Source organism: Galleria mellonella, unplaced genomic scaffold (assembly GCF_026898425.1).
Source record: "Galleria mellonella isolate WM207_F2 unplaced genomic scaffold, CSIRO_AGI_GalMel_v1 utg537, whole genome shotgun sequence".
Lineage (NCBI taxonomy): Eukaryota > Metazoa > Arthropoda > Insecta > Lepidoptera > Pyralidae > Galleria > Galleria mellonella.
The window spans coordinates 865041-1009219 of record NW_026442112.1 but is presented as its reverse complement, the minus strand read 5'-3'; the positions used below and the strand labels follow the sequence as shown (position 1 = coordinate 1009219).

At 31.2% G+C, this 144179-nt stretch overlaps 1 protein-coding gene across 3 annotated transcripts; it reads right to left on the bottom strand.

Annotated features, from left to right (window-relative positions):
• Window positions 1–33318: 33318 nt before the first annotated feature.
• Window positions 33319–131609, bottom strand: LOC113512496 (uncharacterized). Of its 3 annotated transcripts, none has more exons than XM_052898689.1 (8): window positions 131485–131609; window positions 101678–101834; window positions 68372–68484; window positions 62761–62856; window positions 51171–51306; window positions 50286–50419; window positions 40090–40306; window positions 33319–37017 (listed from the first exon to the last, which is right to left on the bottom strand). In XM_052898689.1, exons 2-8 carry the CDS (start codon window positions 101739–101741, stop codon window positions 36878–36880), a joined length of 900 nt encoding a protein of 299 aa, XP_052754649.1. In that variant the 5' UTR covers window positions 101742–101834; window positions 131485–131609; the 3' UTR covers window positions 33319–36877. The 3 variants fall into 3 exon arrangements, with proteins under 3 accessions (XP_052754649.1, XP_052754648.1, XP_052754650.1); XM_052898688.1 differs by having other exon boundaries at window positions 131459–131593; XM_052898690.1 differs by lacking the exon at window positions 131485–131609 and adding an exon at window positions 102180–102252.
• Between the last annotated feature and the right edge of the window lie 12570 nt (window positions 131610–144179).

Here is a 144179-nt window from a genome sequence, read left to right as displayed (position 1 = left end):
AAACCGATTTTTTTTTTCATACCACTTAGAACAGCAAATAAATAGTCCACCTGATGGAAAGTGGTTAACTTTCTATAAGATCATTGTTCATGTCTATAGATTTTATAGACATGAACAGTACCATGGGCATAACAGAGAATACTGTGTTGTCCATGATACCCTTCATGTGTTGCCGTTCCTTAGGACTAAGGTGTTATGCCTCTGTACGCTGTTATTTTATTGCCATAGGGAACTCTTCCACTCAAAACATATCTATTAATAAACAATTACAACTGCTTCACGGTGGAAACAATAATGAGGCAGAGGTACCCAACCAGACGATTTTAATACAATATCTTCTGGTTTTATTTAATACAATTTTAAAAGGTAAGCACGCTGACGATTTTATGTACCTCTATTTTGATGATTATATTTTGATTACTATGTCGAGTATCGACAGCTGTATAACTCATGGTTAGCCATTAGTACGCTGAACAACTGTGGCTTCACGCCATGATAATGGCTCCTTAATGGGTATTTCGTGCCTCTTAGAAATATATAAATTAGGTGCGTTGATAAAACAAACTGTTGGCGATAACGGTTAAGAGATAATATCGTTCCGATACCTCTATATGTCTACTGATTTTACTTGTGTTTGAATGGAACTTGATTATCCCTAATAATAAGGTCACGCGTGTCATGTTAAGTACATAATATATTCGACTTTATTAACCCTTAAATACCTAAAGTTTTAAATTTGATACCGGGGTTATAAATCGCATTGGACGCCTACAATCGATTTTATTTTAATATTTGGCTGTTTACATGTTACCAAATATTTTTTCAAAATAAATATATAAAAATATCGTTTTTATTTTTTTACTATTTTTCTTCATTAGTAAATACAGTAAAGGGTATACTTATATATTTTTTTATTTGATTTAAAAAATCAGGCTTTTAAGGGTTAATACAGAACAAAGTAGGATATATAATCCTTGCTAACATTATAAACTGCCGTGTAGTCTCGGCATAGAATGGGCTACCCCTTTCTTTTCCTTGGGTGTCGTAAGGGGCGACTAAGGAAATTTAATGGTCGAAAGATGAACAGCAGCGTTCCTCTTAAAACATTATCATAAGCCAACTGTGGTTGCCAGTCCGCCTGCTAAGCGTCATTAAGCACTGGCAAAATTCCCCAATAGTAAATTGCCATAAAAAATGGTCCCGTTCCTTATAGTTGTCTATGGAGAAGACCTATGTTTAGTAGAGGACAGATAAGAGCTAATATCATGGTGGAAAAAAACCTTCTGGACCGAATCAACGCCTGCGATATGCTGCTGAAACGGGACGAACTCGATCCATTTTTGAAGCGGATGGTGACTGGCGACGAAAAATGGATGACGTACGACAATATCAAGCGAAAATGGTCATGGTCGAAGGCCGGTGAATCGTCCCAAACAGTGGCCAAGCCGGGATTGACGGCCAGGAAGGTTTTGCTGTGTGCTTGGTGGGATTGGAAGGGAATCATCTACTATGAGCTGCTCCCATATGGCCAGTCGCTTAATTTTACCATCTACTACGAACAACTGGACCGTTTGAAGCAGGCGATTCACCAGAAGCGCCCAGAATTAGCCAACAGGAAGAGTGTAGTGTTCCACCACTCGGTTGACTCGATTACCACCTGTTCCTATCCATGGCGAACGCCCTTGGTGGTGTAAAGTTGAACTCAAAAGAGGCTTGTAAAAAGTGGCTGCCCGAGTTCTTCGCAAATAAGGAGGGGTATTATGAAGTTGCCGTCTAGATGGAAACAGATTACACACAGCACGTTTTTGATGATGAGTACATACAAAATTCGAGTTTTTAATTTAGCTACGGATTCCTAAAAATTTTTAATAATATATCCAACAAACAAATTATTTTCTGTTATTCAATCTGTACATATTCCCTCGTCATATTGTAAAAGGCAGCAAGTTGCTTTCGATTTAAAAGCTTCATTAAAAGGCTCATAATATTCAAGACATGTCCGGGGGCTAAGATATAATTCGTAGATACTTACGTAATTCGTGATATTCGAATTCGGATCACGGAATTCAGTTGCCGGGAGGTAAATCTTGAAGAATTCATTTCAGTTAATCAAGCCAAATCATAAGTTGAGAGAAACTGTCTTATTTCTACAGTAAATAGTTATTATTTTTGTCCACAGAAATAAAAGTTGTAGTTTGCTCGTTTTGGTGATAAAGAACTTAGTTTTATGGATGGATAGATAGCAATATCTATGTATATATTGGTCCAATAGTGAATATCCATATAATACATAAATTATTATTGAATAGCCCATGTATTATATGTATATTCTCTATATTCTTAATATTAGAATGAAGCACCCAATAAAATGAATATAGATATCCGACTAGTGTGAGCGATATCAAACTGGGTGATGACATATCAATACAATATCCAGAGAAACATAATATATAGGTATCGATGTGGTACCGATGTTATCCATGCCTATTTGTTTTAATAACATTGCTAGCTATAATATGAGGGTGTAGACATTGCTAGTGATGTAGATTAGTAGCCTTAATATGAAGTAGTAATGTAATCTGTTTGATTCACCTTCTTGCGTAACTCTTTGAAAAACACTGTGGTTAAAATTTGGTGAATTCAGCATGATTCAAGGACAACTGACTTCATCCTTATTTATTACCACTCATTGGTACTCCTTCAGTGCACAATGGCGCAGGCAGGGTTACCATCCCATTTTCAAATCTGATTCAGCTTTAATGTTAAATGTTCATATATACAGAAAAATAACTAGATGAAAATTATTTTCTTACAAATGCTTCCATAAAAATAACTAAACTTTTTATATAATTTATTATATTAATTTGGTAAAATTCATTTATTTATATTTCCATTTCCAATATTATAAAATTTCAATTTATCGTACATCCTGACAGGAGATTGAACATTTAAATACACATGAAAAAATATGCGTCAGTAGGTCTACTATTATTTAGGATGTTATTTAATACTCGATGCTACATCTAAATGAGTCCATAGCTTGATTTTAAATAAGAATAAAAGTATCCACTGCGATAATCTAGAATAAGTAGTTTAATTTACTTTCCACCAGACATTCAAATCCGTCCAGCCGTTTAAGCCTGGTTAACATATATTTAAAGCGATTTAAAGACACAAATATATTTACAAATTATAATTTGATATCGGTATGAAATGCTAAATGCGGTTATTGATCTTTCATATTATTCATTTTATCATAATCATGATCATTCTCCCCTATAAGGAGGGTTTTGCTTAGCAGGCAGTCGGGTTGGCCAACGCAGTTAGGCTTTGATGATGTTTTAAGAAAGATGTTGCTGCCCATCCTTCGACCATTATGTTCCCTTTGTCGCTTGTTACGACACTAACGGGAAACAAAGGGGTGGCTTATTCTATGCCGGGACCACATGGTGAGTGTCGAGCTTTATTTGATTATATTGGATAAGTATCTATTGGAGTTTTATTGGTTTAAATTATTTGTCTTTATTTTTTTTTTATTTAATTAATCTTAATAATCACCAACATTAACGCTGTATACTTGTTTATTTAATACAGTGATATATAAATTTGAATGCCTACAATGTTAAAGCAATTAAATAGATGCCAAAAGTTCAGTCGCGTGGCCTTTATCATGTTAAATGTCTGTTTAAAGCAAATAAATATTTCATTTCATAAATTATAAAGTTATATTCAAATTAGTATTCATCATCTTCATCATCATATTAGCCGTTGACTGTCCCCTTCTAAACATAGGCCTCCCCATAGAGGGATTTTGGTTGTAGACGCCATACTTGGCAGGTGGGTTGACAACCGTAATTAGGCTTTGGTGATGTTTTAAGTGGGACGCTGTTGCCCATCCCGCGATCATTAAGTTTCCTTAGTCACCTCTTATGACACCCACGGGAAAGGAAGGGATGGCACATTCTATGATAGGATAACACAGCAGATTAGTATTATATCTACTACTTTTTTTATTTTATGTATATAATGATTCATCCGAGGATTTTATACATTAGCTTTATCTTAGAGTTTAAGATACTTTTTAGTCTTTTGACTTCGAACAAACTATCCACAGGAGACTCATAGATACATTATACATATTTAATATATACTTTGTAAGCTATTTCGTGTAGTTTTGCTCATGGGATCTTATATGTATTTACATGTGTATTACCAAAAACCTTTCTTAAATAATTTTAGGGTCGTGATTTCTGCTGTGCATCGATCTGTAAGTTTTTCATTTTATATCGACACTAATGTATATAAAGAGGTAAAATTGTAAGTTTGGATGTTCGGGGTAACCTTCGGTATTACTGATCCGATTTTGATAATTCTTTTACTTTTAGAAAGGTATATTATTCTTGAGTACTTAGTAACTCATAGTTACTTTTTATTTTGGTAAGTATATGTTTTAAATAACTAATGACAATAAACGTAATCAAAGTCAGTAAAAATTCTTTAATATGAATGGTTTGAAATAAAGGTAAAAAAAAATTAAATAAAAAAATGTAAAGTATTAATTACTTTTAACTTTACAAAAAAGTTCGCGACACTATATAGTGACTATATATAGATATATATCTCTGTTTGTTATCCCAGTAAAAAAAAGTGGGTTTTTGTTAAAAGTAAAATACATTTTACAAGTTTAATTTTAGATCCAGGTTTAACGTATACTTTATTCTTATAAATACAAATAGCCAAATCATAATAGAAATTTCATGGAGATAAAGTTTACAGCATGTTATGTTATAAATAGCATAAAACTTTTGTAAATTGATGCAGCAAAATTATTGTATCGTCACTAGCGTTAGCCAAGCGAGTACAGAAAGCGGGATACGGAGGTGAGGAGTGCAGGATGAACTAGTTACACGCGCGCAAATCAAATTGCTAAAAAACTTACTTTAAAATCTTAGAAAATATTAGTACAATACCTTCACACACGCCAAAATACTAGCCTTCCTAAAATATGTTAAACAGTTTAAAAGTTATACAAATAAATATTGCACCCGTGCGAAGCCGGAGCGGGTCGCTAGTAGGTATATATAATATATTTTACTCGGTAAACGTTGTTTTGTCCCCTATCGTTACTCAGTGGGATTGCACGCTCAGTGCACACTTCTATTTTTCTATTTGAAAAATTTCACTTAAATTGATTGAGCGATTTCGGAGATTAACGTGATAGAATAGCGCAAACCGCGATTTTTATATAATAAAAAATATATAAGACTACCTTTTAATCTCAAATATGTCTACGTAACCACTACACTACTAGCACTAAAGTAAGTCCTTCTTCATCTCATATAGAACGTGTATACTAAATACCATAAAGATTGGTTAAGCTATTAAGACGCTAAGCAGTAACAAATAAACAAACTCACTTTCTCATTTATAATATTAGTAAGGAGATAAAGATTAAGACAGGATAAAAATAAAGTAAAGCTTTTTTATTGTTACAGAATCAGATATTTATAGCTAAAACCTTAGTACTAAGAAAAAAGATTGACAATTATTTTTGGTTAAGAATGTAAGTTATTCAGTTGACGTAAAATAATTTTTAGTTTTACTATAAGACAATTGAACTGGATAATGAATAGTAGCTTTTGTTACATTAATTTATGGCGTTATGGTATTCACATTAAAATCATTACTCGTATATTAATGACAAATAACTAATATTTCGGCAGTTTAAAGTTCCATAAGGTGAGACTAATTTATTTTTAATATATTTTAAATACTGAAATTGAGTTTGTATGTTTGTTATCTTTAGCAATAGTTATGAGATTTAATGTACATGTAAATAATGGTATTTGAGATGGCGAAAGTCTACTTTCTATTCCAGCTATATGTATATATATGTACATAAATACCGATACATAAAAACTTTTCTTTTTTCAACTTTTTAATTATTTCGAATTTGGAATACGTTTATTATTTCAAAAACTTCTTTCGATACTGCGGCATTTCACATATTTTTCGTCTTCATTGTCAAATTACAATATGGAATGGGTATTAAAGAAAAGAGGATTGCAGTGATCACCTTGCACAAAGTGGATATGAAGCCATCGGTCATAATTCAGACACATCAAAAGCTTGGTATCAGCCGTACGTTCGTATATCGTACTATCAACAGATACAACAACACTTCTTCTGTCGAAGACCAGAAAAGGTCGGGGCGGCCGCGTGCTGTTAGAACTACAAAGGCTGTTAATGCTGTTTAAAAGCCAGAATTCGTCGAAACCCCATTAGGAAGCAATAAATCTTATCGGGAGAAATGAAGATTCCAGCTGAAACTCTGTCGCGTATTATAAAGCAAGACCTGAAGCTCGGTGCTTATCGTCGATATACAGGACATGCCCTTAATCAATCTTTACAATTAAAGAGAGTGGATCCATCAAAACGCATTCTGTCGCGATACGCAGGTGAAAGGCACAGAAATATCCTCTTTGCCGATGAAAAAATTGTCATGATTGAAGAACACTACAATAAGCAAAATAATAAAATATACGCTCACAGTTCTAAAGAAGCTGCTCAAGTGGTCGGAAAGGTACCACGTGGTCATCATCCTGCGTTAGTGATGGTTTGGTGTGGCGTGTCTTATCAAGGAGTCACAAAACTACATTTTTGTAAAAAAGGACTGAAAACTTCAGCCCAAGTGTATTAAGATAATCTTGAATCATGTTGTAAAACTTCTTAGCAATACACTTTTTAAAAATATACCGTGAACTTTCTAGCAGGACTCTGTACCTGGACGCAAGGCACAAACTACTCAAGCCTGGTTTGAAACCAACGTTCCGGATTTTATAAGAGCTGAAGACTGGCCTTCATCTAGGCCATACTTTAACCCTTTAGACTTTAGGTTATAGTCAGTTTTAGTGGACATGGCCTACTCTAAACGAAATTTCTCTTGGCAACAGTGCGTAAATCCATAGATTCGTGGCCAGACAGATTAAAGTAAAAAAAAAAAATAAAAGTCAAAAGCAGATTTCGAATAGAATATTTATTTATTTTTTGCTAAGAGTTTTATAAATATGTAGGTATAAATAGTAATATTACATTACTTCATAAAAAATGCATATATATATGTATATATATATATATATATATCTCGCTAGCTATATAATATAAATATAAATATTTATACATTATATATAGCAACACATGGACCGTCTACTCGTTTGTCTCCCAAACAATTTATATACTATATATACCTCGATTATGTTATAGGTAAACACTATTATGATATAAATTTTATACCAACATATAAACCGCATAGTTAGTAAGTTTCAATGACTAGTACTAAAAAGATTGTGCTTTTTAAATTTTCAATTCACTCACAAACGCAGATGACAAAACAAATTAGTCCGACTGACTGCGGTAGATTCACAGCTTTGACACAATGGATTCAAATATGCTAAGCGAAATGTGGAAGTACCGAGTGTAGATTTATCGTAAGGATAACAGTAAACAAATTTCTCTGACCATCATATTAGGAATTATAGTCATAAGCATATTCATATATTTATTTGTATTATTAATTATGTATGCATAACATATTAATAGATATTTCTATTCAAACAGTAGCTTGGAAGAAAAAATCAAAATTTATAAGATCTGACGAATATATATTACCAGACAGGGCAAAATAAATTTGCAACTTACCTGTTGACCGTCGAATCGATTCCCAAACCCATATTGAATGTGTAAACAAGTTCATAAGTTCAGAATAACAAGGTTTACCGTGAGCCGGCTGATAAAAGTTTAATAAAAACAAATGCTGCCTTCAACATGTTCCTTAACAGTATTTTTAATGTGTATATTTGAGAAAAAGCCTGTAAAACAAAAAATGAAGACAAATGCTCATGACTATAATAAAATTCATTCATATTAATTTCTTTGTCATTTATTGTAATGGGTATTCAGAGACATTTGTTGAATATTGCCGTTGTGGTGAACATAACATTCGATATCAGCGGTTTCAGAGAAGCCTCCTCCCGCGAATATTCGGGTTGTGGTATGATCTTCCTATCGAGGCTCTCCCTAGAGATTACAGCATGGGATTCTTCAGAACGGGCGTATTAAGGTTTCTTAAGGGTCAGCAACGCACGCGTAACATCCCTGGTGTTAAAGGCTTGTCCATAAGTTACGGTAACTTCGTTTACCATCAAACGGCCCATTTGCTTATTTGCCATCATGGTAGTATAAAAAATATGTTTATATTTCGCTAAACATATTAGAATAGATTGCGGCAGAGGGCGAGATTACCGCCGTCAGTTGTTCGTAGCAGAAATTGAACTCTAAATGGGCGGTATTATTTTAAAAAAATTGACTACTCACATTCATACTTGAATAAAAAGTATTATTTATCTAGGATTGGTTAAGTGCAGCTATTTATCGACGATTTGAACTACCAGAGAAAAATTGTAAATTTAAATTTACACAAAAATCTTTGACATCAGCTAACTAGAATTTACGACTATTGGAGTTTTAATTTAAATAATAATTTTGACCACAACAGGATATCAGTGTTTTGCTGTTTTGAGGGTAAAGCAATAAACTAAGTTATGGCCATTTTGTTATACTATGGCACATGTACGAAAGGAAAAAACTACTAATAATAAAACTACTAACTACTAATAATAAAACTAATAATAAAACTAATAATTTGTTCCAGAAGCAAACTCCGCGACCGTAGAGCAACCCATCTCAGACGTGCTTGTCATCTCAGAAGCGGATGCGGACGGAACAACTTCCCAGGATATAGAGCATATGAGGAGCATACTAGAGGAGGCGATTCTAGAGATCCGAAGAACTCCCCTCGAAGAGAGACCGAAGCTTCCCCGGATATATCCAAATGTGGCGACGCGGGATGCCATTGAGGCCACAAATGGACTGCTGCCTCAGTACCTTGAGGGCAGCGGTGACCTGGGAGAGACGAGTTCAATCCTGTTTGGCGCTGCGTTGGCAGTATGCCGATATACCGGCGCAAAAATGCCCCGGGCTGGACGTAATATCCAAAGGAATATCCAGCCTGGAAAAGAAGGATTGAACGACGGATCGCCCAGGCCAGAGTCCTCATTGGTAGACTGCTCTGCTTCAAAAAGAGGCCTTTGCTGGGATGTACGTCTGTTCCAGCCGGACTTCGGGCACAAACTTACGGAGCGCATAGATGAACTTGCATGGGGGAAGCGACTCCGACTACTCTGAGAGGGTTGAGAGTATCAACAGAATCGCCTCTTTATGAGTGATCAACGGAAGTTTTATAGGAACTTGGAGCGCCCAAAACTACAGCCCACAGGACAAAGACCCGAAACAGCCAATTTCGTCGCCTTCTGGAGACAGCTGTGGTCTGAACCTGTGGAACATGAGGAGGGCGCATGGATGCACGATGTTGAGGAAGCATGTGCTCGAATAACGCCGATGAACGCCATTGCCATTACGGAGGAAGACGTGGTTGCCGCGATCCGTCGGGCTCCGAACTGGAAAAGTCCGGGGATCGACGGATTGCAGCACTACTGGTTAAAGGCGTTCTCGGTCAGCCATGCGACCTTAGCCGTGCAATTCCAGAGTGCCCTCGAAAACAGGACGCTCCCGAACTTCCTTACAACCGGGATCACTCATTTAGCTCCTAAGACGGACGATACCGCGGATCCATCTAAATATCGCCCCATCACTTGTCTTACGACAATATATAAGACGTTAACATCCGTTCTGAGCGCTAAGATCTCTCGTCATGTGTACGAGAATAAGATCCTATCTAGCGCTCAGAACGGATGCAGGGGCGGTAGCCGCGGATCGAAGGAGCTGCTCCTCATTGATGCTGTCGCTGGCCACGTGGTCAAGCGGAACCGTCGAATTTCTCCGCCGCCTGGATAGATTATAAAAAGGCGTTCGATTCCGTGCCCCATTCATATACTCGAGCTGTACAAGATCGACGGTAGTTCGAGTAATGCATAGGGCAACGACGATCCTGACTATCCAAGCGATTGACGGATACCGCTGACCGGATAGAGATAAAGAGGGGAATATTCCAGGGCGATTGTTTGAGTCCACTTTGGTTTTGCCTGTCCCTGTATCCACTCAGTACTTTACTGGAGAATTCGGGGACTGGATTTCAGTATCGGAGAGGAGGTACACGAGTTCACCTTCTGTACATGGATGACTTGAAACTGCTTCCGAGCGTCGAACGTACGGATGCTAAATATCGTAAACGATTATAGCAGCTCTATTAGGATGGCGCTCGGAATAGACAAGTGCGCGGTCCTCCATGTGCAGAGGGGACGTCACTCAAACTAAGGGATATCCCTCTAATATTAAAACCTCTCCGAGGCTGAAACATACCGGTATCTGGGCATGTCACAAAACATCGTGTGAAGGAGACGGATATGAAACAGTCAGGCCGCGAGGAATTTTTTGCGCGCCTTACAAGAGTACGGAAAAGTTCTTTGTCGGGCGCCAATAAAATCCGAGCTTATAACGGCTGGGTCATACCCGTACTCCTTTACACTTTTGGCGTGCTCAGATGGTCTCAAACCGAACTCGAAGCCCTGGATCGGAAAGTCAAACTATGACCCTCCATAGAATGCATCACTCAGTCATGAGGCTGTATATCCCGCGGAAAGCTGGTGGTCGAGGCTTGTTAAGCGTTAAGACCATGCACAACCGCGAGATTGACAGCCTCAGGACATATTTTCTGGAGAAAAGAGACGAGGGTTTGCATAGAGAGGTCATAGAATGTCACAAAGGATTCACCCTCTTTCTCTGGCTAAAGAGGACTGGCGAAAACCCGAAGTTTTGGGTACCTCTCAGCGGGAGGCCGTATGGAAAGAGAAGGAGTTGCACGGAAGGTTCTTTAAAGCCCTTCACGGGCCGTACGTAAACACGAAGACCTCCGTGCACTGGCTACAGTTCGGTGATCTCTTCGGAGAGACCGAGGGTTTTGCCTGTGCAATACAGGATCAGGTGGTTAAGACGAACAATTACCGAAAGCACATTCTGAAGGATGGCACTGAGGACATCTGTCGAGCATGTCGCCATCCCGGAGAGTCACTCAGACATGTTACAGAGTACTACAGGCACAACCAGGTAAAAATACTATAGCTCTGAAGTACGGCCTCGCGAATGAGAGGTTGCCGTACTATAAGTACGAGCCACAGCCGGTCCTCGAAAGCGACAGCGTCAGGCTCTACTGGGACCGATCCATCATCACGGACAGGACTGTTCTTGCGAACAAACCTGATATCGTGGTGATGGACCGGGCACTTTCGAGGGTGTTTTTGGTGGATGTCACCATACCGCATGACGAGAACCTCGTGAAAGCTGAAACCGAGAAGAAGAGAAAATATCTCGACCTGGCTCACGAGGTGACCGAAATGTGGGGGGTGACATCTACCGAAATCATCCCAATCGTTATGTCGGTGAACGGTCTTATCCCAACTAGTCTGGAACAACATCTTAGACGGTTGGGATTCCGAGGCGGCGCACTCCCGGGAAAGATGCAGAAAGCGGTGCTCTTAGATTCTGCCCGCATTGTACGCCGGTTTCTCTCTCCTAAACAAAACCCCGGTCGACTGTGTTCTGCCGGGGGTTAGTTGCCATCTCCTCTCCTTAAGAGGGAGATGAGAATTTTGGTAAAATTTAAAAACTAATAATAATAATAACTGTTAACTTCTATGTATTTATCTTTTTTATATGTATTCTTTTATCAAATTTTTTGCGTATATCTACGTCTGTTGTTATTTGTGTGCTGTAAGTAATGCAAATAAGTTATCTGTCTATCTAATATACTCTATCAAAACTTTATAGTGACTTATATAGTATAAAATAAAATCCGTGCATAATACATATTGATTATATCCTATATTAGCAAGTGCCTATGCTAATCTTCATTTTAATTCACGTACGGAAAAGATGTAGCTAATACACTTAAAAATATTTAGGTTTTACTTGATATAGTCCTTTATAAATAATATAATTAATGCGCTATTACTCGAATTTTAATGTGTTATAAGAATTTAAATGAAAAGCGACAGTAATTCGTGTATAATAATGACTTCAGTTTTGTGTAAACAAACGTGCACTGTGTTAAGGGATCCATGTGCGTCACATTTACATAATAAGGAAGTACATTAATGCTCTAGACAGGCAAGAAATTTAGTGTATCTACTATATATATAGAGCAATTTAATTTAAGTACAGTTCGTTTAATGAGCGTACACAGTGTTCTCATTGTAGCGTCATTTCGACGCTGTAAATGAAAAATGTAGTAAACGTCATTTTGGCCGATATTAATTTATACATATGTATATCATTGAATTCAGTATTTTTTTGCTTCGTATGTTATCGTACTAAGATTATAATTGTGAAAGGTTGTAAAGATAAGTAGATGTGTGTATGTTTATTGCTCAATCACGTTTAAATGGTTGAACGAATTTGAATAAAATTTGGTATGCGGATAATTTATATCCTAGTTTAACATATAGAATACATACTGTTTCATAAGGGCAAAGCCACGGAAAATAACTAGTATTAAACAAATTAATCAGAACAGTTGGCAGCGATTTATCCAAGTTATGACAACTACACGTTTATCTTTTTATTTGATGAAGATGATGATATCAACCGTTATTCTCCACTGGTGAGTATGGGCCTCCCTTTGGCGGCTTTTACCAGTAGTTGTTACGCTTGACAGGTGAGTTGGCAACTGCAGTTAGTTTTATTTATTTATTTACACTTTAAAGTGTCATTTATCAAAATAATAAATAGGGTAAATTTTAATAAGAAGTAAAACAAACCATACTTTATGAATTGTTTTTCATTTGTTATTGATTGACATATAAAAAAATATGATACTAATTGTTTTGTCGTACATATTAATATAATTATTATACTACTTATTTATTATCGATCATTTTGTCTTTTTATTTCGTTTACTTTGCTCTGCTGTAAAATTCTCTAAATGGCATTTAATACATTTTGCCTTTGCAGCGTCGATTTGTAAATTGTCATTTACAGAGATATGTTAGGTAAATAGTTCTAAATGGGCGATTGTATAATTAACTGTAGCACGCTACGATATCCTACGATTTTACAGTTGCAATAAAATAAGAGAGAAAAATAGATGCAATTTATATGGAGACACATTTAAATTTTGTCAAACATCGTAAACGTGCGCGGCGTGGTAATACAGTGGGAAATAAAGTGAAATTAAAAAAAAAAAATCCTAATAGTGGTAAAACCTCAAATATCATGTGAGTTTAGGATCACGTATAGGGGTAATATGAGGAAAGTAGTGACAAAGAAGATGGCACCGGCCGGAATAGTGTTCAGCAGGGTCGAATTATTTTAAAATTGATGCTACCGAGTTTCACAAAATGTTCTCAGAACGTTTATTTTCTGCACTTTGTTGCACTAATTAATAAGATATTTTCTGTTTTATAGCAAGTTATAAAATCTTTCCATGGATAATGATGTCTACAAAATATACCTAATAATATTAGATATATATTTCTTATCCATATATATAAATATTTATATATCTACGTATTCTAGTACAGATTAATTTACACAATGTTATTAGGATAGAAAAAAGAAACTAAAAATTAATTAAAATGATACTGTGGTGACAGGAATATTGCATAATTGCAATTTTTATAATTGTATTTTAACTACACTGATACCTGAGAATTTTAGCATTAATGTTTTAAATACATCGTCATTGAATCGAAAAGTTTACTTTCATATATTATTTAAATTTGTTATATATTTTGTAATTATTTATGTTGGTTTTACTCACTTTTTAAATACGGTGATACCCGTCTAGTTTCGAACTCAAAAGGAGCCCTTTTTATGAGCGCGGTTCATAAATATGTCGTGAGTAGCACTGCATGTTGCTGCCCATATCTATTGGTCATTAACGTCATATCAGCCTTTAATTGTCCTCAGCTAAACATAAGCCTCCCCCTTGGGGGGTTTTGCCAGTAGTTGTCACGCTTAGAAGGCAACCGTAGTCAGGCTTTAGAGATGTTTTAAGAGTTATACCCATCCGGCAGCAGCGTCTCTCTTGGAATATTTGTAGTATAGGGTGGAGTCAAAATCTTTGGTATATATTTAAAATAGTTATGTTAAAATAGTCGTTATCATCGTCATATATATATCAGTCTTTAATTGTCCTCTGCTGAACATAAGCCTCCCTCTTGGGGGTTTTACCAGTGGTTGTCATGCTTCACAGGTGGATTGGCAACCGCAGCTAAGCTTTGGAGACGTTTTAACAGAGACGCTCCTATCTTTTGCCCTTCCTTAGTCGGTTCTTACAACACCCATGGGATAGGAAGGAGTAGTCTATTCTATGCCGCCATCACACGGCCGTATTATTTACTATTTTGCGTCAGCTTTTTTTTATACAACATAAAATGGCAAACAAGTTGTCAGTCCACCTGATGGGAAGTGGTAACCGTCACCTACAGACATGGATATAACAGAGTATACTGGTTTGCCCATGATACCCCCCATGCGTTGCCATTGTAACAAAAAAAAAATTCTAAAAAAAAAAAAGTTTTATTGATATATAAATGTTTAAAATACGTAAACAATATAGTTGATGACAATATGTTATATAGTTAATATTTTAAAATCTTTTAAATAAAGATTAAAATTAACCCAACAAACAATTTAGGACGCTTTTTCAGTCTAGCAATCTAGCTCGGAAAATGGCGTTCTTATTAAAGGCGAAATTCTCATTTAAAGAGACGAGGTTTACGATTAATTTCTGCTCTTCTAACATAGTCGTAACCATTCCATGTTCATAATAATTATGAACTGCGATGGGCAATTATTACAAAATAATGAAAGTTGCAGCGTGTTAAAGTTTTAAAGCTTTTAGTGTGTGTCCATTTCGGTATTAACAAAAGTATTATAATGATAAAGTGATGAGCTCGCTTATTTTTTAATGTAGTTTATACAGATAGAATATCCGTGTGTCAAAAACATGTCAAAACTTTGTCAGCCATTTTGACGTTTGGCTGATATTTTTTATTATATAACAAAATGCACATTATTTCCAATGTAGCTAGTAAATGAATTGATATGTTTCCAGATCAGACCGATTTTTTAAATTTGAAAAGTAAACTATTTTGTCTATTAAAATATAAATATGAATACGTATTTTATACAAATTAATATTATATATATTATTAATTATATACATATATTAATTAAATGGCGGCCATTTTCAATGATTTAAATTATTTAAAGTAATTATTATTATTTAATTATTACTTTATTTATTTAGATATTCTGTAAATATAAGCATCATTCAGAATTATTATGCATTTCAATTTTGTATGTTATCTTATGGTAATCCTATTCACGTACATATTGATAAAAAACTTGGCCTATTTTTGGCAAAATATTTATAAACATTTTGTCTATATAATCTAAGATTTGAAGCAACTTCCAAAAAAACATTTAAATTTTTTATTTTGTGGTTATGTTACGCGATCATGTGGCCAATTTTGAACGATTTGCACAATTTTTGCATTTGGTAGGGATTGCTCCCTGATCGTCGCACAATAATTTTGTAATAATGAATATGCGGTCAAAAGGCTATTGCATTTTGTGAAACCAGTTACTGCTCGTTGTAAAGGAAAAACTCATTAATCAAAATTTTAAATTAAAAGATTTTATTTATATCCAGCTAACTGTCTGCTCCGAGTTCTATCAAGTCTGTAAATATTTTTGAAAATACCAATCCTTATAAAATATCTTTTGTTTTACTTGGTTTTACTTACTTTTATACTTAGCAAATTTTTAACATATATTTTATACTTTTGTTACGGTTTTTCAAACATATTCATTCATACAAATCTTGTTTAGAAAATTACAAACAACAAAATTATTAACCAAATAGGTGCAATTGTTTTGAAGTGATGCGCGTTTATTGGTTTGTTTTATTAATATTGAAATAAAAATAGTGAGATTACAAAAATATATAAGTCTTATCATGATTGAAGTTGTTATTTTCTTTTGAGAGCAAAATATATTTGTTGAGTGTTCCTACGTTTTAGTTATTATCACTATTTCAAAGTCCTCAAGTCATAGATTTTAGAGCAGCTCTAAAACTTACTGTAATAAATCCTGGTGATCTAAAACAAGACGTTTTAGTGCCTAATTTAGGCGACAGTTTCCGACAACTTATTTCAGTAGCGAAGTGTTGTTCTCAATTATATGAAAATGACGAGAAATAAACAATAATATATGGTTGTTTATTCAAAATATTCATAGTCACATTACTTGCAATTGTCAACTTTTCTTAAAGAATATTGTAACGCTTTTAATTAGTTTTTGTATTGTACATTAATAAAATTTTACTAAAATCAAAATAAAATTATTTTATACTCCATTTGCGCAACATGTTCATTACTTTTGAATGAGGTTAGTAATAATTTTAACTATATATATGGAAATTTTTAAATATAGGAATGCCAAACAAATTCGCAGGTTTAAACAATATTTTTAACAATATTTGATGAGGCTGTTGATACTGGACATTGTTGAAATGTGTTATTATTATTATTGTTGTTCGAGTGTGCAGTAGTACAAGTGAATTAGTACATCTGAATTAGTACAAGTAAAGTAGTACAAGTGTATTCTAAATTATAAAGATGTATGCTTGATAAAATATGTATTATCAATACTTAAAGTTTTAAGGACCTTAGGCAAATCTGGAATACTGAGACTTTCTAGATTTATTGTGATCATCGATCGTCCTGTTTTGAAATTTGCTGCTAATTTCTTGTCAGTGATAGGAATTTTAAAATATTTTTGGCAGCAAATATGCTTCATATTGCTGCCTGACTGAAAAATATTTATCTGATTTAGGATAAAAAATGTATTTACCAAAGAAGATCATATCGACACTGGAGAATCACATATAATATGTAGTAGCGTATCCTCTTTATATCAGTAGAATTTGAAAATTTTAAGAAGTATTAGAGCTAACCTGGTTATGCTTGTTAAGTTTTAAGTATCCAGTTAAGATTATTATCATTACATACATATTGTTTTTATTCGAAAGCATCAATTTCTTTGAGTAATTTTAGAGATAACCTTTTATATTAGGGCTTTTTAGTTTATTTGAAATATCCGAGAGATATTTATATATATCGCAAAAAAGTATGGTTTTTGCTACTATTGTATAAAACTATAAGTACATTCTATTTAAAATATGTTCAAATTGCCAAAGTTTAAAATCCTTTCCAGATATTGAAAGGTCCAGTCAAACCATATATTGTATACCCACCTGTTAATTAACCTTTAAATTCGATAAGTTTGTTGTTGTTAACGTTATCTTCAAACAGTGTATTGTTAAACTTTGTAACTTTGGCATCATAAAGTTAATACCCAACAAAATTTATGGATACTGGACTAAAACGCAAATGTTATTTCACAAAAGCAGTATTTAGTTTCTCAACAGTATAACATTCATAGCAGTCTTCATTATTCGATAACACGAGACCGAAGTCCATGACACGTTTACAGTGAATACAAACAAGTCCATAACATTGGGTATAACAAGATTTTGTCGGCGAGAGCCCGGGATGAAAACAAAAGGCACAATTTGCCCTTTCGAGCGCTCAACTGATCCATATAGTTATCCTATATAGTAAATCCCGTGACAAAATATATCTGTTTATATCACTTCAAATCTGCTGAGACACTGTAAGTCGAGTGTAGCCAACGTAAAGGTTTAGACACATTTCTACCTGTTGGGTTTCACTGAGATTGCTACAGGTACATGAAATATCTCTGTAACTTAATAATGATAGAAGTTCTCCTTTGCAAATTGATTAGTCACCGTTCCATTCGCCGGTTGTAGGTATAGGAATTATAATATATTTAAATAATTGTGTCTTGCTTATACATTTGAATTTTCAAATAGCAAATTTGTATCTCGTAGCCATTATCATTAGATTAAAATCCGTATACAATAAACTACTTATCATCATAATCATATCGGCTAATATTTACTGCTGAATAATTCATTGGTATAGACCACCATAAAGAAAGGTCCTGAGCCACATGCATCTACTGTTTCCTGCAGCATAATTAAGGTCGCCACGCTAGGATTTTTTTCAAGGTTATTGTTTCTACTAGCTATTGGGAAAACCTAAAAACAATTATAGATATATGGGCCATTGCCCCTCAAATAAACATTTGTACACGATAGGGGCTAATTTGATGCCGAAGAGATTACTGCTCATGTAGTCCTGGAATGTGTTCCTGTAAGGTCGCTTCGTGAGATCTGTGAAGATACCAGGAAGCTTCTGTGCTTTTAGGTGGAGCTTAGCTGGCTATACTAGTCACATGTTATAGGCACAACGTCCCAAATGAATGCTTAGTGCGGAAATGAGAGTTTAATTTACATTTACATAGTCGGTCTATTATTGATCGTACAATAACTGCTAATTAAGATCAATCTAATAAGTATAAACTAGGAAAGGACTACGTTATCTGCATTGAAAATTTTGTGTGTTATATATATATATATATATATATATATATATATATATATATATATATATATATATATATATATATATATATATATATATATATATATAATCATACTATATATATAATCTATGAAGAAATACAACCTGGGACTCTTCAAGTCGATGGTAAATATCTTCTGGTAAACGCGTTCTATCCTAGATCTTATCATCACTTACCGTCAGGTACGGTAAGATCAAGCGCAAACCCACCTTGTAATAAAAAAAGAAAAATGCTGCATAGTTTGTTAAGTTTTTTATACTATGTATGTACTAAATATTTAGATAATTGAGAAATATGTGAGGCATCAGTGAACAAATATCTTTATCAGCGAAATGTATGTCAAAAAACGACAAATATTTTTGGGCTTTCTATACTAATTTGACGGCTAGACGCGCTGTGTAAGTACAGAAGGTTCAATATTTTTTTATTTTTTATTTTAAATATCTGTTCTTTAGAAAAAAAAATATTAACCTTTACTATTGAAGTGAAACACATTCTTAAAAGGATGTTATATATATATATATATATATATATATATATAATAAAATATATATATATATATACACTAGTTGTTAAGTTATATCTTTAAGAATATAACTGTGAAAATCGTTTTCAATTTCGCGCAGTAGTTATTGTGTGATGCTGGAACAAACATACAGATATACAGACGGGAGAGATAAATTTTCAAAAATGAATTACTTTGGTTTTTATTTGTAATTTATTATTAAGACCCTCTATGTAATTTTTTCTTAAACATCTCTCATGTATAGACCTTGAATTATATAGATAGAGTGTCTCCATACAAATGCTTCTAAAAAAGCAAGTCAACTTTTTCAATTTTGCGTGATAAATAGTTAATAATAGTGATTCCTTTACAACTTCTATATTTATTTTGTCTTATAATTTTTGCTTCTTTTTAATGCGTAAAAACTAATTTTATTTATTAAATAATTAAATACAGATATGTCAAGATCAGGAGTAAGGCGTATTTGTCATAACAGATATAAATCAAAAGTATTCGAAGATAATAGTTGTTCTTGCAATGCCATCATATCTGTTAAAAAATCTCATTTATAATTCACCATGCTTAACTTATTCAACCACTATCAACAATCAACATTTTCAGTATTCGGTAACAGCTGGTCACTAATGTTGCTTGAAATCACAGAACAGCCAATAAAAAATGTTATTTCATAACAGATATTGCTACCTGTTATTATTGAGTAACAGTAACAGATATTATGTTTGTCCTGTTATAACCCACGTCTAGTCAAGATACTTTGTTTGCGTAAATATATAATATACTGATAAAAAACCAGTCACTCGAGTCAATTTGACAATTAGCTGACAAAAAATTGACCCATTTTTGAGACTCGATGCTCTATCTGTATAATCTAAGGTTATAGATATTGTCTAGTTACAATTTTATTACTTTAGACTTAGTCTGATAAGACCAGTAAAAAGTAAGATTAATAAGAAACAAGATAAAATAAATTTATAAATATTAGTCTATGATCGAAACTAAAAGACCTGCATAAATTGTTTGATCGTACTATATTGTTAAGACACCAAGTACATAAATGGGTTAAGGGATAGAATGATAGTCGTATCTAATTAGAAGTAGCATGGATTGAGAGATGTCGTAACTCGTAGGTAGGTACTAGGCATCGGGTGTGTGTTATCGGAGACAGTAATGTCTTTGTATAGTATGGGTTGATTAAGGGGATACGGGAAATGTCGATTATTTCTGTAGTATTAAAATACATTATTTTATTATCTATATAATGAAAGGTATAATAGCTAAAGTAATAAAATATCAACTGGGTATTTGTAGTATAGGGTGGAGTCAAAATCTTTAGTATATTTTTAAAATAGTTATGTTAAAATAGTCCTTCATCATCATCGTCGTTTCAGCCTTTTACTATCCACTGTTGAACATAAGCCTCCCCCTGGGGGAGTTCCAGTAGTTGCCATGCTTGGCAGGCGGATTGGCAACTGCAGTTAGTCTTTCGAGACGTTTTAAGAGGGACGCTGTTGTCTATCTTTCGCTCTCCCTTGGTCACTTCTTACGACACCTACGGGAAAGAAAGGAGTGGCCAATTATCTGCAGGGACACGGCCATAATAGTCCTTATTGACAAATACACATTTTTTAACCTTTTTTTTTGGGACATATATTCTGTTTCATTAATAGAATACTCTCTCAAAAGTATGCTGATAATGATGATTGTATTTTGTATAATAAATTTTGTTAAATTTAATTTGATGACTATCAAAATAGATTTTAAATGGGCGAAGTTATCACGTACTATATAAAACACATACACAAAATATACCTGTATTATGTGCATGTGTTTTATATTATAAATTTAGAACATTCTTATTTTAAAAGTCGCTTAAGAACTGAAGCAGCATTTTGTTGTTGATACGTCAAGAAATAGAATACAATTTTTATCTATTGAAGAGTTGAGGTATAAAGATATTGTGTAGGGGGAAATGTAACATGTGAAAATGACAGGCGGTGTCTGATAACGCAGCCGATAACTTAAAGCCCGTACACACTGGTGGCGCGTCGCGTGGATTTTAGTTTAAAACCGTGTACACTGTGTGTACTCGATGTGTATTGTATTTGGTGGCAGTGATTGATATCAGATGGAGACCTTTAAGTCTGCATGGATCTGAGTCGATTGTTGTTTGTGTACAATTTGGTAGTGTATTATTTGCAAAAATCGACATTAAAATAGTGCACCGGCCATCTGTCAAACTTCTTTCGTTGGTAAACAACTAATTTTAAAACTATTTTATAACTATTTGTTGGACTTATTCAAAGAATTTCATAATATATACAAGTTTTATAGAAAATATTCACATCAAGTTAAATTGATATTAATAATTGTGAAGTTCAGTTGTTGCGTACGTCGAAGGAAAAAATATACCCACAAAATATATTGTAAGTAATTTTATGTTTTATATTAATGTAATTTGAAGGAAAGGAGCACAATCTAATTCCATTTACTTAATCTTGTAAAATATAGGTCGTATAAATATACCTAACAAAAATTATTCAAAATTTTAACACATAAAATAAGTAAGGTTCAGTTGCTGTTCTCGTTGTGATACTTTTTTTAGAAATAACTCACTTCACTCTCCCTAGTAACTATTCATATATTCAATAATGTCACTATCTACCTGTTCCACAACTGCACGGCAGACAGAGATGAAGCTTAAAGTGGCCCTACAAGAACTTCAGGCATCCAAAGATCTCAGTGACAAGTTGATCAGGGAGAGAGAAGAGAGTGAAGATGAAATTTTAAAAATTATAAATAAAAATACCCAATTAAAATCAGAATTGTCAGAACTTCATAATAGCCATCAGGAAGTTATTGAGCAGCGGGATCAGCTTCAAGAACTAATAAGTAGCTTTCATCAATGTAGTGACAATGAGCAAGCCTTGAGGCGTATCACTGAATTGGAACTTGAGTTAAAGCAGGCATATTCTAAAATCAATGATCTAGACACAAGATTGGAATCTCGACAAAGTAATGAGATTAGTAATTTATATGAGGAACTTATTAGTGTTGACTGTGTGCCTCCTTCTACTACAGTTCCATGCACCCATCCTGTTGTAATTGACCTTACTAGTGATACATCACCTAAATTAGGCAACTATAACAGTAATATTTGTATGTTGAGTAATAATAAATTTAAAAAATATTTAAAACTAAAAAAGTTTATAATTAAGAATCGGAATATATTAAATAAGCGTTGCAAAAAGGGACAATTATTGAAAAAAACCACTTTGAATAATTTAAAATTGCATGATTACATTAATAAGTGTAATAATAAGTTAGTGGAAAGCCAAAAGTTATATGACATTGATACAGACTACCTAACTTCAAAAATCAATAGTTTAGAATCTTCGCTTCATGATTTAAATACAAAGTATATTATCTCTCAGAAACAAATCCAGGAGCATATTTTAGCAATGGATGATCTGATTGATGTCAGTAAATACAATGCTGACCGTTTTGAGTCGTTGACTAAGCATTGTACATGTAATCACACAAATATATCAAATAATAATTCAGTTGTAACTGTGCTGGAAAATGAAGTTCAGGGTGTTTGTGCCAGTGACTGTAACCCTAAGAGTAGCACAATGGTGTTCTCTGACAGAATAGGCTGTAACTTTGGGTCTATATTGAAGTATCATCTTAAGGGTGATTTATTAAACTACTGCATGCCAGAAGCATCATTTACACAAATAATAAATAAAATTAAGTCTACGAAAATGAACAATATGACCACAATTGTGTTATTTTTTGGTAATAGTATTCAATTAAATAGACAGGATGTAATTAAAGGAATTGAATATTTATTACAATTAAATGTGTATAAGATTGTATTGTGCGCTTTTCCTTACACAAATAGACATCTTCATAAAAAAATTAACAGTAAGGTACATTACCTGAATAACTTATTACATACATTGACATGTCGTCATAGTGACATTTTGACATTTTTTGATACTAATAGTTTTATTAGTGATTTTTATTTGACAAAAGATACAATGTATCTTTCTAAATCATCTAAAAATAAAATAGCCACTTTAGTGGCTTATAATATTGACTACATGAACAGTTTACATGGTAAACTTAAACATAAAAATGCTGACATAACAGATAATTCTATTAATATTTGTGACATAAGTACTATGACTGCAGATTTAAACTGCTCACAAAGACAAACGGAAAGCAATCAGAATTAATAATTGTTCATCAGAACATACAAAGTTTTCCCGGCAGCGAGTTAATTATACAATTATTTTTAGAAAAGTATAATATTGATATTGTCTGTTTCACAGAACATTGGCTTAAAGAAAGCAATATGATGTTCAATTTAAATAATTATAACGTTGTCAGCTGCTTCAATAGAAAGTCAGTTAACAGAGGCGGGTCTATGATAATTGCAAGAAATAATATTAAAGTAAAGGAACGTGCTGACATTGTTAGACTTTCTATTGAGTGTTGTATAGAATTATCTTGTATAGAACTAGAAAATTATATCCTTATATGTGTGTACAGGCCTCCTAATAGTGATTACAATGTTTTTGAAGGGGTGATGGAGGATATTTTAAAAAAAGTATTTAATAGTATTAAAAAAATTATTGTATGTGGAGATTTTAACGTTGATATTCTTTGTAACACACCCACATGTACAAAAATTATTAGTTTATTTCAGTCATTTGATTTATGTCATGTCTTTCATGAACCCACTCGTGTAACTGCCACGTCTGCTACTTGTCTTGACAATGTTTTTTGTAACTGCGAGTATACAGAAAAATTCATAATAAATAAACTTCCTTCAGATCACTGTGGTCAAGTTGTTAAGTTTAGCAGTCAAATCAATAAAGTCAACAATAATAAAAAATCAAAAAGACAAATAAACGTTTACAATATTAATAAATACAAAAGCGCGATTAAAAATAAATTGGATTTGCTGTTACAATCTAGTAATAATCCTGATTATCTTTACACCAAGCTAATTAATATTTTATCCGGAGAATATGAACAATTTTTCAAGAAAAAAGAAGTTCATGTTAAATCTAAATTCACGGAATGGGCAACAGTAGGAATACTTAAAAGTAGAAATATTTTGTTTGATTTATACGATCAAAAAAAATATCGATTTGATGACAAATTCACCACTTATGTAAAAAATTATTCAAAAATTTTTAAAAAAGTTTGTATTATGGCTAAGTCTAATTATTTTAATAAACAAATTAAGCAGTCTTCTGACAAAATTAAAACCATCTGGAGCATTATAAATAAAGAAACTGGAAGATCTAAAATAGCCTGTAATCAATTTACATTAAATTATGATAATAAATTAATAACAACAACAAAAGATGTAGTTAATATTTTTGAAGATTTTTTTGCTAATATTCCGATTGATATTACATCTTCTCTGGACTCATCTCAATCTCGAGCAAAAAAATTACTAGAGACTAATATCGGTTGTTGTTCTTTAAGATTTAAATTTTCACATGTTAGCCCCTTTCATATCATAAAAATATTCAAACAGCTAAATTTAAAAAATACGGAAGACCTTTGGGGCATGTCTGTAAAAGTAGTTAGTTCTTTCATAGATATTGTTGCTCCATATCTAGCCACTATTTTTAATAAATGTATTGATAATGGCGTTTTTCCACATTTAATGAAATTTAGCAAATTAATCCCACTATTTAAATCAGGAGATAAATTTGAGCCAGGGAACTATAGACCTATATCTATTTTGCCAGTTCTAAGTAAGGTGTTTGAAAAGATAATGTTAAATCAAATGTTACATCACTTCAGGGTTAACGGACTGCTTCACAGTCAGCAATATGGTTTCACCGCCGGCAAGTCTACCACTGACGCAGGTGTTGCGCTAATGACACATATTTTCGAATCTTGGGAGAGGTCACAGGATGCACTCGGAGTTTTTTGTGACCTATCAAAGGCATTTGATTGTGTGGATCATAAAACGCTTTTGTACAAGCTCGAACATTATGGTATAAGAGATAATGATCTAAAATTAATGAGAACTTATTTAGAGGATAGGGTTCAAACTGTAGATATTGACGGTGTAAAATCTAAGGGAGCTAATATTAAGATGGGCGTTCCACAAGGGTCAATCTTAGGCCCCTTTCTCTTTTTAATCTACATAAATGACCTTCCCTTTATGGTAGAGAAAATTGCAGATATAGTGCTGTTTGCGGATGATACTTCGTTAGTGTTTAAAATTGGACGTCAAAGTAATCAATTAGACGATGTAAATTGTGCTATGTCTGCAATATTAAATTGGTTTACATGTAATAACCTATTATTAAATTCCAGCAAAACAAAGTGTATAAAATTTACACTTCCTAATGTAAGACTAATAAATACACAGTTATTGCTTAATGACGAAATAGTAAATTTTGTTAATGATACAGTTTTTTTAGGTATAACAGTGGACTCGAAATTACAATGGGGGCCCCATATTTCAAAATTGGCCAGTAGACTCAGTTCTGCTGCATATGCAATTAGAAGAATTAGGCAATTAACAGACGTGGCGACGGCTAAACTTGTATATTTTAGTTATTTCCATAGCATAATGTCTTATGGCATACTGCTGTGGGGTAAAGCAGCCGATATAAATACTATATTTGTTTTACAAAAGAGAGCCATACGTTCTATTTATGGTATGGGTTCAAGAGAGTCATTACGTCAGTGCTTTAAAGATTCAAATATCCTCACAGTTACTTCACAATACATTTATGAAAATATTATGTATACACGGAAGAACTTAGCGAGTTTTAAAAAACTCAAAGACTGTACAAGTAGAAACTTACGCAATATAAATAAGCTTATTTTACCTAAATGCCGTCTGCACAAAATCAGTAATTCATTCTATGGTAATTGCATAAGATTTTATAATAAACTGCCGGAATCTGCATTAAATCTGACAGAGAGGCAATTCAAATCTTATATTAAACAATTTTTATGTAAGAAAGCCTATTACAGGATAGACGAATTCATAGATGACAACATATCAAGTAAATAATTAGTTTATTAGCATACAATGTTATAATTTTATTTTCTCATTGCTTTCTTGATTTAATTGATTAATTTTAGAAATATGAAAGCGTAGCGGTTTTTTGTATTAATTGCCGCATGCATTCTTATGTAAAATGTGAATACTATAACTATCAGATGGCAATTGTGAGTAGCTTTGACGTGGTCTAGTGTTTTGAGTAGTCATGCTCACTAAAATGTCCAGACTTGTGGCGGCGTGGTGGGCCGGGTCATTGGGCTCCCTAAAATATGGTCGAGCGCAGTGATGGCTGGCTCATCCGTCATACTCGTGAACGGGTGCTGCTTGTAGGGACTGGTCTGCTCTAATCACTATGACTGATTTCCTCTTATTAATTGTTTAACCAGTTGGTTATGTATTCAATTTTTTTTTCTTTTTGAGTATTTAATTGAATTAGTGCTAATTGGTGGTTTGTATTCACACAATTAAACTTAAAAATGTAAAATAATAATAAAATTATTTAAAAGAGCATCACGCAAGTTTCTTGCTCGTTCTTCTTGTGATGAGACAGCTTTCCGAACGAGCGGTAAATTAAAAAAAATGTAATGACTTTTCAAAAGTGCTTCAATGTAAGTTTATTTGAATAAATGATTTCTATTCTATTCTATTCATTCGTTTTTTGCCGTGAAAGCGTGAGCTTGCGTGGCTATGTATGGTGGGATATAGTAGTAAAATCACAAGATCGTCATCATCATATTATCCGTCAACTATCTAGTGCTGAACATAGACCTCACCTTTAAGAAGGGTTTGTTAGTAATAGCAACGCTTGGCAGGCGGGTTCGCAAACGCAGTTAAGCTTTTGGTGATGTTTTAAGAGAGACGCTGCTGCTCACTGTCGACCAATAAGTTATCTTAGTCGTCTCTTACGACACCCACAGGAAATGAAGAAGAGTATGTGACTATAAATTATAGGATACGGAAGCTTACCATCTTGTTCTCTAGGAATGGTAAAGTATGAAGGTTCAGGTCAAAATTCATTCTGTGGTATCCATGCTATTATAGTATATTCGTGTCTATTGACGACTGTTACAAATTTACCTCAAGTGGGTCCTCAAGCTCTTTTGCTGTTTCAAGTTTGATAAAAATAAAAAGAAAGAATAAATGATTACGGTGAAATAATTCTGAAGGCTGTTTTTATATCCTGGTGTTTTTCCTGAAGTAAGCTCCATAGAATGGTGCGATGGAAGTGCGATGAGATTTTCTTTCTATATTCGCTAAGCCGGCATGACTGTGACCATCGACGCTTACTGTTCGGTATGTATGAGCCTTTAATAGTATAGTGTATCGTTAAAAACAACTTCAACCTAAGCTGGAGGGGGAAAGGGATTGTTAATAAAGGGATCTAATAGCCCCACTGCTAGTATTACTAGCTATATATATTATATATTCTATATATTCTATTAGGACGACTTTCACGCAGGTGCCCCTGAAAACCATAGTAATTAATTAATGTTTAATTTGTGAGAAAGTGTCAACCAACCTGCTTTCATTCTCACTTATCACCGCTCACTGGTGCCCCACCTGCACTATTGCATATACAGTTGAGGCTCCATCCCATCATTACGAGTGCTGTTCACCATCAGACGGGCTGTATGCTTGATTGCCACTTTCGTGGTATAAAAAAAAAGAAATTATATTTTTTTAGCCTATCGTAGTTTTAGACCATAATCCTCAATCTTTTTTTAATGTGACTAGAGTATCACTAGGGTTTTTTTTCTTAATTATAGCTTACGTTATAAATATTTTTTTTATTTAATAGCAACGAACACAAACATTTTTTAGTATTATATATTAAAACCGTTTAGTATAATTATATTTTAGATAAAATATTTATTCAATGGAATAATAACTTTAAAGTTATCGTTTTATGTAATAAGAAGTCATTCGTGGAAGGCGAATTATCCCTCGTTGATGGAACGGCGAAATTATCAATTTGCGTTTACCCTACCGTTCCTTGTTCCTCATAATTAATTGTAATTTATAATGTAATGTAACATTCTATTTGAAGCCCCATTGTTGCGGAAAGCCTCCGTCTTATAAATCAAATTCTCGGTATAATGACAAGTAACTTTGTACAGTCAACAACAAAAGTAAATCCTATCCCGATATCCAAAACCACACTTTCAACTATAAAAGCCGCTGGTAATAAATACCATTATAATTGGATAAATATTATAAAATTATTTATAACTTGTGATATTAGTAGGATTGTAATAATTATTAGTAAATAGATTTGTAAATAAGTTAAGTGTTTGCTTTGCGAAAAATGTGAATTAATGCATTTAAAATGCATTCAGTAATATTTGTTTTAGTGTGGTACTTATTATACATGTATAACATTAGGTTTCAGCTTGATATTAATACAATTTTGAGCTTTTATGATATTCATCCAATTTTGTAAGAGCAAAATCTTGTTGAGCGACTTATAAAGCGGTGTTTGGACTTAATTAATAATTCGAATCTATTATTGTCAATGACTGTACATCTGGAGAATAACTCAAAGTGCTTACCCCCAAACATGCCTAAATTGCCTAATTAACAAAAAATAAACTTGGGAACTTATTTATAATATAACATATCAAACGCTACACCACTAGTTATTAAATTCAAGAATACTCTCAATAAACTCACCATAGAAAGATAATGCCTTAATCAAAGATACTCACCATTCTATAGACAAAAGAAAGAATTTGTATAGCCAATTTGTTAATTTGTTTTGAATTTATCGTGAAGTAAAAGAAAAACAACTTTACATGTGTAAATCGAACGTGTAATACATTTATATTATAAAGAGATAAAATTTCACATTTTGTAAATATTAGACATTTCCATACAAACCAGCATGATAGCTGTGTACACGGTAAACACACAATATAAACATTAATACCATTATTATAAAGTGAATATTTGGAGAAACCCATTGTCTTGATTATGCGAGTGTTTGAAGTAGAAATAAACAACTTTTTATATTAAGTCCGTTCAGTTTTTATAAATACTTAACTTTTTATAATTTAAAAAGTATTTGATTTACTTAAAAAAAAGATCAAATAAATAGGGACCAAAAAGACAAAATCAAGTTTACAATTTGTAAAAATATTGTATGATACATACAGAGAATGTAGTCGGATTTAGAATCTTTCATTTTATTAAAGTTAGTTATAAATAATTACAATCGTCTACAATCTATTTTTGAACGTAGGCACAACTGTACACCATTAAAATATCTATCATATTATATTTTATTATTGATTTTCAAATGTCAATATCGCTCTTATTTATATAAAATAAAATCTTAAAAATAAATTATAAAATAATAAATTTATTTCAACTATTTAAGTATTTTGTCACTGTCTTTCAAATTTAAAATTTAGCGTAAAATAAAAAATCAAGATAATTTAATAACTAAAATAGGTATTTAAATATATAAAGACTTTATAAAATTAGAGATTTGTCGACTTTCTGAACCTACCTTTGCTAAGTCTTTAAAAGATTGACCACGTATCCTCTTGCATGTTTTGATTAAACTGTAGACCAAAGTAGGCGCCAGACTTACCCGAGATATCGATCAGCTAGCCCTATACACTTAAAATAATTATACACACAAGGCCTAGGAAAGGGTATAATGATTTAAAATTCAGCAACATTATCTATTCATTGAATAGGACAATTTTCTTCAAGAAATGTTCGAAATATAAAATCGCTATACGATAATCTTGCGATCGATTTCTATTAGGAATAAAAGAAGTTTTCATTCCCATTAAATCTCTTCTAATCATACATTTTTAGTGACAAAAATTATAATATTTGAGTACAAAAACTATATTGTTTTACTAATTCTTTTAGCTTCTCATATATTACTACCTCATATTAATATCAATGCTATTTACCGAATCCTCATGAATTATCATTATGACCGGATTTCTTACAAATATGCACTTATCTACAGTCAGCTTGCTAAATTCACATATTTAACTGTTGACAAACTTAATATACATAAACTCTATATAGTTATAATTAATTTTTAAAATTAGTTTCAATTGTGATTCAATACTAAATAGAGTTATCGAATGTTTAGGATATAAATAATTTAACTACATTTCCAAAATGTTACTAAACAATTTTCACAGTATGTTAATATAATATAATTTTTATGTAGTTTAAGTTTATAATTTAATATTAAAACAAATATAAACTCAATTAGAAAGGGTATGAAAGGGAAATACAGCCTCGCAGATAACGTGGCCATTTTCGGGAGGCAAATCATAAGTCAATACGAGTATATTTATGTAGGCTTTAATGATATAGAAATTAAAAGGTTTTGACATAAAGATAGAATATAAAAACCATGTTCTACCTACGCACTTTTTCTTTATTCTTTTCTATTACTTATCTCTAGATAATTGCAACGGTTAACACTCAAAGCAGGCTATATTACCCTTCCGCACATTAGAAAATATTATTATTATATATATTATTATTACACGTTATTTTTTTTTCGCAGTTTCTTCATAAGTAGGTATGTTTGCATATTAATTGACAAGAAGTTATAATATCAACAACCAATCTATAAAGCATTTGGACTAAATTACTAATAAAAAAATTTGCCATAAGTCCACAATAATTTTACATTTAACTATTACAATATAAAATCTAACTTACCGTAATACTTAAAGTTTATATAAAGAGTATATAGCAATAAGGAAGACATTGATAGCCTGCATAAATTTCTTTATAAATATAGAATACAGTAGTAAAATTATTTTCGATTTTATGCAGTTTTTCTACAATATAATCGCTTTATATTTTATTATTAATTTATGGTTATATTCATAAACCCTCAGATCAGATAATAAGGAGATTTTAGATCAGAAACTAAGTTAAGCCGCTTTGGTGATTTATTGTAACATGGCATGACACGATTGTACCAATACGGCACAATAGAGGACAAAATTATGTGCAGTTGTCTGGAGACAACTTAAAATTCCCTTCGAATTGCATACCTAAGATATTTTCATGCAGTGTACTACGATATCGTTGCGGAAGATTAAATGCATTTCCATACAACTGCACAGATTTTGCTTTCTTTTTATATCGTAAAAATCGCACGATGTTGTGTACTACAATAAATTGTAAAAGCGTGCATTCAATCGGTTTAAATGGAATATTTAATAAAAAAAAATTGTTTTGTATCAGTCACTATGAAACAAAATTGTTAGGACAATTAATGCAAATTGTACATTTGGCATGGATTTAATGGGACTTAAATTAAATAATATGGCCATCCACCTATAAATAGTGCACAGAAACATTCTATTTTTCTTTCTTTAAATACATATATGCAGTGTTTATTTACATTATATGCAAGTAATCATTCTTCTTTAAAAAACTTAATTTTGACAAATTTTAGATTTTAATGTGCGTTAAACAATCAAACGAAATTAATTTAATGTTTATATTATATCTATTAGAAACTTTAAAGTTTTGTATTCACTTGTAATTCTTATTGTTGTGGGTGTATTACAATTCATCGTTGTAACTATATATGCATCCAATATAGGTTATAATTTTTCAATTATTTTTTTATTTACTCGTCTCTGGTATAGCATTAATAAAATTTTGTTGTACCCGTATAATGGAAAAACGAATTTATGATTTGATTTAATTGTCTGATAAATATATGTATATGTATATCTGTACTATTTTTTTACATTATAATATTATTTATAATGCAAATATTTTAAAGAAGCAAAATAATATATATGGTGTAAAGAAGTAATACAGTTCCAGACCATTAATCGAGTTGTAATGTAACAAGTTTAAAAATAATGGCATACTAAACTCAAACTAAAAGGGACAATCCTCCATTTTGTAGAGGAAGAGAACGCTATTCCGCTATTTGAGGTTTCCATTGCTAAGATAATATGTGACGACATCCATAAAAGCGGAAGAAATCTATCTTCCAGAAAGAAATTTATTTATGTATTTTGAAAATTATTTATAATATTAAGAAAAATGTAATGAAAAAAATATAAAAGTGCATAACATTATAATCTAAGATTTTATAAACGACAAAGATAGATGTAGTGTATAATTAACCTATACTGTCTCAAGTATATATACAAGAGGGTAAATTCATCAGAAATATCAGTAGCGGTCAGTATCGTGAAAGCGATGCGTGAGAACAGATGTACCGCAGTATGCGTGTGTGTGATAATTGAGTCTGTGACAACAAGGTAAAAAAATCCTTCATGTACATTATTAGGGTATACATACATATAAAATAATAGAAGAGAAACAACAATAGAATTAATAGGATTATTAAGTTTAGACTCAGGGAGGAGATATTTTTTTTATAAGATAAATGTCTCCAATAAAAAAGAAAAAATTAGTTGATAGTAAAATCAGATAACAATTGACATCTAATTTCCTTATTTTCATGCTCTGAGGTAATTTAAAAAATCACTACAGATATTTTCTTTTTATAGGCCCTATTTAAAATAAAAAAATAAATCACAAAGGAATGAAAAGGCAAGACGAAATAGTTTTCGTAATTTCTGTGAAATGCACCAAAAAATCGCGTTATTTGTAAATAAAGTGAAAATACCAAATGTTAATGAACAGAATAAGTAATTGATATTACTTGTTTTACTTTTATACTAATTAAACTCATGCCTTTTCTTTCTTTTCTCATTGGGTTAAATAAAAAATATTATTAAATTTTCTTATTTTATATCCTTATTTAATTTTTACAAAATGATTTTCAGTTTGAGCTAAATTGCATATGTATTATTACTACAAACTTCTTTCTTTTTTATTTAGGTTAGAGAAAGAATACAGTTGGGCGCCATTTACTTTCTGTAAATTTATTTTAGCAATATTCACGAAATATTTTAGAAATTGAGTTACTTTAAACTGTATGGGTAATATAATTAGATATTGTTATAATTATAATATTACTTTGAAGCTGCATTTGTCATATTGCCATTATTTAAGTGAAAAAAATTATTAAACCTTTTCTTACAAACTCTTCCTTTTCAACTTCAAACAAAAACATTTTTTTTACATTTAAAAGCACTTTATATGTCTAATAAATTATTTTTATTTAAATAAACAAATCTATTTAACTACATTAATCAATGTCGTTTCATAATGTAAGGGTGAAATTAGCGCTACATCAGAGCTGTGATCAAGAGGTTATTTTGTCAGGTTTTATGTTTAACATATCGTCATTTTCGATAATGTGTTGAATTTATCTATAGAGGAACTTCTGCTCGACTTTACCGCTATCTAAATGGCGTCTCTTCCAAGCCATTTGCAGTTACGAGCACAAGTACATATGTCTTTAGACTCCGTCACTTACACAATTTTACTTAGATTAATAGACATAAAATATATTTTCCTAATTTATGCTTTAAGCATCAATCATTTTGATTTAGATAATATAAATATGTAATTTAATTTTATTCATACTTTTTCTATATAGGTAAATGATTATTTAACTGCCAGTACCCGAAATCTCAGGACTGTCACAGAAACACGGATATCATAAAAATATATATTCAATTCAAACACTTAGTAAACAAATCGCCGAAAAGCTTTCCCGATGCACAACATTTATAAATTGTTTACAAATACTCACTCCTAATTATGATATGTTTTGTTACATAATTGCTCCTAAACTTTATAAAAAAAAAACTATAAATTAACTATATTGTATTCGTTACTTAAAAAGCAAAAGCAATATTAATGACAACAATAGTCTATTTTAAATGGCTGAATTACGTAGGTTGTGAAGCTAGCGATTTTGATAACGGTGTAAAATAAATAAAGGCATTTGCAACTAAAAACATTTATAATTTTATCATAAAACAAGATTTCTACATATAAAAATTGAAATTGTACTTATTTTGATAAATCACCTACTTCGCAATAGATATTATTGTTATGTAGGTTTCAAAAATGATATTATCATATCGTCATAAATTGAGCACAATATGAATAGCACATAAAGACCCGAAACAATTTTAGGCACTTTTTGTTTCGGCACATGATTTGAATATACTAACCCGCGGCTGTGCGAATATGAATAATTCTTAGCTTCACCAGAAGGTTCAAATCAATGAAATACGAAGAAAATAGTACCGCGTGGACTGGATATAAAAATAAGAATAACTGATTTATATACATAAACATATTGATGAGGTGAGTTATTTATTTATTTTATTACTAATACGTTTATAAAATAAATTTGTACCGCAAAAGATGGATACAATGTGCTCACATAGTCAGCACCGCCGAATGAACTGAATCGAATATTGCAATTCGTTATTTGAAATACTATGAAATTTCATACATTTATCAAATGAATTTCCTAATTAAAAGATCAGTTTAAATTTCAGCTTTTAGAATTTCGGTATGTATAAATATTCAGTTTTTGCTTCCTTTTTCATAATATCACTTTTGGATATGAAATTTAATAACAATAATGAATTATTATAATGTTATAATTTTATTATTTTTAATAAAAAGAAATTATTTTTAATAAAATAAAAATCATTAGATTAATTCCATTTACGTAACTCAAAAAATCAAATAGCTACTAGACCTTCACAACTCTAAGAATAAGAAATCGAGGGGAAGCGTGGTCATTTTATAAGCTCAAATTATATAAAACGCTCAGAGTTAAAAAGTACTTCAAACATTTCTTTATTACGTTGTACACTCAAGCTGTTTCGCAGGTAGAAATTAACAGTGAGTACAGAAAATATGGTATTAAAAATGTATATCACGTGTGGTGAGTTTTGGATAAGTATGTCATGTAAAATTTCAGAAGAAAATGTACGTGTGGACTACGTTAATAGAGTATTTATAACTATACCTAGTTTTAGCCTGCAGCTTTTCATGAAGTTGAATGTCACAATATATACAAAACTGTAATATATAAAAAGCTACTGAAAAAAAATAAAAAATGTTCTGTTGTTTAAAGAAGTTGCAAGTATGAACATTGCATCAAGAGAAGATTTTATTACCTAATAATAATATCCTATGATATTCAATTGACTGTTTATATTCAATGATTAATTTTTTCATTTTATGTTCTTTTTTTTTATTAACTATTCAAATAGACTTTATTCGGAAACGCACGAAATACTACTACTCTCTAATTAAATTTACCTACTATTCTTTGGTTTTATTTAAATATTTATTTTATGTTGTTACCACATATAATAAATATTGAATATAGGTATAAAACTAATTTCACATTCCATTATTTCAATCCCTACTGTATAATATTTAGGTTTTAATTTTCAAATATTTATTTTCATCATTTCTAGATAACGTGTTCAAATATTTGACTACTGTTAGGTATTCTGTAATGTCGGGATTAATGTTGACATAGAAAATGAATGTTTATGAAAAAAGGTAATCATTATATTTGATATCTGTCTAAATAATCATACAATTATAATGTTTACGAAGCAAGTAAACTTATAAATAATTAAACAAATACCACTTTGTTTAGATTTTTTAAACAAAAAGAAATCTTTCCTCTCATATTTTATTACAGTTTGATATATTAATATGTTTCCAATTTTTCATATACTCGTCCATGTATTTACGGAACAATTTCTTCCTTAAATTTATTAGGCTTTGGCCTAAATTTACACTATAATGGACAAAGGTTTCTAGCAACTGGTTATAGGGCTGTCAACATTAGGTAATTATAAAACCCTAGCATTCTAATTCAGTCTCATTATTGCGCATACACAAGTAAAAGGTCAATGTACAAAGGAGATAAAAAAAGCGTTTTGAAGCTCATCGTATAGTTACTAACTAAATAAACTTTTTTTATAAGTAAAATATTTTAAAAATATTTTTTATTATAAATGTTATTAAAATAATTAAAAAATAAGATTATAATATTAAATGATTCAATTCATCTTATGTCATTAAATTAAAAGTAAAATGATCAATATAATATTTTTATTTTTCTAAACGTTTTTGTTGCCAAATTTTGTCATTAATTTTCTCGAAAAGTTACATCATTAATATTTTCCTGAAGTTTTAATTATAGAGTATATAATCAAACATAATTATTTAAGTGATTTATTACAGATTGATATCTATTAAATTTTTCGATTATTTTTCCTTGTATGCAAGAAAAAATAATTAAGATGTTTTGCGGCTTATAAAACATCCGGTGAAATACAAAAACAATATTTATAAATAGATTTATATACAGTTATTTTGTTTAAATGCATTTAGGTACAATTTGATTTTCTGGCAATATATTTTTGCTAGAAAATTACATTGAAAACATCACCAATTAGTAAATTGACAATAAACTTAATTATATTTCTATTTTGTCATATTTTTCAAGCTCAAAAAAACATTAATACATTTAATATTTTATTGAAAGAGTAATACATTGCCTCCCTCTCACACCTTTATATATTTTAATATGGAACATATGATATACGATAATAATAACAAAATAAGGCTTTGGTTTTAAAAGAAATTATGAATTAATAATACTGCTGAAAACATTTTGCTAATTATAAAGTAATAAAAAAAAATTGAAAAGTAAAAGAATAATTCTAAAATCTACATACCTTCTCAATAATAGGATATGGCAATATTATTGAGTTTTGTATTAATTAAACAACACCAGTGAATTAGAAGCTAAAGTGGCACACCAATAATAATGCTATTAGGACTAAGCGGTGAATTGTACATCGGCACGATGAATTTAGTTCCTCGCTAACAATTTTAACTGGTAACTGCGTGGGCGTCGGCTCGATGCGAACCACGTTTACTGAAAAAGAAAATTTAGTTAAGCAAATTGTTTGTTGAATTACGAAATTCACAAAGTTGTAAGTCCCGTGACCACTGTTGCCATACATGGACATAACGAAGATGGCGACGGCGGTCACGTATGATGGGGTAAGAATACGCTGTTTATAATTCGTTTCACATCCCCGGGATGTCGTAAGAGGTGTAGGGGCGTAAAACACAATACATCAGTGCAGGGTTGCCACATGCGATTTCTGATTTTTATTCAGATGACAAACATTTTCTATGCAAACTTATAAGGACATCATTTTCTTTCTATTTTGCCAAATCACAAATTTATTTCACTGTACTTTCCCATGTAAGAATTATGATTAGAAGTGACGATAAAAAAACACCCTTCTCTACGCACGATTATGAAATTTTATATTGCTTACGATTTCTAAAATACCAGAACTCTCAGAAAAATTATCCAGATTTGTTCCAATCCACATAATGGGTTTTCCAAAAAAAAATACTATTTTATTTCTCCAAAATTTCGTAAATATGAAAATGTTTTTCCAAAATTGCGAAAAAAGGTACCCAACCAGGCAACCATCAAATTAAATAAAACTATCTAACTATGCCGCTAGTTCATCATGCTAATAGTATAAGAATAAATATACTGGTACTGAAAATTGCATCCTTTTTTGTTTTTTTTAATAGCCAATTTTTTATGTATATTACTGATCTTCTTTGTAAATTTTTATTTTAAAATATACGGAAGCTATTCATTGTTATAAGACAATTACTTATTTAATATTCACCGTAAAAACTGAAAAATCTATCATACTCCCAACATGGATCTTCGAGTCGGATTTAATAACTTATGGAAGATTCTATATTTATCCAGAAATGGAGTATTAATTTCCAAGAAATTTCCGCTGGCGTTGTCGTCACCATTTCCACCACATTCTGCAAGGAGTATTAATTGGGTCCATTCTAAAAAGTGTGTTAGTGTAATATATTAATCCCAACGTTCTTCTTTTAGGTATTTTTACAGTGTTTATATTTCAACATTCGACTCAAGTGCGAAAGTGTGGCAGTTTTAAAGGGGCGTTTAAAAGCATCTTCGATTATGTTTATATGTAGAACTAATCGTGACATTGATATTGTTTCATTTTACAGCAATGTCCTCAAATTATACCCTTCTGGCCTTAGACCCCGCACAGGCAGGAAGAATACTTATAAATTTATTCACATTTTAGAAATAATGTTACTGCGACACATTACGATTACGCGAAACATGTGCGATTGTGTGCGACGCATGTTCTCACTACGGTGTCTGTTGCTTGAAAGCCTTGACTTATTTATTTCTCAATATGACAAGGGTTGTCAATACATCAACATATTATTATTAGTAAGTTCATGGAAGTGTCAATTCTACCACAATTTTTATTATTATGGCACCAGCAGGAATATCTATAGAAGATTGTCTTCACCAGAGGGAGACTTTGTACAAAAGTCGATTGCATGGGTACCTCTGTCCCATTCGTGTTTCAACCGTGAAGCAGTTGTGTTACGTTTGCATGGCTGTGTTTCGAAGGGTGGGATATAGCGTGAATTTACAGGGTACAGAGGAATAACATCTGAGTCCTCAGGAATGGCAACGCATGGGGTATCATGGACGAAACAGTATACTCTGTTATGTCCATGGTACTGCTCATGTTTATAGGCGACGGTTACCACTTTCCATCAGGTGGGCCGTTAGCTTGTTTGCCATTCTAAGTTGTATAAAAAAAAAACCATATGTTAAGAAACCTGTGCTTAGCAGAGGGACGTTAAGAGATTTATTATTACTATTACGATAATTATATTCTCGATAAGAATCCTAGATAGAGGTTAATATTTGACTCGACCATCTTATCCTGTCACTAGCTAGTAACATGTAACTACGTCACAAAGGACCTAGAGTAAAAATAGACTACATTTTACATAATTTTAACTAATTTACGACAAATAATGGGCCACCAAGTTTTAGATTTAGTATATTTATTGACGATGTTGGTTATTACTATTATTTGGAGAATTAGAAGCAACAAAATATAAATCTATCTCACTCTATCGCATAATGCCGGCCACGTATTGCTCGTAACTCGTAACTATTTGTGTGCTCCTTATACTCGTAAATATTTTATATTCTATTCGTATTTTTTTCTCATTATCTGTTGAGTTATTGCTTTCTGTTCTATGTCAACAGTTTTGATTGTTACTGAGTATATTTTTTCTGTAATCTATTTAGTTTACTCCCAATAAACTCACATTAATGTTTACATTATTAATATCTGTAATTGGTGTAATTTTAATATATAGGATTCATGTAGTCTGATGGTATAATAATAAGCTCTTAATATTATTTAAAATTATACAAAGAAAAGTAAGTAAATAAAAAGTAAAGTTAAAAGATAAGGTTCTGGCCGGCTAATTACACGTAATGAAATTGTCTAATACAAAAGTTGGAGGATTTGTTAACATTAGAAGAAAGCTCTGTATTTTTTATTTAACCCTTAAAATATATTTCTTTTAAATGTATTCTTATATGGTTGATTTTTTTCTTACTCTCGAAAGATGATGTTTCCTTCTATTTCTATTTTATATATAAGGGTGCAAGCGGTAGACAAAATCGAGTGTTTCGGATGTGTAAAGTGCAATAAAAAACAAAACCATACCATACCATTATGCCCAATAAAAAGCAATCTAGAAATTATTTTAAAAAATAATGAGTCCGTGGGACTGGGTAGCGATTACTTATGCTTGAAATTGCGATGCGTGATCTTAAGAAAGTTTATATATTTTATACGAGTGTGGCGATATTTACGAATAAATTGTTATATTTGTTTATATATGTTACAAAATTGTTTGTTTTTAACAAACAAATTTGTTTTTAAAAGTTTCAATAATACACGTTATATTATATTACAAAAACAATAAATAAATTATTATTACAAATATAAATATTACAAACGTTGTCGTACTTTGTTACGAACGTATTTCGTTATAAACGTACTTCGTTATACATATATTTCGTTATGAAATTTAATTAAAAAAATAAACTTACCAGTAACAGTATGATTTTGAACGTCTGCAAAACCTTCACCTAAGTTGGCGTAGCTGGGAATGGTGCTCAAACATGTTATGTCTATAGTTTGATTGGGGTACAGCTGCAGTGTCGCGAGAGGGAAGTGCAGTGAAGAATTGGTGACCGAAAGTGGCATCCCGTGATGGTGACGGTGGACGTTCACCGTTCCGTGAGGCACCGTCAACCGTTCATCCACCTGAACAAAATATATGGTTTTATTAATTGGTATTATCATGTAAATATCGGCAAAAGGTTGCTCTTATAAAAAAATACCTAAAAAACAAGGATAAAGTCATATCATTATCATCATATCAGTCATTATCTGCCCACTGTTGTAAATAGACCATGGAGGTCGTAGTGTCATTATGGATAGGGCCGTTCCTTATGGCAGTTTACCATGGAGGAGGGGGGGGGAGATTTTGCCAGTAGTTGTCATGATTGGCAGGCAGGTTAACAACCGTAGTTTGGCTTTTGGCGATGTTTTAAGATGCTGCCCGTCCCTCGATCATTATGTTTGCTTAGTCGTCTCTTACGACACCTACGGAAAAAAGCGGCCAGGCCATCGGAAAGCGCTGGCCTGGAAATTAAGAAAGAATGGAATCAAGTTTTATGAGTACAGTAAAAATTAAATTAATTTTAAATTTTAACTAACTCTCCGGCAGTAGAACTGATCCAATAAGAAACCAAGTTAATCTGAGTAGTGGCAGTAAGCTTACCCTATGCTACGTTGGATTCTAATACAATGTGCGAATATTATACTTAATATGTACAGCAGATATATTTTCTTTGATAGATGCTATTTTTCTTTGGTAATGGAATGGTAACCCCACCCATACTATTGGTATACGCTGGTGAAGTACCAGTAAAAGATGACATGCGAGGACGGAAATAAGCTAGATAACCCGTTGTGATGAATTTGTTTTAATTAATCATGATGGTTTCCATGAGGGCCACGTGGAGGTGGATCTACTAGAGTATATTACTAGGAATGGGGCCGCCGAATCTTATTACTAATAATCCCTTCCTGCGCAGCAGATACTATAACAGTAGTCAATATCCAAGACTATTATCTAATATATAAAATTCTCGTGTCACGGTGTTTGTTACCAAACTCCTCCGAAACGACTTTACCGATTTTTATGAAATTTTGTGTGCATATTGGGTAGGTCTGAGAATCGACCAACATCTATTTTTCATACCTCTCAATGATAAGGGTGACCCTCCCCAAAAATTTATTATTTTATTTTTTGACAAATTTTTCTATTTTTATTTTATTATGATTTAGCATTGAAAAATATATACAACCTCAAATTTTCACCGTTTTACAATCAAATCCTGTTTTTTAATCGCGATTTTATATTCCGCAATAGGGTTGCAAGATGGCAATCCAATATAATAATTGTAGTACGATAAATTTTCATGTATAGTTCTAAAAATAATGTATATGGTAAAACAACGTTTGCCGAGTCAGCTAGTAATTATTATAAATATCAGTTCGGAACTTTACATATATACTTATCCATTATCGGGATTATTATGTTTCACATATTAATTGTGTATTTGTGTGTACGTGCGTGCGTGCGTACGTGCTTGCGTGCATGTGTGCGTGCTTGTATGTGTGCGTGCGTGCGTTCGTACGTGCATGCTTGCGTGCGTGTGTGTGTGCATGCGTAAGTGCGTGCGTGCGTGCGTGCGTGCATGCGTACATGCGTACGTGCATGTGTGCGTGCGTGCTTGCGTGTTTGCGTGCGTGCGTGCGTGCGTGCGTTCGAGTGTGCGTGTGCGTGTGCGTGTGTATCCGTGCTTAAGTGCAATGACTATTCATGATTACTGAAACTATTGTTAAAAAATCTGGCTTATTCCACGAAATAAGGTACATTGTTTGATCGAGTTAAAAAGAGACTGTATCTATATCATATATAATATTGATTAATGGTTTCTGATCATTCTATAAGTTTAATTTATAATGAGTCATTCATTTCGATCAGTTACTATTTCGGTATTAATAAATCAATATCTATTTTATAATTTGGGTGTGTAAATTACAATAGTTCTTAATTACTAATTCTGCGTATTGAGTTACGAGGCATCAGCCATGTTAGATATGGAGAAATTTAGTACAAAAACTTTTTTATGCAAGGAGAGTTACAGGTGTTAATGTAAGTGCCGAAAACTAAAACATACTGTTTACATAGTATATTTTTTTCCACGATATTATTAAAGATAGTGCATAGTTTGGATTTAAGAATAAATATTTTTATTCGAACATTTACTAAGAATACTTTTCAAAATTTCAAATATTTGTTGAATAAATTTAAAAAAGGAAGCTAGTAGAAGTTTTGAATCCAAGTCTTTCTGAAGTTTACCTTTATTGCCATTTTTAATTTAGGAATTTTAGAAGTACTTCTATAATTGTAAAATTAGATGACTTTTAATCTGAAAAACTCTCTAGCCTACAAGATAGTATGAAAAACCTTTATAATTATTACGATGAAAGTTCTAGATTTTTCTTCGCTATAATATGTTGTGTACAAAAAAATAGATATACAATTTAAATAAACTATTGAATCGATGTCTAGTATATATAATTTTCCTTATTATTCTTTCAATTTATTATCGATCAAAAGAAAGTTTTACCTATCAAAACAATATACATACTTTATGAGATAGCGCGCACAAAAACGAATGACAAGCGTTATTCGTTTTTAGGATTTCATGTAAAAGTATCATCAATATAACAATGTGGTAATGCCCTACGATGGGGACATTACCCATAAGGGCATAAATAATTATATCTACATAGATATACTATTGGAATTTTCTGAACTTACTGTGTTTGTTGTTACAATTATAACTATATTTTTAATAAATTAAAGTTGAATGGTAACTCCAATTTTGTTATTACTTTATGTTCGTGGGGTCTCCGTGAGCGATAACAAATGAGGATAAAATCAGATTAGTTAGCACATGATATCGATTTTATCAGAAAAAAATGATGTTGGTTTTCAAGGGAGGTCGAGTGAAGGTCAACTTGACCAGACGTATTGCTAGAACTTCATAACTAACAAACCGCTTCTCACTGGTGAACATTCACTTTCATGAATTCATTTGCAGTCTGGGCACTAAACGGTCAATACTAGACACCGAGAAGCGATCTATTAATTTGTCTGACAATGCCTTGTTTAGAGGTAAAACACGTATCACAACTATGCGTGGATTGAATAAAGGTCGAAGATTGATAACTAACACGGAATATTGTAGAATTTCTAGTAATAATAACCAACCAATCCTTAAACGTTAGCAGTTGTACGAATACTAACAGTAGCGGAATAAAATAAAATAATTTTAATTGACTAACCAATGATCTGCGCTTCCACAAAATGACACCTAGTTTAGTAAAAAAATCCATTTCTCTCCCAAACGGAGTACATCAGCTTACTAATAAACGAATTTACCTCAGTTAGCCCAACGTAATGAATGTACCAGAATTGAATGATGATGGGTTTCAAGGGGGATCGAGTGAAGGTCAATCAGACAGGCTGTATTGCTAGTAATATAGTCATTAGAATTTCATTACTGATAATCCATTCCTTATCCAGATGGGATATTGATATATCCCATCTGTAGTAAGCTGTCTGTAGTAGGGTGTAGTAGTAAGTTGATGCTTACTAAGAAACGAAGGCACCTACCTTTTTTTATTAATACTATTAGTGATATTTATGGTAAATTATTACATCTCTACGGTTATTCATTGTGTAGGTAATTTTTTACATTTTTTTTTTTCAATCTAAGCAAAAGCAAAACAACTGAATAATGTATGATGTGTTAAGTAGATCTGTCACAAGTTTTGAGGAGGGTTGGTGATGTTTACCTTTCATATCTACCATTTTTACTTACGGTTTCCTCTAATACAATACCCAGCTTTGATCATCTGGTATGTTTTCATGCCTGGTCATTGAATATGTCTATTCTCATATATACTGTTTGGGTCCAAGATGAATATTCTGGGGGTGGGGGGAGGGATTTTTAGTTTTGGAGTTTTAGTTCCCATTGCTAGTAATACTCACAATTGCTAATATAACCTTGCCAGATTAACTTCCATGCGGTCTTTACTAAAAATTATCGTAGTTAGTTCCTAGTAAATTTGCTACGATGGGTTAACTGACTAGACTTCATTCTTATCATTTCATTCTCCATTGGTACCCCGCCATTGTGTTAGATAGATAAACAGATCCAACAACAATAAAAGATAATAATTACAGTTAAAGTAACTGTTGATATTAATTGAATTAATATATGCAAAAATTAATCTCTCGTTTGACTAGACTGATATTAAATGACTCTTGTATTTAACTTTCACTTTCATACGTCACCCCCCCACTTCTTTTCGAGCGATACTTCTAAGCGCTAGAGAGCAGACTTGTATTGACTTCCTAGTAGCACATTAGAAAACGCAGCGACTGGTCGTTTTCGACCCCTAGGTAACGCACTGTGCGCTTCCATTAAATGGGTGACCCACGGAGTTGTACAGGCGGCGGAAAAACTCTCTGAGGGCGAGTCCGTCGTCCGGCGCGACCGTCTTCCCCAAGTTGACGGTGGTGCACCACTTATTGAGCCACTCAGGGAGGGCGCCCTCCCTCAAGGAGCTCGTTCCTCAAGGTGGGGATGTCGTCCGTGTACATCGTGTAGAGCGCTGGCGATATGTAGCTGCCCTGCGGTATTCCGGCGGCAATCGGTTGGATGGCAGAGTTCACTCTCTCGACCGAAATATAAAAGCTTCAGCCGCGTAAAAAGTTAACTACCTATTCAGGCAGCCATTTAACTCTCTTTTAGGATGCAAAACTTAATATATTGAAAAAAAAAATAAGGAAAACTAAAACCAAAATTAAAAAAGTGCAAATTTCGAATACAAAATTATCATAATCGACATCGACAGTATCATTATAACAAAAAAATAAAGCGACAGTTCCTCAGTTGTTTGGTACAAGTGGATGCCTAAATTATCCCTTAAAAAAAAGAAAACTCAATATTTATTTATTTATTCTTTATTGCACAATAAAACTTTGTACTCTCGAGATTTGCGTTTAGTAACACATTTAGCGATTTATTTTTATATTATAGATAAATTCACAAAATACGCATAATGCTATTTCCTTATTATTTCAATCTATTTCAAGTGACAAGGTTAATGCCATTCTCTACCAGCTAACCATTAGGTAAAAACAGAAACCACATGAAGGGCAGATGTAGTGAAAAATATGTGACACATTATAGCAACATACATATATATATATATATATATATATATATATATATATATATATATATATATATATATATATATATATATAAATCAAGTTCAAGTTATTAATGTTAAGTTATCAATGTTCAAGTGTTAGTGGAGAGGTTCCGGGAAAGTAAAACAATTTAGTGACGTGGCACGGCGTGTTTTATAACTTTTATTTTTTGACATAATCTAATTGTTCACTTATTAACTTTTTGTTTCTTGTTTTATCTTACTAGCTCACTCGGCGTCCCGAATAGCATTTGTATCCCACATAAAACTGACTTTAATTGTGGCGAACCCAGAAAATTTTCTTTTAAATAAAAAAAAATAAAATTTTAGAACTGATGGAGTTATGAGGTAATTTTTTTAATGGGTGATAATGGAATGGTAACCCGCCCGCGCTATTGGAATACACCGGCGGCGCACCAGTGAACGATGATAGGTGAGGATGAGGTGCTCATAGGCGGCGGTAGTCGCTTACCATCAGGTGAGCTGCATGCTTGTTTGCCATTATATTATTTCAATCATTATAAAATTACTATCCATTGTGAAAAGATATTTAAAACGAGTTTAGGACATACTACGTAAGCTTATAATTTAGAATAAATACAGACGAATTGAAATAGTCTATTTTATTAGTAGGAATTCGCTTAGAACATAATGTACGAAACTTACTACTCAAAAACATAATGAAATGTTTAATATGAGAGAAATTTCACATTAAATTTGTAGTATAATGTAAAATTTCTCTCATGTTAAACGTTTCATTATATTTTTGAGTGTTAAAAGCACTACATTCACAAACTTTTAACGTTTCACGTAACAAAGGTTTATTTCGTAAAATTTTCATTTAACCCTTACAACGTTTAAAGGCTAAAAGTTAAACATGACGGCCACGCTCATAGTGGAATTGCCTTATTTAAAGTACTTCAATAAAAAATAAATATTTGAGTGCAAGATTTACTTTGTAATAAATAATACCTACATTGTTAGTAAAACAAAAAAAAAAAAAGAAAAATAATCATATATTTTCATTATTAACTTGCAATATTGCTCACGTGAATATATATTATAAAGTATCTTGTATTAAGTTAGGATATAACCTAGTCATCTACCAAATTTCATTCAAATTCATTTAGCCGCTTAAGTGTAATTATGTAAGAAACGTACATCTATTTTTACAAACTTTCATATTATATCTAGGATTAAACTGAAATCGTAATATTTATTTTTCATTTTTCAATTTAACTGTCATGTCTTAAAATCATTAAGTTTCTGATCTAGGTAGAATATTCATATATTTTAATATTTATTATATAAGTAAGTAGGTTTATGTAATATTCCAATATACATTAATATTTCATTTAACTGTCTATTTGTATCAATTTGTATCGAAGACGTTGTTCGTATAGCACTCATGCATTTTAAATGCCCGCTATGTGCTTTCTCACTGTATTGAGTTGGCTGGAAGAAATTTCTTTCAGAGATGAGTCCATCCTTGCTCATAATATATATAAATGTTTTATCTATATAATTTACAAGTGCAATAAAGAGTTTTATTTTCATACATCAAAGATTAATCTGTGTCTTTGATTTTCCTACTTCTGAAATCTACACGTATGAAAGAGCTAGTTTTATTTATTTTTTTTTTTATTTATTAAAACTTTAATGCACAGTAAAATTCTATGTACGAGTACATTTGGCGGGCTTGACACCGGACGGTGTTTTCTACCAGTCAATCATTGGGCAAACCGAGAAATAAGTAGACAGTGCATTTTTGAATAAAGGAAAAATAAAGCAATACTTAATAAATTCATATAATATAAACATACACATAATATAATATATTATATATATATATATATATATATATATATATATATATATATATATATATATACATACACATACATACACTAAATATTATACATACATGAATAAATACATAAAATATTACAATATAAAACAAATAAATAAAATAACTGCAATAGAAGAGCAAATAGTAATCTATTACTCAAACAGAGTAACCATCAGGAGAAGCTTAAAGGGAAAGTGATTTTTCTAAGAAATAGGTGCGAAATTTGTGTTTAAAAGCTGGTTTGCTTAGGGTAGATCTTATGTCAAGCGAGAGTGAGTTCCAGTGTTTAATAGCTTGAACAGTGAAGGAATAAGATTAACTTAGAAGGTGAAGATAATATTTTAAAATAAAAAAAAAAGAATTGCTGAAAAACCAAAAAATATCATTTTAATATTTTTTATTTTACTTTTGATAAGGTTTATTTCTATGTTGGTCAATAGCCAAATAACATAGAACAAACAATAGATAAATTTCACCAACTTATGCCATTGTTGTGAACGTAACACGCAACATGCCTGCGTTTCACTATATTGGAAAACACTGTGACAGCTCGGGTGCGAGCTCACTGTCGTTTTTCTAATTAATTATTTTTAGTAATGAACGTTGTTTATTACTATTGGACAGTTGATTAAATTGTTCAATTTTGGTGTTGTTCGATCGTCAGTCGACATCTTTATCATTCACATGTAACATTTTAGATATTTATTTATTTTGCACTTTATTTCACTATATATAAGATACTCAATATAGTTAATTTTAATGAGAAATGATACGAAAAGCGGTCTTGTCGCTAAGAAATCTCGTCCAGACATCTTTATTATATATATGTTAGTTTTTCTTTTATATATTTAAATAATTTTATTAACCATTCTCTATCAAAGTGAATCGCGAACTCTACTTTTCCTTGTTAGGATATGTTTTATGATGGTTTTATTTCAATATTTTAAATTATAATAAAACTAAAAAAAAAACATACCATTATTTACCTATACTTATAATCAATTGTACATTTAGATTTATCATCATCAGCATCATATCAACCTTTATCCGTCCACTGCTGAATATAAGCCTACCCTGTGGAGGGATTTTCTCAGTAGTTGCCATGCTTGGCAGGCGGATTGGCGACCGAAATAAGGCTTTAGAGATGTTTTAAGAGGAACATTACTGCCCATCCCTCGCTGTCTGTCCCTTAGTCGACTTTTACGACACCCACGGGAAAGGAAGGGATGGCCTATTCTATGCCGGGACCACACGGACAATTTTTATTACGACACAACATTTTATTTTGTAAACATAAATGTTGTGTCTGTGTGTGATTGTAAATAAATAAATAATTTTCGAGTCTTATATAAATTAATTCACAGTTAATTCTTGTATATTATAAGAATCTGGTATTGTTAAAGGGATTTATATCTCAGTCTTTTGATCAAAACTGTAATTATTATTATATCAGCCCTTAACTGCCTACTGCTGAACACAGGTCTTCCTTGTAAGGCTGATTGTCAACCGCAATAAGGATTTCATGACATTTTAAGAGAGATGCTGCTACTCATCTTTTGACCATTAAGTTCCCTCAGTTGCCTCTTATAACAGGAAAAGAATGGGTAGTTTATTCTACGCCGGAATCATACGACGGTATGATCAAAATGGTAACAAACTTAATTAATTTGTTGGATCAAGTTTACCATCATGTTTACAGTGGACTTAAGACGCCGTACAGTTTGCAGTGCATACACAAGCAAACTTATTATGCATACGGATAGCCATGCAATATCAAGTTTAATGGACGCTGCTTCAAGCAGGCCACAAACTTTACGCTAAACTTGAGCGCTTTAAGATTCGTATTACATGATTTTTTTAAGTGAATTAGTATGGCAAACAAGCTGACGGCCCATTTTATGAAAAGTGGTAACCGTCGCCTATAGACATGAACAGTGACACGGATATAACAGAGTGTATTGTGCCACCCATAATATCTTTCATGTGTTATCATTCCTATGGACTTAGGTGTTATGCTTCTTACACTGTAATTTCATTTCCATATCCAACCAATCAAACCGAATTATCTAATGATGATTTATAAGAGACAGAAATTAAGCAGATCATCTTTACATATAATAAATTTGTAACTAGCCGACTAAATGTAAACATTTAGTGTGTTCGTGACCACGGATGGTGTAATTTGGTTAAATGCCGAGATAACCCTATTAATCTCGCATTAATTCCCATCTTATAAATCACTTATTGTGAATGGCCATTGTTAAGGATTTTGACCAGTTCGCTATCTACCACTTTCGATTTGAAATTGATCCACCATATACGCGCATATTAAGTAATTAATTTAAAATTACTCTTTTAGGTGCAATCTTGCGAAAGTATATATCACAAGTTATTTGATTACAATTATTTTGTTTAATTCCGCTATTATTAACCAAAGATTAACCATCACTATTACTACTAGAAGTGTCACAACTTTCAATATTAACCATCAATCTCCTACTGCTATTTAATTCACGCACGTTTTGTGACATGTGTTTTACCTTTAAACGAGGCATCTTCAGCAAAAGATATTAGATTTGGCATCCAAACTGCGAAAAACGAACGAATAATAATGCCGAACGGTTAACACTAGGCTTCGAGCAGCGATCTAATAATTTGCGTGAACAAAATAGCAGTCAGAGATTGTTAGCTAATATAGAAAAGTGTAAAATTTCTGGTAGTAATAGTGATGGTCAATTATTGAGTGTTATCAGTTACACATATACGGTAGCGGAATTAGACACAGTAATTCTAATTAAATAGCCAGTTATAATTACTTACAATTGTCAAAAGCAATAAATATTATAACTTGATTTGTGTTAGATTCAGTAGGTACTTTTTGGTACGCTCAATTACCAAAAGGAGTAACGTAACATTAAAATATTTCACATTTAATAATCAGGAACCGAAGTTTCATATAAACCGTGTTCCATTTATAAAATCTGCCGGTTGGCAGAATTAGCATAAAATATTCATGTAATGGGTACGTACCTTCATATTATTTATAAACCAGGTGAGGTGGGGTGCGGGGTGAGCGGGGGCACTCTGACACGTCGCTTCCAGGTGGTCGTTGGACGAGAGCTTTTTGTGTCTTATTTTTATTTTCGGACGGTGTTTCTGGCGAACTGTAATTTTAATTTAGAATTTAGAATGCTATTATTGATCTCCGTAAACAATTATCTAGATTGATGATCCGACAAAGTTTTTAACTATATATACGAGGTAAAGTATATATATATATATATATATATATATATATATATATATATATATACATTTTTATGGACTTCATCTTGTTGCAAGTGGTAACATTAAGAAAAAAGAAACATTATTATTTTATCTATGGTATTACGAGTGCCATTGAGACTTTTTACTTCAGTATATTTTCTATTAAATACCTTTGTTGACTACACAGATCGTGTACAATGTCTTAGTAAGGATCGTCTATTCAGTTTTTTTTCCGGACAGACCTCCTATATATATATATATATATATATATGTGATTATATACCATATATATATATATATATATATGAGTATATATATTTATATAAAATTTCCACATATATATATATATATATATATATATATATATATATATATATATATATATATATATATATATATATATATATATATGTTAAAATAGAACGAACTACAGTTATAAATATATTAATTAGATAAATAAAGAGTTATTATTTTTTTTCAAAAGATTACATTAGTAAACGTATTATAAATACAAACAATTACAAAAAAGGTTATACTAAGAAAACAATGGGCGAACTTATCGCTAAAGTGATCACTTTCAATCAGATCAATATATTTCAAAATTTTATAGAATATTAAACTTGATGATTAAAAATAATTGTCACGTACCAATAACACTCAATTCATGTATTTTAGATACTTTTGAGTATAACGGTGTTTCTAAAGCTATCTCGCAGGCGTAGGGTCCAGATGCTGAGAAATCCATCCTCTCTAGCGTTATTGAAGTAGGCGACAATTGGAACAGCTGAAAAAGAAGACGTGTTCTATAGATATTTTTATGCACGCATAAACAAAGTATGGGACCAACTACCAGCAGTAGTATCGAATAGATACGATAATAAAACCTTTAAGAAAAGAGTTTATTCCTGCTTAAAATTCTGGTAACACACCTACAATTTATCTGATGTTGCAGGTGCCTATGGGAGGTGGTAATCACTTACCATCAGGTGAACCGCATGCTCGTTTATTCCATAAGTTATAAAACAAGATAACATATATTTTTACAAAGTACAACACGTTTAGAAAACAGTTATGACAGTTATGACACAAATAAGTAATTTTATATTATTCAGCGTTTATTAAATATAATCACAGTTGAAACGGAAGGGAAATGTTACCATATATCGTAGTACAATTTGCCTCAAATTATTTGTGTTGCCATATAAAATTTACAAAAATAACAAAAATAACATGATTAGTTTCTCAACAATGACAATAGAAAATGTTGTCAAATGTCTCTCATTAGCCCATTAGTCGTGAACACATTTATTTTAGTTATTTATTATCTAGTTTATTTTCCTTTTGCAATAAATAAAAGTACATCTTTTATCATAACAAACCAACATGATAGTAAACATTTGATTGAAATTGTCTTTTTTTGTAAAACAAAATCTTAAACTATTTTGAAGTAATAAACGATCACGCTTGAGTATGCTAGGTGTCAACGATTAGAGTCTATATCCTACTATTGCGCTCAAAAATGTCACTGCTGTGTAAAACTATATATCTGGATAAAGTCAAAATATTGTCGAAAACTACAACCATAGTAAAGATACAATATTCTTTTTATACGTATATAAGTTCTCCGTTATATATGTTGTGATTTGTAAGTCAATATCGATACGTACGTGTAATTGTTTATCTGCAACAATTTTCATTTTTTCACAGCATAATTACATTTCTGTTTCGCTAAAGGTTGTCTGGGAGAGAATGCTGTATAGTATTAAGTCCGCTTTTTGTATCAGTATTTTTTTTGTATTGTAGTCAACAAAGAATTAAAAAAAAATTACATTATGTATAAAAAATTGATTATGAAGAAAATATTTAATGCAGTAATATTCTAAGTGCATAAAGTAACCTGTCGAGATTTGTTTGCCATTTATCTAATACAGCAGGCTACGTCAAAGACTTGGCATTACCAATTAAAAAAAAACATTACCCTCATTTTTGACAATAGGTTATAAACATCGATCATTGACGAGGTAAGATCTATATCTCGACGACTTATCACACACATTACGGGTTGAATCGTAAAGAAAGTTGTAGTGTTAGGTATATTTTTAGCGATAGTTTTTTTTGTTACATAAATGGAAGTAGATATCACCTAAAAATAATATGTTTTAGAGTTTGTATAGCGGTATAGAATTTCTATCTATACGCCGACAGTGACGCGGGTAGCGGAATATCAGATAAAATCGTTGTCCGGCACATCAATATAGCCGATGGAAATTCTCGCACGTGTAACATGAACCTTATATCTTATACATAACATTAGACAGGAATCCATTATACCGGGTAATATAGACAATATGTTAGTAAATTATTAACTAGGTAATGCTTTAATTACCTATTTTTAGGTTGGTAGCTGATATATGATTCATATTAAAATCTCATTAATATTATAAATGCGAAAGTTTGCAAAGATCGATCGATGGATAGATGTTTGTTACTCATTCACACAAAAAGTTTTGAATGGATTGGAAAGAAATTTGGTATTTAGGTAATTAAAGTCTTCGTGCTTAATATGATTATGTCAGTATAAAAGTATTGATTCATAAAATGTGCAAACGCGAGCGAACAGACAATTAGTAACCGTACAGTGTGGTGGCATACCGTATGACATACAATAATTATTATTTATCAGTGATTAAGAACTTTATATATATTATATAAATTTATATATATTTTTCATATAATTTATAGTTAATTACTAATTAAACATATCTATTTTCATGATATGTTAGTAGGCTAAAAGAATTCAATGCTTCGACCTTTGTTTTTGCAAACATCTTTTGCTTCATCCACTTTTGTAACTAAGTTATACAAACTCTTGATTGACACCTCCATTGCTCAGTATGAAATCTATCTTCTTATCACAATCAAATAGGTATCATACATTTTTATATATTAAAATTCAGTATACAGAATGTGATCAGATACTTTTTTTCTCACGGTTGATAAGTAAATAGCCAAGTAATATGTCAGTACAAAGTTTAGTTAGGATTATGATCGTACGATTTCTTAACTTCAAAGATATTTAAACGGTTTATTCGAAAATCGAGCCATAGCGTAGTGACGATAGGATTTTATGGTCCGCGTATCCCTATAACTAATACCGGAAAAAGATAACGGGCGCCCACCGTAAGCGCTGGTTAGTTCTTAGGTGCAAAAAACCAAAAATGATTCTCGGATCATTCTAATGAAATGAATGTCTCTATTTATTTCCCCAAAATGTTCACTTAATAGTATAAAAAGTAACTTATTTTAATGGATATTAGTGGAATGGTTGCCAACGTGCTTTATCGGTATACATTGACGGTGTATCAGTGGTGATAGGTAAGGATGTAGGCGGGTCAATTAGCCCATAGTGACGAATATATTTGTTACTTCTTGGAGCTTTATTGGCTCAACCAATTGTCATGTATAAATACGCGTTTTATATGGGACAGAGAAGAATATAGACTACTTTAATTTAAAAAAAAATAATCAATATAATCAATAATTTCTAGAAAAAAAAGTGGTATTGTATTTTAATTACAGAAAACAGTATATGTATTAGAGTATAGTTGGGATTGTGACGTGTTCTGGAGCAGCGACTCGGTTTGGCAAGCGTGTTAGTATATATTAGTAGTAGTCAGTATGGGATGATCTGTGGCTATGCCAAATGATGATAATGGTAAATGAATGGTAGCTGTAATAACTGGAAGTCGAATATCGCTTTCAGTAGCGTGCTTCGGGAGTAGATTTTTTTAATTGTGAAGATGGAACGGTAACGTTATCTGTGCTATTGGTAGTACGAGTATATACTGATATAGATATCAGTGAGTGATTATGTAAGCAGCTCAACTGGCCCTCCGTGACGAATTTATCAGGAATAAGCCACAAGGGAGCATCGCGTAGAGGTGGATTTGACAAGGATATTGTTAGTAATAGTTTCTTTATTTTGGATCACTATCAATTCGTGTCGATATAAGTATAGACTAGAAATCCTATACTTAGAAATCTATGATAGTAAAAGATAATGCCAGTTCATATATCTCTGTCTACCTCTAGCTGTATTGAACCCGCAATAGTGCATTGCGTTGCAGTCCCTCGGGAGTGAACAGTTTGGCTTCTCTACAATTACCTGTACTGATACTGTTAATGTATAGACTCTATTACTAACAATAATCTTCTAACCCTCTCAGGAGTGATTTATACTCAGCAGTATAGTAACAATGATGATGATATGTCTATCATATACATATTTCATAAAAACTTTATTTTAGATCTGTCACCAGTTTAGGATATTCGTCTTAAAAATATTGATTAATACCTTACAGTTATCGTACTTATTCCGAGATGCATTCTGATATCTAGCAACAAACGATACTATGTTTATTACTTCAATAAATCTCTATAGCAATACATAGTAAATATTTAAAATTTACTTAAAAATCTTGCCAAGTTGCAGCTAAAAGGCGACATCCAGACGTGTATTTACATATTTATGTGCATATGACGGATGTGGTTTCAAATTCAAATATAGATGACACATGAGAAAATTTTATATATTTATGTAAATAACTAGTTTGACACCTAACGGATTCTACGTCATGTGAATCGATAAATTTCATTAAATATTCTTAATATTATTTATAGTATAGACTAGCGATTTGCCCTGGATTTGCACAGGTAAATAGAGTTTTGTAAAATAATATGTACATAGTCTATGTTACTATATGCTGATAATGTAACTTTCTAGGTAAAAGACTTTAGAACTAGTTGAATAATTTTGTAAACAAGCAATAAAATCTTTCCTCTATATAATATTAGTATATGGTAAATAACCTATATAATTTTAATTTAATTATTTTTTTAATATTTAATTGTAATATAATAATCGCAGTGTGGTCCTGGCATATAATGGGCCATCTCTTTCGTGTCGTAAGAGGCGACTAAGAGAACTAAATGGTCAAGGGATGCGCAGCAGCGTCTCTCTTAAAACGTCACCAAAACCCAACTGCGGTTGTCAATCCGCATGCCAAGAACTGCTGACGAAATCTCCATTATGGAGGAGACCTATGTTCAGCAGTAGACAATTACAACTGATGATGATGACAGAAACAATAATAATACTTGAAGGTCAACCCAATAAAAATATATAATATTTGTCTTATACTAGAAGCTAATCCTTATTCAAATGCGAATGAAAATTATATATTATCTGTATGAATCTTATGTTATCTGTAGAATATAGTTTAAAAGAAAATTTCACATCCTAAGTAATCAGAGTCAGTTTTATAATAACTTGGAGTTATCTCGTTATTCTCAATCTCTCAGTATCTTATTTCGCTAATCCATACGGTACGAAACATTTTCTTGCGCCATTTTCAATTATATATTTCAACAACTTTGGATTGTATTGTGAAGTTATTGCAAAAAGTTTATAATCCGTTTCATTCCGATATACTTTTGAAAATTTGAACTTTTTTATACGTATCCAGTCGAATTTTGTACGTATCGGATTCGTTAGAGAGAAATGAATTGTATTATGATTCATTTATAGCAGTTTTTTTTTAATTCTCAAAGACTGGTATAAATATAATACATGTCTTTTTTCAAGAATAAAATATACGTAGCGATTATGAACAATGTTGTCGCCTCTACCCTACTTTATTTCAGAGCAATATATAATAATAATGCGAAGAAAATAGGTATAATAAACAAATTTAGCTGTTGGAACATCTGTTAATTGCTTAATTTCTTCTAATTGCTTTAGCGATAAAAAGCTGAGCCAACTAGCTAATTTAGAAAAGTCTAGTAGCCTTATATTAGAAACTTATTTTTATAATGACGAAGTAAACATACAGTGTATGTTTTTTTAATGCTTATGATAATGTAATAGGCGACTAAGGAATAACGCACAAATCTCATTGTATTTTTTTATGCAACTTAGAATGGCGAACAAGCTGACAACCCACCTGATGGAAAGTAGTAACCGTCGCCTATAGACATGATCAGTACCATGGACATAACAGAGTATATTTTTTCACTCATGATACCCCCACGCGTTACCATTCCTGAGGACTCAGGTATTATTCCTCTGTATCCTGTAAATTCACTGCCATATTCCAACTTTTCAAACTGAAACACAGTCAAATATATTCCGGCATACAATTGGTCACCCCTTGGGTATTGTAAGAGGCGACTAAGTGAACTAAATATACGAGATATGGGCAGTAGCGTCTCTCTTAAAATATCAGCGAAGCCTAATTGCGTTTGCCAACCCGCCTGCCAAGCGTGGCAACTACTGGCAAAACTACTAAAGTGAGGTTCATGTTTAACAGTGAGCAATTAACGACTGATATGATGATGATTATGATAGATTGTCAAACAATAACAATGCCAACCCGCCTGCCAAGTATAGCAACTAGTGTTTTTTTTAATGGGTGAAAATGGAATGGAAATCCCGCCCGCGCTATTGGTATACACCGACGAGGCACCAGTGGAAGATGATAGGTGAGAATGAATGCAGATCAGTTGGCCCACCATATTGAATTCGACAAGAATAAACCATGATGGTTTCCATGGGGAACCGCGTGGAGGTCGACCTGAGAGGGTATATTGCTAGCAATGGGGCTATTAGACCTTATTACTAACAATCACTTTCCCCCCAGCAATTACTGTTAAAAACCCCTTTATGGGGGAGACATAATCAGCAGTGATTAGTTAATGGCTGGTATGATGATATATATATATATATATTAGAAATGAGGACTAGCCTTCCCGTTACTACATACACACAGTTCTTCCTGGAAACCATCTTTATTAATTTTTAGCAAAGTTTCCACGATAAACCAACTGACCTGATTTCATCCTCATCGTGTCATCCTTCACTAGTGCTCAACCATTACATACCATTAATATGGAACCCATTTTTTATGGATGAAGATAGAGTGGTGCACCCGACCATTCTACCTTCATTCATAAAAAATGGGTCGTTAAAGCAAGTGGGTTGTAACATCGCTGCCTATACCAATTAATAGACCTTCTTCACCTCGTTTTGAATTCAATATAATAAAAAAGGGATGTTGTAAACGATCGCTTTTGGCAATAACGATGTCTACCTGTCTCATCAATCATTATAATCGTAATAAGATTACTAGCTACCTTTCATCCGTGAATTTCGTCTACTTGGATTGAGTTTTGCCTAATTACCATCTCTTAGTCATCGTAGCCTAACAGTATTAATTGAATTTACCAGTTTTGATTTTGATTGAGATAAAAATTTGCCTATATCCTTCTCTACCCAATACGAAATGCGTACCTCAAATTTATATTGGTAAAATGATGATTGGTAAAACTAACAAAATGCCTAGAGTTAACAAACGACAGGATAATATCACACAATTTCACATTTATAATATAATCTTTACGTATTTCATTATCTGTCTACTGCTGAAGATATTCCATCTACATCCACTGACTCTCTGCAATGTATTTGAGGTCGTCACTCCAACTAGTGGGGTCTTTTTTTTAATGGGTGATAATGGAATGGTAACCCCACCCGCGCTAATGGTATACACCGGCGGGGCACCAGTGAAGGATGATAGGTGAGGATGAAGCAGGTCAGTTAGCCCATCGTAACGAATTCAATAAGAATTGTTCACGATGGTTTATAGGGGGAACCACGTGGAGATCGACCTAATAGGGCAAATTGCTAACAATGGGACTGTCAAACTCCATTGCTAACAATCCCTTTCCCCCCAACTAGCCCACTAGTTGGGGGGAAAGGAATTGTCGTCTTATACTACGTTTGCCACTCAAACGTAGTATAAGACGTGTCGCCACTCAAGAACCTTTCTACCCCATCGGTTGTCGATTCTTTGAGCTGTGTGACCAACCCATTGCCAGTTCAACTTGCTTATTCTTCGGGGTATATCCGTTTCTTTGGTTCTTTTGCGGATATAAGGAAGGATAGGCGAAAGGATAATATTATCCTATTAATATAATAAATGAGAAAGTTTATAAGGATGGATAGATGGATGGATATTTTACTCTTTCACACAAACACTACTGAACGGATTTGAATGAAATTTGGTACATGGATAACATAGCACATAGGATAACTTAGCTACTAATTCAAGCAGACAAGGCCGCGCGATACAGCTAGTCGTAGATTTAAATACGTAGCGGAACTACGTATCATAACGTGTTGAAGGAAGGGATAGTTGGTTAATAGGGACAAGCGTTGATATTGTTAGCAATGTATACGTCGAGTTTCATGCGATCTCTTGCTAATTGACTTAACTTCATTTTTACCTATCATTCCTTACCTGTAGATCGCCTATCTACCGATAGCGTAAGTGGAATTCCTATTATATTTTCATGTCATTAAAAATGTAACGTATTTAAATTATATTTTAATGTAATAACTATCAGTTTACCTTACGTGTAATTAGACTAAGAAAGGTCGACTAGTTTCGGGATCAACATGTGCTCAGCAGGCCTAGGCGCGTAGTTAGTCTTGCGTTCGTCTCACAGCCACTCACGATTAAGGATCCCGAATAGGTCCCGAAACTAGTGGAGCTTATTCGATCTAATTACAATTAAGTTAAACCGGTATTTAAATTAGGTCGAAGTAAAATAACAGTATTTCTAAAAATATTTACAAAATGTATTTTTACATAATGTTACGCAGTTAAAAATATTTTTAATCAAAACAAAGTCCCTATTTTAAACTATAATAATTTTTTTATAATATTTTTTACATTTTTTACGTCTATAGACAATGGTTACCACTTTCGATCAGGGAGGCCGTCATTTTGTTTGCCATTCTGAGTTGTATAAAAAAAAAAATGGACCAAAGAATGAATTGTTCATTGAAAAAAGAATTTAATAAATGTTTTTAACATTAAAAAACAATGTCATGTTCAAAAAGGACATGGAATATAGCTGAGTGGCACCATTTTAGTGTTTTATTTTTATTATTAAGTTTTTTGGTTAGTATTAAGTGCAGAGTTAAGTGAAGAACTAAATAAATATATATTTCATTTCTTCTTTTTTATGAATAATATATCTGAATATCTTTCATTTGAATAGAGCAAGAAGAGTCCAAATTACTTTATAAAAATTGGAACTGGCGTGAGCTTCCTTACAAAAAATGGTTTTTAATTTGCCTCAGTTATGCCGTACAAATTACTATAAACGATTATGTGATTATGATGGACAAAGTTACTAGTAAGAGAAGGGTAAGTTGCAGAAAAAAGTTTTAGCTTCGTAACATCTGAGAGTATACAGGTAATGCGAGAGTAGTCAAAATATTCCACCTCACAAGAGACAAAGATAGATTTCGTGAGCTGATAGCCAACCTTCCCTAGTTGGACAGGCATTATGAGAAGAAGAAGAACTACTTTAAATACAGGTTTTTTGTATGATCATTAAATTTATAAAACAACAAGTTCAGCAGCATAGACATATTTACACATAGCTTAACAATTTTCAAAGGCAAGGCAACTATTTTATGAGCATGATAATTAGTGTTAATTACCTGTAATTGGTATTCTAAATGGCTTACAATTGCAGTAATGGATTTATGGCTCTTAACTTGGTTACTGTAATAAATTGTAACCATCTATATTATATTTATTGTTTGAGTATGGATTTTTTTGTTCGTATCCTAAATATAAATGAATGAATATTATTCTATAGGCTCTTTACAATTTACAGCTAATTTGTTACACTCATAAAAGTAAATTGAGATATAAACACCCACGTGAGTGGTTTGCGTTGCGTCTAAAATAAACCGGGATCATGGCTTTGAAAAACGTTAATACATTTTACTGGGCAAATAAAGCAATTTGCTCTTAACGAACGATCTGACCTAGCTTCGTACGGGTAAGCAAAATTTTAGATAACAATGTGTAGCCTAGCTGATAATGTAGCTTTATGTATATATATATATATATATATATATATATATATATATATATATATATATATATATATATATATATATATATATATATATATATATATATATATATATAAAAAAATACTTATATCCTTAACACATATATAAATACAAAGTAGTAACCATTAGCATTTTTATATAAAAACCACAAAGTAATTAATGTAAATGTATGACTATTCGAGTTTCCTCATTTGAGTCAGTATTCGATTAAAGTACTGACTCAAATGATTATTTACTCGAGTACCCAATATACTGAAATCAGATATGTGATATTCGAAAATTATATTATACTTACCATGTTTCTTGTAAATAAATATTCATTTAAATATAGATTCGAGTAAGGGAAAGCAGCAGAAACATTAAAGGCGGGCAATTACAAACACGATAGTTTATTTAATGTATTTTTATTGAAAAATATTACAAGCTCATGCTAAGAACTGGGTTACGTGCTATATTTTATGCAAAAATTATACTCATAAGCAATAATCAAAAAACACGAAACTGTTTAATAATTTTATTTAATTATTTTTATGAGTTTAAAGTTTGTTAATAGTTCTTTACTAATTTAATAGTTAATTTATTCTTAAGAAATAATAATAAAAGTCTATGATATAATTCTGCTGATTTATACTTATAAGGTTTCCCTTACGCGTTTGTATTTCTTTCTCTTTCCTTATTTATGGTATTCGATAGTAATCGTGTGTTAATTAATTACTAAAGGAAAAACTATTATATTGAACATTTAACCGCTCTATTAAACAAAAAAGAAGCTACAGAAGTCATCTGAAAAATAATGCTCAAGTTTGATGAAGTACTTGAATATCTACGCGAGTACTTGAGTACTGGTCTAAATCCTTAAGTGCTCAATAGTATCTGATTCTTTTTTTTATAAGTATTGAAATACTACTAAAATAATAAAAATATCCAACTGAGTACATCAACAAATAAAAGATTTGTATTAATTTTTTTTAAATGTATTTGTAAATTTAATAAATAAATAAGATTATAGTATCATGTTTATTCATGGTAGTATCTTATATGCAAACAGTCGATTTTTATAGGTGAAGATTACCATGATCAATGATCCCACTGTTTTAATGGAGGTATACTGAGAAGGCATATATTGGGGAGTGAATGTTGAATAACTGATGATAATAATTATTTTTTTCACACAAACTCATAAATTGTATGATTCCCAAGTCAGAGTAAATTTAGAAGAGTTCATTTTCTAAATTGGCTTGACTAAGACTTGATCCCGAGGCAACATTTACGTAAAACAACACGCTTACCACTGCGCCATCGAGGTCGTCATTTGTTTACACATATAATATTCTTCATTGTGCTCAGAAATACAGTAATGAAATGGGTGATGACCTTTTTACCGCCATCAATTTGCAGCAGAACCCAATATATAGATATCGGATCGCTATTCATATTATCCGTACTTAGACATTATGATAAAATATCTTTTCTCAAACATGCTTGGAAATGTGAGCATTATTTTGACAATCTTCTTAGAGATAAATCAAAATTGCCGTACTGTCCAGATACATGCGGGCAGCGGCCGGCAAAAGTTGTATGAAAATCCATATCTGTCGTGTTTTGCGGCCAGATAAATTACTATGTAAAGTCATATCTGTCCTGTAATTTAAAAATGGAATGACCTTTTACTTCGAAACATGGCTATCAAGAAGGTAACTAATTAAAAGTTTTATTTAAATTTCGAACTGGCTTGCAAATAGAAAGCTGTTTATTGAAAAAAAAAAAAAACAAAGGAACATTATGGCGCGTTAAAAATTATTATTGTTTGTTATTCGTCATTGAACTTAAAAAATAAAATTATGTGTTTGATTTCCGCGCATTGTTTGAGAAAAGTACTATACAAGCCTTGGCCACAACTAGGCATTGATGGACTCACGTACGAGTATGTGTATCTCGGCTTCGCCTCCGCCCAATTTGCACGTTCGTCTATTATTATCAATGTATTATTATTTTGAAAGAACCAATAGAGAGATTATTTCGAATGTATAAAGGAAGTTTATTCCACAGCTATACAGCACGGAATGCAAAGGAGTTACCCACAAATTGAGTTCTGCAACTGGAAAGCTTCAGTATTCTCTAGTGGTTTCGGAAGAGACATGTAGATCTTAAGGGAGAGGATAACAATTAGAATCGGGAACCATACGTAAGGAATTGAGAATTGTTGAAGTCTAGTAGTTAACTACGTATTAAGTGATTACTTACGTTGATATCTGCTCCCGTGAAGTTGTAAGGCTCATAAGGCGGATCTCGCCCCCTAACAAACTTCATTATTCTCTGACCATTCTTGAAGAACACAACCTGTGGATAACAACATAAAATTTTCAATGAATAAATGTTTAGAATTTCATTATCTTTCCTATAAGCTATTTATAGAACTCGTCTAAATAGAGAAATGCGTCCCGATTTGTTTTGTAATTGTTTGGGATATATTAAAGACGTTGGACCACTGCTTTTTCTTACACTGTATTAGTGTTATTTTATTAAATATCGATATTATTAGTATGCACGTGATAGCAACTTTTAAAAAAACAATGAGAAGCCTAACTGAACAAAATAGAAGTTTCTACTATAGAGCAACTTTAATCAAGACAAAATTAGTATGGATTTCATATGAGATTGAGTCCCATTAATTTGAAAAATGAAATATAAATCAATTAGTCAAGAATGTACGAAGAAATCGTGTGATATATACACAAATATACTTATTGTTAACATCTATATACTTACATTGTTTTTTGTAAATAAGTATTCATTCATTTAAAAATGAAACAATTGAATTAAGTACTTAAGAAAATTTGCAAAAGAAATCTTTGTGAATTTTAAATAAAAGCTAGTTAAAATATATAAATTTATTAGCCCTCTTTGATTAACTTAAAACTTAAAGGAATAAAAGTATGAAATAAAATCAAGATTTAAAAGCGAATTTGTATAAAGTTAATACCTTTGAAAGAATACGACTACTAAAGAGAACTTTTTATTATATGTTTGATAAATTTTTTATGCTACTTAGAATAATAAATAAGCTGATGTCCCATCTTCTAGAAAGTGGTAGCCGTCGCCTGTAGATATGAGTATTACCATGGACATTCTTACTAATATAATAAAATTATAACTATACGGTGTCTTTACATTGGTGATATTCAAGAAACAATAATGTGAAGGTTCTTAATATTAATGCGGGCTTAAACAACAATTTTTTGTAATTTTGCCTGTCTATATGTTTATTCCAGCATTACTCAATAATTGCTGCACCAAATTGGATGTGTATGTGTAACTTAAAATGTAAACTAGCTGACTCGGCAAACGTTGTTTTACCATATACATTATTTCTAGAACTATACATGAAAGTGTATCGTACTACAACCATTATATTCGATTGTCATCTTACAACCATATTGCGGCATATAAAAATCACGATTAAACAATAGGAATTGATCATAAAAGGGTGAAAATTTGAAGTTGCATGTATTTTTCGATGCTAAATCATAATAAAATATTTGTAAAAAAAAATATTAAGGAGTGGGTCATCCTTATTATATATCCTATAGTAATGAGGGGTATGAAAAATAGATGTAGACGATTCTCAGACCTACCAGATACGCACACAAAATTTCATAAAAATCGGTGAAGCCGTTTCGGAGGAGTTTGGTAACAAACACCGCGACATAAGAATTTATATATATTAGAACACTATTTGGAGGTAGTCAACTTAATTGGTTTTCCTAATTTTAAATCCACGTGTAAGAAGTAACTGGCAGAAAGGTAGTACATAATCAAATATCCTAATTAAACAATATATATTTAAATTTTTGTTTTACTTAACATCATCCTAAAAATATTCAAAAATTATTTCAGGTAATTTTTTGTTATATTTCAGAGAAAGCTTCAACCCCGTGTAGGCCTGAAGTAAAAATTGTAAACGAAAATACATACCAGCTAGTTAGGTCACGTTAATTAGGGAAAATTATCTTATGTTTTTAGAATATAGACTGTTACTTTATATTTTAGTAGGTTTTTGCCCGATACTTAGTACGCGTGGATTAAAATCCACGTGTACTTCTGAAGTATGCCTACTTCTAAAGAAGCAGGAAATCCGATTAAACAGACCACTCCTCGATAGAGTATCAAGATTAAACAAATCAGATTTTAAGTAGGACTCTCAGAAAGCCAACTGTGAAAACTGCATCTTATTTGATGCAGTAGTTTTTGTGTGATACCGGAATAAACATACTTTAATGATTGGATGGAACTACAGTTATTAGTGGGTTAAACGATGGTAAAATAAGTAGCAAGTATCAATCCGAATAATTCTTTCAATTTTATGATAATGATTTATTGATAAATTATTATGAAAATTTGTGGTTTTTTTACATAATTTGAAATGGCAAACAAGCCGATGATCTGCCGGATGGGAAATGGTAATTGTCGCATATGAACATAAATAGTACCATAGAACATATTATAAAAAACCTATGGTATCTATCATTGAATGTGATTTAAGAATTACGTAAGGTACGAAACCTTGTTATTTAAATGCCATACAACTATAAGATATTTATTACCCAATCAAGTTTAATGGACTAAATGTATTTAGCAGGTAGGTTGTATTTTATTCTATTTCACGGAAACAAAGCCACGGGTTTATAGCTGATGTAAAAAAGAAATAATGGTATGCGTAATAAGAAAACTTGACAGGAGATTGCGATGCGACGTCGTAATTCTTATGCGGAAGTTGATTGAATATCTACCTTGAATTGATAATGAGAAATTTGTACGAAATGTAGCCATAAGAAGAAATGTTCTGATGTAATTATTTATATATATATATATATATATATATAGAATGGGCTCCTACTTCCTTTCTCATCAGTGTCTTAAGAAGCGATTAAGGGACTTAAAGGTTGAGGGATGAGCAGCAGTGTTCCTGTTTTTAAATATTACCAAATCCTGACTGCGATTTCCAATCTACCTCTGACTATGGGGGAAAGTCTATGTTTTGCAGTGGATAGTTGACGGCTGATATGATGATATTAACAATAGCAATATTGATTTTAGCGGATTTTCTGTTTATAATCATTATAGTTTTTAATCGCGACTTCATTTGCGTCACAGAGATATGTTGTTTTTACACAAGTCAGAATGGCAAACAAGATGAGAGTCTACCTTATAGAAAATGGTAATCGACACTTATAGACATGAACAGTACAATGGACACGACAGAGTATACATGATACCTGACGACTAAGGTGTTATGCCTCTATACTCTATAATTCCATTGCCATATACCACCTTTTAAACCGAAACACCGAAAAATCAATCAACACATGTTGATTGACCGGGATAAATAGAAGTCTATATCATTATCAATATCAATATCGAATTTCATGACGATCGGTGGATCCATTAAGAAGCTAAAAGATAACGATTAACTAACTCGCCTTCATATTTATATATTGTATATATTAGTAAGAATAAAACAAAATTTAACTGCAGTTGCCAACTCGGTTGCCAAGCGTAACAACTACTAACAAAATCAATAGGGGGAAGTCTATCTTATCTAGCAGTGGATAATTAATGGCTGATATGGTATTATACTATACAATAGTGAATGCCACATAGCGAAATCGTTTAAGTAAATAAAAGTAAAATTATGAAATATCAGAAGTATATTTACAAGATTAAAGTTGAATATTTCATATAAATATTTTTTACTAAGGAATAATGATGTATACAATATATATTTGAAATTAAATTGGCACCTTTGTCAAAGATTTTCTGAGTTATCCATGTCTATACTAGTTAAATATATTAATATTTTTTTCTAATTTAATTCTTTTAAAAATTTTTGATATTTTTAAGAATAAAATTTAAATTTTTATCAATTTGAAAGATTTTGCTACAGGCAGATTGAGAATCTTCCATTTTAAAGCATATTAAAATGGATGAAGATCATATAAATTCGCATTAATTTAGAGATAGTATATGTTTAATTTAACTGCAATATTTTTGATAACTTCGCGGCACTACACTTTCACAATTCTACAACACACACACACACACACACACACACATATATATAAATATATATCGTCCCTGTAAATGACTCATTACAGGGATATATGGAGACGCCTGCCTTCTGGTGCGAATGCCGTGTAACAAGACAATGTGACTTTGACGCGGGAAAAGAAACATCGACCTGCACGGTAGTTTTTGAAAATATCAATAATCTTCGGTTTATTTGGGATGAGTTTTTGTAATATTTGTATTGTTTATCTACACCTATACACATACACATAAATCAAAAAAAATAGACAACGATGACGCAAATTACGGGAGCCTAAGTGTGAAAATAATTAGGTGACGAAAGTAAATATTCCATCGAAATTCCTTTATATAACAGTATAAATGATAAAGAAAGAGCAAGATTTAGAAGTGCTACACTACGGTGGAAATACGGAACTTTTATTACATTATTTAATAGTTTAGCGTTTAATATGTAATTCACGTAAGATTGTTAGGAATAAGTTTTTAAAAATGTACCAAACATGCAAGATAGATTTTATATTTGTTATCATTTTATTTTACAATTTAAATTTTTGTAATAGCATGGTGAGTTAATTTTTTGTTTGTTATCTTGGTGGTTTAGGTATGCGTAGTAAAATATTATGGAATTACGAATTAATGAAATAACATATGAATAGTTTTTGGGATAACAAAGAACATTAGCAACATTTTAACTCAGGCAAACAATATAGATGGCCGTGTGGTCCCGGCATAGAATAGGCCACCCCTTTCTATTCCATGTGTGCCGAATAAGAAGGCGAAGGATGGGCAACAAGACTCCAAAATTAACCAAGCTTGTCACATATAACTTATTTCGTAAATTTTGGAATTTTGTTCATTCTAAAAATAAAATTTTGTTGCTATAATTTTAAATAAAAAAAAAGTTATAGTATAAAATGTAAATCATTAGACGAAATGTATAATACTTTTGTTTCGTTCAATTTGTCAGTCTGCGATCAATAATCCAATAGAAACTTTAGAAACTGCAATCCCTGCGCTGTTTCTAGAGGGAGATCTTATTAGATTTTCCGTGAAATAGATAACGACTAGAACTAAACATCTAGAGAACTTAAAACCGCGCATCTATATCATTCTTGAATTTATTTCAGCACCATCATCATTTTGTTCGTTGATTATTTTCTACTGTAGTGTTGAACATGGGCTTCTTTTTTTCATTGTTAATCATAAAAAATAGTCTTGAGCTATCTTTTTTTTATACCACTAAAATTGGTTCACAAGTTGTTAGCCCATCTGATGGAATATGATAACCATCATCTTTAATTTTTAGCGATTATGGGTATATTTTGCTCCGTAAAAAACAGTGACAAATTGTAACAAAATATATCAATGAATGTCAATACTTTTCGTAAATACATGCCATTATTATTACTATTTTTTTATTTTAAAATATGAAATTAATGTGAATTTTGGTTGGTATACGGCAACTTGTTACGAGACTACGTTGCCAAATCTAAATTGATTTTGATATGTCTTTTTGCAATTGTGTTTATTCCGTACTGATTTTGTGACAGCTATATATGCCATTTATATTTGCGAAGCAATAAACTGCTTGTCTATTGCTAAACAAAAGTATTTAATACATGACGCCACATTTTAAATTACAAATAATTTTCAAATTTATGTTTCCAAAAAATCTGGACATTTATTAATATTGTTTGTGATTGAAGTCGTTGTTTTCTTTGCGGTGCAATATTTGTGTTTAGTCTTTAGAAAATATCCAGTTACGTACCTTATATAGAGACTCTGGGTCAACGTTGTGTTCGCATCTAAGTACCGCGCTGTTGCGATGCACTACAAACCGCGGTGCGCGTAGTTCCACCCATACTTCCGACATCCCCGTCACTGTAATAATAGACAATGCTTGGTTATTACCCTGACTTCCTTACTGATATTATAAATATGAAAGTTTGTTTGTTTATTACTGTTGTTTGTTGATTTAACGGCTTAATCAATCTTTATAACATTTGGTACAATTAAACTTAAATGATTAAATATATTTAATGAAATTTAGCACATACAAATTTGGTACTACGGTTATCCATACATAAAAAAACAATCTATGTCTTACATTAAATTAAAATATGCAATAAATTATAAGAATAGCCGCGAAATGATAAATGTCATTGCATATTGCATAGCGCCGTCTACTCCTAAAGTGTACATATTATATAACTGTATGTGATCATTTAAAATTTATATAGCGATTTATCGCTTCATAAATTTATATTAATGTAAAAATTAAACTCATAGTAACGTCTATAATGGACATTATTCAAAGCAAATTAGGCTCAAGGCTCTTAAAGAAGACAGTGGTCTATTCAAATATCGATAATACCCTCTTAAGAGGACCACTCGCCTTGTGTCTGCCAATTTGGTACAGCTTTTTTATCAAAACGATCCAGGAAAATGAGTATTTCTTAACCTTTTATGATAATAAAATTCAAGATTTATAGTTAAATAATTTTCAATAAATCATTTGATAAATATAAGAAAAGTTAATAAAAGAATTTTGTATATATTGAGTTACTCATAGAAGAAATACAGTAAATAATGAATGAAATAGAGAGCTGAGATGATTCAATTTATTAAGTAAATACAGATGTGGATAATATTATATATAAATGTCAGATACTCATGAAGGGCTTATCTTATGTGTAAGAGTTAAATAAAGCAGAATGCCTATTTATACATCCCTTTCGTTTCGCAATATTTGTTTCTGTAATAAATCGAAATTTTGGTGAAATATAGAATTAAAATTATTGATTCAAAACTAATAATGTTTCTCTAGTTTGCCTAATTTATAAGAAAATATCTGATGCAAATACAGATAAACATATGCTGTTTTTTGTACTACTTATATTACCACTGAAATATTGTAAGATGTTTGGGTCTCTTATACTTAGTTATGCCTAAATTAATCAACTAAATGGACCATATCCTGAATTAGCTTAAATGAGTTTTACATTGTTTTCTAATAAAATATATAGTATATTATTTATACTAATATTAGAAAGTGAAAATGTTTTATTGCTAGTATGTAATAGATAAACTCAAAACTACTAAACTGATTTGAAAAATTATTTTATTAGTAGAAAGCTATATTTTCAACGAATAACATAAATTATATAATATAATTGTCAATTCTAATTATCCGTGCGAAGCCGGATCGTAACACTAGTATATAATATTTTATTTTATATGTACATTATTTTACATCCATAATAAATTAAACTAATCCGAATAACGGAGGTGAAATCGCCCACAGCTACGAGTACGTTACATTCTAATATGCTCAAAAAATTTGGGTATATTTAAACGTTTTATTTATTACAACGGTGGTAATCGGCAAATTCTGACTACGCCATTAGGAATATTTCCTAGTCATGACCATATATTTTATTTTTTATCATTCTGTCCATCCTTTCATTAATAGATTTGTACCTGTCTGTAATTGCTACTGTACCCTTACCGAAAAATATTGATATTTTTAGATACAAGTAATATTTCATTGTTCGGTAGTTCAGTAAAAGTTGTCCGACGATAAATCAAACACAATACATGTTATTTCTAAAATATTTTCCTTATAGATAGATATTTGTTAGATACGGTGTCTTATATATCGTACTGAAAGGAAAAATATACGAAATTGTCCACACGGAATCCATTTTCTTTTGATCCCATGACAATTTAGAAAACTTTCAGCTATGTTTCACAAAATGTAACAACTTTTCTATGCTATTTAAGATGGCAAATAGGGTTACTTGACAGAAAGTGGTCACCATCAAATAACGCTGTTCACAATTTTTTTATATTGTATATTTACATCAATTATGAAAATAATACATTATTCTTGAGTATAAATGGAAATAAATTCAATTCCCTGTGGACAAATAGTAAAATATATATATATATATATATATATATATATATATATATATATATATATATATATATATATAGCACTTAATATGGTAAAATTATCATTCCCCTGCCCTTAACCACGCCTAGGGTAAATGACGTCATAATTCACCCACTCGAGAGCTTGCGTGTATTTTCTCTATATAAAGAGAGAGCTTCTAAATTTTAAACGCGTAAAATTTTTTTTTAATTATTGAAAATGCTTAATTTTTTTTTTTGCGTGAATTAACTTATTTACCTATTTGTATCATTAAAAGAAATCAAACCAAATCAAATAAAATCACTATTATAACCGAATGAAATCTTATTAAAGTGTGGTAATGTTGAAAATGTCTCTTAGAATAAAAAAAGCCAATCATTGAATAAGGTTTTTACTTAAAAATTTTGCATACGAGTATATTCGTACTTAATTTTTGATTATGAAGATTTTTTTCCATCAAAATCCAAATGTTTCAGTAACAGCTTAATAAGAATTTAGTAATGCGTTAATTAGAATCTTAATGCATGATATGACATTTCATATTTACAACAGAGTGTCTATGTTTACATATTTAATATATAAATGTTATTTCTTTTATTGTTGTACCATATTAAATATAATTGTAAAGTATGTGTTATTGTACTAATGCTTTATTGGGTGAGCGTAGCGGGAGACTGTCTCAATCGATTGGTCAAATAAATAAATAAATCTTGATAACATCACGTGGTCACGGATTTAACTTATTCTTAGTTTAATATATCATAGATGACTTCAATTTGTGTCTAAACACAGAAAGAAAATGTAAAAATAAAACGTACAGCGATTTCCGTCACAGCGTTTCTAAAAATACAAAACGCTGTACGTCCCTTTAAGAAGACTTCCGGATTCTTATTGTGGATGTATGTGGACATCGTTTAAAAATTAACATAAGTTATAAATATAATTTCAATGTGCATACTGCATTTAATTCATGTTACAAGTTATAACTTTTTATGAACATAAAATATTTGAATATATAAATTGAGAAGCAACGGTGAGAATATTTGCCTCTTTGAATTTCTCTCTTAATGAGTCACGACTCTTCATACAGTAGCCATTATTTCGCTTGAACTTAGTTTCGCTGCAAGGCTTTGAATTTGTGCACCCCATTGTGTTTTATTATCTAGAAGAGATTCTCTCGACCAATTTTACGTCGAGAAAATTCCATTAAAGTTCTAATTTTCGTTTGATCGGTTTTTTAACAAGATTTTCGGTTTACTGCCTGGTTAAATAGACGTAGTTACATTTAATTTTATCGTTACATTTTGTTTGTTGTCTATTTATTGGATTGTTTTTTCAACATATTTGATGATTATACACATATATAATTGATACAAATATACCTAAGATAAGTACCTAAATGTATGTTGTAAATGTACTGTACTCGTATTTGTATTGTTGATATGCATAAATGAATAAATAAAATTAAGGACAGAAAATAGAAACTATGGATGAGAATGGAGATGGAGTGAAAAGTTATACGCATCAAGTAAACAATAACTTGATGACAAGACAAGAAAACAATAATTTGATGTTTGTATTTACAATTTTTTATTTCAAAAAGTGTATTTATTGTATAAACAAATATAATAATAAAATATTGACTGTTATTTTAATAACAGAAATCTACTTATAATCCGACTTCATTTAAAATTTAGTAATCTCTAATGGACACGTAACATTGGCTAATCCTTCCGGCACAATCTCTAAATATTACAAACCTTATATCTTGTCAACTAAACATGGTTGAGGATAGAAAGCTTATTACGAGGACCAATATGAGAATGAATGCATAAAATATAACTAATAATAAACTTGTAATTTTGGTATTACCCAGTTGCTCCACTGGGGGACGCTTTGACATGGGAAATTGCAATCAAATCTGTTATGTCGGTGTCGTAAACTCGAAAATGGTTTCTTCAAGGGCGTCACAGGATCCAAATTACTACCAACTCTGAAGCCATAAAGTGAAGTTATTAACACACGTATTAAAGGCCGTCTTAAACTTGAATCTAAACCATGATTTATGGTTTACCGAAACTTTTCTTTTGGTCATGTGTTAGATTTTTATGTTAACAACATTTGATTATTAATATTCTTTTTTAAGAAAATATAAGTTAATATCTATTAATATTATATATGTTTGATTTCTTTAGATACACGGTGAAATTGAGTAATAGTAGTTTATGTTTTATCTGGGTTAAGTATAAGCATGTTAGGTATAACTATATAACAGGACCGTAGCTATACCCATGTTTAATGTAGGGCAAAAAACTTTTTGGTAGGGTAGAAACCATAATTAAGCGACTTCGAAAAAGCGACTCTGTTTAATTTTCATTGGGCCTTTCATTTTAAGGTAAGGAATCAGGCCTTTTAAGGTAGGGCATTACCCCTCAAATACCTTGGCGTTTCTCTGCAATGTATATATATATATATATATATTTGCTCACATTTCACTGTATGTATTTTACTTATGTTACTTACTTACGTTCTTCCTGTTAAAATATTGGCTAAAAAATTTTTATGTCTATTACATATTAGTACCTACTGTTTGGGACTTGTTGTTTCTAAAAGTTAAGAAAACTCTCTTAACACTTAAACTAAATTTTAAGTTTTTAATTAATGGGTCTTTATTGCACCGAAAAATATTTGGTTTCTTTTTATTATTAAAAAGACAAATGAATTTTATGGCCCACCCCATGGTCCGCCTGACAGCCCACCTGATAAAAATAGCTACTCAGCTACTATTTCACTGTAAATACTTACAAAATAGAATCTACATATAACTATGTAATATTTACAATGTCCAACGTCCATCTTACACCTGGGATAACTTGTCGGGCTAGGTAACGCCAACTTTTACCGAGAGGTTAATCGACGAATTCAACTCGGCCAGACAGCATTGCAGCATTTGAAAAACTACGCTACATCTTCTTATCTAAAATGCTTTAAAGTTTAAAGATGAAGGTATTTAACCAGATATAAACTGAAATAAAAATGTGCGCAGAAGAACCAAAGTGACCGATATAGCCCGAATGATAAGCAAGCTAAAATTGCAATGTTCTCATAGTTTGAATAACTAATAACGGATACGGAAGAAAGGGTATTGAGTTGTTTCTTATGAGAAAACACAGTCTAGGACGATCCCCCCCCCCGGATGGAGCGATAACCTCAAATACATTGCAGGGAGTCAATAGATACAGGTCTTCGGACCGTTTGTTATAGCAGCTTATGGAGGAGACCTATGTTCAGCAGTGGACAGTTAATGACCAATGTAATAATGATGATGATTGAAAGAAATGATTAAAGAAGAAAGAAAAGAATGAATTGTGAGGTTTGAAACGTGAGTAGATATTTCCTCCCAGGAATGCTCAGTTTATGGAATGAGCTCTCTCTTGAAGTTTTCCCAAGAGACTAAAGCGTGGACTTCATCAAGAAAAGGTAAAGAGATTTCTTTAGGATCGCCAACATGCGTGTAATGCCCCTGGTATTTTAGACATTCATGGACTAAGATAACCGCTTACCATCAATTAGACTTATTCACCACCTCAGTGGTATAAAAACATATTTTCGTGGGGAATTTACAGAACATCTGCAGTGGATTAATGCGTTCATGAATAAAATATTATTTAAAGGGGCCTATTTGTTACCTTATTAATGATTTTATCGACTATTTGTTAAAATATATATGATAGAAAGTTTATAACCTATTTAGGTTTTATTAGGTTTATTACTGTATTACTACTGTAAAACCTTAAAAATCAAAACAAACACCCTTTTCCTTATCGTAATAAAGGTAATCCCTCGTAGCTCGACCCCGTTCGGTTCAATCGTCTATGTGCAGGATGATTTGGGTAAACCCATATAAATTAACTCGAGTTAAAACCCATTTCAACCTCATATGTAGGTGTTAGTGAAAACAAATTAAATGAAATTATGTGTTTAAGCAATTTAAACTATAAACACGTGTACCGAATACTATTATTAGTATTAGCCGTTAAATTTTAATAAAAACTATAATATCTAAGTTTTTTACTTATTTTTATATGTATGAATTTCATATAACAAAATTAGAATCTTGTATGTATATAATATGATTGTAAGCACCAAAAAGTTACTTAAAATTTTTCATAATATATTTTTTCTCTAAACATTTCTCTAGTTGAGAAACTATTACCCACCCAACGTTTGATATACCCAATCTGGGAACGCCGTCAAAATACAACCTCCATGCAAACGCATATCTCCCCATTCCGGACTCTATATTTGTCTTAACATTTCTTACAAAAATATTTTGCACCTTGTTTACTTTCTTTTCATAAAAGTAGGTACCTACGGACTTAGGATATTTCTCTTATATAACTTTATTTAAATCCTTGCTTGGTTTTTGCTTTATATTCCTCGTTTTGCTTTAAGACAACACTTTTTGAATATACATTTTATCGAAAAGGTTCTTGGTGTTTTGAAATTTGCAGAACAATACATATTTATAAAAATTAATATTTATGCAAATTAAAAATGGTAAATAAGCTGAACATCATAGAAGCCATCTTAACATATACTGGGACGCCCGCACTATCCCTGATGCTTTGCTAAAGAAAGAAGAATAAGATTTAATTACTTCGTATCCTGTTATTTTGTTACAATTTATACAATGAATACAACAAAAGTTTGTAAAGACAAAGAAGTTTCCTACTCAATCATGCGTAAAGAACTATACGGATAATAATAAAATATGATTTACAGATAAACTATCTTCAAATTAAAAAGAGACGATACCAAACCTAATTTATGCAGAAAAAACTGCGGAATATAGCTCATATATTATAATTAATAATTGAAAGGATGAGCTAAATATTTACAAGAAAAAATAGATTATTATTAAAGTCACATTGCTGACAATACATCCTATCCGATCAACCACCGCGTGGCTATCCTGGAATCTATCGTGATTAATTCTTGTTGAATTTCTCACGATAGGTCAACTCATCTGATTTTATTGTCATCATATTTCACTGGTGCACCATTATCGCATATTGATAGCGCAGGTGAGATTCCATTCCAATTTTATCCATTAAAAAAGCAATCCTTAAAAATTATCTTCTCTTTATAAGTCTATCCTCAAAGAGAAGTAGTTAGGGATCCGATGAGTTTTGAATTACAACTACTTGTAATATTAATACTTGTAGTAATAATATTTATTACAATGTATTAATATACATTAAATAGAGTTGTTACAATGGTATTATGAAGAGTAAATACATGAACCGTGTTTGCGTATAGCAAAATTTATTTGATAGGCAGCTAATGTCAAGTTATGTTAATGTATATGTTTTGGTGATGTAGAAATACGTGCGTTATTATTGGTTTAAACATAAGGAAACCATTGTAGTCATTAATAAATCCTGTCAACATTCATCATTGCCATGCCCCTGTTCTATTATTCGTAGTCAGCACGATATGTCTTCCTCTTCTATTGATTGCTATCAGAATTTTTCTCCATAGAAATAAAGCCGCCATAATAGTGTATGTACCTACGCCAGATCAGTATCACTTCAATCCATTAGGAGTTTTAGAGTTCCCTATATCCGGGATCACCGCTCTTTTCGACAGACTTCCAAAAGAAATAGTCTCTCAATTTGTCTGATTTGTATTTGGAACTACATACGTTGCTAATTTTGAAACGATAGTCACAATTTTTTTTCTAGTTTATAGTCCCATGTTAGTCTTGTGTAGTACAAGGTAAGGTTTTGGATGGCTTGAAACTTCCATTTTTTTGTGTAGTAAAAAAGTGCTTATTTCAAAGCAAAATTTATTATTAGATAGGCTACTTTCCGTTCTAAATTAAAATATTTACAGTATAATTTTTCAAATAAAAAATTTTATCGTGTTTAAAAAAAGACTTCAATTGTGGCAAAACCAGACATTTTAATTTAATGACTAAATTACCAACAGATTTTAATACAATTTATACGAGATCAATAATATATTTATCTGAAAGGATATTCTTTTAGATAAAAAAGTATTTGCCAAACCAATTTACATCTGATGTAGTTATAAAGTAACAAATATTTAAAAAATACACCCAATTGAGAACCTTTTTCTTTTTGAAAACGGTTGAAAAGGGGTAAAGAGTTTTCTTCAGGGTCGGCAGCTTACGCGTAATGTCTTTGGTATTGCAGGTGGTTATACACTACGGCAACCGCTTACCATCAGATGAGCCGTATACTTGCTAGCCCCCTCATTTTTATCATCATCATTTCAGCTATTATCTGTCCACTTCTGAACATAAGCCTCCCCTATAGACTGCCACAAGGAACGGCCCAGAGCCACTTGCATCCATTGACTTCCTGTGATGTATTTGAGGTTGTTACTCCATCTAGTGGGGGAGGGGTCGTCCAACACTACGTTTGCCTGTACGAGGTCGTCGCTCAAGAATCTTTCTTCGTCTTGCCACCTCAGTAGAATAAAAAAATATATATTTACGTTACGCGTCGTCGTCCATCAGGTGTTTATGAATTCACGATTGAAATCGCTTTTTTTCTTAAATTTTAAAATATTCTTTTATGCATATAGAGTCCATCTATTTTTTCTTTGGCCGTCCTCTCTGTTTACACCCACTAATGTTCGTCCTAATGGGCTTCATAAATCTTACAAATATTATGAATGAGAAAGCTCGTAAAGATATTAAATAGATAGGCAAGTAAAATCCCTGGGGATTATAGATATACACAAAGAAACGATTTTTTTTAATTCCTGAAGAAATGCGAAGAATCAAGCTGTCAGCGAACAACAGTAAGATTTTAATATTACAGTACTAGCTTTTGCCCGCGCATCGAGCGCGTGGATTTTGGAAGTAGGTAAGTGGATATTTTATCTCTACACATAAAATACATCGTGTTTAATTAACTTTATATCTATAATATTTAGGCATATAAAATAACATATATACATGATTCACTAACAAAAAATGTAGTGTACACTGAAGGTGGGATCATTTTTCCTATAACAGCAAATACTGCAGCGAGTTGTTCAAGATAAGGTTCACTATTTTGTTGATTATAAGTAAATTTTACTCTGCAAAAAAGGGACTTCAATCACAAAACACATATAAACATACACCTACATAAAAACGTTTACACTCATGCACACAAACACAGCTATGAAGGACAATATTTTCAATTGTTATGTATATTACTGACATATAATTTGTCTAGTGGATAGCGGATAATAGAGTGCTAGGTATACTTCAGATCTCAGGTGTACTTCACTATACCTAAGTGAACTCATCTCCCTGAAGAACTTTGGTAGCCTTATTTAATGCACAAATATAGTACAAAAGAACCATTCGGTATCTCGCTACGAATTTTTATATTGTGTACAATCTTCTTTTAAATTATATTTTATTATTAAATAATAAAAAAAGGAGGTTCTGAAGTCATCTGGACTTTTTCTAAATTTGTGACTAATCTAAATCGATTTTCATTTCTTTTCTTATCTATAGGATTTATTATTATACTGTTTTGGTTTCCAAATAATTTTATTATGATCAAAGCCACTATTTGTCCTCGTGAAACAAAATCTCGTAAGACGCGAAGTTTTTTATTTTGCAACTTTGAATGACAAACGACTTCCCACCTGATGGAAAGTAGTCACCGTTGCCAATAGACATGCATGCATAGTATGGCAATGAAATGGCAGGGGTATGCCTCTATACCCTGTAATTTCATTGCCATATTCCATTATTCAAACCGAAATGCAGTCATGCAAACACAACTGCTTTGTAGTAATAACACGAATAGGACAGAGATAACTAATCAGAACCATTTTGTATGAGTCCCTCCGATAACGCGAAGTAAAAACCTACTTCTATATACGATTTACTGTTCTAAACTCAAATATTTTAAATCAATTGTCTATACGAAATGTCTCTAAAATATATATATTTTTTAATAATATTTTTGATACGATATCCAATTTAGTCATGATTTAATTCACTGTTATTATTATTATTATTAATAGTGTTCATCTTAAAATAAAAGAGGATTCTGATAGACTAACTGACCCATATATCAACGCACAGCCGAAACCGCTGAATATAGAACCTTGAAATATTGCAGATAGGTTCTTTATATATATGTTGTATGTTCATAGCGTAAATGAATAATAAGAAAGAAATACTGAAAATTCAACCCCTAAGGGGGTAAAACTTCCAAAAGCTAGTTATCTATATAGATCTATAATAAAAAAGTATGCAAGTCGTAAAAGTCAGGAAAAGGAAACAACTGGAGCCAATACCTTCGCTGCTCTTAATAAAATGTTGACTTCGAAGCGGCTTACACTCGGCCAGTGGTGGATGGAATAAACCGATAGAATGTAAATTTGGTTCCGCTCGAAAGATAGATTCCGCTTCGTGTTACGGAAACGGAAATTGCGATGGCGGACAATCTTATTCCAGATGCTTTTATTTATATCGCTCGGCGATACTCAAATTCTAGTTCGTACATTTCTCGAATGGACGCTCCTTGTCTACAGAATGATACATATATCTAAATATTTTGTTGAATAAAATTATAGGTAAAAGAAGACATACCTGGGAATTAATAATATTTTATAAATAAAAATCAACTGTCGAATGTAAGCGCATCACACCTATTTAGCTATTTCTTTTTTGTAGTGTTTACATATTAGTAAATTGTACTAACGATATTGTACTAAATATAAAATAGTTTAAAAATTACATGTATAAAAGTGTTCCCATACAGGGTAAGTTGTGCGATAATCGCTTACGCTTTGCTTTATGTTGAAAAGTGTTAATAAATTAGTAGTTTAGCCAATTAGAGAATTGTAATAATTGTGTATTGTTTACCTTCGTAATATTATTAATTGAATAGGATTCTTGTTGTAAGTTATTGTCATTTAGTGGTAGTTTCTTAATCATGATTATAATATCTGCTAAGTAGATTTTTTTACTAGTTGCCGACTGAACTGCCACCTTAATTTCTTCTTTCTTCTGCTGGCCAAATTAGTAGTTCTAGATTGCCCATAATTCTTAAGTCTAATTAAATTCTGCCAATAATCATAATGAATTTAATACTATTACAGAAACATCCTAAGGAATTTTAATAAGTTTCTGTCTACCTCAAACTACCTACCTAGCGAGCTAACTTACAATAGTCGCTAGTAGCCTTATAAAGATATAGTGCACTTAAGTCGACGACTAGCGAGTGTTACATATAATAATCGCCAATAGTTCAAGAAACAGTTTGTGCATTGAAGTCGAAGGCTTGGAATAACATTGAGGAGAGTGAGGTACTTCTGGAACTGAGGTGGACCTTATTTTATACGTCTTTTTACGTTTTATGACCTAAGGATATTGTAACTACCCATACTCTGATTTTTATTCTACCTAATTTTATATATATTATTATTTTTATTTGTAATTTTTAATTTATTGATAAACTTATTCTTGTTTACCGCATTTTCTTATATTATTTTAGTTAGTGCGACAACGTATGTAAAAATATTTTAATGAGTAGAAGACACTACGTATTAGATAGGTCTACTTCAGTGAAGGCAACTTTTCACCGAGATTTACATTGTCATATATGCATTTATACAAATATTGTTATATTTTTTTTCATGTGGCTACCTTTTTTCTGTAAAATTTGTGGAAAAGGTAAATCTTATAGAATATGAAGATTTGATTTTAAGCATTATCACAATCTAAAAAGCTTTTATCTATTATTATAAGTGTAATCATTATTATTATACATTATTCGACACACATAATTGTGTGTTGCATGTAATAATTACTTAGTAAGTCGAAATATCTCGTTACAGTTCAGAGATTAGATTTGAAAACATTAATTTAATAGAATAGGCACATTATACTAATCGACTACGATGTAAACACGATCACTATCATTGCACGGACCTCGTCTCCTTTTATTAACGAAGCCAAATTAAATTTCTGTACTTCGTTCGCTTCAAAAGTTAATTAAACAGTGTAACGTCGGATTTCTATGTCCCTTTGGCTCGCGGTTGGAAGGCTGGAAAATTTTGTACTGTAGTTTATATACTGCTGAGTATAACAAGCAACAATATAGATATGCAAAAAAGCGACTGCAGTCTTGACAAAATTAATATTAATTATTAATAATATCACTATCCTTATTTTAAAATAAATTGGACGAAACGATATTGCAAACCCCTCGCAGGTATTTTGTAAACACATTCCATTTAAAGGATTATAATACACGACACGCACATGCACACGTACACGCACATGCACACGCTCACGCACATGTACACGCTCACGCACACGCTCACGCACGCACACGCACACACACATACGCACACACACACACGCACGCCTATACGCACTCGCACACATACACGCACACATATTATAGTATATTGCAAATGATGTAGTCCGAAATATAATTAGGTACAATTTTTTTTTAAATATATGTATGACGGTACCTGTCTACAATTTTAAATTTACTTCTTTATTTCTAAATATAAAAAGCAGTTGATTAACCGTAAACAAGTAATATATTATTTTGTTTCTGAGATAGATACAGATTTTGTATACCATTCTGTTAAAAATATATGTAATGTCATAGATCTCCAGCTGTTAAAACTGACAATGAACTCTCATTGATTTTATATATTACGATTATGAAAATCAATATGACTCACAAAAACGAGTATATGAATAATCAGTCATAATAACACAGTAAAATTGGCAGAAAGTATTTTTAGGAACGCAGCTAGGATTTTCGTATTTAATGTTATATAGAAATCCATTTATAAGTACGTATATACTATTGTGTGTCCTTAAAAGCACGAAATAGTACCTCTGGCACCTCCTCTTATCCTTTTGTACACTAAGTGTAGTAGCGTAAATTTGTTTATAATTATATTCTTTATCCACTTTTTTAAAGGTTCTGGCTATTTCGATTTGTTTCTACAAGCTTAACAATTTTAATATTAATAATTTTACGTTAAGGGTCTTTTATATAAAAGGTCTAGTGCACCTGAAATATTTTAAAAATACGAGTATATTAATTTCAGCAGTATTTATACTTAAGTTATTTATAACTTTAGCTATTCTATGAACTAGATATTTAGAATATTTACATATTTCAGTTAGACTTATGGCCGAGACAATAAGATAAGATTAATTTATTTATTATTCGTCTAAAATAATTTAGTATTTAATGAAATAATTTCTAAGTTAATCTTTTGTTTAAGTGCAATAAAGAATATATATAAATAATGGGTATAAATAAATAGATAAGTATTTTTATATGAGATCAATTTATATGGAAAAGGTTCGCAATCTCGGTATTATATATGCAAGTAGAGTAAAAGATTTTATTAAAGTTCTTAAGAAACTTTTTTGGAGAGAATGGAAATGAATGGCCTTACCCGTAGCGATCTTTGCATCGGTTTATGCTATAATGTCAGAAGCTCAAAAAATATCACCCTTTCAAGTACTACTTACTGTATTAGGATTTCATTAAATTATACTTTTATGCTTTATCCACCTACCTACGGCTGAAGCTATGAGAGGGTTGTGATGCCATAAGTTTTTTACATTATGCATCTTCGCCCTTAACTCGTTATGTTCTGTTTTGTTTCTAGAAAAAACAAATATTTATATTTTGAGATTATCAATACTAATGTGCCAGTAGTGTATGTTGTCATGATGTCGCTGTTTTTTGTTTTTTCAAAATAAATTGTTTATTTCATATATTTTATGAATTAATTGTTTTTTGACAATATTTAGGATTCTAAGAAAGGTTCTTTCGATCTTGAAATTAAACCTACGTAAAACAATTTATTATTCGTAAAAATATCATACTATATCAACTTTCACCGTTTATTTGAATTAAAGCCTTTTTCAATAAAATGAAAGGCATGTACAAGAACGTACACCTGTACATTTAAGAAAAAAAAATCTGAATGTTTTAATTCAAAATTTTTACCATTTCGTACGATTATTCTAACATTTTATTATCACACAAACCTTGTCCTGATAATTACAAATACAATAAAAAATACCAAATAGATGCAGCCAATCTGAAGTGATGTGTTTACATACATTCTACAATTTATTTATATAAATGTTTCTAAGACTTATTTGTCTACATTTAAGAAGAACAATATTAAAATCAATATTGTTAGGTTAGGTTTTATAATTTATTGAGTTTTTTTTGTACTTCGGCATATATATATATATATATATATATATATATATATATATATATAATATATATATATATATATATATATATATATATATATATATATATATAATATATATATATATATATTATATATATATATATATATATATATATATATATATATATATATATATAATAAAACAAAAATAATCTATTCGTGTGTGTGTAAAGTCGTAATGGTTCTATATTAATTTTGTCTATATCGAGATTTACAAAAACAATTAAACCCGATATAAGAATAAGTCCAAAAGCTTTTGTAATATCAAGACAGATAAAACTTGAAAGTAAATACGCTTTCTGATTATTAACAAGCGCCTAAGTTTATTGTTTACCTGTCTTAAAATTTAATTAAAATGTCTACTATATTTCAAACGTCTGGATTAAGGAAAGCTTTACACTACGCATTTTCTCCTTTATTTTACCACTAATATTAAATTATAAACCTCTGATATGATTAGGGGCCGGATTGACTATGTTGGGATCCTTAGGCAACTCACGTCTTGCTAAAAAAACTGCTATAACTTTACATATAGTAGCTTGAATGCAAACGTTACAAAATGTATTGATATATGATGATGTAATTAAAAAGAAAAATAAAGAAAATAATGTTTTCTTTGATAGTTTGTTAGATATGAATCTTAAAGTGTAATTTTCAATTAAAGAAACTTTTTGGAAAAAAATGTTTTGTCGAGTATGAAGCCCCTAGGCAATTGTCTACACTGTTTACACTGTTTAATGGATAATCCGGCCCTGGAATGATAAACAAATTAAATTAGGCTTGATAATATAGGTCTAGGTTCAAGTGGTTATAGCTCAGTTGGATAACATTTAACTGCGGTTTGAAGATTTCAAGATCGAGTCTTATCCAAAAACTCAGAATTAGTGAAATCCATATTTGGAACATTTAAAAATGATTGTTATTTATTTTGTACTTCGGACGACAGGTAAAGCCGTCATTAGGTAAGTCACATTAGAGGATTACTTGTATAATCAATCAATTAATAGTCTTCTTTGCCCGCCGGATGGTGAGGGCAGGCGAGATAGGGGCCTCGGAACGAATCCCATTGCCCCAGCTTCAACTCTGGAGGCTACTACCTCCGAGTTGCTTGGTTTTAAGCTGTCTTACATGGGTGGTACGTGTATGTCGGCGTGGCATCTTCTATCTTCTGCTAATGATGTAGGCGGCAGTTTGGGAGGTTTCTCCTTCTCTTCTCATTAGTTTTTTTTTATAATAAAGCAGTCTCTCTTCGACCCTCTCACCCGTTCCCAATAAATTAAATAATGGTGTTAGTAAAATAAATAAATCGTTAAGGACCGACACAAGAAGTGTATCGGCCCTCCCCCCGCTATTGCGGGGTGCATAATTATACACTAGGAACGGGTGAGAGGGGGGAAAGAGAAAGAAGAGAGTGAGGAGGATGGGTGTAAGGAAAGTGTCGTCGTATTGGACGACGAGGTATCACGGTCGCTATTCGCTCGTGCGCAGGATACTTTTATAATCAATCAATTAATCAACAAGGGCTTCTCGTGCCCGCCAAATGTTGAGTGGGTGGGCGAGGTAGGGGCCTCGGGGTATACCCCTCTACCCCGGCTTCAACTCCGGAGGCGACGACCTCCGGGTAGTGATCCGGGTAGAGGGTTCTTCAGCCGGCATACACTGGTGGTCTGTGTATGCCGGACTTTTATAATGAAGGCAACCCAGAAACTTTTAGACATTAGGTGGCGCCACCATGACACAGGTAGTTGTAGTATTAAAAATCCGTATTAAAATCACACCTGTCTCAAACTGATACATTATTAGTTTTCATCTTTTTTTTTCTTAAGTAAGGATCTGGATTGTTTTTTTTTATACAACTGAGTTGGCAAACAAGCATACGGCCCACCTGATGGTAAGTGTTTACCGTAGCCTATGAACACCTGCAATACCAGAGCATACAATTGCATGCAAATATAATAAATCGGTGGATATTTTTGATAGAAATGGGGAAGCTAATCTTCATTTCTTTTTATATAAGTGGAAATCAACTATTCACTGCTGAACATAAGCCTCCCCTTAGGTAGGTTTTGCCAATAGTTGCCATTCTTGGCAGGCGGATTGGCAACTGCAGTTAGGCTTTGGAGATGTTTTAAGAGGGACGCTGCTGCTCATCCCTTGCCTTGCTGTCCTTTACGACTCCCATGGGAAAGGAACAGGGTAGCCTATTCTATGCCGGGACCATACGGATTAAATTGACATAAATATTAGCTACCTATCTTTTAATTTTTGCTATAACCAAACGGGGTTAATGTACGTATATACATGAAGGCATTATATTAAATAATTATTTAAGACGTCCTTTTTAGTTTTCTCTATAGATATTTGCATGTATCTAGATATTTAGGCTAGATAATTTGTTAACAATTCAGAACATATATTACGAATTTTATAGTTTTTTATATTCGTTCATATTTATTAACGATTTTATAGAACGGCATTGACACTTTTATTGCACAATAAAAAGATTTTATCCCAGATTAATGTGCACTTCCTAAATTTGATTACTCAGCTGGATAACATAAAGGCCTACTTTAAAAATTGTTCGTTCCGAAGCCATGCGGCGTTTGATAAATGCTTGGAACATAATAACTATGAACACTGAAAAAATGACACATTTCGCAGTAGGTTACATACCCCGCTGACGCAACGGGAAGTAAATTATGTACATCGTATCAAAATATTAGAGAACATAGCCAATTTTTTTACTTTATACTTGAAGAGGTCTCGACATAGAATAAGTTACCACTCCCATTCCCATTTGGGTATCGTAAGAGGCGATTAAGGGAACTTATGGTGAAAGGATGGGCAGCAGCATCCCTCTTAAATCATCACCAGAAGCCAAACTGCAGTTGCCAACCCACCTGCCAAACGTGATAACTACTGGCAAAACCCTCGTTATTTAGGAGGTTATGTTCAGCAATCAATTGTTAACGGCTTATACAACAATTTGAAACTTGCAACATGCAGTAATAGCATTAATCGAAGGCGTATTCGACATCGTTAAAAGAGGAGACTAGCGAACCCATTGCTAATAATATACCATATCAATTCAACTTCAATGCAGACGAGATTAATTTCTGTTGAATTCGTCACAATAGGTCAGATGATCTGATTGCATTCACATCTATCATCTCTCTCTGGTACCCCATTAGTATAAATTAATATTGGCGACAGGGTTATCGTGGCATTTTAGTCTATTAAAAAAAGTATGAAATATGCACAATTCGTTTGTGTAATATCTATCGGGGACGATAGAATTTTTTTAATTAAGACTTTTATTTTAATTTTGACTAAATAATCAAAATCAGTGCAGAATTATAAAAGATATTACATATTATATACACCAATACTTTCGAATTAAGATGCTCCTATTTGCACTCGACTAAATAGTCTCTAATGAAATGAGACTTGTAGAGGTTAAATGAAAATTTAATATTAAACTCATTTAACCTCAACAAGTGTCATAGTAAATCGCAAATTATTTAGCTAAGTGAGAACTTTATGTAGCAAGTCACGGCTGCTTTCTTAATTAATTTGGTGTTGTCAGTAGATGCAATTAGTAGTAATTGGGTACATCAGAGGCTCTAATGTGTTTGCGATCATGAAGGACGGGCTCCATTGCAATATTAATTGAACGATATTACTCTTTGGCTATCCATCATTGTGGATAATATGGCTTTTAAACTTCATAAAGATTTGACGTTAAATCTGTAAGTAGATGAATAAAATAATATATTATTTTGAACTCTAAACAAGTAATTATTGTTTCGTTAAAAATAATGACTTTAATCATAACAAAAAGTATGAGTAGTATGAAACAAATAATAATAATATAGTGAGATCACTTCAAGTTTGTGTAATTTTACCCCCAAGGGGGGAAAGTTGGAAGGGATAAATGGAACTAGCCAAATTATGTGTCTTAAATTATCTTCTATTTTCTCATATGTGAATAAAGATAAATTCTTTCTAATTACCGATTTTTTGGGATTGTAATATACTTTGTTTTATTTAATTGTTCCATTTTTAAATTCATAGAAAAAAAAAATTAATAATCCGTGAAAGAATAATAATAATACAGTTGTTCAAACTTATAGGACAATACAACATAGTTTGAAAGTAACAATTTCAATTGTTCCATTTTTAAATTCATAGAAAAAAAAATTAATAATCCGTGAAAGAATAATAATAATACAGTTGTTCAAACTTATAGGACAATACAACATAGTTTGAAAGTAACAATTTCATAGCGAATGGTTTCAGTAATTTATCGTTAACAGTTTTCTTCAATGTGCGACGTAGATCTTCGTTTAAGAGTAGACGAAGTTTAAACTTGAAACTTGGAGCTCATCGAATGAAAATATTACTTACCGTCCATTAAAATTAACAACACCAGCTTCATTTTCATTTATTAAGATGTATTTATTATTATTGTTTAATAAATAAACATCGCTATAAAATTTCAGCATCAAAGTAATTGTGATGTTCAAATTATTTCTTTACTACGAGTAAACTGATGCTTGTTAAACATAGACGCAGTACTAGTATGGTATAAATTAACTAAACAGATAAACTTTTTCTTTTTATATTTACAGCTAGATTATATGGGAATTACAGACGGTCTAGTAATTTATTATTCTTAATTCTAATAACTTCTTCCGCGTGATCGAGATATTTTCATTGATAAAATGTAGCGTAGATTCTTTTTTATCCAATATAGTACCTGTATACTAAATTTCATAGTGAATAGTTAAGCTGTTAAATCCTTAAGAGGTAGGTAACAAATAAACTCACTTTCACGTTTATTAATTAAGGCTTGTGTCAAAAAGCGATAACAATTGTTCAAAAATGAATTTTGTAGTACTTTTATTTTAAGATTAAAAAAAAAAAAATTGATTAAAATCTTGAGTACGTACATAAGTAGGTAGGACAACATTTTAAAAATAATTAATCAGAAATATTAAATATTGTTCAATTGTATTTGCAAATTGTTGTTGTTGTCACACTTCTGCATGCTTCGGTATGAATGCCCTCAAGAACCTCCTTATTTTTTTCGAGAAGTCCCAAATTGAATATTTTTTCATTTCAAAAGATTTGTAAATAATTTGAAAGAGGAAGCAATGATACAAATTGATATTGGGAGTTTCTAAGAAGAAACAATATTATGTATAGTTGTCTCTTCTCTGTCTTCAGTATATCCTAAAAACAAATCATATTTACATGTACATATATACTATTCATTCTTAGAAAGGTCGGCTCTTTATGTGCCTGTATGCCAACAGAAAATACATTGTTTTTCTTTTATATTACTTGTATGTACTATTTATTTTGGCCGTGTATGTCCCAATATAGAACAAATCACCCCTTCTTTTCCTGTGAGCGTCATAAGTGGCGACTTCGGTATCTTAATAGAAGAGGTATAGGCAGCAACGTTCCTCTTAAAACATCTCTAAAAGCGTAACTGCAGTTGTCAAGTTGCTTGCCAAGCACGATAACTACTGGCAAAACTCCCCTTATGGAAAATGTTTATGTTCAGCACTAGACAGCTAACAGCTGAAGTAATAAAGAATGTTTACTTTGAGTTTATAAACTGTTTAAATTCTTTGTAGCGTCATTAATAAGTATTAGTAGCCCCTGCAAGAAAAGATTTTAGAAATTCACGTGAACGAAGTAGCGGACAAAAATTAGTAAAGAACAAAAAAAACCCAGTGAAACAAAATACATGTATTTTGAATTATTATATTATAGTCTAGATAAAAAAATATATATATCTATAAATATATTACGAATACAGTATGGAAATCTTTACGAACGGAACCCCTATAACTTCGTAACGACTGTTTCGTTGTATTAATATTTCTACCTAAAGTTCGATCTTTACACGTGACGTAGGATGACAACCTTTACAAAAAGGTGTAAGGAAACAATAGATTTTCTTTGTTTATTTTTAGACAGTAACATTCATTTGGGCGATGAATAGAGTTCATTTAAGTAATTGCAAAGAGTAACATATAATGACGATGGTGTTTAAATATCTATGGCCATTTTATGCAAAAAATTCCTCTAATAATATTCTTATTATTATAAATGTATAAGAGTGTTTGTTATCTCTTGGTGCTTTAAAAGTTTATTCAATCACTACAAAATTTTGTATACACGTACTATATACGATGAATAAGTACTAAGATTATTAGGTTAGTGAATACATTCCGGTTACGTGAAAGAAGTCATGGGTAAAAATTTTTAACTAATTCGAATTCGAAATTCGAATAGTAATGAAAGTAAAGAAGAAATGCTTCTCCATTTGTTGTCACTTCTTTAAGCTAGATATATGGCAGGCTCATTACTATTTCTTGCTTGCACCCAGGTTGCTTTGGACTTTCGAGTTATAATTATAGATTTCGTCCCACAGCTAAATTTAGAGCATACGAGTAGTTCTCTTCATAACTTGCTAAGCAATTTCGAGTTTCACTTTATAGCTGACAATGTATCATTATGTTTCAGTTTCATAAGTCATAATTGGCAACAAATACTGCATTAAGACTTATCTTTACATTTTACAGATCAGATTCTAAGCGAAGGATAAATAAATGGAAGCCATTTAATTAATTAAGATACGTCTGTCACAAGGAACCATTAGCTGTTTGTGATGTTTTACCGTATCCGCCTGTCCTTTCTACCTTTCAAATGAGGCGGTTACGTAACCTACGATCAAACCTAATCGAGCAGTGAAGGGCTGATTTATGTGCTTCCCCGTACCGTAATAAATATATTCTATACTCTGTCGATGTTATCCTGACTACCGGAACATGAATCACATTAACTTTTTAAGGCTGAGTTCCGAAAAGTTAAAACAGTTATAGAATTATTTAGCTGTTGATTTTTTTATTAGCCCCTATACTTGTTACATTCTTTAACAATTTATATATATTACTATTTGAATAATCTTGGTATATAGGAGAGAAGCGAATTCTCAGTAAGGCCATTGCTGGTATCCTGTTAGGTCGACCTCCATGCAATCACATAAGTTCATCCTCACCTATTATCGCTTATTGACACTTCACCAGCATATACTAAGAACGCAGGTGTTTATATTCCAAATGAAGACTAAAAATGGAATCTTCGAATAAAAGTCGTCTGCATTAAATTAATATAAATATTAAATTTATATAATTCTAGTGATGGTCATAGATTAGTTTGCTGCTTTGTTGGATTTTATACGAAAATGCGACGAAATGTCGAGTATTACGTTCACTACAATAGTAATAGCCGAAAAACGTCTCTGACTACCCCGTCTAGGATGACAATCGTGAAAATATATTATTAATTCCATTATAGAATGTAAACATCGAATTAGTATGCTTAGCTTCTATCTCCTTAATTTCAGTGTACTAATACATTTTCTAATCCATGTTTATCTAACAAGTTAAGCGGCAGAATCAATTAATTACGGTACTATCAAATATCGTGTAATAGAGCCAAGTCAGAGTTGAGTGATTAATATTGTTCTTGATTTTGGGATAGTTTTGAAATATCGAAGTGTTTTGTAAGTTTAATTTGTATATTTAACTTAAATGATATGTAAATAATAAATGCTCAATGATGATAATTTCCAGTCAATATGATACTGAGAAAGACACTATGCCCATACTGAGAGTATTCAGCAGGAAATTAGGAGGATAACTACACAATAAAAAAAACACAAGAATTATAGATATTTAAAACAGATTGACAAATAAAAAAATAATTTAATTTTGCCAGATTAAAATCGTAATTAAATAAAAAAAAATCTTCGAGTACATAATTGGCTAATGTACAGTTTCTCACTACTGTAAAAAGATTTTATTTAATGCTCTTGAAATTATAAAATCGTTTTGTCTACAACATTGCCAGTGAAATAAAAGCGAAATCTTTGTACGAGTATTTTAGAAACGAACATCTTTGCAAAGGACTTTACCTAAGGCGATATTAAGAAAAAAGCTTCAAAGAGTGAATCAAAGTAATTCACAAAATCTAATTACAGTTACAAACCTTTTGCAAAGGGATGGTCCTTTAAAAAGCTGACAGCTCTAAAGTGAGAACCACGATCTAATGAAGTGGTACGAGCAAGTTTCAAGCAACGTTTAAATTGGAATTCTTGGGAACGTGTTATCATAACAATGTTCTGTTTGCCATTTTATAATAATGCTTTAGTGTTAATAATATTCATTTTGTATTTTATTAGTGTTTGCCGTAGGGCGTCTTATTAAGAGATATACTTAAGTGAACATGTTTCATGATTTACTTTGTTATTATGTTTCTTGAAAATATACTAATGAAATATAATCATGTGGCTGGCTTGAACTCGTAATTACTTCCATTAGGATATTTTTCTCAATATACTCATATTTCTCAATGTTATGCATTTATCTTTAACGTCTCATCACTGGGCATAGATTTCTTCTGACAAGAGGAGCCTATGTTTGGTATATAGTAGGTATTATATTTCGAGTTTTAGTTCCATATATCGGTATATCTTTTAAAATTCTTGGAACATAATTGAGTGATAACAAGTTGTATTATTACTCCGTGTGATCAAATTTTCGATCCTTATAACCTATTAAAATTATCAAACGTAAAAATTTATGAGTAAAATATTCATTAATTTTTATTTTTTGTGCTGGACATTGTTGGCATTTGGTGGAGTTCACACTTTATGTTTATAAGTGAGAAAATACTTGTAAAATATGTGGAAATAGTACAAATGTTTTTTTCCCACTTATAAAGATTCCTCATATTTTTTACACACGGATAATATACTGAATTAACACATAAAGTTCCTTTGATTTTAATCCGCCTGGAAAGAGCCTCGGGAGTTTATAAAATTGACAACACAACAAAAGACAGAGTAGGTAAGTTTTACATTTTATTTCAATAATATTGTTGAACATACCTATTAGAAATCAACAAGTCAAAGTCAAGTGTTGCTTGTTTAGTTTTATTTCCAAACAACTGTTTAAAGCTATTTACATTTATTAACTTCCTACAATTTTATTTATTTATTTACTTCAGGCAACAAGTTTTATTATAAACATTGAGGCATAAATATACACCTTATTGTCTAATATATTTATGTTAATTAAATTTTTACAAATATTTAAAATATATAAAAATATTAAATAAAAATTTATAATATTTTTACAGATTAAAGGGCAGATAGATGGTGCATTAGGTGGGCATCCTCAAAAACCTAAACGTAAATTTTAGGTCGTTGTTCTGTCTACTTATATCTCTTTAGATTGATTGGCCTTAAAAGTTTATAATATAAAGGATTTCATTATATAAATAGATAACTATCTGGACCCTACGTTTCGATATACATATTCACTTGATAAAATTTCTTATTCTTTTTTTTATTTTAAAACAGGAAAATCTAAGAGTTTTCTGCTTCTGTACAGTAAAAAGCTAAGTGTACTCACCAATGAATAAATTACACAAAGCCTACTTACTACCTTTGAATAACCAAAATAAATCTTTGACCGACACAAATGTTTTGTAAAACCAGCTCTTGACTGAAGTTCTCTTTAAAATCAGCTTATTTGGAGATTAGGTAAATTTTAACTACATCATTTAAGGCTTGTCAGACGATGAATATTTCCTTACAGATCTGCGAAAATAGGAGACGTTTTGTCTATAGACTTTGTATTTCTATCGACTGCTTAGAATTTTAAACTCGATAAGAGATAATCTTTAGCTATCTAATCACTATGACTGATTTCCTCTTATTAATTGTTTAACCAGTTGGTTATGTATTCAATTTTTTTTTTCTTTTTGAGTATTTAATTGAATTAGTGCTAATTGGTGTTTTGTATTCACACAATTAAACTTAAAAATGTAAAATAATAATAAAATTATTTAAAAGAGCATCACGCAAGTTTCTTGCTCGTTCTTCTTGTGATGAGACAGCTTCCCGAACGAGCGGTAAATTAAAAAAAATGTAATGACTTTTCAAAAGTGCTTCAATGTAAGTTTATTTGAATAAATGATTTCTATTCTATTCTATTCTATTCTTTAGCGTAAATTTTTATCATAAAACCCTTAAAATAGCACGCATGCATATGAAGATCGGCGCAAATGATGGACAAATTGTCTGCGGACAACTCTTTATGAAAGCCATACCCTTGCGCAACACGTGTGCTTAAAAGCTTGGAAAGACGAGGAAAACAGAAAGGGACAGAATGTTCCTAGTCTGCGTAGATAGCAAATAATATTTTTTTTATAAATATTGTTAATATTATTATTTCACGATAGCCCAAAAATCTAATAACTATCTATCTATCTCTCTGCTTTGAACTTTTTTCATCCTTACATGTTATTTTTTAAATTTATGTTTATTTTTAACCATGTTTACATGTAGAACAGGAAATCCTCATTTTCCTTGTCGAAAAGGACAGTCTATCTTATTACAAAACCTTGACTAAAAATAATACAAGAATTAGCACTGGAATAAACCACGAACTAAAAGTAATCCTAATTACAAAACAAAATTTATTACTAAACCGTGGATCATCTATAATCTAAAGATAGACCCCCAAAGTATCTAGTTTTACTGCGGCTTAAGATTAAATATTTATTTTTGAGGTTATGTTCATTCTATAATAAGACGAAAAAGTTTTTTTTTTCTTTTCTATCGCCTTTGAAATATTATACATATATTTTTGAACTAAATTATAAGCTCTGACTAATAAATTAGTTATTGTAATGATTTCATGAAATATTTGGATTTAAATTCCGTTTCACAAACAATTGTTACGAAATGGCGATAATTGTAATTGTAAAAATATGTATTACAATAACAAAACTATATCCGTACTATTTAAATAGACAAAAAGTTTAATATTATGTACAAATATATTTAAATTTTATAAACTATTTCGAAGTAAAAAGACTATATAAAATATCAGTTTTCTGGTCAAACGAAACATACAGTTGATTGATGACCGAAATAAACGAATTACTATTGTATAATCTGTGAAAACATCTGATCCACGGTCTAACTCTGGTATTAAGTAGTTTTTGTTAGTTTCGCTTTTGTAATAAAATAGATTTATGGTATACATTATAATTAGGTTTGGTTTAATCCAGGTTTAGTCCGGGCATTATGGAGTTTTTTGTAATAAGACTGAGTTCATAAAATTTCCGTTGTACATATAAAAGTATGTAGACATCTTTACACGTGTATGTGATCAGGTGAATTTAATTAGATGTATATAGTGATAAAAGTAAACAAATTACCTAATGAATTTTGCCAAAACAGAAAGTTCATTACTTAAAAATCTGTAAATAGTTTTTTTTTATTATTTTATTTCACTATGTAGACATTAACATAAATTGACATTATATTAAAAGGAGAGGAGTAGTTATATGTTCAAATTTTTAAAATTGTTATCAGTTTCTATTATTTTATTGATGTCGAAGAAATTTGCATGTTGCGAAGCTAAATCTAAAATAATAATAAAAAATACAAATGCAATAAATTGAAATTGACTAAAGTATTAGGTATACGTAGAATAATCAAATAACACCTCGAAAGTTATGTTATGCGCAGAATATAGAAGGGTTACTGTCACTGTTAAAGCGTTAGACAATTTTTTCTTCTGATATCATACAGTAAAGTTGGCAGTGCCAGCTATTTTGGTAAGTCCTTTTCAGCGCGTGAATACAATAAAAATTTACTAGAAGTGACATGTTATGATATTTTATTCATAATAATGTTAGAAATCTATATCTTAGAATGGGGTTCATCAGAAAGGGTGTATTATGTTTTCTTCAAGGTCGGCAATGCGTAAATGATACCCCTACTATTGCAGGCATCCATAGGTTACAGTGACGGTTTATTATTAGATGGGCTATAAGTTTGTTTGCCGCCTTCGTGGTAAGATCTTAAAGTAACTCTGTCCGCTTATTTTTTTGGTCTGTACTACTACTGTTGGCCGCAAAGGGATTTTACAACTTTACCGAACGCTTACAGGGGTGAGTGCAAAGGGCACTCTAAGCCCGCGAGAGAGGAGCGACAGAAGGTCGACACGTAGCGATGGATTACAATGTATACCTAAGGGGGCCTGAGCGGCTTGGAATTATGGTTAAACGGCTTATAGAAGATCACGACATGTAAGAAAATATACGATAAGGACACAATCACAAATTACTAGACTATGCGTAAGAAAGACAGCGTCTTACGTAATGAGAGATAGATTATAGATACCACTGTTCTATGTATTATTATCTTGTTTATATATTGTTATATTACCAAAACTTGCCTTTCTGTGGTGTAAGTATAATAAAACTGTAATTAGACCGTGTCTGCATGTGTTGTACGTATAATGCAAAAACTATTAGACGTATTTTGATGAAACTTGGTACTATGATGGTGAAGTACCAAATTTAATATGTAGAATACTTGTTACTGTATTAAAATGTGTATATGTATCTTAATAAGAATTAAAATTTTAGTACAGTATCTACAACACTATAAATTCATTTTATATATATTAATTTTAATACTCCTTCCCTTCCCGTGGATGTCGTAAAAGGCAATTAAGGGAACTTAATGGTCGAGGGATGTATACAGCAGGGTCCCTAATAACCAAAACCTGACTGCGGTTGCCAATTTGCCTGCCAAGCGTGGTAACTACGGTCAAAATCCCCCTTATGGGAGAGGCCTAAGAGAACAGTTAACGGCTGATATGATGATATTAATAATTGTTCAATTAATTTTGAAAATTGATAAATAATTTCAACGTTGTCACACTTCAGTAAGTTTTGTATTAATGCTCTTTATTACAAAATTAGTACTATTTTAACCGACTTTAAAAACAGGAGGTTCTCAATTAAATTGTATTATTTTATGTTTATTATCTCATAACTCCATCAGTTAAAACCGATTAGGAATTTTTTTTTTATCTGAAAGGATATACTTACAGTATGGTTTTGTTTTTAACAAAATCGGGTAAGTAGTTTAGTACGTATATAGAAATAACTAGTTTTGCCACAATTGATGTCTGTTTCTTTCGTGGAACATAATCTTAAAGTACATGTAAATGAAGTCGTTGATAAAACATAAACTATGTAATCACAGTATTTATGTAGCCATTCACTACTTCTAGCTAATTGTGTAAAATTGTTCGATTTTAGTTGATCCAATGGTCTATACATGCCAATCAATTTTCATAATATTTATATATTTATAATAAAGTTCCTGTAGAAAATCTATTATAGAAAAGAAGACTACACAAAAGTTTGCCTCGTTCTATTATGAAATTCCATAATTGTAATTCGGAATAAAGTAAGAAGTAGTAAGACGGGTATATTAACTACGAGAATAGTTAGTTTTGAAACGAATTAACACGCAAGTCACGAGATTTTCGAATCTGTTACCTGGCTATATAACTGAGCACATGCATTTACTAATTATAGTATTTCTCTAAAATACTTAAAGCTGTAGGAAATATATATAGTTTAAATGTATTGAAAAAACAAAAAGAAAAATCTGATGTCAATATGGCGGACATAATAAATAAGCAAATCAGTCGTTCGAAGTCTAACATTGCTCACGTTATTTGCATGCATATTGTTAGTTATTTGATTTGTATTTTGTTATTGACTTCCAATGGCTTATTTTTTTATTCTAATGATGTTATCATCATTACGACCACTATTTATATAATTATCGTTCACTATTTCTGTCCTTTGTAGTCTCTGACTAAAACTGACTAAGGTCAGCTAGGAAAAATTTATGAGTTTACCATATATATGTACTCCTTCAAATAAAAACATTGAACTCTTTAAATTCATCGATTTGTTGCAACATATTATTTGTCGTCATATTGTCTAGTTGTGGTTAGCCAACACTATACCTGTATGCAGTCGCCATTCGAATATCTTTTTTACTTAATTCATTAGTTAACGGTTTAAGACTATTTTTCTTCGTTAGAAACAAATCCAAAAAGGGGTAATAACCTTCATACGGAGATTCTAACATAACAAACAAAATCATTAGCCTGACACGTGGGAAGGTCACGACAATTTTTCAATTGCTATGAATAACTAAAGTGTGGTCGGGTTCAAAGAAATTACTTTGTTGATTTTAGTATATTTGGCTAGTAGGCGTCAAAATTTGAATAGTTAATTTTGCTTTGAAAAAAAAAAAACAGCACAAAAAAAAAGCCAAGGCTCAACAGAAATGCACCATCACACATGTTATGCCGTAATACGTAATATCATATCAGAAATATGTTAGACACCGGAAATAGTACAAATATTATAGTAGAAAAAAAATATTTTCTTTGGTAAACGTATAAAATTTCTTTGAAGTATAGTGATACTAGTGAGAACTGTAATATGTCTTTATATTATATTATAGATATATTATTTTTTATAATATAAGGGGCATGCGGCTTACTTGATGGTAAGTAATTACCGTACCAGCAACATCAGAGAAGTTGCAGGTATGTTGCCGGCCTATTAAAAATGATACATTCTTTTATTGCAGGGAGCAATGAATGCAGGAGTTGGATTCATAGTTTAGTTGTGTTCCATAGCGTGAAAGAGTTTACTTAATTTATATATCAATACTTTATTATGCCATAAAAATAGGTAAAATAACATAAATTAATAAAATGCACATTTTCTTACTATCGTAAAATATTATCTTTAATTATATTAAAAACATACCACATGTGAACAAACTTATGTTTAAAAGTACGTCAATAAGGAACATAATAAACAGGATGAATATAACATATACTCGTATTATTTATGGTTCTTATAGTTTAAAAAAAGCAATTTTTCATAAAAAAAGTCTTTCAAAAGAATTTATTCCTTTTGAAAGATTTTTTCGTGTTTAGTTAGTCCACCTCCACATTTTATCAAGAATCAATCGTCATATATCATATTGTTTGTGACACGATTGTTCAACTTCCTTTTGTGCCGAAATGGCCTGTCCTTGTCGGTTGGTAAAATGAGATTGATAGATGACGTCTTGAATGGATACCACGATTCAAAGGCTGAAATATGTCAGCCACGTAAACGGTGAACGTTTGCAGGCTTTCAAAGTATTCATGGGATATTTTCGACAATGATAACAATCCATAATTAAATAGAATACAGATATATTTTATTCTGAAAAAGAAGAACAACGCCTTCAATTGTCATAAAACTCATGAATGACGAAATGTTTTGTACGTATTATAAATTGAATTAAAAATATTTGAATAAAGTACGTGGAAACTTGTATTAATTTTTGCTTTAAAATAAGTATTTTTATGTTCCACAAACAATATTGGCACGTGTAATTGTCATAATATCGCGGTAAACTCTAGCGATTGCTAAAAAAATATTATTAAATGCGGTTCAGAATATAATTGATAACGTGACTGCGTGACATAGCCACAAAAATTCATCATTTACAAATACATTTAGTGTTTTTATTTTTCAGTCAGTTGTCAGTTGAATTAGTAGTAATTAGTAAAGTAATAATCCTGAAGAAATAGCAAAATTTTGAGTTTATAAACTTAAAAATGGATTCCTGAACTTGATTCAAATTTTGACATTTATGATGACAAAAATATTGCTGGCTGATTAGAATTAAAAGGTATTTTCAAGCTAATAAATAAAATTAAAATCTGCAACTTCCTAATCTTTAAAAAAAATATACATCTAAATATAGTAGTACTTTGAATTGATGACAACATTAGGATAATTCTAGGTTTATGTTCAATAAAATACCTTTAGAAACGATTTATCTATCTATCCACCTAACAAAATTTACTTACAGACATTTGCGTTCAATTGTACCTATGTTCGCATTGTTGCTTCCAGAGTTCCTATTTCATGGGTGGGGAGGATTTAACCGAAATCACTTCGAAAGGGGCTGAGCGGCGGGTGCTGCAAATGGCTAGTCCTAGGAATAAATTGAGCGTAATTTTATCACCGTCCCTTCTCCCACAACTTCGGTGTGTGAGTGAACAAGAACTAAAACTCGATAATGCCGAGTGAAAACTTCAGTTTCAAACAATTAGTTATTGGTAGGGCGAGTGTTTTCTATAAGAATTTGATGATTACGTTTCAGATTTTTGAAATACCTAAGAATTATTATTAACAATTGAAATGTTACAAATATAAGGAGTTTCTCAATTTAGATAAATATATGTATATTAGCATATTATATAATTATACAATGAACAATCGATTGAGTAATAATATATCAATAATTTTACATTCATTTAATTAATTAATTTATTTAATTCTTTATTGTACACACTAGTTATAAGAATATGACAGAGGTAATTAAATGTACAAAGGTGAGCTTAACTCTAATAGACTTTTCTTCCAGTAAACCCAAAGTGGAAAGGTGCATCAATGTCATTCATTTAATGATATTTATTTCCCTGTTTCGTGCTCCAAGTTAATTTTTCTAGTAGTTGTGAAGTAAAATCTAATTATAGACGAACAATTTCAAATTATAGCTTCAATTAGTCGATCATCGATGTGCTTTATGTTTTAAAATAAGATATATATGTATATTTTAATATTATAAAGAGTAAAGATTTAATTTTTTGTTTGTAATGGATAAACTCGGGAACTACTGTACCGATCAGCGAGTAGCATAGACTATATACATTATTTTATAAACTAATATATTGAGTTTAATTTGAGTCAATGTTAATTCATCACGGCAAGCCTAGCTACCGATGTATTTGCCGTCTTTTGATTCTTTCCTATTTTGACACTGTAGCTACTTCCTCGTACTTCTTACGACACTTGTTGATTTTATTCAACTAAAATGCACATATATGTCATTTATATGGTATATAATAATATTTTAGTTGATATTTGTGTATATTAATTCCTTTTATTATAATACAATTTGAATTATGAGATAAAGGTAGAAAAGACATCAAAAGAAATACTAGAGAGAGAGAGAGACATTTAAGAAAGATAAACTTTTTACAAATTAAACTGCTTAGGGACTTCTCTCCCTTTAGGTTTCTATTGCCAAAGGGCTATGCTTACCTGGTTGTCTTTTGGTTGGAATGTTTGGAATTTGGGATATAGCAGTGAAAATACAGGATACAAAGACATTTCATTCCTTACAAATGACAACACATGAGTGGTATGATGTATTTTATCTATTTTAATATATTCTGTGCTGTATTTTTTTATACTTTTATGGTGATAAACAAGCATAAGGCCCGTCTGATGGTAAACGATGTTAGCGTAGCTGCTTGCGACACTAAGGGTGTTACGTGCGCGAACTTTTTGAAGAACCCCATGCTGTAGTTTTTAGGGAAAACAGGAAAATCATTCCACAACTTGAGCGTTCGCGAGAGAAAGATCCTCTGAAACTGCATCGTACGTGACTGTTTTGGTTCTGAGGTGTGGGAATGGATTCTTTATCGATAGCGAGCGATGCGATAGTAAAAGGTGGATATCATCATGTCAAAGGAATGAAGAAATTTCTTCATTACACAATCGGTTATGCATACCGTTGTAAAGTCTCGCCTTAGACTAATGGACTCGATACCACCTGTTAACATAGCCTGGGATCGTCGACAATTCTCGTAGCATGCTTTTGAATTAAATTAAGAGGTTTGCTGGTCTCTAGGAACTCCTAATCATAAGTGAGAATAGTACTCCATATAGCGCACTTATAGTACTATTTCCATCTATAGAAGATTATAGTTCCCCACTTTTCTTAAAAAAGAAAAGTGTTAATTTATGGTTTAAAAAAGATTGTATAAAATAAATTAATATAACATACACGACCGCAATCTCAGTCTAAACAACGCAACACATTTAATTTCACCGTGTCTGTACAACAGACCACAAATTAAGAAGATTAGGTACCTGTTAAAGCAGAAAGTCACTAATGGTTGAGACGCACGAATAAATTTTGTTAGAGAACCTCCGAAGCAACTTTGCGGGTGTACGTACGTGAGTAAGAAGTTTCCCGATCGAGGTACGTGCACACATTGGTGTTGTTTTGTTTGTCCTTGTACTCATTCCTAATAATGTTTAAGTGCTCAGGCTTAAGTGCGATGAAGAAGTTTACACGAAAATCCTTAATCCACACGACAATTTACAGCTGTTCATTTTACGTTGGAGCAGAAATAATCTGCTTGTGAAAGGCGGCCCCCGTTTGTTTTAGGCTCGTACCGGTGACTTATTGTCTTCGGCAATCTCATGTAAGTATCAAATTATCTGCCGTACTTGGGTGGGACGTTCCGAGTAACGTATTTCGCAGTTATTACGTGTTAATCTACATCATAACGAGGGAAAGTGCTTTTCGCTCTGTTAAGAGTATATGTGTAGGTTTAAATGTACTCGAAATAATAATTGGATATTTTATCGATGTTAAACAATTTATTATGGCACTGATATATTTTTTATGATATTTTACTAAACTAGGTGTTATTTTGTGAAAGTTCACATCACTGGTTATTTGATTAGATTTATTTTGTATAATTTCGCTGCCATTAGTATGTGTAAAACGTAAACGAACAAAATGTCAGTCGGAGATTGATGGTTAATATGGAAGGTTATGGAACTTCTGGTATTTATATTATGTAGCAAAGCAATTGTTATTAAATGTAATATAGACGTAGTATTTATATTGATTACATAGTATAGTGTCCAGTATATGACGAATAATGGCTAAAATGATGATGATGATATATTAAGGATAGAGAAATAAATATTTTACATTTTATTTCGCACAAACAAATTAAGTTGTAGGCGTAAGTAAAATACAAATAACTAAATACTTACCTAAAACAATTCCATACACCTGCACTCCCACTAGTACTAATTCAACAACACCACGCGACCGCATTTCGGATTTGTCTCACAACCACTTCACTAGTAACAGTCAAATATTATCAACAGTATGCTGAAGTAACACATGTTCCTGGCCGCTGCGGTACACCTGCAATAAAGAAAAATAAACTTTAAGTTGTAGTTTTAATACCTACATTAAAACAAAGAAATTAAAATTTATAAAAAAATACCATTTTAGATTTAATTTTCGACTTAGAAAGAATCATCAAAATCGGTTTACAAGTGGCACAAATTATCACGTACAATGAACAAACAGCCTACATCAGTAAGTAATAATGATACCATTGTAATAGTTCCTGATGGAAGGTAGCACTTACAATGGTATTTCTATTTATAATAATAATTGCATTACACAAAAAAAAAACTGATTCAATTATGTATATATTAATACAATTATAACATAGAGGGCAAACAAGCATGCGACTTACCATACCTGGTAGGTGACTACCGCCGCCCGTAATCACCCACAGTACCAAAGCCAATGCAAATGTGTTGCCCGCTTTTTAAAAAACAATATGCTCTTTTCTTGCAGGTTGTATTATTATTATATTGGCATCCAGAAAACTCGGTGTGCTTAATAGAGCGAAGTATTACTTCAAGCCGGATCAGCGATTAATGCTCTACAAATCGCAAATCCGGCCCCACATGGAGTATTGCTGTCACTTATGGGCACCTAGATACCAGCTTGAACCCTTCGACTCAGTACAACGACGAGCTATGAGAATTGTCGAGAATTGTTGTATTAGAAATTAAATTTCTTTAAGATTTAAATTCAAGTTGCAGGTTTTGTCTCAACTCCGTTCGACAGTTTTTTATTTTTAATAAAGAACTTTCTTAGAAAAATTTATTGATGAAAAGTAAAATCAAATATTTTACTAATATAATAAAACTGTAGCTAGACGTTGCGCGTAGGAGATATTTAAGAAAAAATAATACGGGGGGATATTAATAAGGCCAATATTGTTGTTAAAACAATAACTTTTACATATTTTGTCTATGGGTTTGTTCTAATATCACGCCAAAATTACTGTACCAAACAAACTGTATGTGGTTTTCATAATTGTGTACCTGAAGATCTAACTAAAATTTGGTGTGTATCTTGAAACGCTATTTAAAAGTTGTATATTTATTAGTTTTCATACTTCTAAAAACCAAGCGTATGTAGCGCGCAAAAAGCTAGTCTAAAATGAAATAAAAATTATATGCTCACGACTATAATATTACATCGAGACGTCACAGTTATTTGCCGACTTTTGTTTAATGGAATAGTAACCCAGCCTGTGCAAACAGTATACGCTGGGCATACGCGGGGCACCAGTGACGGATAATAGGTGAGGATAAAAAAGCAAATCAGTTAGCCTATCGTGTGAATACACCTGGAATCCAGCACAATAGTTTCCAGGGAGGACCACGTGGATGTCGACCTGACATAGTATATTGCTAGCAATGGGAATGGTAGTCTGTATTACTAGCAATCCCCCCTCCCCCCTTGGTATTTGCTGACTGTTGCCGTTTTGGTGAAAATAACACTCGATGTGCCCGGAATTCGCTCAGTATATTAGAAGTTAACCTAGCTCTGTCACTCGGATATTATTGGATTGGTTTATTAAAATTTTCCATAATATAAATATCATTAATATTACTTTACAGATCAGACCATAACAAATTTTAAGAATAGAATAGAAGAATAGAAATCATTTATTCAAATAAACTTACATTGAAGCACTTTTGAAAAGTCATTACATTTTTTTTTTATCCATTTACCGCTCGTTCGGAAAGCTGTCTCATCACAAGAAGAACGAGCAAGAAACTAGTATGCTTTATAAATAATTTTATTATTATTTTACATTTTATAAAGAGATGTTTAATTGTGTGAATACAAACCACCAATTAGCACTAATTCAATTAAATACTCAAAAAGAAAAAAAAAATTGAATACATAACCAACTGGTTAAACAATTAATAAGAGGAAAACAGTCATAGTGATTAGAGCAGACCAGTCCCTACAAGCAGCACCATTTCACGAGTATGACGGATGAGCCAGCCATCACTGCGCTTTTTATTTTTTTTTTAGCAAATGACCCGGCCCACCACGCCGCCACAAGTCTGGACATTTTAGTGAGCATGACTACCAAAACACTAGACCACGTCAAAGCTACTCACAATTGCCATCTGATAGTTATAGTATTCACATTTTACATAAGAATGCATGCGGCAATTAATACAAAAAAATACGCTTTCATATTTCTAAAATTAATCAATTAAATCAAGAAAGCAATGAGAAAATAAAATTATAACGTTGTATGCTAATAAACTAATTATTTACTTGATATGTTGTCATCTATGAATTCGTCTATCCTGTAATAGGCTTTCTTACATAAAAATTGTTTAATATAAGATTTGAATTGCCTCTCTGTCAGATTTAATGCAGATTCCGGCAGTTTATTATAAAATCTTATGCAATTACCATAGAATGAATTACTGATTTTGTGCAGACGGCATTTAGGTAAAATAAGCTTATTTATATTGCGTAAGTTTCTACTTGTACAGTCTTTGAGTTTTTAAAACTCGCTAAGTTCTTCCGTGTATACATAATATTTTCATAAATGTATTGTGAAGTAACTGTGAGGATATTTGAGTCTTTAAAGCACTGACGTAATGACTCTCTTGAACCCATACCATAAATAGAACGTATGGCTCTCTTTTGTAAAACAAATATAGTATTTATATCGGCTGCTTTACCCAACAGCAGTATGCCATAAGACATTATGCTATGGAAATAACCAAAATATACAAGTTTAGCCGTCGCCACGTCTGTTAATTGCCTAATTCTTCTAATTGCATATGCAGCAGAACTTATTTCTTTATTTATATAATTCCGTATTGAATAGCTAGAGAGGGACGGAAAGAACTGAAGAGTCGTTAAAATGCGTCAAATAGGCTTAGCCACTTATCCACTTGATCCTATTCCAGTCTGATAGCGATCGAAGGCATAAAAAATAGAAAATAGTATTTTATCAAGAAGTACTCTTTTGTGTACGGTTTACGATGGTAAGTATATAAAGAGATGATAAATATTGATTGCTCGTGTAAAATGGGTGCAATTGAAAGGAGAATTACGGACATTTTATTACAATGTAACAGTTTCTGATAGTATTTATACTAACTTTAGTTTATAAACAGCGTCAAGTGAGCATTACAAAGGGATTTTGCCAAACTTTCTATAGGGTAAAGAGGCATGAAATAGCTAGTTCAACGTACTGACGTCACCATTTAACTGTTACTACAAATGTCGTAGTTAAAAATGTAAATAAGACTTTATATTGACCCTTTTATAATAGTTATTGAAAAAAAAAAACAAAAAGTAATAAAATTCTATGAAATTGAATTGTAGGAGTATACAACGTTTGCCCGTACGGGGCCGCCACTCAAGAACCTTTATTCTTCATAGGTTGTTGGTTCTTCGAGCTCTGTGAGCAACACATTGACACTTCAGCTTGCTTATTCTTTTGGAAGTAGATCTCAAAAACCTGATCTGAAGACACAGATAGATTGGATCTGTATTCAGATCAGAGATAATTGACCTACATGGTCAATTTTTCATTTTACAGTCAACTCTTACTCGACTTATTCGACATCTCTAATTTCTTAGGATATTTCGTTTTTAATGAATAATCTATTAATAAAAAATCTAATGGCATGTTAACCGTGCCTGCGCTGTCAATATACACTGGCGGGGTATCAGTGAGGGATAATAGGTGAATTCAACAATAAATCAATCACGATGTTTTCCAGAGGAAACACGTGGAGGTTGATCTGTTAGAATATGCTAACAATTATTACCTATAGTACTAGCTGACATGACACATGTTTTATCTCGTACCACTGTACTGCTGGGTGCATTTTTCTTATCGAGATATAAACTGTCTTATCTCTTATGTTGGGACAAATAAATATGTATTTCTGAATTTCATTAACACATTGACTGCCACGGCAATTTTTAGAGATCTGACCTAAAATAACAATTTGATTTAATCACATTATATTATTAAAAACTCTAGTTCTAGTGCAAAGTTATTATCAAAAATAAAAAAAAAAAAAAAACATTAAAATATTATTTTATTTCTAGTTTAAATTAATTTTTATAATTATATTTTTGGTTCGTTGTTCGCAATTTTCTGTTTATACAAGCCAGTATTGATTTTTTGTTCTTTTTCCAGAAGCCATTTCTTTTATACAACTTAGAATGTCAAACAAGCTGACGGCCCACCTGATGCAAAGTGATAACCGTCGTCTATAGATATGAGCAGTACCATGGACATAACAGAGTATACTGTTTCGCCCATGATACCCCCCATGCGTTGCCATTCCTGAGGACTCAGGGGTTATTCCTCTATACCCTGTAAATTCACGCCATAACTTATCCTTCAAACCGAAACACAGCTATGCAAACACAACTGCTTCACGATAGAAACACGAATGGGACAGAGGTACACAAACGACTTTTGTACAAAGTCTCCCCCTGGTATCTATCGATATTAGCACTGATATATTCAGAGTTTATTTGTAGTTATACAAAAATGGCAAGTAAACGCAGGACGGAATAACTTGTAATTGATGTCCTAGAAAAGAATGCAATCTACGAGTTATTTCGTAATTGGCAGTCAACGTGTTAAAATTTATTAAGCAGCTACAGAGATTATCGAGAATGAACATCGTGATATTAGAATTTTATATAATAAGATTACAAAAAGACTGGACTGGTTAGTTTATATCCGGTAGGCAGGAGACGGTGAAAGGCCGCTTTGTAAGTCCTTTTGCTGGTTTGGGGTGCCATCGCCCCCGTTACCTACGGTTAAACTGTAAAGGCTAACAGCGGTCAACAGCATTAGAGTGAATAGAAAAAAAAATTAAATGGACTGATTAGTTTATTATTACTAAGTTTCAAGTAGAAAAGTTATAAAGATTAAATATGCATAGTACATTCTTTATATTTGAAAGACAAGAATGCATATTAAGAAAACCGGTCAAGTGTGAGTTACACTCACACATCGATGTTTCCGTACATAAAATAATCTGCAAATAGCTTGTTGTTTTCTTCAAAATTTATTTTGCAAATAAGAAATGAAAAATCTTCCGTACAAGTGAATTCATTGTATTTCTTGTATACAATAGATACTAAAGGATAATTATTTTTGTTAAGAGTTTTTTTATATAGTTTATTTAACGGAAACTGTGCTAGTTGGAAAAATTCTTTTATTTTTCTTATAATATTTACATAAATAATAATTTTAGAAGCTTTAATTACTTGTTTTTTTTTTCTTTAGGCATAATATAAATTAGTTGCGTATTTCATTTTAAAGTGACAGTTCAAAAATTTTGTAAATATGGATAATTTTGATAACAAAGATTATAATGGTTATTTTATTCGGTATGTTTGTACAATAATTCCATACCTTCAAACTTGTGGTCTCTACACGTGCAGTATAATTTACGAGTAAATTTTAATGTACAATTAGTAGATAACTTAAGAACTAGGTTAACATAATGTATGGTTAAAATTATATCAACAAATCAAACTATTCCCAAAGGGTGAGCAAAAACACCAAAACGGGCAATGCTCCATTAACAAATGAATTTGAGTATGTTTAATTATAGCTTTACTATATCGATCTATTGCTGTGGTTAATTCATAATGTTTAATATAGACATAAAGGAAATAGATGGTGCAGGTACCTCATATATATAAAAATTAAAGCTGTCCTATTCTACATTTATTGACTTTTGACTACACTCTTAGGTAAAATATAGTCTATCTGATCATATTGGTTCCCTGGTATATAACTTCTTAAATTATTTCTCAATAAAAATTCACTAATGCCGTATGGTACCGACATTGAATGGGTCATTCCTTTTTTTCGCGTGAGTGTCGTAAGAAGTGACTAAGAGAATTTAATGGTCAAGTGATGGGCAGCAGCGTCTCACTGAAAACGTCACTAAAAGCCTAACTACGGTTCTCAACCTGCCTACCAAGAGTGGCAACTATTAGTAAAACCCATCTCATGGGGGAGGCCTATGCTTACAGTTAACGGTTGTTATTTTTTTCTTAGAAATAAAAATTTATAATTTGACAAAAACACTAAGTTACAAACACAAGATACAACAAGTACTCCCCACACTAGGCGAACTTGTATCGTGGGTACCTGACAAAGATTAATAATCACTACATAGTATAAAACAAAGTCGCTGTCGCTGTCTGTCCATCCCTATGTATGCTTATTTTTTTTTTAAATTACGCAATGGATTTTGATGTGATCCTTTTTAACAGATAGAGTGGTTCAAGAGGAAGGTTTATATGTATAATCCGTGCATAATAATGTAGAGAAATACTGATTATTTTTGAGGTTTCAAATGTGATGTGATGTAATGTGCACCCGTGCAAAGCCGGGGTGGGTCGCTAGTATATTATAATAAAAAGTATATAGTGGGCTGGTATTAATATAAAAGTAATATAAAATTGACATAATGATCACTGCTGATCAGATATCATGATGATAATAAAATTCATTATTTTAAAATAGATTTTATAAACGAATACAGAATCGATATTAAGGCATCCAATTGTGCTTTTTTGAAATTATTTAGTCTTAAATTAGAGAACTCAAATTAGAACCCAGTATTGTGTATGTACCTACATGCATTAGCTACATCTATTGCAATCAGTCTCAATCATCATCATCATATCAGTCTTTTACTGTTCACTGCTGAACATAAGCCACCCCCTTGGAGGGTTTTGCTAGTAGTTACCACTCTTGGCAAGCAGAATAGCAACCACAGTTAGATTTTAAAGATATTTTAAGATGGGACGCTGCTGCCCTCCTTTAGTTGCCTCTGACGACACCCACGGGAAACGAAAGGGTGGTTGGACCATACGGTAAATCAATTAAATAGACTCAATCAATCTCTATGGTCCGTATTAATTTCCCATTGGGATGTTTATCACTTGACACATAATTATCATGTATTGTACGGACAAACGCAGTATAAGACGATCCCCCACTAGATGGAGTGACGACCTCAAATGCATTACACGAATTTTGTGCATACAGGTGGTTTAGGACCATTTTCATGGCCTTCTATGGAGAAGGACTTTAAATTAAATAACTGTTATTTTTTTTAAGTGTAACACAATCTTAAAATATATTTTATCTTTTAAGTTTTAATAAAAACTGTCGAAAATTTCCACATGTAAAACTACAATTATCATCCGTTGATTAAAAATGAGTGTAGTGTTAAAGTGTTGTTGAATGCGTCCTATTTTCAGAGCAGCATGCAGTATTTAGTCTCTGTAGATCTACCACAAAACCTAATTTGAAGTTTGAAATTCGAGTTTCGTCTACAAAGGTTCATATAAAAATCAGGTCGGTAGGTCGATAGACTGAGAGTAATTATTTATTCGTCTACTACAACGTTTGAATAATCTAAAGTCTGATTGCATTGATATCGTTATTTTGATATATTTAAAGTTTTATTCGTAAACAAAATATTATTACTAAACTAAAATAAAGTAAGTAGTTAAACTAGTCGAGCTTTCTCAGCTAAAGTACACATGGGTTAAAACGGAAAATTATTTCATTAAAATTGTAATAATTTGGATATATGCAGATATAAGTGTTTCAACTTTACATTCTTAAAAATGGCAGTGCGACCACTATTACTACTAATGGCGACAATATAAAAAAAAATGGCCATGATCTCTAAAACATACAAAAAAAATTTGCCTTGAATTTTAAAGGTCCGTTTTTTATGTTTTTTTATATTTTTTCATATTTAATTGTTCCTATCACTCGCAAAGGTAACAAATTATATTAGGTTTGATTCTATATTTTACGTCGACATGAAACAATTGACCGACCTAATTTTCCGTTCAAACATAGAATACAATATAACGATTATAGACGCAATAAGCGACTGAATATCGAATATCTATATATATTATCCACAAAATAAATAATTGCTTCCATTCAACTACCAACAGTTTGTCCATTATAATTATTTGTATCGGCTTTGTTGTTTTATATCAGTTTTGTACTATTTTTAAAACACGAACTTGTCTCTATGACTGAGATATGTTCATTAAGCGAAATTATAAGTATCTATCCTATGTACTTTTACATCCTATATAATTCGTGGACACCAAAGCCGATTAAGCCGTTACGGCGATTGGTTACTAAACAAAATTTAAATTACAGGTAATTTGAAGTACAATTTATAATTTGGCGAGTGTTTTATTATAATGTATAAATATGAATAACAGATAATACATGATATTTTCCCGAATGAATAATCTACACAGATGGAATGGCTCTTGTTAATATGTGTTTTTTTTACAAAGTTCTACAGTACAAGAGAACAATGATAATATATTATTATTATGTTAAAGATTAATAATCACTACATAGTATAAAACAAAGTCGCTGTCGCTGTCTGTCCATCCCTATGTATGCTTATTTTTTTTTTAAATTACGCAATGGATTTTGATGTGATCCTTTTTAACAGATAGAGTGGTTCAAGAGGAAGGTTTATATGTATAATCCGTGCATAATATTGTAGAGAAATACTGATTATTTTTGAGGTTTCAAATGTGATGTGATGTAATGTGCACCCGTGCAAAGCCGGGGTGGGTCGCTAGTATATTATAATAAAAAGTATATAGTGGGCTGGTATTAATATAAAAGAAAAGTAATATAAAATTGACATAATGATCACTGCTGATCAGATATCATGATGATAATAAAATTCATTATTTTAAAATAGATTTTATAAACGAATACAGAATCGATATTAAGGCATCCAATTGTGCTTTTTTGAAATTATTTAGTCTTAAATTAGAGAACTCAAATTAGAACCCAGTATTGTGTATGTACCTACATGCATTAGCTACATCTATTGCAATCAGTCTCAATCATCATCATCATATCAGTCTTTTACTGTTCACTGCTGAACATAAGCCACCCCCTTGGAGGGTTTTGCTAGTAGTTACCACTCTTGGCAAGCAGAATAGCAACCACAGTTAGATTTTAAAGATATTTTAAGATGGGACGCTGCTGCCCTCCTTTAGTTGCCTCTGACGACACCCACGGGAAACGAAAGGGTGGTTGGACCATACGGTAAATCAATTAAATAGACTCAATCAATCTCTATGGTCCGTATTAATTTCCCATTGGGATGTTTATCACTTGACACATAATTATCATGTATTGTACGGACAAACGCAGTATAAGACGATCCCCCACTAGATGGAGTGACGACCTCAAATGCATTACACGAATTTTGTGCATACAGGTGGTTTAGGACCATTTTCATGGCCTTCTATGGAGAAGGACTTTAAATTAAATAACTGTTATTTTTTTTAAGTGTAACACAATCTTAAAATATATTTTATCTTTTAAGTTTTAATAAAAACTGTCGAAAATTTCCACATGTAAAACTACAATTATCATCCGTTGATTAAAAATGGGTGTAGTGTTAAAGTGTTGTTGAATGCGTCCTATTTTCAGAGCAGCATGCAGTATTTAGTCTCTGTAGATCTACCACAAAACCTAATTTGAAGTTTGAAATTCGAGTTTCGTCTACAAAGGTTCATATAAAAATCAGGTCGGTAGGTCGATAGACTGAGAGTAATTATTTATTCGTCTACTACAACGTTTGAATAATCTAAAGTGTCTGATTGCATTGATATCGTTATTTTGATATATTTAAAGTTTTATTCGTAAACAAAATATTATTACTAAACTAAAATAAAGTAAGTAGTTAAACTAGTCGAGCTTTCTCAGCTAAAGTACACATGGGTTAAAAAGGAAAATTATTTCATTAAAATTGTAATAATTTGGATATATGCAGATATAAGTGTTTCAACTTTACATTTATGTTAAAAATGGCAATGCGACCACCATTACTACTAATGGCGACAATATAAAAAAAATGGCCATGATCTCTAAACATACAAAAAAAATTTGCCTTGAATTTTAAAGGTCCGTTTTTTATGTTTTTTTATATTTTTTCATATTTAATTGTTCCTATCACTCGCAAAGGTAACAAATTATATTAGGATTGATTCTATATTTTACGTCGACATGAAACAATTGACCGACCTAATTTTCCTTTCAAACATAGAATACAATATAACGATTATAGACGCAATAAGCGACTGAATATCGAATATCTATATATATTATCCACAAAATAAATAATTGCTTCCATTCAACTACCAACAGTTTGTCCATTATAATTATTTGTATCGGCTTTGTTGTTTTATATCAGTTTTGTACTATTTTTAAAACACGAACTTGTCTCTATGACTGAGATATGTTCATTAAGCGAAATTATAAGTATCTATCCTATGTACTTTTACATCCTATATAATTCGTGGACACCAAAGCCGATTAAGCCGTTACGGCGATTGGTTACTAAACAAAATTTAAATTACAGGTAATTTGAAGTACAATTTATAATTTGGCGAGTGTTTTATTATAATGTATAAATATGAATAAATGATAATACATAATATTTTCCCGAATAAATAATCTACACAGATGGAATGGCTCTTGTTAATATGTGTTTTTTTTACAAAGTTCTACAATACAAGAGAACAATGATAATATATTATTATTATGTTGGTACAAAATAAAATCACCCGCCAATTTAGATATTTTACTTCAAATTGTCTTTAATTACAAAATAATCTACAGAAACCACAAGTCTTCATTCCAGCGCCATCTAGTATTTCGTGCGCAACTTTATTTAGTGACCAATCATCTTAAAGTACTCAGAGGTAACAAATAAACAAACTCGCTTTTACATTTGAATGAGGATATATATATTTCTTATGAAAATGGATACATACCTACTAACATAAAAAGCCTAGATCTAAAGTTAATATGGAATTCTAAAAATTGTTTATCATTTTCATCGGACTTCAAAAAGAAGTAGGTTGGTTTTTAATTGTTTGTTACTTTATAATTCCGCCAGCTATAAATTGATTTAGAAAATGATTTTTTTTATTTGACAGAATATACTTATAGATTGGACTTGTTTAGTTTTGTTTACAAGCACTTTCAAAATGACGATTTAAAAAGTATTTGTAATAAAGTCTCTTTGAATAAAGATAATTTGAATTTGATTAGTCTCATAAAAATGTTTTCAAAATCGATAGAGTGGTTTAGTTTTAAAATAAAATAAAAAACTGATTTTGCCATAATTATAGTCTGTTTTTTTTTTATTTTTAAATGTTATGTTTTAGAACGATGCCAATGATTTCACTATATCATTATGTATAGGGATTCTTGTATCTGTTTCAATATAAATATCTGTGTATCTATATACATATCTCTGTGTCTAGTGAATTTTCGTTACAAGACACTGGTAATGCGTAGGCTTAATCTCACCATCTAGGCTTTACTTAATTAAAAAGAGTAAAAATACCCTCTTTTTACCTTATACTCTTATAAACAAAGCAACTTGGTCTAATAAAGGAAACCGTGACGTCATTATTGCGTGATAAGGAACAATAGCAACGTTGCCTTCGCGTAAAATAGGCATAAAGTAGCAATCAAGAATAAATATCGGTACGCGATATCATTATAACTTACAGAATCGAGTTATATGGGTGTAATTATTATCCATTTGTAATAAGAAAAAAAATATACAAAAGCCACTTATATTTTCGAACAGTGTACGTTTTAAAAAAAATACAATATCTATATCTTCCCACCCTTATCCCAATCATCATTTCGGGTCGGCGTTATATGCTTTTTATCCATATTACAAAGAGATTTGGCTTATAGTTTTACGACCGGCTGCTTGCCTGACGTCAACCCTCTCAAGGAATTTTGTTTTTTTTTTTAACCAAAAAAAAAAATCCGTTTAATACGGTTTTTTTATTTATACAACCTGGAATGAAAATCAAATCAATGGTTCACGTGACGGAAAGGGTAACCGTTGTTTATATGTGATTGATAGATAGATAGATACTATAATTTATTTGCATTACTTACAGCACACAAATAACAACAGATATAGTTACATACGTAAAAAAAAAAAGACACATATACAAAGAAAAAAAAAAAACAAAAGGAAAATACATAAAAGAAGTAACATATTTTTTCATTTCGTTAGTGTACTACAGTAACACAAAATGGTCACAACTCCGTTTACTGCTTTACCCTCAAAAGAGCAAAATATAGATATTATGCCGTAAACAAAAGCCCGCCGCGATATTCCTTGACAAAAATATAAATATAACAAATGAATAATATTAATTTTGTGTTCCCATTACTATTTAATATTTTAATTTTAATTACTAAATAAGAAATACTATTAAAAAAGAGGTAGTCAGAGGTTACTCTCGGTCACATTCACGCATTCATATTTCCACTACATACCAACCTTTTTTTTATGGGTAAAAATGGCATGGTAACCCCGCCTGCGCTATCGGTATACACTGGGGGGGGTCACCAGTGAGCAATGATAGGCGAGAATGGATGACGAGTTCAATGATAAATTGGTCACAATAGATTCCAGGGGGAACCGCGTGGAGGTCGACCTGATAAGGTATATTGATATGATAGCAATGGGGCTAACCTCCCCATTACTAACAATCTCCTCCCCCCGCTACATACCAATTAGGTATGCCAATTTTTTGTATATTAATTAAAAACTTATTAAGCTCTTTTTTTTAAATATATTTAGTTTTAGACAATCTTATATGAACAGAACCATGATCATCTCAGGATATATTGAGAGCTCATTGGTGGCTTTTATTTTTTAAATAAAATTAATAATGCCTGACATACATTGCCAGGATAAGGGACTAATAGTCCCTATAACTAACACTCTTTCCCTCCCGTACTAATAAGTTAAGTCTCCATGTCTAGTATTTTCACTGCCATAATTATCACACCCTTCAAACCGAAACAAAGCCATTCAACCACAGCTAATTTTCGGCGGAAATACCTATGAGACATAAATGTAAATGACTTTTTCACAATTTTTTTCTGGAGATAAAGTAATAAAATAATATGTATATGCAAGTATTAAATACTAGTACTACTTCAGTTTTAAATTCTGAGTTCTTGAGATGTTTTAATTAAGAAAAAATAATATATTTTTAATGTTTTATGAAAGGCTTTCACTAATTATTTCATTTTTTGTTCTAAACCGCCTCTGTAGAAAAAACATGAAAAAAACTATTTATTACCTTTTATTTTATTTATTTTAAAAAATCTAAACATAATAAAACAGTCTTAGGTTTTGAATCTTCACTTCATGTAGAATAAGTTTTAGGCAATCATTTATTTATCTGTGACATCGTAGTTCCAGAGCGTATTAACAAAGTCAAGTATTCGGTCTCCGGTTAGAGAACGTTTGACTTGTTAATTTACTTAAACCCACAAGTCAGATTTCAAGATTATTAGACTTTATATCCAGTGGGATCGAGTCATAGTCTAATTTTCTTACAAATATCGTTTAATTCGTTTAACGTTTTGTATCATCAGAAATTAATTATGCTGTATTTAATTAAAGATAATACATATGTACATACATACATATCTGTCACGCCTGTCTCCCATTAGGGTAGGCAGAAACAATGGAACGCCAAATGCTTCGATAATGACTGCCAATTTATTATTGCTTGTTTTTATTGAAAGTAATCGTATAAGCGTAATTTTCTGCTATCAAAGTAAGCTAGTAGGCTTTAATAATCCTAAATAAATTTGATTTATTGTTAAATATAACTTTAAATAGTAAAATTATAATAATAATTATATAATAGAAATGCACTTATTTAACAAAATATATACAATAGGTATTTAATCAGGCAGGAAATAAAAGACATGAAAAGAATTGCAATAATTTAAAAATAAATAAATTGATGACAAGAAATTTCATCCGTTTGTAAAGAACTTTCTTCTCATCAATTATTTAATACTTTAAAGAAATATATAAATATAAAAATGTAAATAAAAAAATTAAGTATAAAAATAATAATAATAATTTTAAATATGAACATATAAACATATTCTGCCTACGTCCATTTATTGTGTGATTGAAAAAAATTCGTAGCGTACAGGTTTTTATATTACTTACCTACTTATTAGGATTGATACCGGTTGACCCTTTTGCTGTAAATGTTTATTTTTCTTTAAGATACATTCCATATGAAAAATGTTGATGATGATACTCAAGCTAAATATAGACATTGCTGAATAGAATTTCTTGGGACCTGTCACAAATTAGATGGTCTCTTTATCGTAATTGTTTGTTGTATTATGCTACCCACACATATTATACTGTGTCGCCCACGTTAATGTTTTTCGGGTTCCGTACCTCTGAAGGAAAAAACGTTCATCCGTCCGTATATCAAGACCCTTTTTCTTAGAAACGCGTGAAGATATCAATTTGAAGTTAAATATCATATGCTTAGATCTGAAATTTCTTAAAAAAGTAAAATCAAGCTTCTATATTGACACAGTCAAAGATACGGCCATTTATTTTCCGTTTATATAGCATATTTTGATATTCGCAAAAGGAATCAAAACCTATAGAATACTTCCCGTTGACCTTGAATCATGAAAATTGGCAAGAAGTAATGTCATGTAGTACAAGTAAAGGAAAAAATCCGAAAACCGTAAATTTATAGTTATTTCACAAAAATTTGATGATTTTGTACGAAACCCTCGTTGCGTGAGTCCGACTTGCACTTGACCAGCTTTGTTTTCCTTGAGGTGTGTTTTCACCTAATTGTGTCGGTGATTACATTAACCATCTATTTCACTCTATTTGGCGAAAACCAAATACATCATTTCTTTCACTTATGAATGAAAAAGTTTGTAAGAAATTCATTACTTACATTTATTTTTTTTACAAGTAGTAGGTAAACGTTATTTTTATAATACAAAATTAATCTTATCTATAATATATTATATTAGACATTCATATATAATGTTTGATTTTTATTAGTTTTTAGTGTGTTCATTGGTAAATCTGTGAAGCTCACCACAAATATGTATATATAAATAAATAAATAAAATGTGTGCATAATATAAGACGTTCATATTGCATTAGCCTGCTAAATTGCATTTAAATTTATTAATCCTAAATGGATTGTTTTATCATGTTAAAATATCATTCTCTTTGTAAATTAAGTGTATATATAATTTTCAAAACTTATGTTCATATTTTTAACCATATCTATGTTTACTTTACTTATGTAAGACAAATCTCTGTGACGCAAATCACCGTATGCCTCCTGAAAAAGACTTCCGGATGAAGTTGAAACAATTGTCAAAAACACATATAATAAGTTTACAAAATTTCCGTTATACATATAGTCTATAGGCATCGTAAATACATATATAAAAATGATTGTGGCATAATTTTTTTTATACTTGGCATTTAGCATAAGATGTCTTTCGAAATTATAACTCATAAAAAATTTTATTTTGAATTATTAATGATTACTTATTAATAATTATTGTATATTCTTTATATTTTCTCTTTTTTTATAACACACGGGGCAAACGAGCATGATCGTTCACCGGTTCACCTGATGGTAAGTGACTATCGCTACACATGATCACCCACAACACCAGAAGTATTGCAGATATGCTTTCGGTCTTTTAAAAAGGAATATGCTCTTTTTTTTAAGGTTATGATGTCGTATCAATTTAGAAATGCAGCTGCAAAGAAGTTGATTCTTATTTATACTTTACTAATTCTGATAAAAAGAGTATGCCAAAGTAATTTATTAAATTTGTCGAACATAAAAAAATATTGTTATTATTATTAATGATCTTTGATTTCGTTTGAATAAATTAAAGTTAGTAAATGTGACTTTATTTAATGGTAAATGTTTTTATTTGTTGTACTTATTGTAACTCGCCATTGATAACAGATGACGCTGGAACACAGATTTTATCAAATATCGTTCCAGTAAAACAAAAATCGTCTAGAGAAATAAATATAGACAGGCCTACGTCTGCTAGATTTCGATAGTCTATTACTCGTAGTATAAGGATCACCATCATCATTATATCAGCCATTAAATGTCCACTGCTTAACATAGGCCTCCCCCATTTGTATGGGTTTGCCAGTAGTTGCCCTGCTTAGTTGGCGGGTTGGCAACCGCATTTAGGCTTTTGGTGATGTTTTAAGAGGGACGCTGCTACACATTCCTCTAGAATTAAGTTCCCTTAGTCACCTCTACGACACCTATAGTATAAGGATATTCCACGATAATTACCTGCATGTATAAATTACGGTGCAAGTTTATGACATGTCGTATAAAACTTTCCTAATTAGGTACCATCTTACTTAGCTTATTAGGTATAAGTTTATACTTTCATAATTTACATGTGGGTATGTACTTTAGGTAGAGAAATGGATATTGTATTATCTGTAATAGTATCTAATATAAAATGTTTTTTAATGTTAATAACAATAATGTTTATTTTGATTTTAACTGACTGTCGAAGAAAGTATAGTGTTTTCGAGTACCTACATAATGGATTAGTCGTAAAGAATAAATACAATAATAACACTTATGATACCGAGAAACATTCTTTTACCAACATTGTCAAAGTAATTTCGTAATATTTTTTTAATTTTTCAGTTTGAATATTTTCGTATTTTCAACTAAATTTCTTTAGGAAATGTGATCAGTTCAATTAAAACTAATATTGAATGTCCTTATTACTTCCAAGTAGATAGCATAATAATATTTGCTACGTTAATATTTGGTCTTTGCAATGATTAAAGCAACGCAGACGTCGTCGTTATATCTGGGGACTAACTCTGTATAATATTTATGTCTAGAGGAAAAGATTGTTAGGTAAGAAACGTAGAATAACGACTCTATTTCAAGCACTATATATTATCTAGTAAACTTCAATTTTTGGGCGAAAGGGATTGTTATGGGATATAAAAGCCCCATTGTTAGCAATATACCATATCAGGTTGACCTTAACGCGATTCGCTCTGGAAACCTTCTTAATTGATTTATTGAGTTCGTCAGTATAGACCAACTAATCTGCTTTGTTTTTCACCTATCACTAATAACCCACCAAAGTATGTCAAAAGTGCAGGTGGGGTTATTATTCCATTATCATTATTGCAAAAATCCACGTATACCATGCGAGACCATAGAATATTATATTATCTATAATAAAGCAAACCTAACTTATCAACCTCCACTGATACTTCGCCAACGTAAATTAATATCGTAGACGGGGTAATTCCATTCTCATCCATGAAAAAATATGAAATGTATGTCCGGGTATTTTATGCAACATGTAGACAGCTTGATGGATTATTATAAATGGGATGTCACTAGATAGGCTAATAGTTTAAAGAATATCTCTTTTATATGTTTATTTAAATTTCAATGCACAGTGTAATTATGTTTTATACCGGATAGAATTTTCTACCAGTTAACCATTGGGTACATAAAAGAAGAGGTTGACGTTCCATTCAAGACTTAAAAACTTAAGTAAGTTAATACTTAATATCTTTATGTATTTTAGACATATAATTATATATATACAATTAGACATATTTATTATATTATTATTATATTATTATCATATAAAATAATTATCTATATCAGTAGAGCAAAGGTGACTCGAACCGAATAACTGGCAAGGATAAGTTTAAAGGGAAAATAAGAAAGAAGACTGTAAAATTTATAAATTAGTTTTTTTAAGAAATATGAGTGCAACTTATATTATAAAGCTAGTTTGTTGAAGGTAAATCTTATGTCAAAAGGTTCCTGTGTTTAATAGGCTGAATGGCTAAGGAATAGAAAATGAAGCCAGTTCAATGAGTAGGCACGTGAAGAAGAAGATTCCTGCAAGGATGAAGACGCCGATTAGTAACGTCTCAATAATATTAAGACTTAAGAAAAATCGATAAAATTTCTATTAAATAAAATAAAATGAAGAGTACATAATATGTGAATAATTCTCCGCTGATGGATATGGAGCTATTTAAGATGAGGGTTGAAAATATGAGGTCTACATGTTGATAAAAACTTATTTACAATCGATTTCTTTTAGTTTTGAAGTGCACTCGTTATTACTCGTAACAGCAAACCCGTAAGCAGCTGATACAAATATCCTCGTGTAAATCTAAGACGACATTTTATATGTAGGTCGTCTAGCCATTTACTTGTTGCTTCAATGGAAGATTGTTGTACATACATGTCAATAATATAGAAAAATAAAATAAAAATTATTTCAGAACGTATCTAGATTGGACGGAGAGATGCGACTGTTTGTACTGGGGATTAGTGAGCACATTGTTGTTAGATTAAATTCTAGGCAGTCTCCTTTAGAAGTCATGGTGGTTATTCCTTGAAATTTGTCACGAGGAGCTAACTAACTTGACTTCATTCTCGACACATCACACAGGATGATTATATGCATTATTACGTTTTAACTTAAGTTCTAGTAAACGAATCAGAGTACACATATGTTACCACGTTTGTGTACCATGTAATGTGTATTTGGTAATACATTATTACCACTCCATTTAATACTAAGCACATAGTAAGAGGTGACAAAGATAACAAGGCATGTATTGCATCATTTTTCAATTATCATCATCAATTGCATTTAAAATTGTATTTAAGTAGTTTGTTAGTTATTTAAGCAACAGTTTAAAATATTTTTAGTTGTATTCATTTCCTACCAACATAAAATATATTTGTGTTTATTTTTAATAAAAAAAAATTGTATAATAAAAAAAATATTTCGTATCTCTGTTCGTTGATCACATGTAAAATGTGTTAAAACACTTTGATGCACCAAACATACAATTTCACAATGCTTAATACGAGTAATATTAACTACAAAGAAGCAACACAGTGAGTTAGTTAATTAGTTTATTCAGATGTCATAACCGTTCAAATCGGTTCCCCATAGGCAAGGCAATCTAGAGCTTTCATATACTGTATCGATTATAATACTAAATGTACAGATGTGTGTTACAAAATTAATTATGTACCTTCTATTTGAGACCATGAATTTGTACGCATTATTCATATAATAATGTTTAACCGTAATTGGAAAAAAAATTAACCAGGATTCACAAATTTATGTTTAAATATAAAACAAAGTCGTTACCTGCATCTGTTTATTTCTGCGCTTTTTTTTTTTGAGCCACTGATTTTGCGGCGAGTTTCACTTACATTTCAGTATTTTAATGAAAAAATTGTATGTAAAACACATTCTAATTAAATTTTTGTACAAGCAGTAAAATTTAACACTTTGTAAACAAATCGTTAAAAAATTAATACTTTATATAATATAGGAAAATATTTAGTTATATAAGTTTCTAGAGATACATAATATTATGTATATCGTGCAAAGCCAGCGAGGGTCACTAAATAAATAAAATCTATTTTTGATATTGTATAGGATCTGAAATACTCTAAATTAAATTTATCCACATCTCAGTTTTATTATTAAACCCATTTTCATAAAAAAATGTGGCAATCCCTAGACACATCATAAAACTAACTTTATTGCCGAAAGAAGCTTCTATAAAAATTCAATTCTCAGATAGTATCAATAAAGATATGGAAAAAAAACTGCAGAATACAGAAAATAGTTACGTACTACAAGTATATTTACTTACTATTTTTATACTTTAACTCATATATATATACTACACATATATATATATATATATATATATATATGTGTAGTATATATATATATATATATATATATATATATATATTAGTATTAATACTCCTACAATTTAAAATATATGGAATAGTGTTTTAGGTTTCATAAAATGTAAGTGACAGGTATCACTACAGTATAATAAGGAAACAAAATATATGCAATTCTATTGAAATGCTTTTAATTTTCCGCGATAATATCGTGACATGTCCACGATACGGAAATTTAAAAGTGTCTCCATATAATTGCATAAATTTTGTACTCCTATTCAATTGTGTCGATAAAATTATACGATATCGGGCCGTGCTATGGTAAATTGTAGCACTTCAGCTGTCCGCTAACGAAATGCTTTCTTACTGTACTGGGTTGATGGAAGAGATCTCTCAGAGATAAGTATATATATTATTTTATATGTAACTTACAAGTAAAGAATATATATATAAATTATAAAGGCTCCGATATCTTATATATATATTTAGTATAAATTAAAATTACGGAATAGAAAATAGTGTAAAAAAGTATATATCGCTTGGGGAATAACCGATAGACTGATAATTCAGCAAAGTCAGATTGTTTACAGTAATAATACTGTAAACAATCTTTTCAGGGCAACCTTTGAATATCTGAACGGATTAAGAAACAGACAGATGCGCAAAAGAAAGGAAAAAGAAATGAAATAAATTGTATCATGATAAAGAATACAATACGAATTTTATAATTAATAAACTATATAATAGTAATTTGAAATGAGTATATTACAAATTTAATGAAGTCTATAATAGTAATAAGCGATGAGCGTAATCTGAATTTATTAATTAAAAACTCGATTATAGTAGTATAATGAGCATATTACGAATTTTAAAGTTAATAAGGTGTATTATAAAAATATATATTTCGATTCCTTACTGGTCTCTGGTTTTAAAATGAATAAATTTTGCAGGAAATTGAATGTCAAAGAATACAATTATGATTAAAATGAAATGCCATATACATATAAAATATAATTACATTAGCGACCCGCCTCGACATTGTATGGACTCAATATTTGTTTAGTAAGGCTAGTATTTTGGCATGTGTGCATGTACTGCACTAATAATTTTTAAGAATTTAAAATCAACGACCTATAACTTTATTTTATTTTTAACATAAAAACCATCTTTTTGGTTGAGATATTAAATTTAAATATAACGTATTTTATAAAGCTAAATATAATGAATATTTTTGCTATAGATTTTATTCCTTTATTTCAAACAGTCCAGTCAGTGTAGGCCATATTATAGATTTTTTGCCGACTTTAATTACATTTATTATGATTAATTATTGAAAACATGTATTTACCAAATTAAAAAAATCAGGTCAGGAATATTATACCTTACTAATAGTGGAAGAATTTTCAAAATCGGATTAGGAGTACCAAATGTTACTCCGGCCATCCAAACTCACGAAACTTTACCTCTTTATAATATTAGTGTAGGTGCATAAAATGTATTTTCCATAACACAATAATCCATAACAAAAAACAAAAGTGTAATAAAAATGAAAGTTTTGTTTAGAATAAAACAAATGAAATGAACCTTATATGAATTTAATAGTTAATAAACTCCTTTTTAAATAATGTGCAATGAAAGCAATAAAATATTCATACGAGTAATAATAACTTTATTATAATATTTTACGTTTATTACAAGACTAATCAATGAGCGTATAGGAATTTTAGTGTTAATAATAATTTTATTGCCTATATATTTTTTACTTATCTGAAACAGCGTTAATGCTCGATAAAAGCCATGTTCATTCGCACTGAAAGCCATTTCTCGGTATCGGTTTCCTTATAATAAAAAAGTCGTTAAACGCTACGAGTATGATGTCGTGGTATTTCCATTCATTTATTCATGAAAATAGGGAATTAATCATTTTACTTATTTTATGGCATTAGTTTTGTAGCGAATAACGCACTACCGCATCATATTATGGTTATGGATTCGACGCACGTACATGTATTTGTATTTATGAATGTTAGTTTTAAAAACAAAAATTGTTTTTTAATCTTAATATCAGGTTAATTTGAAAGCAATTTGAAAGAAGTATCTATTTATAATCCACAATTATGTAGATAAATTTTCCTATTATATCTATCATATGTATCTCTTTTCGCTTCTCTTCTCTTTGTTTTAAGCCGCTTGCAGAGTAAGCAAAGAGAACAGTGCCAAAGACCGCTATACTTAAATAAGGATAGGATTGTGCAGTACCGTGCTAAACTAGGATAAAATAAAAATAAATTATAAATTAAAACTCGTAATAATTATATTCACGAGGTGTGTTCCTAAAATTACATTGACAAAACCTTCCTTAGCGAATACCCAGGTCAAATATTATACGGAATATATAGAACATATAGCTATGTCGTCTTTTGATGTACGACTTTCATATTTGACCAAAAAGTCTAATTTGAATTGAAGATTAATTAAACAAAATCAGTATCGTATTAAAATATGACATGATGATACTTTTACATAAAAAAAAATAATAATAAAAATCTGTGCACAATTGAGCAATATGTAAAGATCGCATAACATAGAAAAAATAATGCTGTTGTATTGTACACCGTCTTCTATTTAAACCCTATTAACGACTAATACATTTACTTTAAAATATTCCATTTATATAATTCACTGTCTCAGACGTTTACAAGTTTATATTATTTTGCTTTGATGTAGTCCACCATTAAAGAAGTCCAATTTATGTGTCGTAATTGTTCACTCTTGCGTAGGTTGTTGACTCCAATTTTACGGGATAAGAAAACAAACTGTTGGTACGAAGGTATGTACATACTTTCATGGAGTAAACATTTACACTTCACTGAAATATGACCCAGATGTCCAATAATGAATCATATAAATTAATAGATTTTTATAAAGAGAAAATTAAAATAAGGGAATAATAACATAATATAATATATCACGTCAACAGATGGTATTTACATTTAAAATTAACATAATAAATAACGTAATAAAAAAGAACCAGCATATTTATAAACAGTCAGGCGTCAACCGGACAAGTTGAAAACGGGTTTTAGAATAAAAATATTAATTTAATTTTAACTTGACTTCTAAAATTAAGAGGATTTCGCATGTATTTTGAATTTTTTCATTAATTTTCAAGTGTTTTTGCAGGTATTTCTTTGTTATGGATAATGTTTACTCTATATTAGTCTCCTATTAATTTGTTTATGATTGCTAACGCAACACTCATCTGTGTTCTAAATTTAAATATTTTAAAGATGAATAGTCTCGTAGTTCATCGGTGCATTTTATATGTTTTAAAATAAGAATGAGATAATTATATCCTGAGATTATTATTTTTTTTTTTATTACAATCGTAAAATAATGTTTTCGGGAATTAGTGTACGAAATTACGATATTTTGTTTTATATCATTTGGAATAACATAGGGAACCTTACTTTAATTAGATTCGTTATATACTTATAGTCTTAAATTATATAGATAGAATGTTTCCATGCTTCGAGAAAAACGGGTCGACTTTTTCATACAATTTTGTGTGATAAATATATATAACTATATATATATATATATATATATATATATATATATATATATATATATATATATATAAATTGATATATGAAACTGATAAAAAAACCTATAAAATCTCAGTTTATAGAATTCTATATCTATGGTTTCCCAACAAAATCTTTGTATTGCGTTTTCGTAGAAAATTCGTTAAATTCTTTCAGATAAAGACTATAATTAATATTCAATAAGTTTTAGTGTACAACTTCTACATTCTTTTATATATATACATATCCATATTTGTATACTAAACAGTAAATAAATAATATAAAAAGGAAACTTACATATGAAAATAAGTACCTATATAAATATAATGGTATAAATAGCTGATTTTATTACCCTTTGTTGATTCAATGTCATATTTGAAATAACAAAGGTGGGAATCAAGCATACGGTCCGACCGATAGAAACTAATAATTATAAATATATCCAGTGGATAATTACAACACATTATACTATTTGTATGTAGTGTATGGTTGTCTATGTAACTGTAATTGTTGATTTATGTGTTTGTATATATGTGTGTGTTTTGTGTTTGTACCTGTACGGCTATATGTTTAATTATTTGTCTACAAAGGACATAAGGTTTTCTTCCTGTGCAACTTTCAGGAACGAACACGTTCTGTGACAGATGGACAGACGGATCTGTCCGTCTGTCACAGAACTATATGTCAGGAATTACTAATGATATCGATTTTAAATATGAAATAATTTATGACCCACATATACTGCAATGGCAATAATAAAAAAAATCTTTACTAAATAAATCAAAAGAGGTACGCAAAATATTATGTGCCAGTAGTTACCACGTTTGGCAGGCGAATTGGCAAACGCAGTTAGGTTTTAGAGATGTTTTAAAAAGGACGCTGCTGCCCATCCCTCGCTCTCCCTTATTTGCCTCTTACGACACCTACGGGAGAGGAAGGGGTGACCTGTTCTATGTCGAGACTACACGGCTATGTGAATATGAAATAGACTTTATTTTTACATTTTACAACAATTTTTTTTTAATTTTTATATTGCAAAGTTTTCGAGTTTTTATGGAAAATGTAATAAAGTTACTATTCGGGAAAAAGGAGTGAGGGCCCCTTATTATAATATATATAAAATGGGGCCTAACCCCTTTTCGTCGAAGTTTGCAAAGCGAGAACAATAAAAATAAAAAATACTAACAGTTTACAAAAATATATGTAAATATTGCAAGAAAAATGGAATAATGTTTTTAACAATATAGATTTTGAAAATTTATAAAAAAATCCAAAAACAAACTTAGTAATGACCTATATAGGTCATATAAGGAATTCTTTATCGAACTAACACTAATAAATTATTGTTTTGTGTCTTTTTCATATAAGAAATAAAATAAGATTATTTTATCTCATTAATATATGAGTACCATGGACATAACAGAGTATACTGTCTCGCCCATGATACCCCCCATGCGTTGCCATTCCTGAGGACTCAGGTGTTATTCCTCTGTACCCAGTAAATTCACAACAATTTGATTTTCGACAAGCTGTAAAATTTGAATTTTTTTATATCCCTTAATTCTTGTGACTAGTGTATTTACATATTCAAATAATAATTTAATACGCACATAATTAAACTAATTTGACAAACTTTCTATCTAAAGAGAAACCTTTCAGCGAGTTAGTCAAATTCGCACTTGACCGGTTTTTTTTAGTTGTAAATACTTTCTACCAGATTTTCTGTAAAAGCTTATTGTTAGCGATAAAGTCGTCTTTTAAAAAGCACACTTTTTTTAAATATTCATTTTATTATTTTTAGTGCGCAATAAAGAGATGTTTCTTTTTTCAAAATTCTCATTTCCCTTATTAAGGTGGATTATTATTTCTGTGCCTCTAGTGAGAAAAAAGGGTACAACTTGAGTTATATCCAAGTTGTACCCTTTTTTCAGACTATTTCAAATAAGCTAATTTTTCTCTTTATGATGTGCAAAAACATGAAGATATTTTTATAAACAACGCAAATATATACGTGTAAATAAGGTACAACTATTAAAATATATTTATTATAAGAGACTGAATTTAAATTATAAAATATTAAATATATTATATTAAATCTATAAAATGTTATAAAAATAGTACCAAAATCACTTAGTCTCAAACATCAAATATGTTATCCTTTTAATTTTATTTCTTTATATTGGTTCAATTCAATTCATGGCCTATTACATGATTAAGTAAGGATTATTATGTCAGAAAACGTTATTACGAGTGTATAAATATTAAAATTTGTTAGATTTTTCTATACCAATTTCTCTTCCAAATAACATAAAAATCATTTTATTGGACGTCAAATTGGGACTACATTCACGTGATAATTGCAGTACGAGTACGTTGAACTATTTAATAGGGTACAATTTCATCATTTCAAAACAAAAACAATTTCATACGAAAAAAATACTATGAAAGCAATTATTAGCGTTTTTAATTATCATCTAATAAATAATACACACTAAGTTTAAAAAAACACAAATAGATGTTTGTTTCTCCTAAGAAGTAGGGACTTTGTATGCTTTCTCACTAGAAGTGCAGATTTATTATATCGAAGCTGCAAATGCAAAACGTACTAAGTGCCATTATGGCTGATTTAGTTAGTGGTAAGTATTGGCAAAATCCCCTTATGGGAAAGGCATATGTTTAGCAGTGGACAGACATTCACTACACTACCTATTATTACTTATTTAAAATTTTTGTTGTTTCGTATTTTTATTCTTCGCTAAATTTCGCTTTTGTAAAATTTGCTTTTATAAATTTTTGTTTTATATACGAGTACTTATGTTCTATATTGTGGTTTTATTTTATTACTATGTCAATATAGTGGATAGTTGAATAAACTATAAAATACCACACATCTGTTCTATGTTAAATAAATTCAACTGCTGGTTAAATAGTTAACGATAACGCAATATATAAACTATATATCACTAATAAATTAATAAACTTAGTACTAACGATGTCGTATTAGAAAGGTACTTTGGTATAATATAGATAATAGACCAATTGTGGGCGATATTACTAATCAAATGTAGACCAATACTGGCCAAGTCCTATTATACGATCGATATTATTTCTCGATAAGTATCAAAAATAAAATTAATGGCTGGCCTTGTTATATAGTCTACTCAAACAAGTTTGTTTTACAACAAAAATACAGCGTTACGAAAACCGTAGCGCGATATTTGGTTTCAATTGTTGGCTCAATTAATATATTTATTTTTACATTTTATTGCGCCATATACAAAATTTAAAGAGTAAATATAATATAATAAATATAGAACAATATTTTTTTTTTATTAATACCTTTGAGCATTATATCGGCCGTTATTGCCCATTACTGAACAATAATCTTTCACTATTGGGTGGTTTTTCCAATAAAGGCTACACTTGGCAGGTGGGTTGGCAACCGCAGTTAGATTTTGCGGATGTTTTCAAAAAGACACTCTCTCTCTTAAGACACCCACAGGACAGGAAGGGGTGGCTCATTCTATGCCGAGACCACGCGGCAGTTTACTATACAAACTGTATAGATAACCATGAAGTTATTAACTGCGTAGTTAATTGTGGTCGTACTTTTAAGACTGACGTTGCATATATAAATAAATATTAAGGACATACAAGTATTTTGAATAATAGCATAATAGTCGATATCGTGAAGTTTAAACGAAAAGTCTAAAAGCAACATCGAATCTTACAAAAAATAAAGCATTGTAAATAATTAATGAAGCGCTTTTAACTAAAACTTCACTAGTTATAGATGAAATTTCCAGTCTCCATTTTGGCACTCTTTTTTTCTCTTGTAGTAAGATTGGACCAACAGAAATAAATTAAAATAAATATGCAGTCAATTGTACTCCCAGACTTATTTGGCGACTGCTTACGTATTACTGAATTAGCAGTCGTCACACATCTCTACTGTAAATAACTCTATAATGAATGAATTACACAGTTAGCAGTCGCCAAATACCTCTAGTAATCCCATAGTGGATTAGTGCACACATATATGGATTAGTGTACACATATATTTATATTTCTGTGTATTTGAATTAAACTTTTGCCATATTTGATTTGAAATATGCATACTGTTATCTTTCGGATTAATTTGTAGATTAAGATTAAGAAAATATAATTAATTAAAATTTGGATTGTTAAGGGTGTTTTCCATGATCAGGAACTTAATTTCTTCAATTTTAAATTAACAAATAGGTTTTTTTATGTATTAGTTCTAAGTATTTTATGTATTAGTTCAAATCTATTTGAACATGACTTTAATGGTATAGAAAGAAGGTATTTCACTATTTTGTTAAAATTTTCAACGATATTAACTCAAGAATATTTAAAATAAATTCCAAATTTAAATTAGATAGTATTGAGACATAGTGCTCGAAGGCAGATGGATGGATAAATGAAGTTGCACCCATTATGTAAAAATACTTATTCCTATTAAATAGTTTAGGAGACTTCGGAGACATATAATGCTACTTAGCGTGAATCAAAATAGTTTTTGTACTTAAATATTAAAATTTGTGACAACTAATAATAGTAATATATAGTTTAATTTTCATAAATACATACTTGCAATAAATAGAGGCTAATTGTATGAGATTTTAATATTGTAGACAGCGCATGAAGCAATTTATACCTACTTATCTACGAAATTATAAAATCCTATTTACTCTATTGGGATATTGAAATTTGATACATTTCATATTATAAGCAATACCGGGACTACTGAGAACGGGAGGGGGGAGGGGGGGTTAAGATTATGTCCTTTAAAGTCGACACGGTCTTCATTTTATGATGAATGGTAGTGTCATCAACATATAAAGATACTTATAAATTACATACATTACATTATATTACTATTAATAAGAATTGGTCATTATAAAGTCTGACTTATACACTCATTACTCTACACTACAGACACACTCATACTACAGACATTATAAACTCAACTTTTTTCGAAAAAAATGAAGTATTTAAAAGAAATATAGCCAGTGTCACCCGGGATGATGTAAGGATTCGAACAAAATTCCATTTTCCATCTAGATTTAGGCATTTAGAAGTAATGATAGAATATAGAAACACACATGCATACATACATGAACCTTGAAAACATTACACTGTTTCTCCGAGCAATCGTGTATTAAGATTTGTTTTAAATATGCATTATTTATAAAGATGCTGAAAGACTACACGCTGCAAGATCCCAGGTGTGTAACTGTAAATGTATTCTAATGCTTGAAGCGGAAATTATGTCGAGTTCCTTGAACATATGTTACTAATATATGGTAGGATTTCGCAGAAATTAGATACCACTGGGTATTTTATGCTTTTATTATAAAAGTACAAGATTAGAAATTCCCTAATAATACTACTCGTATTATGTGGCTTCGACCGATTAATTTATCACTTTCCCGTGGTAATTTTGAAAAATCCTTTCTAAGTGTTTTAGCGAGCTTTAGGGGATTTTTAAAATTGCTGAGTTATTATGAAAACCTGTAGGAAAATTTTACACTTCCATGTCGATTGGTTGACGTTGGTAGGCTATGCGTTGTCTAACAGACAATGGGATATTTTTTTAATTACCTATATATAAAGATGTTATAGGTAGGTACTTAAAATATAAACATTTTTAATTTCTGGTGCATTTATATTTTGCATTCTATGTTAAACAATACCTAACTAGTTTTGCATAAACAAAATCTCATATTCGATTCTCAGATTGATAAATTTACAAAACAAATATTTTTAAGTGAACTAAATTGACTCCGGCCTTGTTAATATTTTCCAGTGTTTATTGTATGCTTCCTTAAAGTATATTGTTTTTGAATTTGATAATAAGACAAGTATTTTCATTGTACGATACTTATTTAAGTACATTTGACGTATAATTCGATACAATAATTAATTCAATATCAATTCATAGTGTCAATGTCTGTGTCGACTTTAATTGTGTTTGTTAATCTATTATACAGAAACGCATGGTTCTCGTTTCATATGTTAATCAGTCATTACCCTAAGACTATAAATTTATACAGAGTAATGTAGACAGATATAATGTTTCAGAAACAATGGTAAAAATAAGAAAAATATGAAGAAGGAAACAAAACAGCCAAGTTAATAATGGAAAAAAACATTGGACAATAAAATTTCAGATTCTCATGTGCCCGACGAGCGCAAAGTTTGATAATAATAAACATTATAATCTGAACGCAAAAGCAAATCATCATAAAAATTGTTTGTAAAGTAAGTCCGAGGCATTATGGAGCCGCGCGCAACTCATAAAAGTTTAAGCAAGCGATTTAATAAAAGAAAAGTACAGCTGAAGTAAGAATTATTGCACGGAATCACCATTTAGTTGAAGTTACAATAACGACCTGTTGAAACGGCCGTCGCTTGTTGCTTCTCACTCTAGCCCCCCGGGGGAGGTATTTGCGTCTCACTTGCTTCCGAAGGTAGCGTGCGAGGCGTCCGCGCGAGCCGGCACTTGGGTACTCACTGGTTGCCCTGCGATCTATACGCGACTACGCCCCCACAGAGTACGATTCTCGAATAAGTAGGACGGTAAATAGCAACGGACACCTGCCCTTAGAATGACGCACGCACCCACATAAATGCTCATAGTCTTCTCTCCTGTGATAAATCGGATCTTAAACGGCGAGACATTAAAGTTTATCTGTCACCATGAGATTAATGAAAGGGCAAAGTATCCGCCTTTCAGCGGGCCCTTATTACAGTTTCTAATGTGGAAGTATCTACTTAAAGTTGCGAACTGAGTATGAACAGTTTAAGGAAATTTAACACATAAGATGTTTGCGTTGAGTTTAACATTTAACAATGTTGAAGGATTCCCAAATTTAACTTAGAAGAAATTATGTTTAATGATATACTGAAAACATTGATTATAGTAGTCTTCCAGTCTTTCATGTCGCAATAAGGAAGATATCAAACTGAAAAGTCCAGGATTCGAGTTCGAGTCCTGCAGTAGAAACAAATTTTCCAATCTAATATTTCCAAGTAAAAAATATAATAATTTAGTATAAAATACTGATAATTCCAAGGCGATTAAACACCTACTGTAACAATATGGCAATACAGTTATTATAATATTAAGAAGAATAAATTTCAATAAATGCTAACAATTATCGGAATCAATATTTTAAACAAAATTATTATCATATAATAAGGTTAGAGAATAGGTATCTAACAGGTAAATTTTGCCTCACAAAAACAAAATACGAACTTTAATTGTATTTTTTCACAATTGAATGAATTTGATTTAAAAACCATACTACTGAACCGGTTTTGATGATATTTTTACGGGATCAATCTAAAAGTATATCCTTTCAATAAAAAAAAAAAACACAAATCTGTTTATAAAGGATGGAGTTCTAAGATAACAAACATAAAATAAATACAATTAAATTGAGAACCTCTTATATAGTTGGTTAAAAATTAAATTATTATAAGTATTACTCCAGGCTATTATGTTTTTAATATTGATAATAGGATATGACGCAGAAAAGCTCTACGTAAGCGTAGAATGCACTTAGTAGGTCCACATGAGTTATATTTAAACGTTAATTTAAAAAATCCACTTGTTTAAACTAACTATTATAAAGAGGAAAAAATTGAATTTTCATTTATAATGGATACACCCAAAAATACTTAACTAATAAAAAAAAATTAAAACTTACAGAAAGATATATTACAAGTATATGAGACATTGACTATATTTTATAAAAAAAAATAGTAAAGAATCGGGACGGGACGTTAGTATAAGACAGTGGAAATTTTTTTTTATTGCATATCTTAGCTTCGTCGTATGGTTCCGGTATATATCAGGCCACCCCGTTTCTTTCCCGTGGGTGTGATAAGAGACAACTAAGGGAACATAATAATAGAGGGATGTGTAGCAGCCTCCCTCTTAGAACATCACGTAAGCCTAACTGCGATTGCCAACTCGCCTGTCAAGCGTTGCAACTACTGGCAACACCCCTCAAAAGACTAGTATAATATGATATGATAATATCTTAAATTAACAATAAGTTATTATATTAAATTTTAATAAAAAGTAGCAAATACTTACAGACCGTAGACTCTGCGTAGCAGTTCTATAAACCAAGCAGTATTTAAACTAGATTATATTAAAAGTATTTATAAATTGCATATCTAAAAAAATAGATAGATAGATAAACACTATATTTGAGATATTTATGACACACGTTAACAAATGAGTTCATACAAAATATTAATTACACATTTTTTTTAATATAAAACAAAAGATAAAATACAAAAATATATTTTCACTATGTGTCACTTTCGCAGTGACCTAAATAGGCTCAGTGATAGTTTTGTTTAAAAGCAAAGCAAAGTACTACAGTAAAATAAGTACAGCAATCCAAAAATGTAATACTGGAAGCATAATTTGGTACTTAGCACATAGGATACTTTATATACTAGATTCACACTGTTACAATAATTGCATATAGCTAGTACAATATAAATGTACTCGTAACTAAAGCATTTATGAATTTCAAATCTGTAAATAATAAACAAGTCGTGACATAAAATTTTAAGACGCGACATAATGTAGGGAATGCTACGAGTCCGTAGGCTACGCGTAGCAGGTCTACACAACGAGCAGAATTTAAACCACCATTTAATATCAGGTCATTATTATCTGACTACGGGAGAAGAAAGGGGTAATATTACCAACCAACCTCGAAAAGGCGGTCCTCAATTCGGTTGTATTTTTTTATGTTTGTTACTTCATAACTCTGTCACTTGTAAACTGATTAGGAAAATTCTTTTTAACTGAAATTTTAATTAAAATTGGTTCAATAGTTTAGTTTTAAAATTAAAATAATTGGTTTGGCCACAATTAAAGTTGGTTTTTTGTGGAACATAATTCATTTATTAAGATGCAAATATATAGATACGAATATATATATGTCACGAATTTTTTGTGTAAAGTGAAGCTACTTTTTTATATAACTTGGAATGTCCAACAATCTTATATAAATAATAACCATTACTATTGTAGTCACAACATTTTTATTTACGAGGTCTCCATTTTTGAATCTCTTCCTCCTTTTTCAATCGAATTCAAAAAGAAGATGGTCAATTCGATTGTATTTTTTTACGTTTGTTACCTTATAATTTCGTTAGATCTAAACCGATTTAGAAATTTTTATTTTTATCTGTTATAATACCCTTACAGATGAGCGCCATAGAAATATTACAAAGATCAGTTTAATAGTTTAGTTTTTAGTTCAAAATAACTTGTTTTGTCACAATTGATGTACCATTTTTTTATGGAACACAATCTATAATTATCAATATAATAGTAAATTGATTTTTATTATTTTTTGCACTACAAATTAATTTACTGAATTATTCGTGACAATTCTACTGAATGAGGGAAAATGAAATACATTTTGTCGGTATGGGTGCTTTCACAAAAAAGGTAAATGAGTATCACTTCCACCCGGAATATTTATTCTTATATCTAAATGTTTTTCAAAAATCCAGACGTATAATGAAACCATGTATGTATATACATACATACAGTCGGCAAACATTAGCCTTTCTTTAACAGTCGGGTAATAAATTTACTTTACCGTCAACAGAGGTTTTGTTTTATGCAGTAGGTACCTACATAAACTGAGAGGTTTATGTACAGTTGGACTGGCGAACTGAGGGGCCGTACAATAAAAAATTTAAAACCGTCATAAAATAACGGATTTTAATTTATATAATAGCAAACAAAAGTAATCATTGCTTAAGAATATATGCTGGTTTTGCAGTTTTATAAATATTTGTGTAACCGTTTTTCTACAACAATTTTCAATGTTTCACCGCATAATTACGTTTGTAAAAAAGTTGAATGGGAGAAAATGCTATATAGCATTATATCTGCCTTTTGTACTTAATTTTTTTTTTTTGTAAAATGGTCAATAAAGAATAAACAAATAAATAAGGTATAATATATTACATATAAGTAAGCAGTTATCAGTATAGGCGGTATGTCATCATCATCATCATCGTTATATCAGTTCATTGCTGAATATAAGCCTACCCCTTGGGGATTTTGCCAGTAGTTGCTATGCTTGGCAGGAGGATTTCACGATTTCGTACTCCACAAGGCAATTTCCTTCGACATGGAAGACTACCCTTGTACATCCTGTACCTAAAAAGGGCGATAAGTCGGACCCTTCAAATTACAGGCCGATAGCGATCGCCTCCCTTCTCTCTAAGGTGATGGAGCGTATAATTAACGCACAGCTTTTGAGATACCTAGAGAATCACGATTTATTGAGTGACCGCCAATACGGCTTTCGCCATAGTCGCTCAACTGGTGACCTCTTGGTACATCTTACGCACCGATGGGCGTCAGCCATTGAGAGTCAGAGTGAGGCGCTCGCTGTTAATCTTGATATTGCAAAAGCTTTTGACCGGATCTGGCATCGGGGTCTTCTATCGAAATTGCCCTACTATGGACTTCCCGACAGCCTTTGCGAATGGGTTGCCAGTTTTTTTGTCCGGCAGATGCATAAAAACCGCTGTTGATGGTTGCTGCTCCGAAAGCATGGACATTAACGCTGACGTCCCGCAGGGCTCTGTGCTATCCCCGACGTTGTTCTTGCTGCATATTAATGATATGTTGTCCTTAGGTGACATTCATTGTTATGCGGATGACAGCACTGGGGATGCCCATTATACGGGTCGTACCAATGTCCCTCGTTCCATCGTGGAGGACAATCGTGAACAGCTTGTGTCTAAAATCGAGAGAACGTTAACTAGAGTCTCCGATTGGGGCAGACAAAACTTAGTCCAATTTAACCCCGCTAAGACACAAGCTTGCGCGTTCACCGCTAAGAAAACCCCATTTGCTCTGGCTCCACAGATCCAAGGCACGTCTGTTACCATCTCTAAAAGCATTGGGATCCTTGGTGTCGACATCTCTAGTGATGTACAGTTCCGAGGCCACCTCGAAGATAGGGTGAAGCTGGCATCTAAAAAACTCGGTGTGCTCAATAGAGCGAAGCATTACTTCACGCCGGATCAGCGATTAATACTGTACAAATCGCAATTCCGGCCCCACATGGAGTATTGCTGTCACTTATGGGCCGGAGCACCTAAATACCAGCTTGAACCTTTCGACTCGTTGCAACGACGAGCTATGAGAATTGTCGATGATCCCAGGCTCACAAGCGGTATCGAACCCTTAAATCTTAGGAGAGATTTTGCCTCACTCTGCGTGTTCTACCGCCTGTACGATGGATTGTGCTCAGAGGAATTGTTCAATATGATGCCCACAGCCACTTTCTACCATCGTATGGCTCGCCATTGACAGGGAGTTCATCCTCATGTCCTACAGCCTCAATGGTCGCGTACTGCGCGGTTTCAGAGATGTTTCCTCCAACGAACACTCAGGTTGTGGAATGAGCTCCCTGCCGAGATTTTCCCAAGAGACTACAGCATGGGGTTCTTCAAAAGAGGGGTAAAGAGGTTTTTTCAGGGTAGGCAACGCACGCGTAATACCTCTGGTATTGCAGGTGTTCATAGGCTACGGTAACCACTTACCATCAGGTGGGCCGTATGCTTGTTTGCCACCTCAGTGGTATAAAAAAAAAGGTGGATTGGCAACCGCAGTCAGGCTTTAGAGATGTTTTAAGAGGGACGCTGCGGCCCATCCCTCGCTGTCCCTTAGTCGACTTTTACGACACCCACAGGAAAGGAAGGGGTGACCTATTCTATGTCGTGACCACACGGCCAAGACAGTATGTAATAAGTAAAAATAAGTTTCTATAGATACAATATATTCTTATATAAGAAATTCAATTCATTTCGTAATACATCTAAATAATAAATTAGCCGTACTTACAAAGTTGTTTATCCTGGCTACTATCAATATAAAGCCAAAACTACTAAGTCTAGAAAGCTGAAATTTGGAATATAAGTTCATTTTATAATGAGGACTTTCTTAGCGGATTATTGAAAATATCAAATGAAAGAGGAAACACTGCAACACGCATGTAAAGCCGCTGGCAAGAACAAGTAAATTATATATTTAGTACTTATATTTATCTTTCCATATTGATGATATTTCTATATAAAACGTATACTAAAAAGTGTCACAAATAAAAAAAAATACGCTTCTAAGATAAATCGATTTTCCTGTCCTAAGGATTCCTAGAATAGATTACTATTTAGGGATAAGGCCGCTTTTTGTTGCCTCTACCTTGCTTCTGTAATTAATTTTTCTTTTTTCTGTGTACATATTGTTAAGTTACATAATCTGTATCATTCTTTGAAGGGAACAATAAAGAATTTTTCATTCAATCATTAATTTACCGACTTCAGTCGTCGCAAATCAAGAAGTAATACTCGTATTGAATTCACTGTTCTTATTTTAAAACTAATAATAATCACAACAAGGAACCAGTTATTTGGATTTAGAAATAAAACTACTGAAGTGATTTTAATAAAGTTCCTCAAAGACCAATATGAATTCCATCAAATAAAAAATAATTTTCAAAATCCGTTTATAAATGATAGAGTTCAAATTACAATTATACCGATTAACAAATAAAACGGAGGTTATCGCACAAAAAAATCAGACTAAAAACTGAAGTACAGAATCGATTTTGTTAAAATTTCTATGAGAGCAATCTGTAAGTATATCCTATCAGATAAGAAAGAACTTTCCAAATTGATTTAGAGCTGACGGAGTTATGAGATAGATGATATGAGAGAAAAAACAAAAAAGACATACGACCGAATTAGGAACCTCCTTTTTTTGAAATCGATTGATGAAAACGTTTGCTCTGTATGCACTTCTTCTTATTCATGCTTTTGCCACAAAGTAGCTGTCTTTGCATGGCGTGTTTCAGTTTAAAAAACAGATGAAGGCATTACTTCTTACGTCTTCAGGAATAGCAAAGCATGACGATTAGGTGATGTGGGGATACAGTATATCCTGTCACGTCCATAGTGCTGATCTTGTCTATAGGCGACAGTTATCACTTTTTGTCAGGTGGTTAGCTCGATTGCTATTCTAAGTATTATTAAAAAAATCCTTTTGGTGTTTTAACGGCTCAACCAATCGTCACGGAGAAGTGCATCTAACATAGATTAATTTTAGCTCAAGTAGGTAATAATATATTTTATTTCATTCTTTTTAGCTGTCCTCCTAAGACTTTGCAAGCGTGAATCAGCATATAAATTCCTATGTGTTATGTTAAGATATAATTTATCCGTGTACCAAATTCTATTCAAATCCGTTCATTAGTTTAAGCGTGATTGAGTAACTAATATACAAATATTAAACATTTTACTGGACTTGGTGTTATCTTGCGGAAGTCCATATCACTTGTTGTTTTATTATTTTGTTTATTTTCGCTACCATAGTAATAATGTTAACACTAGGCTCCAAGTAGCGATCTAATAATTTACCTGAAGATACCTCGTTTAAAGGTGAAACACGTGCCACAAAACGTTCGCGAAAAAAAAATGGCAGTCAAAGATTGATGACTAATATGGAAGGTTGTGAAACTTCTGGTAGTAATAGTGGTGGTTAATCTTTGAGTGTTAGCAGTCACGCACATACTAATGGTAGTGGAGTTAAACAAAATAATTCTAATCAAATAACCAGAAATATCCAAACGTCTTTACAAGTGTTCAAATTTCTAACTTTCATATTTATAATATTACTATGAAGTAAAATAATTATCTAGATTGAATTGAAAGTTGACACTTATAACTATTATCTTGGTAAAATATAAATAGTTTTTAAATATAATCAATGAAGATAAATTATTTATCATCAATATAATCAATGAAGTTAAATTATATATCACATATTAATTCATAAAAGTGCCACTGCATAGCTTATGAGTGACGGTAGTCACTAAGCATCAGGTCAGGTAATTATTAATAGTTTGCCCACTGTGTTATAAAAAAAAAAAACAATGAAGGTAAATAATTTACCAAATTTTTCATAATTTCATAAAAATCAATATTACTTTATGTAATTAAAAAATTGGCTATTCTTCAAACATTCACATAAAAAAAATAAAAGAAGAACGGAACGGAAGAGAACTCTTACAGAGTTAAGTTCGCCTGTTGTACATCTTTATATAAAATAAATAATAACAATGTTATTTTTGTGTACAATAAAGTATAAATAAATAAATATTCTACCTTTCTAAAGCAACATCAGGAGGAAACTTTGCGATTTGCTTGTATTTTTTGGTAAATAATTTACCAAATTTCATAAAAGTCAATATTACTTTATGTAATTAAAAAAATTGGTTATTTTTCAAAGATTCACATAGTAATACATTATTATTATAAATGTGATCCTTACCGCTTCCTAGCCAGTGATCTCTACAATATACCGATAGCGTATAGGTCTCTTTGGCAATTATACAAATTAGTTAATCTGTTTACCCGTAAATAACCTAACCTGACCTAACAAAGGGACACAATTAAATCAAAATTGCCTTTATGTAATTGGCAAGGACTAACTTCTACTATAATACTATATTAAAGTAGATGTACCTATGGCCGTATAAATACGAATAATGTTACTGCTCTTATAAATGCACTTGTTATATAAATTTTGTTACTCTTTCTCGGACAAAACTACTGAATGGATTTGAATGTTTGGTACACGAATAGGTTATAAGTTAACGCATAAGGATACTTTACGTACTGATTCATATAGGCAAAACCGCGGGATTTAGCTAGTTTGGTATGAACGGGAAAGTTTATGCGGATTTTGTTACTTTTTACGTAAAAACTACTAAACGGATTTGAATGAAATTTCGTGTACGGATAGATTATATCCTAACTAAATATATCATAATCATTATCAGGTCAGCTGTTAATTGTCTACTGCTGAACATAACTAAGTATACAGAATACTTTATTTATTGATTAATGCGGGCAAACCCGCACAGTACCTGTATATTAGAAGCATAAAATTATAACTAATAAGCAATATAACATGTATAAGAAATACAATTATAGTAATAGATCTATAGCTTCTATTTTCTGATACGTTTGACACTTATAGAAAATAACCATCCACTCAAAATCAGTATAATGAACTATGTCAGTCAGTCAAATCAAGACATTTTAATAATTATAATTATATATTATTGTAGTTAATGCTGCTTTCCACTTAATATTTGATGGCAGAGAATTGTTACAGAGTTAAGTTCGCCTGTTGTACATTTTTATTTGAAATAAATAATAACAATGTTATTTTTGTGTACAATAAAGTATAAATAAATAATTATTCTACCTTTCTAAAGCAACATCAGGAGGAAACTTCGCGATTTGCTTGTATTTTTTGTATGTAACTTTTGAATTAGGCAAATTTTGAATCTATTTTAACAATTATTTTTGCAACTGATACAACTTACTCCCATCACAATTTTTTTATTACTAATTTTCAACCGACTTCAAACAAAAAATGAGGAAATTCTAAATCTGGTTGTATTTTTATGTATATTTATAAACCGATTTGGAAAATTGTTTCACTTATCTTTTGTCTTTATATATATATATATATATATATATATATATATATATATATATATATATATATATATATATATATATATATATATATATATATATATATATATATATATATATATAAACTAAAGTTTCATCCCAATCATCTGGACGAGTTCTTCCACGCACAACCATTCTTTGGAATCAACTTCCAGCAGCAGTATTTCCGAACCGATACGACAACATAACCTTCAAGAAAAGAGTATATTTCTTTTTAAAAGGCCGGTAGCACACCTGCAATGCCGCTGATGTTGTGGGTGATCATAAGCAGCGGTAGTCACTTACCATCAGGTGAGCCGCATGCTCGTTTGCCCCCTGTGTTATAAAAAAAAGGTACTTTTGGATCTCTTTTTATCGATTGAAACAGATTTTTTTTATGAAAGAAAATATTAAATTATTGTTGAAAAATTTTTAAGAACTTATTAAAATATAGCGCAATTATTATAATATAGTTGTACAAACAACAATTGGTACGTGAAGAAAGAATGTAAAAGTATATATAGTACCAAAATATATTATATAATAAGGCAATAACTATATAGCATCAAAATAAATAAATATTGTTTTTAAAACGTACAAATAAAGCCCTTTCATATGATACCCAATTTCGACTGGCGAATCTATTTTAAATTTTGAATATTCTTTTGAACACCCAAGCAAGCACAATAAAAATATAAATTCAATAATTTTATTGCTAATTGTTGGACCATATGTAAAATTATTCTAAATTTCAAGTTTATAGTTTTAGTAATTGCTGAGAAACAGCGTTGTGGCAGGCGGACGGACGGACATACAAAGACGCACCATAAGGGTTTCTTTGTATCTTTTTTGGTATGGAACCTTAAAATAGGGACCTGGCAGATGGCGATAGATGGCAAAACAACATTTGCCATGTTAATAAATGATGTATAGTAGCGGAAGATTAGACAGAATTGTCATTAATGTTGTTGAGCAATAGGCGGATTGAGGTTTTTATAATACTTAGACAAACAAGCTGACGGCTCACTTGATGGAAAGTGGCATCACAAAATGCACTCTGAAGTTCATGGTAACTCAAAGGCGTTGCTCTTTGCTAAGAACTATTACTGTTATGTTTCCGTACTCTGTAATTTCAATTCCATATTTTGACCATCAAGCCGAAACGTTCTGGATAAAGGATTATAATAATTTTCTAGATCTAAGGGTATGCCATGTCCCGATAATGGTACCTATTAAATTTCAGAGTTGTATGATTTTGTTGCTCGATTCATTTTTATATATTTTATTAGGAAAGACTTATCGTGTATTAGAGAACTATTATATTAACTTAATGAGGTAAAAAAATACTATAATCCTATATGTGAAAGCTTGTAACGATGAATGGATGTTTGTTACTATATGTAAAAATTATTGAACGGGTTGAATGAAATTTGATACAAGAGTAAATTATATCATAACTTAGGGCATATTCTTAGTACATTAGTACGGTCACTTTATGTACTGATTAACACGGGTGAAGCCGCAAGGTACAGCTACTATTATCTATTTAATTGTTGAGAAATAACTATCGCGTGTCATACTACGAGTCAACTTTATTTATGTTTTAAATTATATTTACTATATTATTAGACGTTTTGAAACTAATCGGGTATCCCCGGTTTATAAAATGTGAGTAAAGCCAATTAAATTAATTATTTATTTTATATATTCTTTATTGCACTTGTAAGTTACATATAAAATAATCTATTTATATTTGTGAGCAAGGGTGGACTTATCTCTGACAGAGATCTTTCCATCATAGTACAGTAAGAAAGCATTTCGTTAGCATTAGCTGAAGTGCTACAACTATTAATACATAAACAAATATACAGTTAAATAAAATATTAAAATATATAATAAAATATTACATAAATACATACACTATAAATATATACAATACCTACCTACTTATATAGTATATGTTAAAATAAATTAATATACTACTTACATTAGAAATTTCGTTTAATGATTTTAAGATTTGAGAGTTCAATTAGAAAAATACAAAAAAAAAAAAAATATTACTCAAGGGAAAGAAAATGTGATTTTAACCTCTTCTTGAAAGAGGTAATAGAGGGACTCTCTTGTATGTGGGAAGGGAGTTTGTTCCATAACTGGACAGCTCGATACGAGAAAGAGTTGCCCATAAAGTGTGTCCTACACACAGGAAGTTCAAGCATCCTGGATTGCAGTTGACAGGAGCTTCATTATTCATTATAATCATAATGATAACATAAGAAGACTAACTATAAATGTTATAATAAGTACAAAAGAGGATTCTCAATGTGTTCGACGTCACGCACTTGGAAGAAACGGTCTAATAGATTCCGTACACGGTCAAGAGTTCAAGCAGGCATCTTTAGCCGCTTGACCATACATAAGAGGGGAAGCACTTAATTTTGAAAAGCGCTGGTCGGATCTAAAATCTGAGATCGACTCATGCATTACTTACCTATGTGAACTAGCCTTTACAAGGTAAAGTACAGGCACGTACCGAGACGCAGGGCGCGAACGTGTGTTGAATTTATCAATTCTTACTTTACTTTGAATAATATGTCGACTGTACATTTTTATTCAAGTGTGTTGGTTATAATAATCATCCCTCTTCCAAATTTATTATTTTACTGAGATCACAAATTGGCACTGTATTTAGATATTTATTTATCAACACCATTTTTTTCGAAAAATTTACATCTTATTCAGAAAACAAAACAAAAAATTATTGTGCGTATTTTTTTTATCAGGTATATATCTATAGTTAATTCATTAATATAATCACAAGTTAAAAAACTAATTTTCATAAACAAAAATAAATAAATGAAATACAAGTCAAAATCATCCAATATATAAAATTCTCGTGTCGTGGTATTTGTTACCAAACTCCTCCGAAACGGCTTTACCGATATTTATGAAATTTTGTGTGCATTTGTGTGTGTGTGTTTTATTGGGTAGGTCTGAGAATCGGCCAACATCTATTTTTCATACCCGTCAATGATAAGAGTGATCCACCCCAAAATATTTTTTTTTATTTTTTGGCATTTTTTTTTTTATATTTTTATTTTATTATAATTTAGCATTGAAAAATACATTCAACTTTAAATTTTCATGGTTTAACGATCAACCCCTGTATTTTAATTGCGATTTTTATATTTCGCAATAAGTGGTAAAACAACGTTTACGGGGTCAGCTTGTTTTATTATAAATTCTTTAGTCGTCAGGTACGTGGTATGGAATATTGCTTTAATTACAATAATAATAAAATTACTTATGTTTATAATTCTTACAAAGAAATCACTAATCTAGATCTCGGCAAACATGTCAAATGCACTTCATCGCTTAGGTAAATTGAGCATAGCTAGTTAAGTATAGCTCGAAATGCGTTATTGTACTGGCATAAACTATTTATAAAAATAAATTACATTTCCCTTAAATAAATTTCATTTAAACACATAATGGTCTGTTAAAT

Excerpts from the sequence above, each read along its gene's own strand:
- LOC113512496 (XM_052898689.1), bottom strand. The coding sequence starts at position 101,741 with ATGCGGTCGCGTGGTGTTGTTGAATTAGTACTAGTGGGAGTGCAGGTG. Across the intron at positions 50,420-51,170 it reads ACATGAATTGAGTGTTATTG|TTCGCCAGAAACACCGTCCG; the intron begins GTACGTGACAAT and ends TTAAAATTACAG. Across the intron at positions 37,018-40,089 it reads TCAAAATCATACTGTTACTG|TAAACGTGGTTCGCATCGAG; the intron begins GTAAGTTTATTT and ends TTTCTTTTTCAG.